General features: G+C 44.1%; 8 protein-coding genes and 5 long non-coding RNA genes across 17 annotated transcripts; 8 read left to right on the forward strand and 5 right to left on the reverse strand.

Moving 5' to 3' along the window:
* The first annotated feature begins 4,357 nt into the window (after window positions 1–4,357).
* On the forward strand, window positions 4,358–6,802 carry LOC108163998 (tetraspanin-15). The gene is made up of 5 exons (XM_033393019.1): window positions 4,358–4,499; window positions 4,557–4,759; window positions 4,816–6,408; window positions 6,475–6,582; window positions 6,651–6,802. Exons 3-5 carry the CDS (start codon window positions 5,641–5,643, stop codon window positions 6,768–6,770), a joined length of 996 nt encoding a protein of 331 aa, XP_033248910.1. The 5' UTR covers window positions 4,358–4,499; window positions 4,557–4,759; window positions 4,816–5,640; the 3' UTR covers window positions 6,771–6,802.
* Window positions 4,543–5,219, forward strand: LOC117185854 (protein swallow-like). The gene is made up of 2 exons (XM_033393474.1): window positions 4,543–4,708; window positions 4,804–5,219. The coding sequence occupies exons 1-2, from the start codon at window positions 4,543–4,545 to the stop codon at window positions 5,217–5,219; spliced, it is 582 nt and encodes a 193-aa protein (XP_033249365.1).
* A 203-nt stretch (window positions 6,803–7,005) lies between the features above and the next one.
* On the forward strand, window positions 7,006–8,325 carry LOC108163999. The gene is made up of 4 exons (XM_017299571.2): window positions 7,006–7,192; window positions 7,255–7,299; window positions 7,372–7,491; window positions 7,617–8,325. Coding segments are annotated over exons 1-4 (801 nt in total). The 5' UTR covers window positions 7,006–7,190; the 3' UTR covers window positions 8,251–8,325.
* Window positions 8,263–9,456, reverse strand: LOC108164000. The gene is made up of 3 exons (XM_017299572.2): window positions 9,328–9,456; window positions 9,143–9,270; window positions 8,263–9,070 (listed from the first exon to the last, which is right to left on the reverse strand). The coding sequence occupies exons 1-3, from the start codon at window positions 9,374–9,376 to the stop codon at window positions 8,546–8,548; spliced, it is 702 nt and encodes a 233-aa protein (XP_017155061.1). The 5' UTR covers window positions 9,377–9,456; the 3' UTR covers window positions 8,263–8,545.
* A 2,061-nt stretch (window positions 9,457–11,517) lies between these two features.
* Window positions 11,518–14,157, reverse strand: LOC108164164 (sialidase). 2 transcript variants are annotated; one of them, XM_017299775.2, is made up of 5 exons: window positions 13,825–14,157; window positions 13,183–13,774; window positions 12,827–13,107; window positions 12,601–12,767; window positions 11,518–12,543 (listed from the first exon to the last, which is right to left on the reverse strand). In XM_017299775.2, exons 1-5 carry the CDS (start codon window positions 13,978–13,980, stop codon window positions 11,799–11,801), a joined length of 1,941 nt encoding a protein of 646 aa, XP_017155264.1. In that variant the 5' UTR covers window positions 13,981–14,157; the 3' UTR covers window positions 11,518–11,798. The 2 variants fall into 2 exon arrangements, with proteins under 2 accessions (XP_017155264.1, XP_017155263.1); XM_017299774.2 differs by having other exon boundaries at window positions 12,827–13,774; window positions 13,825–14,156.
* A 269-nt stretch (window positions 14,158–14,426) lies between these two features.
* Window positions 14,427–79,794, reverse strand: LOC108162533. 4 transcript variants are annotated; one of them, XR_001775584.2, is made up of 6 exons: window positions 79,378–79,793; window positions 78,937–79,200; window positions 56,909–57,432; window positions 18,603–18,957; window positions 14,783–18,547; window positions 14,427–14,623 (listed from the first exon to the last, which is right to left on the reverse strand). It is a non-coding gene; the product is annotated as an uncharacterized LOC108162533 (long non-coding RNA). The 4 variants fall into 4 exon arrangements; XR_004472814.1 differs by having other exon boundaries at window positions 14,783–15,566; window positions 16,226–18,957; window positions 79,378–79,790; XR_004472815.1 differs by having other exon boundaries at window positions 14,783–18,957; window positions 56,909–57,427; window positions 79,378–79,794.
* Window positions 24,293–25,126, forward strand: LOC117188732. The gene is made up of 4 exons (XR_004472812.1): window positions 24,293–24,409; window positions 24,475–24,618; window positions 24,715–24,959; window positions 25,036–25,126. It is a non-coding gene; the product is annotated as an uncharacterized LOC117188732 (long non-coding RNA).
* LOC117188730 lies at window positions 27,164–27,916 on the forward strand. The gene is made up of 4 exons (XR_004472810.1): window positions 27,164–27,196; window positions 27,265–27,408; window positions 27,505–27,749; window positions 27,826–27,916. It is a non-coding gene; the product is annotated as an uncharacterized LOC117188730 (long non-coding RNA).
* On the forward strand, window positions 30,028–30,784 carry LOC117188729. The gene is made up of 4 exons (XR_004472809.1): window positions 30,028–30,064; window positions 30,133–30,276; window positions 30,373–30,617; window positions 30,694–30,784. It is a non-coding gene; the product is annotated as an uncharacterized LOC117188729 (long non-coding RNA).
* LOC117188731 lies at window positions 32,808–33,545 on the forward strand. Its single transcript, XR_004472811.1, has 4 exons — window positions 32,808–32,839; window positions 32,906–33,049; window positions 33,134–33,378; window positions 33,455–33,545. It is a non-coding gene; the product is annotated as an uncharacterized LOC117188731 (long non-coding RNA).
* Window positions 61,088–61,525, forward strand: LOC108162530. Its single transcript, XM_017297311.2, has 2 exons — window positions 61,088–61,200; window positions 61,263–61,525. The coding sequence occupies exons 1-2, from the start codon at window positions 61,125–61,127 to the stop codon at window positions 61,469–61,471; spliced, it is 285 nt and encodes a 94-aa protein (XP_017152800.1). The 5' UTR covers window positions 61,088–61,124; the 3' UTR covers window positions 61,472–61,525.
* On the reverse strand, window positions 71,648–75,815 carry LOC108162520 (V-type proton ATPase 116 kDa subunit a). The gene is made up of 4 exons (XM_017297301.2): window positions 75,709–75,815; window positions 72,178–74,384; window positions 71,935–72,106; window positions 71,648–71,866 (listed from the first exon to the last, which is right to left on the reverse strand). Exons 2-4 carry the CDS (start codon window positions 74,366–74,368, stop codon window positions 71,773–71,775), a joined length of 2,457 nt encoding a protein of 818 aa, XP_017152790.1. The 5' UTR covers window positions 74,369–74,384; window positions 75,709–75,815; the 3' UTR covers window positions 71,648–71,772.
* A 28,256-nt stretch (window positions 79,795–108,050) lies between the features above and the next one.
* LOC108162527 (importin subunit alpha-4-like) lies at window positions 108,051–109,466 on the reverse strand. Its single transcript, XM_033394095.1, has 4 exons — window positions 109,138–109,466; window positions 108,618–109,079; window positions 108,385–108,561; window positions 108,051–108,319 (listed from the first exon to the last, which is right to left on the reverse strand). The coding sequence occupies exons 1-4, from the start codon at window positions 109,369–109,371 to the stop codon at window positions 108,284–108,286; spliced, it is 909 nt and encodes a 302-aa protein (XP_033249986.1). The 5' UTR covers window positions 109,372–109,466; the 3' UTR covers window positions 108,051–108,283.
* Window positions 109,467–129,947: the final 20,481 nt, after the last annotated feature.

Genomic DNA, 129,947 nt, shown 5'->3' on the forward strand with positions numbered 1-129,947 from the left:
CAAACGAGAGCGGATCGGGCAGACGTCAATCTTTGAGATCAACGCCGTGATGACCCCGAATATCAAGTGGCGGAAATATGTCGATATATCTTTCTCACTCTAGCAAGGCAGACCTCCGGCGGCGCGACCGGCTCACTCTTCCTGTTCCTCTTCCTTATCATTTTAAAGTATTTCTACTTGGCAACTTACTTCACCCAACTTCATCGCAATTGACTCGATTCAAAGCGAGTGAGCCGGGGGTTGGAAGACGGCACTCTAAGACGCAACCGCCAAGGTGCGGTGGTTCTAAGGTGCGGAGGTTCTAGGGTACCAGGTTGGGCTGGTTCTATGGTGCGGAGGTTCTAAGGTGCAGAGGTTCTAGGGTGCCATGGTGCGCATGGTGCTGATTCCATGCGCACTAGATTTAGTAGAGGAGATGTGTTCAATAAAAAAATAAATAATAATGTCGCGTGGATTCGACTGTGCTCGCCTTTTTATAGCATCGGCAGCGCCGCCATTTGCGAAAATGACTTCGAAGCAGCGCAGTCGCGCCGCCGGAGGTCTGCCTTGCTAGACAGAGAAAGATATATCGGCTCGACATATTTCAAGCCCCAATGGTCGCCCGCACTACTTTGGGCCCGCCACTTGACGCCGTTGGGCACTATCTCCATGAGGGCATAAGCCGATCGTCTCCACAAGGAACTTGATTTTATTTGGCAAACGGGAGCGGATCGGGCAGACGTCAATCTTTGAGATCAACGCCGTGATGACCCCGAATATCAAGTGGCGGAAATATGTCGATATATCTCTCTCACTCTAGCAAGGCAGACCTCCGGCGGCGCGACCGGCTCACTCTTCCTGTTCCTCTTCCTTATCATTTTAAAGTATTTCTACTTGGCAACTTACTTCACCCAACTTCATCGCAATTGACTCGATTCAAAGCGAGTGAGCCGGGGGTTGGAAGACGGCACTCTAAGACGCAACCGCCAAGGTGCGGTGGTTCTAAGGTGCGGAGGTTCTAGGGTACCAGGTTGGGCTGGTTCTATGGTGCGGAGGTTCTAAGGTGCAGAGGTTCTAGGGTGCCATGGTGCGCATGGTGCTGATTCCATGCGCAATAGATTTAGTAGAGGAGATGTGTTCAATAAAAAAATAAATAATAATGTCGCGTGGATTCGACTGTGCTCGCCTTTTTATAGCATCGGCAGCGCCGCCATTTGCGAAAATGACTTCGAACCAGCGCAGTCGCGCCGCCGGAGGTCTGCCTTGCTAGACAGAGAAAGATATATCGGCTCGACATATTTCAAGCCCCAATGGTCGCCCGCACTACTTTGGGCCCGCCACTTGACGCCGTTGGGCAAAATCTCCATGAGGGCATAAGCCGATCGTCTCCACAAGGAACTTGATTTTATTTGGCAAACGGGAGCGGATCGGGCAGACGTCAATCTTTGAGATCAACGCCGTGATGACCCCGAATATCAAGTGGCGGAAATATGTCGATATATCTTTCTCACTCTAGCAAGGCAGACCTCCGGCGGCGCGACCGGCTCACTCTTCCTGTTCCTCTTCCTTATCATTTTAAAGTATTTCTACTTGGCAACTTACTTCACCCAACTTCATCGCAATTGACTCGATTCAAAGCGAGTGAGCCGGGGGTTGGAAGACGGCACTCTAAGACGCAACCGCCAAGGTGCGGTGGTTCTAAGGTGCGGAGGTTCTAGGGTACCAGGTTGGGCTGGTTCTATGGTGCGGAGGTTCTAAGGTGCAGAGGTTCTAGGGTGCCATGGTGCGCATGGTGCTGATTCCATGCGCACTAGATTTAGTAGAGGAGATGTGTTCAATAAAAAAATAAATAATAATGTCGCGTGGATTCGACTGTGCTCGCCTTTTTATAGCATCGGCAGCGCCGCCATTTGCGAAAATGACTTCGAAGCAGCGCAGTCGCGCCGCCGGAGGTCTGCCTTGCTAGACAGAGAAAGATATATCGGCTCGACATATTTCAAGCCCCAATGGTCGCCCGCACTACTTTGGGCCCGCCACTTGACGCCGTTGGGCACTATCTCCATGAGGGCATAAGCCGATCGTCTCCACAAGGAACTTGATTTTATTTGGCAAACGGGAGCGGATCGGGCAGACGTCAATCTTTGAGATCAACGCCGTGATGACCCCGAATATCAAGTGGCGGAAATATGTCGATATATCTTTCTCACTCTAGCAAGGCAGACCTCCGGCGGCGCGACCGGCTCACTCTTCCTGTTCCTCTTCCTTATCATTTTAAAGTATTTCTACTTGGCAACTTACTTCACCCAACTTCATCGCAATTGACTCGATTCAAAGCGAGTGAGCCGGGGGTTGGAAGACGGCACTCTAAGACGCAACCGCCAAGGTGCGGTGGTTCTAAGGTGCGGAGGTTCTAGGGTACCAGGTTGGGCTGGTTCTATGGTGCGGAGGTTCTAAGGTGCAGAGGTTCTAGGGTGCCATGGTGCGCATGGTGCTGATTCCATGCGCACTAGATTTAGTAGAGGAGATGTGTTCAATAAAAAAATAAATAATAATGTCGCGTGGATTCGACTGTGCTCGCCTTTTTATAGCATCGGCAGCGCCGCCATTTGCGAAAATGACTTCGAAGCAGCGCAGTCGCGCCGCCGGAGGTCTGCCTTGCTAGACAGAGAAAGATATATCGGCTCGACATATTTCAAGCCCCAATGGTCGCCCGCACTACTTTGGGCCCGCCACTTGACGCCGTTGGGAACTATCTCCATGAGGGCATAAGCCGATCGTCTCCACAAGGAACTTGATTTTATTTGGCAAACGGGAGCGGATCGGGCAGACGTCAATCTTTGAGATCAACGCCGTGATGACCCCGAATATCAAGTGGCGGAAATATGTCGATATATCTTTCTCACTCTAGCAAGGCAGACCTCCGGCAGCGCGACCGGCTCACTCTTCCTGTTCCTCTTCCTTATCATTTTAAAGTATTTCTACTTGGCAACTTACTTCACCCAACTTCATCGCAATTGACTCGATTCAAAGCGAGTGAGCCGGGGGTTGGAAGACGGCACTCTAAGACGCAACCGCCAAGGTGCGGTGGTTCTAAGGTGCGGAGGTTCTAGGGTACCAGGTTGGGCTGGTTCTATGGTGCGGAGGTTCTAAGGTGCAGAGGTTCTAGGGTGCCATGGTGCGCATGTCGCTGATTCCATGCGCACTAGATTTAGTAGAGGAGATGTGTTCAATAAAAAAATAAATAATAATGTCGCGTGGATTCGACTGTGCTCGCCTTTTTATATGCGGAGGTTCTATGGTGCGGAGGTTCTAAGGTGCAGAGGTTCTAGGGTGCCATGGTGCGCATGGTGCTGATTCCATGCGCACTAGATTTAGTAGAGGAGATGTGTTCAATAAAAAAAAAATAAATAATGTCGCGTGGATTCGACTGTGCTCGCCTTTTTATAGCATCGGCAGCGCCGCCATTTGCGAAAATGACTTCGAAGCAGCGCAGTCGCGCCGCCGCAGCTCCGTCTTGCAAGAGTGAGAGAGATATATCGGCTGTCGCTGTATGTTTGTGATTTTGTATGCTAGCAGCTGGTGTCTCTCTGTCTCTCTCTCTCTCTCTGATTCATGATGTAATTAAACATGCATGTATACATGTATATTTACATCATGCTCTGATTTCGCTAGGTAGCAGAAAAGGGTGGGTTTTGTATTATATAACTATTGTTTACTTATGTATGTATGTAGGCATATATGTATGTATGTATATTATGTACATACATATGCTACATATATTATATAATAATATTGTTCATCATATTTATAAAAGAGATTTGCGGTGAAAAATTATACATATGTATATACCACACATACATACATATGTATGTGTATGAATAATGCGACATTTGTTAGAACTAGAGGTGGCCAAGGTCCGTGTTTTCATCGTCTCACATCGCAACACGATGGACTGCTGGAAAACTGAATATTTTCCATGGGCACGAAAAAATACGATGAAGTATTTGCCAAGAAAAGATCATATCAGATTTTCCGTCCTCACTAATCGTAACTTGCTTTTAAGGCCTACAACAAAACTACCACATAAACATTTTAGTACATGCACATCTCTAGTACTGATGCTAGAACATCTGTCTCTTTCTCTCCTTTTGGTACGTATCAGTAAAGGGCGGGTTTTCAAACATCCATACATATATGTATGCGTGAACATGTACATATATACGAGTAAGAGAGATACACATAGTCGACGTCGACTCTTTTAATACCCTGCACTTCTTTCATATTAAAATATTGATTTGTCCCTATTTTCTTTTTGCATTAGTATATGTTATGTGTTCTTTCTAACTTCCTTTCAGGTTCTTTTGTAGTGCTTTGAGTTTAATGTATATATGTATTACACCTACAATCCTTTCAACGAAAACACTTCGGGCACAGAACTATATACTGTTTTTCTGTTAGCAGTTAAAAACTCTCGGGTTAGAGCTAAGGTTACATACAGTGGTCCTCCCGTCGTGCCAGTAGTCTGTCGAATCGTGTTTATTAAAGTGACTTGATTATGTAATAATGAATCTGCCCAGGAACTTTCATTCGGCGAAAACAATAGAGCGATTCAAGCACGTGCCCAGCAAAGTGGCACTGGGCATAGCAGAGATGCAGGCGATGGACCAGCTGCGTCGTAGTATGAAAATAAAGGTCGACGCCCCCAACTCCACAAATCTCCCTCGGAAAGGTGCAAGAGAGAGCGGCGCCAATACTTACGCGGGCCCTGATCAGGACGAAGGTAAGCGATACAAATACTTAATAATCATGGTCAATTATAAAAAGAGGACATTCAAGCACTTGAGGACCAGCAGCATCGCTGTGCGATCAATAAGATCTGTCAGCACAGCTCCATGCTGGAGTTCATGACGCCTAGAGAGCGCGGTCACGACTTCTGGCTGGGCGAGGTGCATAGCCTTGACGAGTCACTGGCTGGCAGTTACGAGCGTTTACTCGTCGAGAATGACCGACTGCTCAACGAGAATTTGGCCTTGAGGAACGACAAGGTGCGTCTGGTAGCCGATAAAATGAGTGCGCATGAATACATCAACTATCTGCAGGCCAAGCTGCGCGAAAATACTATAGCAATCATTCAGATAAAACGCAGTTTGGCCACCCTTCGCCAAAACATGGACACCAGCAAGCGCCACGCGAGCGACACTCCAAAGCCAGCAAAAGTCCCAAAGGCCACCCAGCTCTGATGGAGGCTCATTGGTGACTGCAACATTTTCGTCTTACTTTCGTTTTATTTATTGTGTCAAAATTGTTTATTTTATGTTAAAGGTATAATAAAAGGAAGGAAGGAAGGAAGTATCTCCGACCATATCTAGAGTGCATACATATGTATATGACGTACATACAGTATATATTCTTGATCGGGATCGATGTCCATCTGTATCTGTCTGGCCGAATATTTCTGTACAGTTGTAAGAGAAACTATACAAATGAAATTCACTGTAGTAGCATAAAGCATGACAGCTTTGCATAGCCTGTCACTTTGCCTGAAAGATTAACAGGTCTCATTGACAACATTTTTCACTTACAAAGAACTTGACATATTGTTTACTGATATCGTTGAAATCAACGTCAATTATTTAATCAGATGCAAATGATGATGACCAAATGCGACAGCCTTTTCGCAACGCCTCCATATACATAATACTCCTTCTGGTCATTGAGGCGGTCATCGGAGTGCTTCTAATCACCGTAACGGCCTATTACCACTTAGCCCTCACTGGCTATCTGTCAGAGATTGAGTGCCGCATGGTCCACGGCTATCTGCTGAATATCTATATATTTGGGGCACAGTTGATTCTGACGTTCCTGTGCAGCCTATCCATGTGGAGGCGCTTGTGGAAGCGGCGTTCTACTCCCAACATTCAATTACTTCTGTCAATTTGGCTATTCTACTCCTGCATCATTGTCGGCTCCGGCTTGGCTACTGTTTGGAACGTGTACCGCAGCGCGGAAGTGTTCGAGAATGGAGCCGAAACGTCTCTGATCCGTGGCATCGACATGTACTACTCGTGTCCGGAGTGGAAGCTGCTGTGGGATGGTCTGCAACTGCGTAAGGAGTGCTGTGGCGTCCACAGCTACAAGGATTGGATGAATGCCGACTGGATGCCCCAGCTGGAGGGTAACGATTCCTGTTCGACAGCAGGTGGTACCACCGCGATCCTGGCTCCCTACACATGCTGCAAGCGAGGCAGCCAGAGCATCACGAGCCAAGATACTCTCGTCGGTGAACAGCAGGGCAATAGCAGGCAACCGTTTCCTTCCTTCACGCTCAATTCCATCCACACCAACGGCTGCCTGCCCGTGTTTACCAAAGCGCTCTGGCGGTTCTTGTACATAATGCTGGGACTGGGTCTGCTGTCCCTAAAATTTCTGGTAAGTCATGGTTGCATTATGTTCACGTTTAAGTAGCCTAATTCCAGTACATACCTTTCCTCGCAGGTCATGCTCTGCTTTCTGACCAAATTCATACTGCAGCGCCAGAACGAGAGCGATGGATGCGACAACGTGGCTCTCACAGATGATGACGGGTATCCTCTGGTCGTTGTGGTGGGTTTGCCAAAACTTCTTACCTTTTGGAGTCCGATGATAGCAAAGTGTTCTCCTTACCTCCATAGAAATACCCCTCCAATGTGCGTTGCCTGGTGATTGGTGAGGACGATCTGGCTTCCGATGTGGCGCCCGATGTCCACTTTTGCCATTGCGATGACCTAACGGAGGATGATTGTGAACATTAAGTTATTTATTTAGTTTGGTTCTTATATTTAATACTTTCAGAATTGTAATTTATTTTTCAAATTATAGTTTTAGTTTATTTTTGATTTCATTTACATTTTCTTTAGGCTACGTGGCTCAGCCGTTACAGGGTTACATTGGCGCTGCACAATGTGCTCGAGTGGGTGTCAATTCCGTCAAACAAGATCAAATCAAATCTACCTCGAGATTTAATTCGTACAGAAAATGTATAGGAGCGTCCAGTACAAAGCTCAAAATATATTTACCATTTAAGATATTTTTTCTTTTTAAATATTCACCAGAATATCTATCGAGCTCTAGAATTGCCATTCACATGGCAGGGTAACATTTCTTAGCACTTAGCAACACTGCCATAATACGCTGACACAGTTTAAACTTTCCAAGCGTTCATAATAGCGAATATGTGAGTAGCGCGTGATAAAAATGCTATAGTTTGTTAATAATTCTGAAAATTGTTCATTGCAGGCCTTTTCCGAAATACAGTGGACCGCATATTGTGGGCGACGATGGGTACGTTTCCTTTTTGGTTTTTTGTGGCAAATTTGTGGCATATTTACATACATATTTTCACCTTTTGTGCAGCTCCGATGAAAGTCCACCATTCTCCCCTCCATCGGTGTTGATGGCTGACGAGGAGCTGTCCGAGTCATCTAGCGAAGATTCGTCCAGCGACGATTCAACGGAGTCCGGGGATTCCATCGAGTAAGTACTACACGTGATGAGGCATACAAAATCTGGCGTCTTTGAGCGTGTACATGTACATACGTGTGTGTGTGCATGGCGTCTAATTGTATTGAAGAAAAACTTACATATATCTTTATATCTAGGAGTACCAGCTCTGAGCGATCGCCTGTTCTTGGTGAAAACGAAGAGAAACTCATAGCTAGCAATTTGATGCCGGTAGTTATGCCGCCAGAGGAAGATAATGGTCCCATTAGCGTGATAGGCCCTACGACACAGCAGCAGGCCGCTCCGGACGGTGACTTGGCCAACGCTAAGCCAAGCTTGCCACAAATTGGTTCAATCATGCAGGACGCTCCGATTAATGGCGACATGGCCAACGCAAACTCAGTGTCGCCACAAAGAGGTTCACTCACTGAAGTCGATTCTCATGGATACTGTAACACAGTGAACAAGACGACAGCTTCTACTCAAACATCTGCAAGCGATATTGAAAATGATTTGCCGTCTATTTCCCGTCGACGCACCATGCCGGCACGTTTCGAAGATCCGGAATCGATTGGAGCGCGTGTGGCCAAGCGTGGGAGATGCAGCACTAACTCAGGCAAATCCATTGAGTTGGCGAAACCACTCGACGTAACCAACTACTTTCAGGAGGTGTCTGCCCTCTTTGTAAAGGAGCGCGTGGCCCTGCTGGCTTTTGAAGAATATTGTAAAATCTCAAATCGCGCCGTAAGGAAGGCCGTCGCACGTTCCAAGCAACGAAAGGAGCAAGAGTAGTTTTGTAATGTATTATTGTTTACGCACCAATGTAGTGTAACTTTAATAAACAAAAAAGCGAGCAATGCGCATGCATATATTTCATTACATTTAAATGGAGGAGGCCTGCAAACTAAACTGGCGCCGAGCATCTCGTTGTCTGCACACAGGCGGTGAAAAAAGCCGAGGCAAACGTTCTTCCACATGAGAAAGAAGCGTGGCTCAAGCATTACAAATTTTTATAAAATGAATACATGTTTCATGGGGATTATTCTTAAACTAACGATACTAAGGTATTATGATCCGATTCGTGGATTTAATCTGAATTGATTTCGCTATTGCTATTGTTGATATTGCTGCGCGAGGAACCGGACACGGCGGCACTGCTTGTGCTGACCATCAGACCACTGGGCATCTCGCCAATGGATGGCATTAGGCTGCTGTCATAGGCGCTTGAGTTGACCGAACTGACGCCCGAATCCTCGTATGCCAATGATGCTGGAGTGATATCTTCCTCGGCAGCTGCCGGTTGTTGCTGCTGCTCCTGATTGTTGTTTTTGTTGTTGTCGGTTCGGAAACGCTTTACCTCCGAACCGATGGCGTGGCTGTTCCCGTCAGCTCTGCGCTTGGGTAAAGTCTGACGCTCGGCCGAAGGGCTCCAGTCGAGGGGATGATGTACTATTGCACGAACAGTCATATGAACAGGCCCTTCAGGGGGACTATCGCAATCGCGCTGTGAGAGATCAATAGCCACATCACCAGCCATGGGCTCAGCCATCAGCACAGAAGGCAACATGGTCGATTGGTGCAGCTCCAGCGAGGAATAAGACTCTATGCTCGCCTGCATAAAAACATGTAAATGCACATATGAATTAAAGTAATTAATTAAGCAATGTTATGAATTGCAACATACACAGCGGGCACGTTCGAATTGCAGATACTCCTCGTTTTCCTCGATTTGTTCCATGGTGGACAAATGCATCGCCTGCGCAAGCTGCTTAACTTCGTCATATGCCATTCCTTCCTCATAGACACCAGCGTCTGAGGGGAAAAGATATATATCTTTGAAAAGTGTTAACTAAATTATATGCACCGTACCTTTGAGCAGGTTAACTAAGGCGTGGAAGGACTGGCTGCGCAATTCCATTTTCTTTTTATTTAGAACAATCACAAAATACAACAATGACAATGACAAAAACTAGCTCGTTTGACATAACGGCAGTTTGTGACATCGAATGTTCCAGCTGATTCCATACGGTCACACTTAGGGATGGTAAAACTCAAATCCCGCCTACTTAGGCGGCACATTTGAATAAATCACTTTGAAAATTTGTAGGTATTGAGAGATAGCAGAAAGCTGGGCGGCTTAGAGCTTAAAGCTCTCTAGCTTCGCCAATTCCAACGGCTATTCGAAACTGCTGAAATCAATTTCTGAGATTCGATTCATTTAATTATTTCAAAAGTATCTTTAAATTTCATGCTGGAAAATTTTGTGCAAAAGTACGATTGAAATATAACGTGTACAAAGAAAAAAAGTTCCAACGTTTTGTGGGGTCAAAAGTTTACAGCTTTGCCTGGCCGCAATGATGGAAATTGTTTTTCTCTAATTTGAAAAAAATGCGTCTCTGTGCGTTTCGTTTGCATTGCCGGAGCCAGGGCTCCCCTGCACACCTGACCACACCCATTGACCCATGGCATCCTCCTTTGACCCTAGCGACAACCAAGTTGAAATTCAACAAAATGTCAAAATGCCACTTGAAGTCAGTTTGGCTTTTTCGCTCTCATTCAGTGTTTTTTCCCCTTCCTCCCCCATTTCAGCTTGGCGACAATTTTGCCTTGTGTGTGGCAGTTTTTCTGCATGGATCCCCTCCTGTTTAGTTGTGGGCACCCTGTATTCTCAGTGGGATTATGGCGTTTATGTGCAGTAGATTTTTGTGTATATTTTTGTAACGATCCGCTGTTCTAAGCTGTGATCAAAGAGTTCCAAAGTGATTCAAGAGAGACCTCTTCCTGATCATATATGGGTAAAAATATGTTAAAAAAGACATTGCTCTGCTCTGCTTTGGCGTATCAAATTCGATTTTCCAGGATATTTGAGGTCTCGACTTTCCTCGAACCTTTCATTCTTTTTTCCACTTTTGCTTTAATTTTTTCCTGACACATTTTTCTGTACGACTAAACTCCCGCGCACTGGCCAACGCAATGAGAATAAAACAAGTGCACGAGAAAAAACAAAAAAAAAAAAGAAGAAAACAAGAAAAGTTTCGATGTCGTCACCGCAGCCACGTCGGTTGGCGTTTCTTCTTTAGCATAAAAGTCTCCATGCAGTCCGGCCCTCTGCCAGAGCTACAGTTCCCACCCCAGCCCCAGCCCCAGCCCCAGCCCCATCTCAGATTCAACCCCACGCCAAATTGAAGGAAGCAAAAAAGAAAAAAAGGCTAACACCAAAGTCGTTTTGTCGTTTTGTGTTAACCCGCATTTCTTACAATTTTTGGCTAGTAGTATTTAAAGTCCGTTCAATTACCGCTGAACATTTGGCACTTTGGTAGGGAATCAGAACTCGGAGGGAGGTGGAACTCTGACCTATACATAGTCCTGATACTGGTAGCTATCCTTTACCCAGCCATTGGTTCACTATTTCCTGGAAACACATGATTCCCCTGCTTCGAATACTGGTGGCCTTAGCGATCCACAAAAGTGCAATCGATTTTACTTATGCACAATATATGCTGTTATCAAAATTCATTGAACATACATACATACGTATCTTTAAAATTGCACATTTGCATTGACATTGACCCTTTACTAAGGCGGCTAACACTGATTTGATTAGCAAATCTGGGCCGCTCTCGATTTGCTTTTAGTGGCCACGTTTTTATGTTTTCATTGGGGGAGAAAAGGATTTTTGCCATTTATTTTTGTTCGCCATCCTTCCGGCACATTAGGCAGCCATCATTTGGCTAATTTTGCCTCTTTCGGCCATATAATTTACACCAAATAACACACGACTGCACACACACACCAGCGCACCAAACACATGGGCATCGCAGGGGCAGCTGTACTGGATGCTTGAATTCTGTTAAAATATTCGCGCCGCACTCATACGCCCTGAAATCCCATTTTCGACCAGGGGGCGCGCACGTTCCAGAAGCCCGTTGAGATGATGCCTAATCAATGATTTGGAAATACCTTGCACAACATTAATTTTACGCTACACTACTTTCTCCAGCGTTTTCATACTCTTTACAAGGTATCCCTATGCCTGGTGGCAAGGTGGCAAAAGAATACAAAATTCCTTTATCGGGTAGAACATGTTTCCCGATTACTAACCAACGCAAACAAGGAAACGTTTTATTTGAATTTAAATAATAACCAGAACGTAATTACAACTTGTAAACTTCAATCTAAAAGAACGCCAGCGCATTAACTCAGCGTGAGACAAATAAATTTAGTTTATATGAACAATATAGGGCTCTCACTGGCTCCTACTGCATCAGAAAATGTGTATTGGTACTGTCAGAGAATTGTCAGAGTAAGCCGATGAGAGGAGATGAGAGCTCACAAAAACATTAAAGTTCTCTGCCGCAGTTTTTGCAGCCAGGGTTTTTGCAACTTCCGCCATCTCGTCCGCAGCCTTTTTTTCCGCGGACATCATCTCCTCGACGGAGATCGCCTCCACTGACATCTTCTGGTCCGCTGCTATCTCGTGGTGTGCTGGTGTATAATGGTCCGGTGCTTTCATCAGGTCCGCTGCTATCTCCTAATCGGCTGCTATCTCGTGGTCCGCTGCTGTCTACTGGTCCGCTGCTGTCTACTGTTCCGCTGCTATCTACTGGTCCACGAACAGACTCTGGTCCGCTGCTATCTTCTGGTCTGCTGCTATCCCGTGGGGCGCATCGTTTGCAGCCAGGTTTTTGGCAAATTTCGCCATCTCGTCCGCAGACTTCCTTTTGTCCGCGGACATCATCTCCCCGACGGAGATCGCCTCCACTGACATCTTCTGGCCTGCTGCTATCTCGTGGTGTGCTGGTGTATAATGGTCCGGTGCTTTCATCAGGTCCGCTGCTATCTCTTAATCTGCTGCTGTCTCGTGGTCCGATGCTGTCCACTGGTCCGCTGCTGTCTACTGTTCCGCTGCTATCTACTGGTCCACGAACAGCCTCTGGTACGCTCAAATCTGATTGTCCGCTGACATCACCTCCTTGCCCATTGTCGTCTCCTTCTGCGTGGAGATCTCCTTTTCCGTGATCCTTTCCTTGTCCGCGCTCATTGCCCTGTGGGTCAGGGGCAGGCAAGCTTCCATAGACCTCCACTCTGCGTAAGAATAATAAATACAGTTTGTCGGTCGTGCCCTCACCAATTCATAGTTACCGATAAATGCAAGTGAACTCTCCGCCATGATTCGAGTAGAATTCGAGGACCAGTCTACAGAAAGTACTTTTGTTGTCTATACGGTAGATTTCAGTGCGGCTGTTGGCGTGATTATGGTAGGTAAATTGGCCCAACGGCTCTTTCTCGTTGTAATTCGGTTTTATGCCCTAAAAGAAGAAGGTCTTGTAAGAGAGTCTGAAACGCCGATCAGGAGACTGCTACTCACGATAACCTTGAAATCTTTCGGTGCGTTTTCACACAGATTGGGCATCATATCCTTGGGCGGGTGGCTCAGGGTAATCGTGTCAACGACGATTTCCTTGGCCAGATGGATGATCGCAATGGCACGAACCCCACGGTATCCAAAGCAGGCGCCGGGCGCAAGACTCGGCCGAAGCATGTTGACCGGCGGATTGGAACTGAATTCTAGGCCCAGAAGGCGCTTGAATATACCGCTGTCGTCAATGGGGCTGGCCTCGACCGAGACAACACTGGCCCCCAGCTCGTCTGAGGCGAAGTTCAAACGATTATAGCCCATTGGGAGACTCTCGGTATCGTAATTGTGTTGGTTTGAGTATGTACCTTTGTTTGAATATCGATGTTGGTCTAAATATGGATTTTGGTTTGAATATGCACCTTCGTTTGCATATGAATCTTGCTTTGAATATCGATGTTGGTCTGAATATGATTCTTCGTTTGAATATGTATCTTGCTTATAATATTGATCCTTATAGGAATTTGGATCTTGATTCGAATTTGGATATTGGCTTGAATCCTTGTGGGAATTTGGATCGTGGCTTATATTTTGATTATTAACTGAATTTAGATCTCGGCTTGAATTTTGTTGTTTGATTGTAGTTGCGTCGTGGATTCCATTTTGATTTCCATTTGGACCCTGGACCAAATTTGGATTTTGCATTAAAATTGTATTTTTTAATCCGTTTGGAAATTGCATTGAATTCCGAATTGGAATTGACATCATTTTAAAGCAATTCTCCTTTAGCTGTATCACATCGTCCATGAGGACGTCAACCTTACGTGCAAGTTCGGAGCTCCATTTGGTCAGTTCGGAGCCATGTTCTTTTGGAACGAAGTGCGGACTACCAGGTGGCCCAGAGGCATCCTTGGAACTGTCAAAAGCCCCAACGGCTGTGGGGGAGCCGCGCACCAGTTTCTGTAAAGATATGCATTAGTTTGAGACTCAATGGATACTGTTCGCCTCACCGATAGCTGATTCACTTCATCGCGTAGCACAGAGATGTCAGATACATTTGAGGTCCGGCCAGACATTAGATAAAAGAAAAATGCCCAGACGATAATAAAAGATAGCACACTGTTAAGGCAAGTTAGCCTAGTGCTGGTTCTCTGAGTGCCGTCCATTGGTTTTGAAGCAAATCTTTGTAAAAGTACAACAATTCAAACAATTATGTTACAAACGATTAAGAGCCTCCTATATGCAAAAATGTACAAGTACATATAATACAAAATTAGTAGTTTCATGACAGACAGCTTTGTTTTGGCTGGTCCAAGTCTGACCAAGAAACTGCGGATAAATTCGGCCTCAACCTGCAGAAGAGAAAGAAAAAAAACCATGAAATTAGTTGGGGCTGCTTTGGTATGTTTTCAAAGACCTTATAATTTTCATTCCCTCATAGACGATACTTGTCGCAATATTTCTTGCCCATCCAAACCGGCTCTGAATATTTGCATTTGCATTTTCACAACATACGCTGCACAAATAAAATATGCAAGCAACAAATTTGTAGCCAGACACAGTCAATAGAACAAATTTATTGGCAATTTTTGGGATTTGCCGACTTGCCTGTTGGCTGCCTTCTGCCTCCTGGCATCCAGCTGGAGCTCCCGGCTCCCCGGCTACAGCTCCTGCCTCTGCCACTGCCACTGCCACTGCCACTGCGATCCTTGGCAAGAGTTTGATTGTGCAAAATTGCAAATCAAACATGACTAAGGGACACATTCTTTCCCAGAGAGAGAGAGAAAAAGAGGGAGAGAGTGAGCGAACCTGTATTCAAATGGCAAAGAAGTGGCAACAAAATGGTTAGAAAATTTCACTGATGGAAATATGTAGGTAGGAATGTGGGCTGCCTCCAGGTCGAAACAGAAATGCATCTGGATGTTGTTCAGTTTTTGTTGTTGCAGCTTTTGCACAGCTGTTGCTTACCAAGATAAAATACGGGTTCTGGCTTGGCTGTTCCCCTTGACGGATGGCCCCAAGTGTGGAATTGTGTGACTCGACTCTGGGTTGGGTACTAGATGTTCCCCCCAAGATTTGTGTTCCATTTGTTTGTGCATATTGACAATACTTTTAAGAACATGGCTTCTGATTGGTTTTTTTTTGTTGAGTACTCGTAACCAAAAGAATATGTTAATGAAATATAAGAATAAACAAGGAGTCTCTTATATACTTAAGCTCCTGCTTAAAGGTGTTTAACACTTTACCTACCTACCTACCTTTGTCTGATATTTTCAGATATTTATCTATAGATTTTCGGCATCTTAAATTGTGTTGCATTTGGCTGGTATTTGTTTGCTGGACACCTGCTAAGCAGCTTATGAACTGCAATGCATTTGCATGCAAAACCCATTACCATAAACATCTACGAGTACGAGTACGAGTACGACTACGAGTAGATACATTTGTGCATGTTCTGTAGATACTCGTAGTGTTGCCTGCCTTTGGCACTTTTGGTTATTTATTTTTGCAGACTCCGTTGCTTACATATCCAAAGCAGAGTTCAAAGAACTTGTCCTGTGCCATAAGCTTTAAATTTGGACTTGTTCACGTACTGGCCATTATAGTCATTTGTCTACTAATTTACCATACACTCACACAGTTGCCCCCCGCCCCTAACCACCCCGCACAGAAGCAGCCACTGTGTATGTCCTGGGGGCGCACGAAAGAGTCCTGGGGTTAGCCTGACTTCTCACAAATTTCTGCGCTGTGTCTGCGGAAATAAATGAGCGTGTTTTAGTTGCATTTCCTCTACATTTTTTGAAAGCAAAATAAAATAAAATGAAATAAAATATATGCAAATAAACATAAATAACGTGAAAAGAAGGAAACCGCAAGCAGACATAACTAACAGTGAAAAGTGAGTGTAGTATAAAAATGAAATGGAATGCCAGGGCGAGGGCGAGGGGAAAGCGCAGCCGAGCCACCACTGATGTATGTCTGTATGTGTGTGTGCAGTTTCTCCCCCGACACACACACACACACACACACGCATATAGATGTGAATGTATGCACTAAGAAATAAATATGTTTGTGCGCTCATTGTTGCAAATGTTGTTTCCTTTCCGCTTCTGTTGGGAGTTTAGTTTGATTAGCCGAGAATGAAGGAAGTGCATATGCATACAGTATTTTTGGTGGAACATACACATACTGCTATACAGTGGAAAATTCTTTGAGTTTTGAAGTTCCAATCCGCGTTGGCTTTGCTTCAGTTTCGAATAATTCTAATATACCATAAGGCTTGGGTTTTACTATTTTTTAATGGCCAAAAACTCTACTAATTTCCTCGAAAAACATGGATTTAAGGAGGTCTATAATACTGCTCCTCCAGAGACTCCACTGTAGTACGTGAAACTATATCCAATCACTTACATTTTAGCTGGCGAATCTTCAAGCCATTGATCAATAAATCCTTATGGAAGTGATGGCACACTCAGATCAAATGCAGCCATTTGTTTGCTGCTGGCGAAATTCGAATCTTATTTTATTTCAGTTGATTTTATTGCATTTGCATGTGCATAAAGTCGACAACGTTCCTGTCTTCATATCATCCTTCGTCTGCTTCTTCCGTGCATCCTCGTATCCTTGGTATCCTGCTGTTGGCTTCTCCTTCCCTCCTTCCGCTCCTTCCTGTCAATGCTGCTGCCAGTGTGGCCCTGCTCATTTTCCCATGGCATGTGTTTTGCATTTTCTGCGGTTGCAATTGCTCCTGCCACGTTTTTCCTTTCTATTCTACGAGTCTCTGTGTGTGTGTATGCGTGGTGTCCCCGCATGTGTGTGTGTGTCCCATATGCCTGTGTTAGTTTGCACACATTAACACTTTATTGTTGCTGTTTGCGCATGTACGCTAAAAACTTAACGAAGCAAAATATTTTTTGCTTGTTGCATTTTCATTTTTGCATTTTATGCCAATTTTTTCCCTCCTCCCATCCTCCACCCCGCGCCGTCTTCTCTTATTGTTTTCCCCACTCTCGGTTTTCGCTTAATTTTCGACGTGCAACATTTTCTTTCTGGTCTTTTCTTTCGGTTTCTGGCATTGCATGTGTAATTGTGAATTTTTACAGCAACAAAAGCAACAGCCAGTGCTTGTTTAACAGCTAATATTTGTGCGATGCCTGGGGGACAAACAGAACAGGAAGTGGGGGCAGGATTAGGAGGATGCTGTGGCCACAGAGCAGTCATCCCGGCTCTTGCCTTCGACTTCAGATGCAGATCCAGGCCGCACCATTTGGCCGTGCGGGAGTGCGGCGAGCGGAGGGCGGGAAGATGGCTTCTGGGGTATGGTAATTTTTTTTGCAAACCAAACAACGTCGACATCGACATTGACAACTTTGTTGTCTTGTTGCATGTAATTTCTTTCTGCTGTTGCCGCTTGTTTGGCTTGCGGTCCGTGTGTGGTGCTCCACCCCGCCGCCATTTTGTTTTCGTTTACGTGCCTGCCACTTTCAAGTCCCTGTCGTGCTGCACTTTGATTGTTCTGTCGCTTTGCCTGCGCCACCGCCACCGCCGCCATCGTTTCCGTTGCCCGAGAAAAGTGTCAAACGCAACTGCAAGTCAAGGAGCCTGCCTCCGGCCAGGTGGGATCAGACTGCGATGTCCAGCTGCGGCTTGTCCGCTGTGTAGTCGAAGCTTTGTGTTGTTCTTCCTTCCGGTTCCGGTCTCTGTGATTTAAGTTTAAAACACACAGAGAGATAGACAGAGTCTGCCTGCGATGCAGGTGGATGGAAAGGTGGTTCCGGCTGGATTTAAGGTTTTACTAAAAGTAAGGGCTTCTTCTGGTAATTAATTATGGTAAATTATTTATTATGTATTCGCTGATTTATTGCTCTGTTTGTGGGATATTACTCATATTAGTATTATAAAAACATGTGTATATTACTGTTCAATCCTCTCGCTTTTAGTGCGAATTAACATGTTTGAAAATACAAAAAAAAACTTCAAAGAAAGGCTACCCTCAGGAGCTGAAATGCAGGATACCCTTGCAGATCGTAGGGCCTATGACTAGGAGGGATTGGATTGGGAATTTACTAAATATCTCAGCAAATACCCATCTCTGTGGCTTTGTGGCTTTCCTACTTACTCGATGCTCACTGCACGGCCTTGAATGCTGATAAAGAACATAGCAATATATCGTATATTCCTCCTTGTCTACCGATACCGGTCTCTCGGCAAAACAAATACGGTCTCTGGAAGGGTATAAAAGCAAACTTTAATTAAATTGGGCGGCACATAAACTGGTTTTATTCTTTATAGACCTATATTTGTGTAAATAAATATAGGGATGTGTGCAGAAGAGTGTGTTTTTGCAGGTCGCCGCGGGGCTTTACAGCTGCACTTCTCATCGCCCAACCGTGCAGCTGTATAATCATAATCAATAATAAATTTGCATAAATATTGAATGCCATTTGCTTTTCAATACAATTCAATGAGAAATTTCACCGAACACAATGCCTTTGCCCGAGTGTGAGTGTGTGTTATTTTTTATTCCCCCAGAATCGGTTCAATGGTCAAGTTTCTGCCTTAATATGCTTTTATGGATGGCCCAAAGCGGCACAATAATCGCTTAAAGCGTTTTCCACATTTTAGGCGGTATTTCATCTGATTCCGTGGCCATGTATCTTCCGGTCCTGCCGCTGGGTCGCATTTGAAGGCGCAATTAGTTGGCGCTTGTAAAAAACCTTAAAAACGTTTACACTATAAAATAGACATTTTTTTAGAGGGAGGTATAAAATAATATATATTTTTTTACTGCTCCTTCAGCCAGGTGTAAAATGTGTCCGAGCTGCGGGTGGTCCTTGTTGTCGTTGTCATTCTCATTCTCATTCTCATTCCTGGCGACTGGCGTTTGCTTAATGTCTTCTTTATTATACGAAATTTATCACCGAAACTGAAATTGGCCCGACTCTGACTGGCGTGTCGTCGTTTAAGCCAAAGCTGCAGGCGAAGCCTCAGCCAAGGGAAGCCAGGGAAACGCTTGCACAGTGTTGATACCTCGTACTGGTAGAGGAGCAGGGTGTATTAAGCAGAAGAAGGTGTTTCATAGGTACTGCATTGGGTGGTTATTCCATTCAATTAGGTTTAAACGTGTGGCGCTGGGATTTAACCTGAAATAAATCAAATATATATCGATGAAATAATAATCGTTCTAGAAATATATCGAAAAGGCATGAAGATCGAAGCTCGGTCATTCTAAATTACGCATCAAAGAAAGGAGGTCTTGTCTGGAGAAATAAATACATATAAAACATCTAAAAAGTAACTTTGTTTCACTTTCACAAAGCAAATTCGTAGAATATTCTGGTGGCCTATTAAATAAACTCTATTCTACGTTTTAGATCCATATTTGGATGGTGGCTTAATTTATTGGTATCTTCTAAACGGATATCATAGCCTTCTACCACCTATCCCTGCTATACCCATCCCATATATTAAATATTTAGTGGGTTTTTCTAGCCAATAAAGCCATAAACATGACTCGTACCCTAGCAAACGTTCCTTCGATATCTCATTCCCCTGGAATCTTACCAATATATATGAATAATGGGTATCCCATAGTCGAAATATCGACTCAACCTATTCTACTCCCTTTTTTTGTGTGTTTTTTTTTTCTGAGGGCTGCTGCTGCAGTCAGGGCGCAACATAAAGTAACTCACACATGCACACGGCCACACACAGACACACTAGCGGGAGTGTAGTAAAAACATGGCTTATATCCTTTATGGGGACAAAGGCAAACACACACACACATATGTATGTGGATGAATGCATTTTTACACCCCCAAGATTAGCAGCACACGCAGACAGACACAAAAAATTAATGTGTGGGTTTTGTGCTAATGAACGGCACACGTGTATGTGTGTGTGTGTGTGTGCTGGCGCTGTTTTTGAATTATAGCATAATTTTTACCACTAAAGTGGGTGGCAACACTGTCCTTTTTTTTACTGTTAGCTTGTAAATTGTTCAGGGAAATTTATACTACATGTATTTCAGAGCCAGGGATCTCCGAGGGCAAGGAGGAGCAACGGGCTAGCAGACGGGCTTAAGAAAATATGCAAATATTTGTGCATACATTTGTATTTTTTCTCAAGTCTTTCTCTGTGAGAGGATTGTGCAACGTTGATGGCAAAACTCCTAGAATTAAATCACTTAAGTGAGGGTTAAAAGGTTGCTTTTATTGAATTAGAATATTCTTAGAATATTTCATTTGAAAAGAATCGACTACATGTGAAGCATGAAACCTCCAGCAAAAGGATAAATAAATATTTTTGTGCAATTTGAAAATCGATTTGTTAAAAAATACGAAACAAATTGTTTTATTTTCTAGAGCTGCTCTAATATCAGGCCTCTCACTGGTTGATAGATTTTGGGCACTTTATCAGAGAACTGATTATTATTTGTATTTAAAAATGGAAGAAAAAAGACGAATGGATAAATATCAAATTGCATGTGTGATGTCGTCAAACTTCCTCCGAACCCATCGGGGAAAAAAACTTTTCCTTTGCCCAAAAAAGTATGCTACAAAATAATTCTTAACTTTGTGAAAGTACAAATCTGTTTCCTGCAGTCGCTTGTCTTTAAACAGAGCACAGTTGAGCGCCGAATTAAACCTCGGAGAAAACTGCAACTTCTACAATTGCCGAAATATACCCCAAAGTCGGGGATAAGCAAGATCCCCGCAATGAGACTCAAAGCAAATGCAATTTGCCAAAGGAGCTCCGAAACGCTTTGCGTAGATAAGAGAAAAGTCAGCAGATGCTTCGGGCTGGGGATGGAGGTGGAGATGGAGGCTGCCTCGGACCGCGCATGTTTGACTGCCAGTCGTTTTACATTTGGGACAAAAGCAACAGCGCCACATCAGAGGAGGCAGATGCCACAATTGCACTCGTCATTTGGGCAGCCGTTTTTTTTCCTTTGGCGACAATGGGGTGCCCGGTCCCGGTCAGGCGGTTAATACCCTTCAAAAGGAGGTAATACTTTGGAAATGAAAAAGTTAAAGTTTATGGCCAGGTTTCGTATCCAGTGCCCCAATCCCATACAAAGAACGAACGTACAAAGACCCCTGAAAGGGTACAATTCCTTCGACTGTGGGATGGTCGCTTTCCTTCCTTGGCTTTTCTCTTTTGCTCTCCGTGCACTTCACCTGCCACTCACGACGAGTCGCGACTTTTGAACGCATGTCGCAGTGTTTTTCAGTGCGTTTTTCTGTCCCTCGCTTTTTGCCAAATTGAATTTGCATGGCCGGAGGCTAAGGCCAGTGTTAAGCGGCCAGAGAAGCAGTCGGAGATGGAGATGGAGTCGGAGCCGGAGCCGGTGATGGCAATTGTCGCTCATTGCTCGAAATGGCATTGCATTTTCCGTGTGTTTTTCCAGTTAACGTAATGAAAATGCATGACGTTTTTGGGACAACGACTGGCTGACCCAACGACCCCCCCCTTTGGACCGGACGGGACGGGGGACTTCGGTTGGGTTGGCTTGAATGCATTTGCTGCAATTATTTTCGCATTTTTAAGCAATTAAGTGGCCATGGCCGTTGCTCGTCTTGGCCACAGGTGTGTGGCGTGTCAGCTGGCCAGAGATAAGCCACTCTGGCCGGGACCGAGGCGGAGCAAGTTAGCCAAAGCAGCTGCCGGCTGCCAGTTGCCAGTAGCCAGTTGCATTGTTAACCTCTTGTCCTGTGGCCCGGCCACCTAAGTGCAAATAAATTGAGGCAGTTCCGGCTGCTTGCCCCATTCGCTCGCTCCATCTCCATCAGTCGCTCTCTACTTCCTCTCTTCCAGGGAAATGACATGCAACAAAAGATATTCTATAAAAAGAAAACAACAGAATCTGCAAGTGGTGGCACAGAAGCTGTGCTGACAAGCGGCGCGATAAACCGACAGCCTTGTCAAAGACAACATTTCAGTTGGTTAGCTCTCCACTGGCCTGGGACTAGAGATGGACGTGGCCGGGCCGGGCCAGGGTTTCTGCCTTCCCCATGGATGCATCTGCCATCTCTGAAAGTGCAAGCCACTCGAGTGTTGGCTGGCTAACTGGCCAAATCCTTTGTGGTGGACAGACAGGCAAACGACTTGACGCTTCGCTTAACTTAAGCGATTTTTTATGCGCTCACAGCACAGAAACCAGCAAAAATGGTAGAAAAATATGCCATTCATGTGCTCTGCCCCCCTCCCCGCTACTGGCTTTCTTTTGGTCTGGCTGAGCAGTTGCAAATCTGCCAGCAGCTAATTAGCAGAGAGACTCTGGAGTGGCAAATGTCGACATCGTGTATACGCCCCCCGTTACAAGTGCCAAACAAATTGCATTTGCCATGGGGGAGGTTTGGGGGGGGGGGGGGGGGGGGCTCTTTTTTGTGCTTCGATTTTTTTTCTGTCTCTGCTTCTGGCCAGGCCCTGGCCCGACTGGCCAAAGGTCTGCAGCACAACGTGAAAATATGTTTGCTGTGAGAAATTGTGTTGGCGTTTGGACTGGGTACACGGCAGCACGGGAGAGGACGGGGGAGGACGGGGAGGAGGGACAGAGTGGGAGAAATTGCATTAAGCTCCATTACAAGCAAACTGCGTTGCCCTTGCCCCGGCACTGGCAACATCTTCTGGGAACCGAGAACTTTCCCCAACGTATCCAATATGCCAGTGCATTTACTTTTGCCAAATTTATGTGCGCACTTCGACGCACTCATATCGAGAACACTCCGCCCCTTTAGTGTGGCGTGGGCATCGTCGGGGGGCCTCGGGGAGTGGGGGCTAATGAAATATTATCGATATATATTATGGGGCTTACACACACACATTGTGGGCGATGTGTGGGGCCAGAGGAGCGGCTGATTGCACGTAGGAGCGTGGTGTCGCATCTGCCATCACAAAGGAAAACACTCGATAAGGGAACGGCAGTTGGCAGAGATTTTCCAGAATATCAACTGTTGATTATTGGCTTTGCCTAACAGATTAAGTTGGCTAGAACACGTTAGGGCTCCATTGCTCCACCGTACTACAGATTTGTGCCAGCAGAAAAGATTTAAGCTTTGTTTTTATTAAGTTTTGTAAATCTATTGTTGCAGCATTGCTTTAATCCCAGAAGTTCTGGCTCGCCCAGAGCCAAATATAGCCAATAACGAGGTGGAACGTTGTGAGTTGCTGCGGACACCGCAACTCTACAGTTATACCCGATACTAAGTCAGTAGGAGAGAGAGCCACTCCGGCAGACGCCGCTAATATTAAACGACACGACAAGGAGTGCGTGCGAGAGAGACAGAAAATCAGTCTGAGCGTGACGTCGGGGGCTGCGTAGCCAGTGCAAATTGATTTGTTCCTTTTGGCTATAAAAATGATCTGATCTGATTTGATCCAGATTCAGCAATCTGATAGATATGATCATTATCTATGATTCTGCGTTTTTAGTTTTCTCGTATCCTCAATATTGTGGATGCAACAGATTTTCGTCCTTTGTGGGGGCGGAAGGGGGTGGGGCGAAATTTTGAGATAAACTCGTCTCGGTCCGATATATTAAGAGTGTGGATACCAAATTTGGTTGCTCTAGCTTTTATAGTCTCTGAGATCTAGGCGCTAATGTCTTACTCTAAGCAAAGCCGGCTATGCTACGTGTGTGTTAGAGAGAGACAGGGCGAGAAAAAATGAAACTGTTTTCTTGATGCTGGCTATAATAATAATACGATCTTATTCAAATTCTGCAGTCTAAAAGATATGGTCATTCTCTACGATTCTGCGTTTTTGGTTTTCTCGTATTTTTAAAATTGTGATTTTAAAAATTTTCGTCCTTTGTGGGGGCGGGGCGAAGTTTTGAAATATTTTTGTAGCAGTGACATATCACAGAAGTCTGGATCCAAAACATCGTTGCTCTAGCTCTTATAGTCTTTGAGCACTAGGCGCTAATAGGGACGGACAGACGGACAGACAGACATGGCTCAATCGACTCGGCTATTGATGCTGATCAAGAATATATATACTTTATGGGGTCGGAAACGATTCCTTCTGGACGTTACACACATCCACTTTTACCACAAATCTAATATACCCCAATACTCATTTTGAGTATCGGGTATAAAAACAACCGCATACATTTGAACATTTTTTTATTAATAAAACGTGAAAAAAATTACAACAAAAAAAGATGAAAAACCAAGCGAACCAAAAACATGCGAGTTTTTCTTAGAGAACTTTTTATTAACAGTGCAAGGCGAATATATATATCAGGACCAAAATCCGTATTTCTCAATCCATTGGAGGACCCCGCGGATTGTCTGCCTCGAAAAACACTGGAAGAGCTTATGTAGCATGAAGCACTCGGCATACTTTTCTCACAAAACTAAAGCCACATATTTTCGACAAAAAAGTAAACCCAGTAGTCCATGCCCGATGAAACCCCAGTTCTCAATTTCTGATGCGTTGTAGACTACTGGAAAATATCAGTATATAAATAGGCACCATCCAGGCAATACATAAAAATCTAAATTTTCTGTTTTCAACTAATTTTAAGCAAAAAGTGTTTTTAGATTTAAGTATAAAGTGTAAAAAAAAAAAAAAAAAAAAACTTATACAAATGTAAGCTTAATTTGTGTGGTTGTAAATATTTTTTTTTTTTTTTTGATAAATTGACCTTTTTTTAGACAGCACGATGCAAACGACCAGTTCCAGTAGACAATGGATGGGTCATACGTATTGAACACATATACTCGTACATATGTACGGTACCACAGAAGAGAAGTACTTCTGTGGCGGGGCGGCTCGAGTCTCAAGGCAGGCAGCGATTGGTAATTGTTCAGTTTCAGTGGCTTACCTCAGAAATCCGCAAAAAAAATAATTTTCATTCTGAAATGTACACCTAATTTTCTGCTCTTCATTTTTAGGATAAAAGCGATGCACATCAGGACACAATTCAGACTTTTGCTCAATCACCCAGGCAACACCAATACACTTCGGAGAATCCTTACACATTATACGATGGCGAATACATATACATACGTAGAACATTTATCGAGGGATGGATCGATGGAAAACCCAACCGAAAAGCAACACGAAAGTTGTTCAGCTATGGATGACACAGGATACACGAATCATACGACACAAGGCATCTGAGGGATAGAGGGACACGGTAATTAATCAGTTTACGGCTTAACTCAGAAAACCCCGAAATGTACACAATTATCTGTTTTTAATTTTTATGACAGATCCGCCGCATTCTATTCACACATATGGACACAATTGAGATTTTGTAGAACTGTGGAGTAGGCCTACTGGGGATACCACGTTAAAAAAAACGCGCCTAGAACTTTACCAAATGCTGGTGGTGTGGAAAAGAGTTCATCTGTTTTCCGATGCTCCTACGTGCTGTGCCGCCGGAACTAGGCAGTCATATAGAATACTGTTACTGGATTACTGCCGCATATTCCAGGCGAAAGTCTTCTCTATTAGTTAAGCTAGAAGTGGTCAATGTCTACGTGGCGAAACGATTCATTCCAAGCCGCGTTAGGTTTAAAAACAAATCGGTTTATAATGTCGAGTCTTGCATTTTAGAAACACTTTTTGTCTTTTTTGATTAAATTATATTATGTAAATATAAATTCATTTTCATTTATTATAAAGCTATTCACGGTGTAGTGTTTCTTAAATGAGTAGAAAAAAACATGAAAAATTAAACACGAAAATAAACAAAATGGACGAGGGGGAACGTTGTGAGTTGCTGCGGACACCGCAACTCTACAGTTATACCCGATACTAAGTCAGTATGGCTCTCCTCCGGCAGACGCCGCTAATATTAAACGACACGACAAGGAGTGCGTGCGAGAGAGACAGAAAATCAGTCTGAGCGTGACGTCGGGGGCTGCGTAGCCAGTGGAAATTGATTTGTTCCTTTTGGCTATAAAAATGATCTGATCTGATCCAGATTCAGCAATCTGATATATATGATCATTATCTATGATTCTGCGTTTTTAGTTTTCTCGTATCCTCAATATTGTGGATGCAACAGATTTTCGTCCTTTGTGGGGGCGGAAGGGGGTGGGGCGGAAGGGGGTGGGGCGAAATTTTGAGATATACGTTTTATAGTGAGATCTAACAGGAGTGCGGATACCAAATTTGGTTACTCTAGCCTTAATAGTCTCTGAGATTTGTGAATATCCCCAGATTTTCATCCTTTGCGGGGGCGGAAGGGGGTGTGGCGAAATTTTGAAACAAACTCGTCTCGGTCCGATATATTAGGAGTGTGGATACCAAATTTGGTTGCTCTAGCTTTTGTAGTCTCTGAGGTCTAGGCGCTAATGTTTTACTCTAAGCAAAGCCGCCTATGCTACGTGTGTGTTAGAGAGAGACAGGGCGAGAAAAAATGAAATTGTTTTCTTGATGCTGGCTTTAATAATTATACGATCTGAATCAGATTTTGCACTCTAGAAGATATAGTCATCTTCTACGATTCTGCGTTTTTAGTTTTCTCGTATCGTCGAAATTGTGGATGCCACAGATTTTCGCCCTTTGTGGGGGCGGAAGTGGGCGGGGCAAAGTTTTGAAATATTCTTGTAGCAGTGACATATCACAGAAGTCTGGATCCAAAACATCGTTGCTCTCGCTCTTATAGTCTTTGAGCACTAGGCGCTGAAGGGGACGGACAGACGGACGGACGGACAGACGGACGGACGGACAGACGGACAGACAGACATGGCTCAATCGACTCGGTTATTGATGCTGATCCAGAATATATATACTTTATGGGGTCGGAAACGATTCCTTCTGGACGTTACACACATCCACTTTTACCTCAAATCTAATATACCCCAATACTCATTTTGAGTATCGGGTATAAAAACAACCGCATACATTTGAACATTTTTTTATTAATAAAACGTGAAAAAAATTACAACAAAAAAAGATGAAAAACCAAGCGAACCAAAAACATGCGAGTTTTTCTTAGAGAACTTTTTATTAACAGTGCAAGGCGAATATATATATCAGGACCAAAATCCGTATTTCTCAATCCATTGGAGGACCCCGCGGATTGTCTGCCTCGAAAAACACTGGAAGAGCTTATGTAGCATGAAGCACTCGGCATACTTTTCTCACAAAACTAAAGCCACATATTTTCGACAAAAAAGTAAACCCAGTAGTCCATGCCCGATGAAACCCCAGTTCTCAATTTCTGATGCGATGTAGACTACTGGAAAATATCAGTATATAAATAGGCACCATCCAGGCAACACATAAAAATCTAAATTTTCTGTTTTCAACTAATTTTAAGCAAAAAGTGTTTTTAGACTTAAGTATAAAGTGTAAAAAAAAAAAAAAAAAAAAAAAAAATTAAAAAAACAAAAAAAAAAGGAAAAAAAAACCCATACAAATGTAAGCTTAATTTTTGTGGTTGTAAATATATATTTTTTTTTTTTTTTGATAAATTGACCTTTTTTTAGACAGCACGATGCAAACGACCAGTTCCAGTAGACAATGGATGGGTCATACGTATTGAACACATATACTCGTACATATGTACGGTACCACAGAAGAGAAGTACTTCTGTGGCGGGACGGCTCGAGTCTCAAGGCAGGCAGCGATTGGTAATTGTTCAGTTTCAGTGTCTTACCTCAGAAATCCGCAAAAAAAATAATTTTCATTCTGAAATGTACACCTAATTTTCTGCTCTTCATTTTTAGGATAAAAGCGATGCACATCAGGACACAATTCAGACTTTCGCTCAATCACCCAGGCAACACCAATACACTTCGGAGAATCCTTACACATTATACGATGGCGAATACATATACATACGTAGAACATTTATCGAGGGATGGATCGATGGAAAACCCAACCGAAAAGCAACACGAAAGTTGTTCAGCTATGGATGACACAGGATACACGAATCATACGACACAAGGCATCTGAGGGATAGAGGGACACGGTAATTAATCAGTTTACGGCTTAACTCAGAAAACCCCGAAATGTACACAATTATCTGTTTTTAATTTTTATGACAGATCCGCCGCATTCTATTCACACATATGGACACAATTGAGATTTTGTAGAACTGTGGAGTAGGCCTACTGGGGATACCACATTAAAAAAAACGCGCCTAGAACTTTACCAAATGCTGGTGGTGTGGAAAAGAGTTCATCTGTTTTCCGATGCTCCTACGTGCTGTGCCGCCGGAAGCTAGGCAGTCATATAGAATACTGTTACTGGATTACTGCCGCATATTCCAGGCGAAAGTCTTCTCTATTAGTTAAGCTAGAAGTGGTCAATGTCTACGTGGTGAAACGATTCATTCCAAGCCGCGTTAGGTTTAAAAACAAATCGGTTTATAATGTCGAGTCTTGCATTTTAGAAACACTTTTTGTCTTTTTTGATTAAATTATATTATGTAAATATAAATTCATTTTCATTTATTATAAAGCTATTCACGGTGTAGTGTTTCTTAAATGAGTAGAAAAAAACATGAAAAATTAAACACGAAAATAAACAAAATGGATAATATCCTAGACGACAGCGAGAGGTTTGTACATATGGCGGTGGAATTATGGTATTGCCGGATCTCCCTCTACCGATACTTACTCTAACGAGGTGGAACGTTGTGAGTTGCTGCGGACACCGCAACTCTACAGTTATACCCGATACTAAGTCAGTATGGCTCTCCTCCGGCAGACGCCGCTAATATTAAACGACACGACAAGGAGTGCGTGCGAGAGAGACAGAAAATCAGTCTGAGCGTGACGTCGGGCGCTGCGTAGCCACTGCAAATTGATTTGTTCCTATTGGCTATAAAAATGATCTGATCTGATCTGATCCAGATTCAGCAATCTGATAGATATGGTCATTATCTATGATTCTGCGTTTTTATTTTTCTCGAATGTGCAATATTGTGGATGCAACAGATTTTCGTCCTTTGTGGGGGCGGAAGGGGGGGGGCGAAATTCTGAGATATACGTTTTATAGTGAGATCTAACAGAAGTGCGGATACCAAATTTGGTTACTCTAGCCTTAATAGTCTCTGAGATTTGTGGATGCCCCAGATTTTCGTCCTTTGGGGGGGCGGAAGGGGGTGTGGCGAAATTTGGACACGAAACGGTCAAGGTCCGATATCACAGGAGTGTGGATACCAAATTTGGTTGCTCTGGCTCTTATAGGTTCTGAGATCCTTGAACTCATATTTTGCAATTGGCAAAACCGATCATGAAACCTGTGTGTTAGAGAGAGACAGAGCGAGAAAGAATGAAATTGTTTTCTTGATTCTGGCTTTAATAATTATACGATCTGATTGAGATTTTACGATCTAGAACATATAGTCGTCCTCTACGATTCTGCGTTTTTGCTTTTATCGTATCTTTAAAAATGTAGATGCCACAGATTTTCGTCCTTTGTGGGGGCGGAAGTGGGCGGGGCGAAGTTTTGAAATATTTTTGTAGCAGTGACATATCACAGAAGTCTGGATCCAAAACATCGTTGCTCTAGCTCTTATAGTCTTTGAGCACTAGGCGCTGAAGGGGACGGACAGACGGACGGACGGACAGACGGACGGACGGACAGACGGACAGACAGACATGGCTCAATCGACTCGGTTATTGATGCTGATCCAGAATATATATACTTTATGGGGTCGGAAACGATTCCTTCTGGACGTTACACACATCCACTTTTACCTCAAATCTAATATACCCCAATACTCATTTTGAGTATCGGGTATAAAAACAACCGCATACATTTGAACATTTTTTTATTAATAAAACGTGAAAAAAATTACAACAAAAAAAGATGAAAAACCAAGCGAACCAAAAACATGCGAGTTTTTCTTAGAGAACTTTTTATTAACAGTGCAAGGCGAATATATATATCAGGACCAAAATCCGTATTTCTCAATCCATTGGAGGACCCCGCGGATTGTCTTCCTCGAAAAACACTGGAAGAGCTTATGTAGCATGAAGCACTCGGCATACTTTTCTCACAAAACTAAAGCCACATATTTTCGACAAAAAAGTAAACCCAGTAGTCCATGCCCGATGAAACCCCAGTTCTCAATTTCTGATGCGATGTAGACTACTGGAAAATATCAGTATATAAATAGGCACCATCCAGGCAATACATAAAAATCTAAATTTTCTGTTTTCAACTAATTTTAAGCAAAAAGTGTTTTTAGACTTAAGTATAAAGTGTAAAAAAAAAAAAAAAAAAAAAAAAAATTAAAAAAACAAAAAAAAAAAGGAAAAAAAAACCCATACAAATGTAAGCTTAATTTTTGTGGTTGTAAATATATATATTTTTTTTTTTTTGATAAATTGACCTTTTTTTAGACAGCACGATGCAAACGACCAGTTCCAGTAGACAATGGATGGGTCATACGTATTGAACACATATACTCGTACATATGTACGGTACCACAGAAGAGAAGTACTTCTGTGGCGGGACGGCTCGAGTCTCAAGGCAGGCAGCGATTGGTAATTGTTCAGTTTCAGTGTCTTACCTCAGAAATCCGCAAAAAAAATAATTTTCATTCTGAAATGTACACCTAATTTTCTGCTCTTCATTTTTAGGATAAAAGCGATGCACATCAGGACACAATTCAGACTTTCGCTCAATCACCCAGGCAACACCAATACACTTCGGAGAATCCTTACACATTATACGATGGCGAATACATATACATACGTAGAACATTTATCGAGGGATGGATCGATGGAAAACCCAACCGAAAAGCAACACGAAAGTTGTTCAGCTATGGATGACACAGGATACACGAATCATACGACACAAGGCATCTGAGGGATAGAGGGACACGGTAATTAATCAGTTTACGGCTTAACTCAGAAAACCCCGAAATGTACACAATTATCTGTTTTTAATTTTTATGACAGATCCGCCGCATTCTATTCACACATATGGACACAATTGAGATTTTGTAGAACTGTGGAGTAGGCCTACTGGGGATACCACGTTAAAAAAAACGCGCCTAGAACTTTACCAAATGCTGGTGGTGTGGAAAAGAGTTCATCTGTTTTCCGATGCTCCTACGTGCTGTGCCGCCGGAACTAGGCAGTCATATAGAATACTGTTACTGGATTACTGCCGCATATTCCAGGCGAAAGTCTTCTCTATTAGTTAAGCTAGAAGTGGTCAATGTCTACGTGGCGAAACGATTCATTCCAAGCCGCGTTAGGTTTAAAAACAAATCGGTTTATAATGTCGAGTCTTGCATTTTAGAAACACTTTTTGTCTTTTTTGATTAAATTATATTATGTAAATATAAATTCATTTTCATTTATTATAAAGCTATTCACGGTGTAGTGTTTCTTAAATGAGTAGAAAAAAACATGAAAAATTAAACACGAAAATAAACAAAATGGACGAGGGGGAACGTTGTGAGTTGCTGCGGACACCGCAACTCTACAGTTATACCCGATACTAAATCAGTATGGCTCTCCTCCGGCAGACGCCGCTAATATTAAACGACACGACAAGGAGTGCGTGCGAGAGAGACAGAAAATCAGTCTGAGCGTGACGTCGGGGGCTGCGTAGCCAGTGGAAATTGATTTGTTCCTTTTGGCTATAAAAATGATCTGATCTGATCCAGATTCAGCAATCTGATAGATATGGTCATTATCTATGATTCTGCGTTTTTAGTTTTCTCGAATGTGCAATATTGTGGATGCAACAGATTTTCGTTCTTTGTGGGTGCGGAAGGGGGTGGGGCGAAATTTTGAGATATACGTTTTATAGTGAGATCTAACAGGAGTGCGGATACCAAATTTGGTTACTCTAGCCTTAATAGTCTCTGAGATTTGTGGATGCCCCAGATTTTCGTCCTTTGCGGGGGCGGAAGGGGGTGTGGCGAAATTTGGACACAAAACGGTCAAGGTCCGATATCACAGGAGTGTGGATACCAAATTTGGTTGCTCTGGCTCTTATAGGTTCTGAGATCCTTGAACTCATATTTTGCAATTGGCAAAACCGACCATGAAACCTGTGTGTTAGAGAGAGACAGAGCGAGAAAGAATGAAATTGTTTTCTTGATTCTGGCTATAATAATTATACGATCTGATTGAGATTTTACGATCTAGAACATATAGTTATCCTCTACGATGCTGCGTTTTTGCTTTTATTGTATCTTTAAAAATGTAGATGCCACAGATTTTCGTCCTTTGTGGGGGCGGAAGTGGGCGGGGCGAAGTTTTGAAATATACTTGTAGCAGTGACATATCACAGAAGTCTGGATCCATAACATCGTTGCTCTAGATCTTATAGTCTTTGAGCACTAGGCGCTGAAGGGGACGGACAGACGGACGGACAGACAGACGGACGGACGGACAGACGGACAGACAGACAGGGCTCAATCGACTCGGCTATTGATGCTGATCCAGAATATATATACTTTATGGGGTCGGAAACGATTCCTTCTGGACGTTACACACATCCACTTTTACCACAAAACTAATATACCCCAATACTCATTTTGAGTATCGGGTATAAAAACAACCGCATACATTTGAACATTTTTTTATTAATAAAACGTGAACAAAATTACAACAAAAAAAGATGAAAAACCAAGCGAACCAAAAACATGCGAGTTTTTCTTAGAGAACTTTTTATTAACAGTGCAAGGCGAATATATATATCAGGACCAAAATCCGTATTTCTCAATCCATTGGAGGACCCCGCGGATTGTCTTCCTCGAAAAACACTGGAAGAGCTTATGTAGCATGAAGCACTCGGCATACTTTTCTCACAAAACTAAAGCCACATATTTTCGACAAAAAAGTAAACCCAGTAGTCCATGCCCGATGAAACCCCAGTTCTCAATTTCTGATGCGATGTAGACTACTGGAAAATATCAGTATATAAATAGGCACCATCCAGGCAACACATAAAAATCTAAATTTTCTGTTTTCAACTAATTTTAAGCAAAAAGTGTTTTTAGATTTAAGTATAAAGTGTAAAAAAAAAAAAAAAAAAAAAAAAAAAAATGAAAAAAACAAAAAAAAGGAAAAAAAAACCCATACAAATGTAAGCTTAGTTTGTGTGGTTGTAAATATTTTTTTTTTTTTTTTTGATAAATTTACCTTTTTTTAGACAGCACGTTGCAAACGACCAGTTCCAGTAGACAATGGATGGGTCATACGTATTGAACACATATACTCGTACATATGTACGGTACCACAGAGGAGAAGTACTTCTGTGGCGGGACGGCTCGAGTCTCAAGGCAGGCTGCGATTGGTAACTGCTCAGTTTCAGTGTCTCCGCAAAAAAAATAATTTTCATTCTGAACTGTACACCTAATTTTCTGCTCTTCATTTTTAGGATAAAAGCGATGCACATCAGGACACAATTCAGACTTTCGCTCAATCACCCAGGCAACACCAATACACTTCGGAGAATCCTTACACATTATACGATGGCGAATACATATACATACGTAGAACATTTATCGAGGGATGGATCGATGGAAAACCCAACCGAAAAGCAACACGAAAGTTGTTCAGCTATGGATGACACAGGATACACGAATCATACGACACAAGGCATCTGAGGGATAGAGGGACACGGTAATTAATCAGTTTACGGCTTAACTCAGAAAACCCCGAAATGTACACAATTATCTGTTTTTAATTTTTATGACAGATCCGCCGCATTCTATTCACACATATGGACACAATTGAGATTTTGTAGAACTGTGGAGTAGGCCTACTGGGGATACCACGTTAAAAAAAACGCGCCTAGAACTTTACCAAATGCTGGTGGTGTGGAAAAGAGTTCATCTGTTTTCCGATGCTCCTACGTGCTGTGCCGCCGGAACTAGGCAGTCATATAGAATACTGTTACTGGATTACTGCCGCATATTCCAGGCGAAAGTCTTCTCTATTAGTTAAGCTAGAAGTGGTCAATGTCTACGTGGCGAAACGATTCATTCCAAGCCGCGTTAGGTTTAAAAACAAATCGGTTTATAATGTCGAGTCTTGCATTTTAGAAACACTTTTTGTCTTTTTTGATTAAATTATATTATGTAAATATAAATTCATTTTCATTTATTATAAAGCTATTCACGGTGTAGTGTTTCTTAAATGAGTAGAAAAAAACATGAAAAATTAAACACGAAAATAAACAAAATGGACGAGGGGGAACGTTGTGAGTTGCTGCGGACACCGCAACTCTACAGTTATACCCGATACTAAGTCAGTATGGCTCTCCTCCGGCAGACGCCGCTAATATTAAACGACACGACAAGGAGTGCGTGCGAGAGAGCCAGAAAATCAGTCTGAGCGTGACGTCGGGGGCTGCGTAGCCAGTGGAAATTGATTTGTTCCTTTTGGCTATAAAAATGATCTCATCTGATCCAGATTCAGCAATCTGATATTTATGATCATTATCTATGATTCTGCGTTTTTAGTTTTCTCGTATCCTCAATATTGTGGATGCAACAGATTTTCGTCCTTTGTGGGGGCGGAAGGGGGTGGGGCGAAATTTTGAGATATACGTTTTATAGTGAGATCTAACAGGAGTGCGGATACCAAATTTGGTTACTCTAGCCTTAATAGTCTCTGAGATTTGTGAATATCCCCAGATTTTCATCCTTTGCGGGGGCGGAAGGGGGTGTGGCGAAATTTTGAAACAAACTCGTCTCGGTCCGATATATTAGGAGTGTGGATACCAAATTTGGTTGCTCTAGCTTTTGTAGTCTCTGAGATCTAGGCGCTAATGTTTTACTCTAAGCAAAGCCGCCTATGCTACGTGTGTGTTAGAGAGAGACAGGGCGAGAAAAAATGAAATTGTTTTCTTGATGCTGGCTTTAATAATTATACGATCTGAATCAGATTTTGCACTCTAGAAGATATAGTCATCTTCTACGATTCTGCGTAAATTTCTCGTATCGTCGAAATTGTGGATGCCACAGATTTTCGCCCTTTGTGGGGGCGGAAGTGGGCGGGGCAAAGTTTTGAAATATTCTTGTAGCAGTGACATATCACAGAAGTCTGGATCCAAAACATCGTTGCTCTCGCTCTTATAGTCTTTGAGCACTAGGCGCTGAAGGGGACGGACAGACGGACAGACAGACATGGCTCAATCGACTCGGCTATTGATGCTGATCAAGAATATATATACTTTATGGGGTCGGAAACGATTCCTTTTGGACGTTACACACATCCACTTTTACCACAAATCTAATATACCCCAATACTCATTTTGAGTATCGGGTATAAAAAGTACAAATAAATCTATAAATTTTCATACAAAAATAAGCCATTTCTTTGCACATTTCTTTTGATGTTGTATTTATGAAAATCTATGGCCATTCATTCAGACTGTGGGAAATGCCACCGCAACGTGGAATTTGTCAAAGAATATTTTCCATCAATTTGTTGTCGCATGAATTTTAAACCCACGCAAAAAGTGTTTTGCCAAATGAATATGGGTATTTATGAGCAGCTCTAACCAAAGTCTATGCTGGTTTTTATTTTGTTTATTTACAGACGCATGTGTGCGAGTGTATTGATTAACAATTTTGATTTATGCAACTTTCAACCAAGAACGAAACCAAATGCACAGAGAAAGAAAGACTCTGTGGAAAAAATGCCATACCTACCATAAAAATAGTTTAAATAAATGCCAGGGCAAGCTCCCTGTGTGTGTGTGGCTGAGTGTTGGCTGCTGCTGTGGCTGTTGTTGTATTATATAAATAAAATAAAAATTGATTTTTATTTTTCATAAATTTAATGAATGGCTGACTGGCCGAGAACCAGCACGGCGCCCCATTGGCCAGGATTCGTTGCACAATGAATGAATAATTGACAAAGAAATGATTTTTAATTGAATACAAATTTACAGTTGAACGATTGTCCGGTCGGAATAAGGAGTGTGCACACGTGAGCCCACGTCTGCGTACATGCAAATCCATCTGGCGGCTGGCCGAAGCCATTGATACGCTTTTGGGATCCTACCAGAGAGGGTCTGGGGCTGGGCAAACCCTTTACCACAGTCCCCATACCCTTTTCGAGGGCATAACCATTCATTATGCTCATCGCCTGATTCCAGTCAGCAGCTCCAGCTCCCAGCTCCCAGCTCCAGTGCATACATTGAATCAAAGTTTTTAAGCATCGCTTTATTTAATTGAACTCTTTGCTGGCCGGAGTCCTGGCCCTGGGAGTCCGTGTCTAAGTCAGTGGCAGGCAACTGGCTGCAAATTTATTGGCCCGACAGAAGGGCCGTTGCTCACGGGCTTACGCTCAACACAATTTGAATTTGAACTTTCCCGGCTTAGAGCTTAGCCCGGACAAACTACAGACTACAAACAGCACAAAAGCCAAGTGCAGCTGCTCATGGCCAAGGCAAACACGGGAGTCGCAGCAGGAGCAGGAGCTGGAGCAGGAGCTGGGAACCGAGGAGTGGGTGCTGGAGTGCTGGGTACACCATTCGGAGCGGCAATAAATGCCAAATGCAAGCCCCGACTGCAGGCACCGAAAACATCTGCCCGGCCGACGCGTCGGTGGTCCAAGCAATTGGAAAATTCCTCATCCTGCCCTCTGAATGAGTCCTGCTCTCTGGCCATGCTGCCCCCACACTCCAACGAGCTGTAAATCTTTGATGCAGTCGACTGAATTTACAGTTGAGCGGCCAATTAAACGTTTTGTGGGCCACTAAAGTGCGTTGTTGTGTTTTCTTAGCAGCAGCTCCCAGGTGTCCTCGCCATAAAAAGGGAAAGCCATTGAAAACCAATAGAATGTGGGCTACCAACACTAGACCAGATTTAAGGGCTTAGACATGCAAACGGTTTGGAGACACAGCGTTCCATCAAGACTTTGAGAAACAATTGAAGGATGTAACAACTTTTTAGCTCTAGATTTGATTCCTTTCATGGGAAAAACTTCATTTGCTTGCCTTTATTATACTCTTTTCCTCTAGGTTTAATTTCCCTTAAAGGCAATGCGATAAGCATGCAATTAATAATGAACATAAACCCCAGCACCGCCCCCCCGTGGAGAGTTAATTGATGAACTCATTTGTAGGGCACTTATCCGTAAACCTCAATGCAGTAAATATTGCTCGACAGCCCTGAACAGAGCCGAACAGAGCTGAGCAGTCAAAGCCATTGAAGAGGTCTTCCAAACCAAATCCAAACAACTTTTGCAGTTTTTCTGAGCAGCTTTTGAAATGGCTTGCCAAGGAAAAACCGAAGCGACTTCAATAAATAATTGATTAAGCATAGTTAAAGAAATTGTGCGGTTGCAGGAGGATCCAGAGGCAGTGGCAGAGCAGAGCAGAGGAAGAATGCAGCTGCAGGAGCCCCCGTATACGATGAAGGTCTTGCAACCACAATGTTGGCTAATTACTCAACGATGCTCATTAAGAGCGCTGAATTTTCACTTTTCAACGCTTTCCACCTCACCGCCACATCGCCATCGCCATCGCCATCGCTGCCGCACACTAATGAAGATTTATGAAGGCCAACAGCGAAGGGAATTTGTATTCTTTAAACTTTAACTGCCCCAGACATTGTGCCTTGGGGCATTGCCCGCCCAGCCCTGCCCTGCCGAGCAGAGCTGCTGAAAGTTTAATGCATTTTTTAGGTTGTGCGCTAATTACAAGGCAAACTGCAATGAATTATGCATTTGGCAGCCCCCATCCCCGCCCCATCCGCGCCATTGTCTCTATAGCAAACTTTAATCAACTTCTGCATATCGAAATGAAGCCAAGACGCAGTCCGACAGATAAAAGAAGTAACAGCTACAGATACAGATACACAGAAGCAGCAAAACAAACATTCTTAATTCAGCATAATTCAAATTCAAATAAGAACCGAATCCGAATCCGAAGGAGCAGGAGCTTGGGAGCGAACTGGGGGTTCGTTGAAAACTTTGTGTTACATTTTTATTTAATTTTACTATCTGCTGGAGCTCCTGCCAGCCAAGAGGCGATGGGTTCTTTGAGACGAAGATGGGGGCTGGGGCATGAGGCTGGAGCCTGGCTTTGTGCGCTTGCTGCTAAAAAATGCGCCAGCAAAAGCAATTTGAAAGCTGCGCGGAATACGTAAAAAACAATACACCACCAGGCAGGGCAGCCCTCCAGTAAAGGGATACCAGTCTTGGCAGGCCAGCAGCAAAAATACAGGCGATACTTCGACTGAGGGATACCCGATGGAGGGTCAGTGGGAAGAGCGAAGCGATCTAATCGGAATGCAAGAGACGAGAGCTATCGAAGGCAGAGACAGAGAGAAGAATCTGTGGAGAGATCAATTAAGATACAGATTGATTGATGGGTACAAAAGATAATCATTGCTCTTTAGGGAGTATAAGCCATAGATCGATCTAAAGAACCCCATCACAATGCCAGGAGAGAGCTGACAGCAAGACCATGCCTGGAACGCCTTTCCTGTAGATCCTGTCTGTGCAAATACATAATTTACAACAACCGTCTGGCTGTTACAACATACCCTCGACGCCCCTAGGACTACCAGGTATAAAAACGAAAGTGGGAGAGGGAAAACTCAATGCTACCATCCTCCATGTGCTTGTACGTAGTTGTGGCAGCTAATTTTCATTATTCTTTCAGAATGCAATCAAGAAATGTTGCTCTAGCCGCTCCGTCTGAGGCTGCCCCCGGCCTGGCAGAAGTGCAATTCCAGCGAAGCCCCGGAGGCAAGCGGTTACGGCCAACGGCCAACGGCTCTGGTGGCGGTCTAGCAGATGCGTTGGTTTAGTGAATTGGACAACACGCTTACAGGTAAATGAGTAGTGTCTGAGTTGGTTGGGGAAATGTGGGAGCTGGAGCTGGGGCTGGGACTGGCTCTGGCTCTGGCACAGGGAATGATAGAGAGATTACAAATTAAATGGGCAAAGTCGAGTGGAGTGTTTAAGTGCGGATTACAAGGCATAACCGAGCGATGAGAGGGCGCCTGACCATTTTGTGGTGTTGTGGCAGGTTCATTTCAGATCATATCCGATGTCTTTGGGTCGGAAGATGCACTAACAAAAGTCTAATCTCCCGCAGCACACAAAAACCAATTCAATTAGGGTCTTCACGCTACCTTCTCCTTTATTAAGTTTGTCAATCAATCAATATGCATGCAGTACTTACGAGCATATCCTTTGTTCACGGCCCTGTCCGCCAGTCAAAGCCAAACAATGCGGCAAATGCAACAATGGCAGAGGCGAATCTCCGCTTCATTTATATTTATAAGAAAAACGTAAATGCAGTCCCCCAGGGGCCACCCTCCCCCTCCAGAGAGCCAGAGCCGTACACAATGGGAAACCGCTAAGGTAGTAGTCAAACATTAAATGTTATTAAATGCAGAGCATGCGGTGGGCGAGGCCAAACAATGGCCAAAAGTTTCGATGGGCCCCCGAACTTGGGCCACAGCGTATCACCAATACAGGGCTAAGACATGGGCCACGATTGATGGGACAGCAGGAGAGAGGAGTCGAATGGGTAGTTCCCTCAAAGAGAGCTAGTTATCTGTGGGATTAACAGATATATAGATAACCAATTACATTGGAAGGGAAGAGATTATACATAAATATTCGATTAAAAGTACAAATAATGGGTTCCTATAGGGGGGCCCTATAGCTTCCATTCCCCTACCAATTCGTGCCTACCCCTTGCTACCCTGCACATGCAGAACAAATTTGGGCACTTGGATCTAACAGCAACACTAACAACCGAGAATGGTAACCACAACAATCACGATGTCTTGAAACTTAGCGCCGAGGATGGGCCTCGGTCTGGGTCTGGGTCTGGGCCTGGGCCTGGGTGCCGGAACGAAGGGCCCATTCAATGGCAAGCGACAGGCAGCGAGAACTGTGTCAGCCGCACACACACACACACGGACAGAGAAGCTAACTAATTTAAACGGCACCATTGTGCACCATAACCCAAAAACAATGGCGGCAAACGGAAGCGGCGCCGTCCATGAGGATGAAGTGGGCGATAAAGGGCAGCCACCACTCTGCTAGAACCTCCCACCTCCCCTCTCGCTATCCTGGGATGTCTGTGTGTGTCTGCATTCGGCGTATTAATGCCACTTCAAAGTTTTTCCCACCAGTGGCTGTGTGTGCACTTGTGAATTATCAAAATTTACAACAATGCGAGGCAGCAGTGGCAGCCGTGGCAGCAGTTTGCTATCAGCAGTCGAGCTGCATTGAAATATGGCCAAAACAGTGGAAAAGTACCTGCGGGCATTTTATAGATAATACCCATTTTGGCCACATATGGGCCAGGGCACGGGCACGGGCACGGGCACGGACACGGCCAAGACGAGGCGAATATTTTCCAAGAAAATGCAATGCAAACGCCCGCTGAAAGGCAACCAATTTTATACAACCGTGAGCATATTGTAAAACTTCCCAGGCCCCATATGTATCCCCCCCCAACGCCCACTGCAAACTTTTACACCGAAAAAACAAAGCACAAGGTGGGGGTGGGAAGTGGGTCTAGGACTCGTTCTCCTTCTCCTTCTCGGACTGGCTCTTGGTGGCTGGGGAGAGCTGTTCCGGGCGATGCATTTGTCTGATTTGCATAGTTTGCGGCTGCCGTTGCCGTTGCCGTTGCCGTTGCATTTATAATGTTGCCAATGTGGCAAACAAGCAGCAGAGTACAAAAACAGAGCGAGAAAAAAATACTGCACCACGCATGCAATTTTTGTTGGAGGCGAACAGCGAACAGCGAACAAACATGACCGACAACGACCGACAGCCATACCAGTCGAAGGCCCGGCCCGGCTATGTGGAGCTCTTCCTGCTGTTGCATTTTAAGCAGAGCAGCCTCGTGGCTGGTGGGGGCTTGGCTTTTCCGCGTTGACAGCAGTTACATGCATATTACGCACACGCAATCAGTGCCGCTTCCCACCGAATATGAATAAAATAGCCGCGATTCTACTTGGCAGCGTTTCTGCCATCAGACCTCATGGATATCCTACTTGCTCTGCTGCCGCAAGGAGTCCTTGATAATTGGGTGTTGTTATGGCTAAAGGAGGATGTTGTTTGGCATTATTTCGGCATGTCATCATTAGCATTATGCGGCAGAAATCGACTCTGTTGGGGAAGTGGCACCTCAAGAGTTTTAAACTTAAATAGATTGATGTCTGGGCTTTGCTGAGAGGGAAAAAGCAAGAGATATGACATTTCCTAATCAACTCTTAAGTACAGCCATAGAACCGCCTTCAAGGGCTTAGTAAACAAGACTGTAGCCTTATTCAGAATCATCAACTATTCGATCTATTCTTCGTTATATTCTTGCTTAGAAATTCCTTCAATTTGTCCCTAATCCAAAGACTGCAATTCCCTTTTATGTGCCAATACTTTGTGACCAAAAATGCTTACATTTTTTCCATATTTTTGCTGCTCGACATTTTATAGTTAGTTTCTCTCCGTTTCTTCCCACTGCAAATCTATTTTGAGCGAGTGTCAGGGCCAGTGGTGCTCGCCCCCGACTTTTGATGAGTTTGGCTTGCCGCCCAGTCCGCCCCCCGTGTGTGGTGGGTGTTTGCTTTGCATGCAAAGCTTTAGAAAAGTGCCAAAACTAACGAAGATTAAGCATGGCCAAGTGGCACGTGCTGACCTCAAGGAGAGCTGCGAAATATTTTACGTGCTCGCCATTGGCTGGCCATTGATTTATGCCACTCGAATGGAGCTTCAAAGTGTCAATGGCTGGCTCTCGGATAGGGGGCGTGGGCTGGAGGCGTGGGTGGCTGCATTTTAGCCAAATTGCTTCGAGTATGGCAGCTGCTTTGGCAGTTCCTTCCGGTGTTGTTAAGTGCGCACATGGTTGGCACTTAAAAATAATATAATAGCCCAAGCTCGAGTAAACTTTGTAACTAAATACGAGCGCCCTTCTTCTCGAGCGCACACACACACACTCGAGCGTGGAGGAAGGTCTAGAGAAATGTATATAAAACTGTAATTCCATTAAAGTCCATTACATGAAATGCGCTTCGCGAAAACTTGCACACACAGAGAAAGAGGGCCAAAAAGTGGGAGAGCCTTGGATGAGGCATCGAATGGGGGACATCCCTTAGCCCAAGAGGTTTCCCCGAGCCCTTAATGGGCTGTCATTGCGGATTACAGGGTATCAGCAGGCACTGAGGCAGCCGGGCAACTGCAACTGCAAGTGGAAAGAACATTTTTTGGTCTTTCACTTGAACTTGCTGTTGCTTCTGTTCATTCCGCTGCTGGCAGTTGTCCTTGGGCGGGAGCATAGCATTTCAGCATTGAAAATAATAACTTAAGTAATGTCATTAGCCGGCCAAAATGGATTAGACGATACTGGGCGACAGTCGTCGGATTGCTGCAGTTGTACTCCGCCATTTTCGAGTACTTTCTGTGTACATCGGGGCGTATACACAATGTCCATGGAGGGAAAGTCTTCCCGGGAAGGTAAGCGATGGTTTGTAGGGCCTGTAATGGAATTGATAGAGTTTAAGGCAGCTATAAATTCAATGGGGTATTTATATTTAGATACAAGTTGTGGTATATACATATATCATTCAGGGGTCTTTGCGCATTGGAGAAGCTCTTCTGGCGGCTTTGGCCCTGTTTTTTGTTTTGTTTTGGCTTGGGTTGGGTCACATGAAGCCTGTTGCGTGTACACATGTGACGCACATAAAAAACGCGGCTCCCTCCCGCTGTGACTGCGTATGCAGCCGACATTTTTAGCATACTTGCCACGGCGGGGCATTCATGCATTAATCGTGACGATTGTATGATGAATGGCGACAGTCTGCCATCTCTCCCAGCACTCCCCACCACTTTGTGTCCCATCTCCATCGAACTCCCCGCCACTCTGTGTCTCTGTCTCCGTCGCACTCCCTGCCACTTTGTGTCTCTGTCTCTCTCCCTGCCACTCTGTGTCTCTGTCTCTTTCCCCGCCACTCTGCGTCCTGTCTCTGTCTCTCTCTCTCTGCCACTCTGTGTCCTCTCTCTGACTCAATCAGTCGTCGGTTGTGCATCAATCAATTGTTTTGGCCAGCGCTTTTTCGATGATCCACTCCCGCTGGCCGATTAACTTCTTAGCCTTGGATGAACTCTGTGGGTTTTCCTATAATTAACTCCAAAACATAAAGAGAGAGAGAGGGGGAGAAGTGCCGGCCCAATAAACAGCTGCTGGCATCGCGGCATCACGTGTTTACAATCCCACCAGCTGGCCTCGCATCCAGCATTCGCGGCATGTAAAAAATTCCGGCACGAGCTTATGAAAAATTTGACGCCATATGCGGCGGGGAGGGGGTGGGGGTGGGGGTGGGATTTTACGACATGCCAATGATGGCCGCCATAAAAAGCCATAAGAGGCACAAAGAAGTCCTGTAAAATGGCTTCAAGCTGAAAAGTTGTAAAGTAACCAAGAAAGAAAAAAAGTAAACCCCGAGAGAGATTCAGATACAGATGGAGTTGTGGACTCTTCTCCCTGATTACTTTTATATGGTTAATTGCCACCACCCTGGGTAAATCTCAGCGAGCACTTCAAAGAGTTTTGAAGTGGAAAAGCGGGTATACATATGTCTGCCTGGATAGTTTCGTACTGGAGGCCGGAAGCCGTCACGCGGCGCAAAATGGCGCAACTTCCGCCAGAGACTTTCTTGTCAACGAAAAAAAGTGGCAGACTATCCAGACTGCTCCACTGGCCGCCTGATTTATTGCACTTTAAATTCGGCGACATTCTCTGCATGTCGTTTATCTTCATTGCGTGCGCCAAGAAGAACTAAAGCACAAATTTCTGCCCACGGCCCATAAATAAACCAAGAAAATATACATATTTGCAATACAGAAAGAGAAAGAGAGAGGGAGCCCTGTGTGTGTGTGTGCGTGCATAGCATGAAAATCCTTATCAAACGCTCGACTTGTAATTTTCTAAAAGCTTACTTCACATTTTTGCATATTTTGCATGAGAAATGCATCAACGAGAGACCATGAGGACTGAGGACTGAGGAATGAGGTCTGGAGACGACTGCCACAGAGAGCTTTCTCCGCATTTGTTTTCTGTCAGTCCGTGTCCGTGTCCGTGTAACCTGGATATGATCTTCTAGGAATGCTTTCCTTTGGCTGCTCAAGTGAAACTTTAGGAATGTGCATTTGCAAAATCCCTCGACCGACTTGATAAATAATTTAATAAAATATGTAACCAAATTGGCAAAGTTTATGATAAACATACGGCATATGCCAAGAATGTTGCTGCCACAAAGCACTCTCCTAGCTCCTCGCTTCCCTCTCCTTTTCGCCTTTAATTAAGACTCAGAAACGAGCAGCCGGGTCCTGCTGCCCAACCCCGTTTGAGAGCCAAAAATTAATCGGATTTAACCCGTTTTAATGCTCGTCGCACATGCCATTTCTGGGGTTGCCTAAAAGCCAAGTCATAATTTTCTGAGAATCGAAAATATCTGCAATTTGCTAAATGCATATTCGGGTGTGGGCAAAACTCTCTGTCAGATTACTCATACGCCACCAAGCCCGCCCCGCCCCGCCCCAAGAACAGCAACAGCGAAATGTTTACCATTTTTTGCGGTGGCTTTTGGCTGCACCTTTCGCTCGGGGCATAACGAAGCGCGAAAAATACCACTAAATCTCGAGCGCCAATAATTCAATAATTTTACGCTTAAATCATAGCAAATTAACCCATTTCCGGCGTAGACAGCGCCACATAAATTATGCGCCCCCGAGACGTGAGGCGACTTGAGGCTGATGGGGAGGGTCCTCGTTCGTTTTCCGCCGTCTTTGTCTCTGTCTCTGTCCAGTGTCTGAGCTGAAAGTTTCTTTTTCTGGAGTACCCCGGGAGTGTTTCACTGAAGGGTATATGGGGTGCAAGCTGAACATCCCTCGAATAGGAGTACCACAAGCCTTTGTATAGCACTTCTGCACGTCTTGGACACTTCTCCACTATTTCCAAGTTTATTCTCAGACAAAGAGGTATCTAAAAGTCTCATCCAGCCCGAGCCATAGCTTTTCCGGGGGTAAAAAAAAAATGCAAAACGTCTTGTGCCACGTCGTGGCGGCGCTTATCTCTCTGGGGCCAAGAAAGTGGCCAGTCGAGGCGCCTCTTGGTGGCTGGCCAGGTGTGAGGCGGTTGATAGTTGTGGCACACACAGCGGGCAGTAAGAAAAACTGGCTACAAGCATTCGCGTGAGCGTGAAAATGGTTTTTCGTTTCGCTGTCGCCCACGCCCACAGAGGCCCCCCCACTCTGGGGCGATGGGAGATGGGCGTTGGGCGTTGGCTTTGCTTTGCGTTGCGTTGCGTTGCGTTGCGCTTCGCCGAAGACAAGCTGACAAATGCTGAAACGTATCGTATGCCATCTATCATCGTGCATTAGAGAAACGGACGCCGGCCTCCGTCCGGCTGTCCATCTGTCTCTCCGTCCTTCCGTCCGTCTGTCTTACCATTTCTCGGTTAGTTGGCAGCAAGTTAAGTGCCCGTTCAATGGCCAGTTTGGGCCACGTTTTATGTTACAATGTTAATTTCCTCCTTCGCTCTTTGGTCTAGACTTTTGCTTAAAACTGATTGCTGCCGCCACTTAGTCGTGGGGGGGAGGGGTAAAAAGGCATTGGGGATTGCTTGTATGACTGCTGGAGATTTATGCGCCAGCGGGGCAATCATGTGGAATGCATGGTAATTATAGTAACGATCCGAAGCGAAGCCATGTGTACTGAGGCGCAGTGAAGGGTGTGGGCCAACCAATCGATACGATACGCTACGATGCGATACGATACGATGTTGTTGCAAATCAATTTGATGTTATTAGTTAATAATTAGAAGCTGAAGCACCGCCAGGAATCGCGCACTCAGCCCGGCGGCCTGGGGTTAATGCATGCGACGTGTTTGAACTGTAAATGAGGTGGAAATGTCAGGGAGTAGGCCGTTGCCCCCTCCCCCCTTACCAGCCCCTTGCCAATCATTAGAAACGAGTTTAAATCGCTGGTAGTTTGCGGCTCTTATTTATGAGTGGAAAATGTCTGCGACTAATGCCACTTAATGAATAACTCAACAGCAGTCACAGGCATTGGCAATAATTTGACAATATTTCCGCACGTGCCAATGCCATACCTGCCCCCCACCCTCCCCACTGCCCCCCCACCTCACCTCTACCTCGTGAAGCTGCTCCCTCACGCAGCCAATTGGCCGGAAATGTTGCTGCGGCATAATTTGTCAATTGTGCGTGTTGATTTCTGAATTAGCTAATTTGGATTTTAGTTATTAGATGCTGATTACGTGTGGTGTGTGTATTTGTGTACGTATATTTCCATTGTACGTGTGCCGTGCCGCCCCCTCTGTCGCTGTCGCTGTCGTTGTCGCTGCCTCTGTCTCTGGCAGGGTTTCAGCATTATAATTATTTTTTAACCATCACAGTTTGGCAATTTCCCTCGACGAGCTGCTTATTTTTGCGGCTGTTGCGGCTTTCATTTACTACCAGAGGGCATTATGGTTTCCAGGCAGCAGTTTTGCAAGGCCAGAGAAGGCAGTATTTTTTCGGTTTAGGGAATATATAATCACAATAAATAATAGTAATATTCTTCCCCAATTTCAAGGGTCCCCAAAGATCGGATAACTCTAACCTTGAGGTAACATTTCGATTCGCAAGGGTACAAGGGTGTTCAGTAAGTTTTGCGAATCGATAAGGAAGAGGGCGTTACGACTAGCCTTATTTATTTTTTTTTTTTTAATTTTTCACATCTTTTATATGACCGTATGTGAAGTTTTATTTCAATCTGTGAATTCATTCTATTTTTTAAAATCATTTAGTATCGACGCCTCATAGAATTTTTATACAATATAAAAAAATCAATTATCATGCAGTGATTGATTTTTATTTTATTTTTGTTAAAGGTTTAAAAGCAAAGGAAATTTTTGACCGAATTTTAAAAGTGTATAAGGACTCTTCGCCTTCAATTAATTTAATTTAATTCATTTAAACGTGGTCGTACGAGCCTTGAAGGCGATACAAAATCAGCAACAACTCCAGAATTTGTAGAAAAAATATACGCTATCGTATTGGAAAATCGTCGAGTGACTGAAAGAGATTTAGTAGCAGCCCCAGGCATCTCATTGGGCAGTGTATCCCCAGCTTCGATCTCGCTTTGGTCTGTCTGTTGCATGTATCTCTAATTTATTGTAATTCCTGGAATGTATCTGGCACTCATATCATCGCATATATTTGTGTAAACCCTGGCTGTAACCTTCAAACACATCTAATTCGGAATATTCGGGTATTTTGTCTATTAGCAAATTGCATTTGGGCCTGGGCTCACACGCGGCTGTGCGCCGGCTCTAATTAATGGCGAATTATTTTTCAATATCTGGGGCGGGTATTTATTCGGCGGGGACTGAAATGATATTTTGTTTGTTAACACATCTTTCCGCGCCGCGTGCATAATAATTATTACCGAAATGAAATTAGTGTTATTTTTGCTCATTAATTATTCTCAAAATATTTATCGAAAAATTACAGTTTTATTTGAAATAAATTATTTTTGTGTAAATGGCAGGCAAATCATTCATCATTTTGGGGTTGGCTTTAAAGGCTTTTTAGATATTAAATATTTAGTTGAGGGTCACAAAAATTAGTGGCATTTTTGCTCGAAGGATGTTTAATTAAGCAAATATTGGATATAGATTAAAGTGGTTTTAATGTGGGATTAAAAACATGCTCGACCAGATTTTAGAATGGGTTTGAACCCGTTTGAAATGCCTTAGACTTTTTGGAAGACTCTTTAGGATTATCTATACTCTTAATATTTGTATTAATTTTTGTAATATTAATTATCACATTATACGTAAAAAGTTACAGTACGTCCAAGTACACGGACCTCTCTCTCTCCCTTTTTGCTCTCTCATTCTTATAGTTATAATCCGATCTCATTCTCATTCTCTCATTCTCATATTTTAAGAGCAAGAATTAAGGAAGGAAATTTGATTACTGAATAAAAAATTATTATAAATATTATGAATATTATTTAAAAATAATTTACTAGAATTTTAGTTACGAATCTTTCGATTTTTCAGCTTAAACCGCCCAAAAAGCCTCTTCCAAAGGCACAGTCATATCCCCAAACTGTTCCCAGTATCTGCATAAAATCCCTACCTACCACCAGCCCCACATATCTCCCAATTCCACTCTTATACGTCTGCGGAAAACTGGCAAAAGCTTTCGCTCTACTCAAGGCGGGACTTCTCTCCCTCCCCCTCTCTCAAAATCATTATACAATATTTTGGGAGTGAAAGCTTTTGCGGCAAAGCTGCTGGGCTCAGGTATGCAATGGTGTGGGTGTGGGATTTACCAAAGAACAGCTGATGGCTGACCAAACCCTAGAAATGAATAGCTCGAATTATGTATGTTTTTCTCACTACAAAAAAAAAAAAACAACTTTGTTTTAAAGAATTTTATTCCGTTTGAAGAAGTTCGTATTTGGGCAGCCCTTGAAGTGGGAATTATTCCGGGAATCGCCTGGTTTCCGTTTGTGCCTGGTAAACGGAAGTGGGGCCCATTTCCTCCCTCTGCCAGGTCGGAGATAAAAAAGCACTAACAAGATCAAGTTTGTTTTTATTTTTTTTCAAGTATTATTGGCTTTATTATCGCCATCTGACAGATGCGGCTGAAACATGGATAAATATTCATTGATATGTTGCAAGTGTCCTTCAAATTGGTAGTGGAAACAATAAAAACAATTAATGAACTAATGTACATGGGAGTATCTGTGTAATGCAGATACTTTGTGGAAGTTTGGACACCCTACTAGGGTTTTTTTTTTGCAGATTTACTATAAATATATTTTAAGGACATGTTTTATTGGATTTAATATACATCTTAGCTGCTTAAAGAAGTGGGTATTCAGAACAGAAGACTCTGTAGAATTTTGTAGAAAAGGGCCCTAGAAATTATCTCCGAATCCCTGACAGATATTTGACTGTTTCAAGTTGTTAGTAAAATACATGTAAAAAATATAAAACTGTAACTAATGGAAGAGTGCGTTGCAAGGGGTCATCTAAACCTCCCTGTTGACCCCTCTCGCCCCTCTCGCATTGTTCGAAATTCGAAATAAAATCAAATCAAATCAAACACAACCTACATATTATTTATTTACGACTAGAATCTGCCCCACATACTCCCCTGTACAGTGTGCATGAATAATATTCATATGCTGGCACTTTCAGTGTGTGACAAACCCTGTTCAACATTTATAATGCCCATTTTTTTTGTCCAAGAGGACTTTAAATGTGGCGCCTGGCAGAAATACTTTATAAAACAACACCGAAAAAAATACGAATAAAAACGCGGCGTTGGCATTTCACACGGACACAGACACAGACGCCCCGCCCCACCCCACAACAACAAGTGATGGGGGCTCTGGGAGGAGAAAAAATGTACCGTGGCTGCGCATTTAAGTGAGCTTGCGAGCGTATTATTGGCTTTAAGAGATAAGATGAGAATAAACTACTTTTACAACGCTGGCACGCACACACAGATACGCCGACACGCAGACACGGATGCATGCAAAACACATTGCAACGACACCGACCGCAAATTGACTAAAACCATGCCTGCCCGCCCCCAAAGGATGGGGGCTGTGTGCCCGGCGCCGCTTCTGTAGTTTTCACTGTCTGTCACAAGACAATTTGTGCGCGCAAAATACAAAATAATACACACACACACACACACACAGACTCATTTACAGCCCCAGCGACACACACAGATACATATCCATAAAGAGGGGGAAAGAGAGGGAGAGACACTCATACAAATAAGCATATGCATGGCACAGTTGTTCAGCTGCTGCCCTGGCATCAGGCCCCAGGGACGCTGGTTCCTTCCGTGGCTTTGGCACACATCGCGTATACGTAACGCAGCCAACTACAATACGTCTAGGATATGCGATACACAGGATACACAGTGCACATCCCCCCCACTGTAGAGATTTCAAGTGAGTAACTTGTGCGGGTAAACATTTTAGATTTTGATAAATTGCAACTTATACGTTTTCTGTATAAATAAAAGATTTACGTAAATCGCCTGGTAAATGGCTGTAAAGAAAATGTGCCCCATCCCGGCCCCGTCGCGGTGTCTTTGCCTCTCTCTTGCCACAACAAATGCTTACCAACTTAGCCACTGACTCATCTGGCAAACTGAGCCTGGGACGGCTTATATCATGGCCCGAAGAGCCAGAGCAAGATAAAATGTGCACGAGACGCTGGGAAGGTAAACCATATCATGAATTTTGGCCATAACATTTTTCGTTGCCATTTTCATTGTACATTTTGAGCTGGAGAGAAAGAGATGGAGAGAGAGAGTTGTCTTTCGGCCAACACAATAAGAATTTAATAAAGCAAACACTTTGATCTTAATATTTTCTGGTGGAGAGCAAAACGAAGAATTTTTCAATATTCACAGACGAATATTAGAGCAGACAGATATGCTAAAGGAGTGCAGCAAAGGGATTAGCAACTTTGTTAAACTTTGAGCATATTCCTCTTCGAAATGGAAATAGTTGAAGTAAATCAAGAGAGAGAGGAGTCGAACTAGCAGATACCCTGGCAGGGCGAGGCTTGGCTCGGACGAATGGGAGGTCCCAGGGCTCGGTCTTTATATCGAAAATACATGATTTTGTGGCTGGACTTGTATAATTTACATACATTTCGATACAGACTCCAAAGATACCAGTCTCTGGTTTATGGCAGCGCCTCTCCCACTCTCTGGGAGCATTTAGGCTGTCGATCTGATGCCCCCACTGTGGGCGGTATTAGGCACAGCCTTGTGCTTTGAGGCGATCCTGGAGAAGGTGGAGAGGCTCAAGGGACGGCCTTAGACAAATAAGGACCGCTACGAAATTTAGGGCCCTCTCTGGAGGCCGGACAAAGGCTAGGACACCTCCAACGCGTAGGAGTATAGAGTCGGTATAGTATCAAGTCCCTGACGCCTTCATCTGAAGTCCAGCCAGGAGAAGTCGCACCTGAAGCCGATCTCCAAGGCGTGAGATTCGTCCACAAACGGTTGTTATACCCGAGAAGTGGATGCTGTGCGGGATAGGTTGTTGCAATATTGTAGAAATAGAGGCCTTATTGTACATAATTCTCAACAGTTGGCCGTCAAGAAGCATATTTGGCGTGGGAAACACCTTAATTAGACTTTTTCCCCCAAAAAAACTCGTTTCAGAGGAGTAAAAAGGTGGGCCTTGAAGACTGCTTTCAGGGGATGCAAAAGTGTAGCCATCATCCTGGAGAATATGTTGTTGGTCCTTCATTATGTGGCCATCAACTTTAAAGGCAACCCTTGATAGCTTCTGGCCATAATTAAACGAGTATCAAAGAGCAAGCTAAAGACTAAAATTCCCTTTAATTCGATCCGTAAAACCACAAACGTAGCTGCATACACTCGTGTGTGGAAGTAAGTCCCCCAATTGCTGATTCACTAATTTCCGAGCTGCCTGCTCGAGTGCAAAGCCGTCAAGCCGCCACACCAAAGCCTAACCCCCCCAAAACCCCGAATCTCCCCGGAGACAACCATGGGCCAGGGCGGCGAGTGCAATCTGCGCCTCCGATGCCATTTAATCAACATTAGTGCAACGTGTGTGGTGGAAGGGGGGGGAGGGGGGCACTATTTTGGGGGAAAAACTATAAACCAAATGGCATATTAATTGCTGTCAGCTGGCTGGTTTTTAACAACATTTTGTGTGTGTTGGCGGCCAGCAAATGAACTTGAAAACTATCCGCAGCGGCTGCGCCACAAGCAACATTTATATAGGATGCACTAATGGCCATTTAAATGATTGGTTTTTGCCATGTTCTAAAGGGGGGGGGGCCACAATGGATCGATCACCAGCAAAGGGCAGCAACATCTTTGGGATTAAGGCCAAAGTTTCACCCTTCATCTGGGCCAAGCTCTGAACATGGCTGTAATAGATTTCGGTGTGTAATCCAAGACCATTCCGCAACTCATTAAACTATCAAACATAAACCCCAATTTTATCGCACTCCCCCCCCCCCCCCCCCTGGACGGGGATGGGGGAGCCTTCTGCCTCATTTCATCATATCGCATTTCAGCATTTCAGAGCGAGTTTCAGAGCGAGTTTCAGCGCTAATGCCGCTGCAACTTTGCTTCCATTTAGCGCTAACTGCCATTATTTTCAGTTTTATTTCCGCACAAGGTCAGAATCCACTATCCAACAAGAGCCGAATGGAAAAAACTACGCCAAAAGCGAGAGGGGGGAGGGCGTAGGGTGGCTGGTGCAAAATGTTATTTACTACACATAAATTACGATGAAAAAGCTGGGAGGATGGGATGGCCACCGATGGGTGCTGCCGGTTGGCCCCCAAACAACAAGAAGAACTATCAAACAAGTTTTTTTTTTTTGCAGCCGTGCCCCAGCATACCGCAGAGCGTTTGTTTAGTGGGCGTGACCTGGTTATGGCTCCGGTTTGAACTCCGAGTGGGGCTGGGTGGGCGGGGGGGAGGTCATATACACATGCTACATTTGACCGCAAAAGTAAAACGGTTTTTTGGTTGAGTAAAACGCTGAGAAGCAATTTCGGACTGCAATGAATGGTAGCGCCATGAATGACGCTTTTCCAGAACTTTGATGAAACAGTTCCCCCCCCCGCCCCACCAACCCCCTCAATCAAGGTCAGTGAAAATGTGATTGAAAGGCCAACAAATAGAATCAGTTCCCCTCAGATCCAATGTCACACAGATGTCACACGATGCGTGTTCGATGTGGAACATGTCCTCGATATTGCAACTCAACCGATGTCAAATAGGTTTCGGTTTAGTTGATGCCCTTACAAAGAGGGTTTCGAGGATTATGGGGAGGGGTTTGGACGGGGGGTATAGCCTCGTATCTCCAAAGCTGGGCATCACCCACGGAGACAGCTGTAAGTTGATCCCGGGATAATCGAAAGCGTGGAACATCTCATCTGTCTCTTAAGGGCGCTCTCCTGGTGCACTGGCGCTGGCATCACTGGAAGATGCCTCCAAGAGGACTCAATTCTCGAGGACTTTGGAATCGCCTAAATCGCCGCCCAATCCGCACAACTAAGGGCCCTAGTGGGGCCTATGTGGGGGCCCTTCTACCTTCCAAACCATTTTCCCACCTCTAGCCCTCATTTGTATCTGAAAAAACCACCATAAAAGTCCCTCTAAAGTGTATCTGCATCGTCGCCGCCTGTATCTATCGTCTCCATTTCGTTCAGGGGACGACTTCAACCCCTACCAAAGATAATTGAGGATTTTAGTTTGTTATCCTTTCACCCCCTTCGCCGCTTTATGTTCGAGCCACTCAAACTACTTTTGCCAACAGTTTACTTCCGATTCATTGAGCGGAGCCCCACGTTTGAACTGCAGCTACAACCGCCCCGCCCCCCCAAAGACCATAAAACCTTAATTTGATTTCGCCCTAACTATGTGCTAAATGCATTTTGCTGGCTGCGATTCTTAAGGATCGAGCCGAGTCTCTGCCAGAGACGGCCTAGTTTTTTGGGGCTGTGGAAAACTTGGCGCAACTATGCAAACAACACTCGTAAATAAGTTCGACGACATTTTTAATTACATTTAAGGAAAGTTTTCGCCCCGTCTCTGAATGGGCGAACGGATCCGATCGATACGCATTGCCAGCCATAAATAAGCAATGCCAGCCAGCAACAAGAAACTTAATTTCAAAATAATTTCAGCACTCCAAAGGGGGGGACTCCAAGGCGGGGAGGCCTGGAAACTTTTGCGCTGCTTAGCTCTGGTCCCAGGCGAAAGTTTTCGGCTCTGTGTCTAAGTTTGGTGTTGACTTGGCCCGGTTCTGTGTAGCCACTTCTCTCGCTTATGTTTTGTTTTATAGTTGCAGAAGCTCTACACTAAATATTAATAGTTTTATGCTGTTAAAAACGCTAATGAAATGCACTCGCCGCCACTTGCCGTACTATCTGGAGGACTGTCCCTCCGCCCCTCTGCCCCTCCGCCCCTTTGCCACTCTGCCACTGCGGACAGGTAAAACTTTTCCCACGGCATATTAATAGCTGATTCTGCGAAGGCGGTGACCTGGCCAAAAACAGCTTCACTCGAGGACATGGCCAAAAAGTGCTTGCCACAAGCATTCTCTGATGTTGCTAGGAATTTTTGTTGCTCTCTGGCTGTTGCGGAGGCATGCGTGCGTGCAAGGACGACAAACTGCAGAATTTTCAGCGCGTTACGTGTCTCCTCCTTCCCCTGTGTTACTTTGCCATCCCCCCCTGCCCCCTGACCGGCAAGTGGCATGGCATTAGATTTTTCAACAAGAATTTGCAGCGTTTGTGTATTTTTCCATGCTTTTCATGCTCATGAATGCCCCTAACGAAGGCGGGCATATAGGGACTATCGCCCACAACAAAAACCTAAACTTAGGAGAAAAATATATGCCTTTTAGTGGTTAAATAAATCAAATTTGGTTCGGATTACCCCATTATGTATCCCCGATGTCCCTCTAAGGATCATCAAATATTCGTATCCACCTTTGGGGCAATAATTCTGGCTCCGTTCCGTTCCGTTCGGTTTCTGTGGGTGTTTTCTATTGCGTTTTGCGAACAAATTCAATTGCAGCACGTGTCGTTGGCCATCTACACAAAGATACTCGCTCTCGTGGCTGAGGCTGTGCCTGTGTGTGTGTGCGTAAACCTCTAATGCATTTGTATCTCTGTGTGGGTGGGTATGTTAAAAGCAACTGACGCCAGCAGTTTCGGGCATTGGGCATCCGGCTCCGCCCACTTTATCGAGTTTATATTTGCGCAAAGGAAATGTCGCCGGAGTGCACAGAAAAAATTGCAAGGCACAACAAACTTGTTTGTCAACGTTCGAAGGCGACTTCGAGTGGGGTTCTAGGGGTTCTAGGGGATGTTAAGAGGCTCCCCGAGTGTCCAAGGGGGGGGCCGGGGGGTCCGGGCCTCACGTAGCTGTGTCTGTGGCCACGAAAAAGTTGCATAAAGTCAACAACTTTCAGTGGTTTAGTGATGTGAAAGTTGCTGCAGGGGACACCCGTCTCCGTCCGCTGCTGGATGGCCCTCGAAGGTCAATTACTCGAGAACTTGGCTTAAAAGGCGTGAGAATACACAATCGTTGGACACCGCTCGGTGCCAAGAAGACGAATGGACAGAAAGAGTTATCTCCGAAGGGCTGAAACTTTCTGGAATTTGCAGGGGGGACTTTGACGATCCTCTGGCCGTCTGGCTAATATCAATCAAAGTTTTGCTGCGCCAAAATTAGCGCAATTTGCAGAGCAATTGCAATGGCGAAAGGGCCTGCAATTTAGTTAAATACGATACGGCATGGGCAGCCATCGTCAGACCAACAATGTTGGCCCTGGCAACGACCGAAAACCATGGCCTGCCTATATGGGGCGCGTGGTTTTCAGTGAAATAAAATTTAATGCCATCAACAGGCGTGGGCGAGAGGGAAGGCCTGGAAAAGCATGTGGGAAAGTGGTAAAAATGTTTGCGGCGCATAAACAAGAATTGTTGCCACACTGTGTGGCAGGGGCGGCACGCTAAACCATTAACTAAACAGCGCCAAATAAAACAAACGCCGAGCCAGGGAATGCAATCGAGTGGAAGGCCGCAGAGTGGATGCCCTTCGGAAAAGTCATTCATCTTCCAGCCAGTGGCTTCCAGCGCGCTGCAGACTGGAGTTGTTGGGGTCATCTATAATCCGATGGCCGCCATCGTTCATTGAACGGATAACAGAAATCATTCCATCAAGAGAAATCATCTCGGAGCAAGGCAGAAGCGCAAAACCTCTCTTTACTTAACAAAATGTAGAGTTTTTATGGACTAAGGAGCATTTCTAGTGGCCAAAAATGTGCTCTTTGAGCTGGAATTGGTATAGTATTCTAGGGACATGCAAGATCCTTTGTTTCGGCAGGAAAATAGGGCACTAAAAACACTGGAAAATGTCCCAAAAATTACTGGAAAACAGAAAGTCTTAGTAATTTTGAATAAATTTAAATGAAATATGTAAAATAAAGTCTAAAGTAAATTATCCTCATTAGACCAAAAACAATTTGCCGAGTATCCAGAAAAAGCCACTATCCGATTCCCTATTTAGTCGATCCGTTAAATGTCCCCAGCCGCAAACCGAATTAAAATTTGGAACCTTTTCCCAAATTCCTAATCGTGTTGCAGGGGCAGAAGCCCACTACATGCATCCGCAGGGGCATGCAACCCAAAAATAGCGGCACTTAATAAAATAAGCGTGTGGCATGGCCGACGCACACATCCCATGGAAAATCCTGCGTTCGAGCCACATGTTGTCGATGCATAAAACAATTTTCCGCGGAAATTGCAGTAATTAACTTTAGTACCTGCTTGAGTGACATTCAGCAATTGTTGGTATGTGTGTGTGTGTGTATCTGTGTGTGTGTGCATGTAGGCCAAAAACAGGAAGCCCACTGGAGTGTGTTTGGCAGTCTGTCTCTCTGTGCATTTCGGGCTGTGTTTTGTATATGTTTTTCTAATTCAATTAAAATTGGCAGCAACAGCAGCAGAGGAGGGGGGGAGATGGTTAGCAGTGTCCAGAAAGAGGCGGCAGCAACCTGAGAGGGGCAGCAGCAAAAGCCAGGGTTCGGGGCAGCAGCAGCCTGGTAGGAGGGCAGCAAAGGCCAGGGAGGGGGTAGCAACCACCAACTCAGATCCAATTGCGACTCATTAGGAGGTCTACCCATGAAATCGCATCGCTGTGCCCCCATCGCCTGTCCGTGTAAGCATATGTTTACGCTTGTATTGGTGTTAATGTTAACTGTCACTGCATTTCCCTGCCGCCTTTTCGGCTTTGCAGCCACTCGATCCACCACTCATTTAATACCCCGCAGACATACCGAAAAGGGGTATATTGAGCTCAGGATGGTGCTAGAAATAACCAGAAGTTAAACGATCCAGGAATGATATGGGAACCTGGATCCGATCTATATGCATATATCGGACTTTCATTTGTATCTTGATCCACAGTCGAAATTTGGTGCATAGATATATCGACAAGTAATTGGCAAATTACTCCCCGGGGCAACTGTGTAGAAAGTCTCCAATATCTCAACAAACAACCAACAATTTTCTAGTGTAAAGCTCCGAAAACACTGAGAATAATATAAAGATCCAATACATACATTTTTAAAGTCCATTAACCGACGTTTGTTTCAGTTTCAGATGTTCCAAAAATACATATTTGCATAGAAATGTAAGCTATAAATTTTGGAATAATTTTAGGAGTAACCTGCAAACAATTTCCATTATGTTTTTACATCATATCTACCCAATGCCCATGAAATAAATCCGTTTGGTGGGTATCTCCCAGTCGATTGTATCTTTTTCAAGCGCATTAACTGCTTTGCTGCTTTTGGCTGCATTTGTTGTTTGTAATGTAACTGTAAAAACATGCCATGCCACCAGCAATGCAGGCATACACTCGTGGGGGGCTGTGTGGGGCTGTGTGGGGCTTTCCATTGCGTGTCTTTGTTGCCTGCATGACTGAGTGCCTGACTGACGGGATGGCCGGACCGGGCCTACTGGTCGACTGGCTGGCCCGATAAATATTTGAATAACAATGTCCCTTGTTTCGACCACTTTGGCGAGTGTTTTCCAACGATAGCATAGACATATCTATAAAAGATCCTAATTGGCGTGGTCTGTACTACAAAAAAAGGATAAGATAAGTAAAGTTTTAGTAAGTATTTGAAATATAAATAAATATAAATAGATATAAATAAATATAAGTAAATATAAATAAATATAAATAAATATAAATAAATATAAATAGATATAAATAAATATAAATAAATATAAATAAGTATAAATAAATATAAATAAATATAAATAAATATAAATAAATATAAATAAATATAAATAAATATAAATAAATATAAATAAATATAAATAAATATAAATAAATATAAATAAATATAAATAAATATAAATAAATATAAATAAATATAAATAAATATAAATAAGTATAAATAAAACAATATAAAAATATTACATCTAAGTTCTTTCAGGATATAAATAATCCATAAAGTGCTTTCTGTGCAAATCGATTTTATTTTCCATAATTTATATAATTCGAGATTCAGTAAATTGCCTAAAATGTCAATTTATGTAAAGATTTATTGAATTTATCTTATATTTTGCACCTCAAATAATCCAAATTCGATTCCCATTAGGGACTCCACAAATGTGTAGAAAATTAAATAAAGCGAAAGTTATTTCATTGCGGTATTTACCCAAGCAGGACTTTCCTTTGGCAAGCTCCTCGAATTACTCCCAAATTATAGCGTTCGGAATATTAAAAATTAAATTTTAAATTCCTCCTTCGACCGGCCACAAGCCGCATAGAAACCAATCGAACAAATATGTATTTATCGAAATGGATCTCCGAGTACATGCCCAGCGAATGTTGAAATGCAAAATTAATTAATGCATTTCCAGTTGGAGTTTTTGTGGCTTTCGGGGGTCGGCTGTGGGCTCTGCCTGCTTGATGCTATTTATAGTTTTGCGCATTTTGGCCGCTTGTTTGTTTATTATCGGGTGTTGGCCAAAAACAAGCCGCAAAATAAATCATTTTGTTCTCTTATGAAAGGGAAATATTTAAAAATTCCCCCATGAAACGTGCACTAAAATATTTTGGCTATCGTGTATGCTTGGCAGCTGAACGGCATGCGTAATGTCTCCGCTGAACAGGCGCTGTATCCAAAATCCCAAATCGTCAAATAATAAACACACACACAGAAAGTTGAAACTTAATTATAAACTTGAAATGATTCAATGTGTGCGAGTGGGTTAATCACATGGAAAACAACTAGAGAGAGTGATTTGGAGGAAAACCTGCTAGGACTAGGAGATACCCGGTAGTCAGATGCCTGGTGAGGCCATTCAAGAGAGATCTAGCCTAGGTCGGAGGGCAGGTTTTCTCCTTCGACCTAGATTTTACATAAAATCGTGGAACATCATCCCAATAATTGGAGTTTTCACTTAATGCAGTGACCTTTTGTAGCCTAGATCTTAATCCCATGGAAAATGTATGGCCTCTGCTTCAAAAAGATTGAAAAAATACGAGTCTGCAGTGAAGGGTTTGGATAAGACGGAGTGGCGCATGATATCTGGCGAGCACTTATTAAATTTAGTCGAGAGTATGCCCCAAGGTATTCGGAAAGTGATAAAATCCAAGGCCCTAAGACAAAATATTTTACAAAAATTATTAATGTAAAAAATTCCAAACGTGACCTTTTTTTGAAAATATTAAATACTACTCTTCAAAAATTCATTTTTGATTTCATTTCTATATAACAATTATTAAAAATTGAAATGGATATTAAAAATTAAAATCAATATTAAATATTAAAATAATTATTAAAAATTAAAAAAATTATTAAAAGAATTATTAAAAATTTAAATAATTATTCAAATTTAAAATAATTATTAAGTATTAAAATAATTATTAAAAATTAAAATAATTATTAAAAATTAAAATAATTATTAAAACTGAAAAAATTTAGTAAAATTAAAAAATGTAATTAATCATTAATGATTATTATTAATCATTATTAATTAGTTTATTAAAAAATATATAAAAATAAAAATCATAAGAATTGATTATTTTTTGACAAATGTACAGGTATTTAAACTGAAAAGTGATGAAGATTTTTTTAGGAAAGGCATTAACGAGAGTTCCATAAATATAGAGTACCATTAATATATAATCGAATAGGAGTGAGGATCGAGTAATCGAGGAAGAGTATGAGCTACGAGAGAAAGATAGGGAGAAAAACGAAAAAAGCGAAAATGATGAAAACATTGTTTAAATTGAATATAAGTCGAAAGAACGAAATAAAGCTATGATTTATTCAAATGAATCCATCGAGGAGGTAGCCTCAAATGCAATACAACCGGGAGGATTATACGTAACCCCCACATATATCCAATGCCTGCTCTCCACTGTACCCCCCATGTTATATTTCAGCACAGGGTATCAAAAGAAAAGCTTTCAGCAGGGTTCAATTTATGGGCCTACGCAAATCCGACTGACAGACAGCCCCACTGACTGACTGACTGACTGACTGACTGACTGAGCAATTAGGGCCACACATACACGTATACCCCTGCATGCATATATGTATATATGTAATTTTCGAATTACGAGTCCACAGAATAAATTATAGGCAGCAATTTATTCAAGCATCCATAATAAACCTCCGCACACAGAAAGTTCTTTTGCTTGAGTTATTGTCAAAATTATCTCCGATGTCTATGGCATAATTATGAAGAGTTTTAGTTGCTGCCGTAGGATTATCCCGGCTGAGCCCCCCCCCCCCCCCTTCCCCACTGCCCCCCCTGCACCCGCCAAGATGTGTTTATAGTTTTGTGAGCCACTGTGTCTGTGATTAATGAAGGGTTAATACGCCCAGTTTTAATGTGATTTGGGGGCGGGGGGCGGGGGGTCTTGACAGTTTATTTGCACGAGTGGCTTTGGCCAACATTTTACAGCCAATGATATGATTTAATTAAGCGATTTGCTCACATGAGAGCCTGCCGATTATTGTGAATAATAATAGTTACATTTTGTGGACCGGAATAGATAATTTTATCTTGGGTTCGTTCCCGAAAAACGATTTCTCATTGTTTAATGAAAGTTTTCGGTTTTCAGTTTTCCAGCGTCCCACAATTCACACCGAGCGTATAATTGAAATATCGTGACTCGGCACTCCATTCTGCCTCTGCCTCGGCCTCGGCCTCCGCCTCTGCCCCTGCCACTCGTATATTAAATACAATTTTATTAAAAGGAAGCAGAGCCAGAAGAGCGAACATAATGTGAAAACTAGACGGAGGAGCCATTATAACTTTTGCTTATAATTTATGACGGCACTTGCGGCACTCGGCGTTGAATTTTATTTACTTTCTTTCATTTTTGAACTTTTGAAAGACGAAATTGCCATTTGCCACCGAGATATGCAGACAATTGAGACTCGGATCCTGGTGTAACAATACACTCGAGGACGATCCACGATACACAAAGCCAGCCACATGTATCTCTATCCAAAGTAGGGAATTATCAACAGAATTTAATGCGTAATAATTTACTGAAAATATTTAAAATATTTTTCAGGTTTTACAAAAATCCCTCAACAAAGGAAAATATCATAAATCGACGATTTTCTACTACGTTTCGAAGAGTTTTGCATTAAATTAATTTACGCTGCAACGAAACCTGAATTTTATGCACATTTTCCAGAGATCAACCCGTGACGGTCGGGCTTTAATCGTATTATCACAGTTGAAGTGCTCGGAATCAAAGGAAAACCCACCTTAGTTCCATTTAATTTGAGCCTCAAAATGAAGGTGTTTCTCTGTCTTTTGTCCTTGGTGTCCTTTGTGGCGTATCTGACACTGGGAGAGACTCTGGTCAAGGGTTGGTAAAGGTGCATTTTGAGGAGATTTCAAGGGAGTAATGCCGCCCGGCCATATTTGCAGACATCTGCCGCCAGGGAAGCGGCTCCACAAAGTGCTCCAAAAACAACACATACACGTGGCACAGCAGACTGAAGACCTGTCGCGCAGTCCGCCTAAAGTCGGGACCCTGTGGATTCTTCAACATTGTGGAGAGATGCAATGAGATATGCTCCGACCAGGAAATGTCCAACGACGATCTGGATACATTCATTATGAAGTACACGGTGTAGGATATCGAAATGAAGAAAATATCCCCATTATAGAACCCCCCATAGAGCCCCCTTCGGAGTGTGTGTTTTCTTTGTTTGAAGTTCATCAGGGGGTTCTGGTGTCCTTGGCTTGCTGCTGGCCGCTAATGAAACATACTTCTGGCACTTTATTTCATCTGGTCTCTCAACCAGCCACTGGCATCGCCCTCACCCACTCCCGTGGCAGCATTTAGCTCATTTTCGCCGGGCTTGGCTAAAGTTTTTGTGTCCTTCGTTTTATTAGATTTTATTTGCTTAGTCTTTATTTGTCTTTTGTCTCCTTCCAGTGCTTTGGCGTTGCTTTCTTTGATACCCCGCTCTGGTTTCTGGACTTCTTGGACATTTTAAACTTAATCCCAGGGTAGCAAAGGAGTAGAGTCTCTGTGGCTGGCTGCTCCCTCTATTTGCTTTGGCCTTTTGTTAGTTTGTTTTGTGCGGAAAACTTTTGCTCAGCCAGATGGCCACATATGCCCCGCCGCCAAGGCCCTGGCTTTGGAGCACAAGATACCCTCAAAGAGGGAGTACTAGGACTAGGATCATCTGTCGGTTCTTTGCCACCCAGCTAGATGGGAGTTCCAGGGACAAAATGGGTCCTCCTTTTGGGGAAAGAAGTACATAAGATGGATCTAGATCATCTAACCATATCGCCTCCTTATGCTCCACAGATCCTCCTTCTCCAGGCGGATCCCTCGCTCTCAGAGGGTATTGAATGCCTCGGCTTTTGAGGCTTTTGAGGCCCTTCTGGTTCTTCGTGTAAATTCTTCCAGTTTGTCAACACAAATTATGACAATTAAGTTGACTGCTGACGTTGTTTGAGTTGTCTGCAAACTTGGGCTGCAATTTAAAAACTCAAAAACTCAAAAAACTCTCAAATTGCATTAGACTCCTGTCGAATCAGTTGACGGGGAATTCAATTACGGCCATGCGACCCCTTCGAATCCCAGACAGCCGACGAAAAAAAAAGACCTGGCCTCGTGCTTAATTTTCATTTTAAGCCGGTTGCAGTGGCAGTGTCAAGTGGCAAGTGGCACAGGTGCCGGAGGTGTTAAAGGTGGCTTGCAGCCACAATTGTTCATTAGATTAGCAAGTTGGCACGAAAAGTTTTTGGCCCGGCTCAAATGCCACTTTCACGGCTGTCTTTCCCTTTGCCGCTGCCTCCTGGCCCTGGCCCTGCCTCTGCCCCTGCTCCTGACCCTGCCTCCTGCCTCCAGTCCCTGCCCCTTCCCCTGCCTTTTGTCACTGCCGGAGTTTTATGAATTTTCTTATCGAGAGACGGCAAAAATGTACGTGGCACAAAGTGGCAAGTTGTCACAATCTATACGAGTGCTCGTACATGTCTCTGTGTGTGTGTGTGTGTGTGTGTGTGTGTGTGAGGCAACTTTTCCTACCCGACTTCCGTCTCAATTTGTCATTGGAGTTGCCGCTGGAGCTGCCGATAAGAAAGTTTTCACTTGATATAAGGCAAATGCGGCTATTGATGGCAAATGTTGGCAGTTAGTCTTTCTCTCACACCCCCCTCCCCCCTCCCCGCCCCACTGCTACCCCTGCTGTGCAGATTTTCCTTCTTAAAGAGAACATTGAGGAAAATGCTTTAGCCCCATTTTGGGGAAGGGGGATGGGGGGTAGGGGGCACCAATTAAACTCATCTAAATGAAGTCCACACGTGCCACTGGGGATAATGTGGCGTAAGCGAGCAGCTAAGGTGCGTAACGGTAACGGAGCACTCCGCCGGATACTGGTTGCTGGTTACTGGATAGTGTGGAGTGTGTGTTACATAATTAAAAGGGACCTCAAGGTGGCAAGGTGGCAAGGCAAGAGACAAACTATAAAATAAACCAAGACACAAGGAAGGACCACAGTCCTTGAGTGCACGGGGCCAGAGAATCCACAGAGAAAGGAGTTTTTATTACCTTGGCTGCTTCCCCGTCTCCTCTTTGGCCCCCTGTGCCCTCAACCTGAATAATAGCCAGGCGCGTCAGAATGTCCTTTTCCGGTAATAATTCCACATTTAGCCCCCGAGTCACTGAGAATGCGGCAACCCAACACGTTCTGCCCGCCTGCCCGACTAAATTAGCTGTGACGACAGTGGGGGGGGGTTGCGGCCCCCAGCCTTTTGGCGGCTTAAGACATACTCCTACCTGTAGGCCACTCCCCCTTCGAGCCACCCTTCGAGCCGCCCTTCGACCACCCTTCGAGTCCCCCTTCGAGCTCCCTTCGAGTCCCTTCGGCCCCCTTCGACCCACCTTCGGCCCCCTCGACCCCCCTTCGAGCCCCCTTCGACCACGTTATCATTTATAATGAGTTAATTACATTTAATACGCATGTACAATGGCCTGTTGAACATGGTGCACAATTAAATGTGACCCTGTCCGAAGGAGTGCCGGCAACAACAACAACAACAACAGCAACAGCTACAACAGAGGATAACGCGGTTAACGGTATGCGAGTGTGTGTGTGTGTCTGTGTGTGTCTGTGTGTATCTGTGTGCGTGTCATAGAGCTCAACGCTTTAAGCAGTCGTTGCGTTTAATTGCTGCTTTGAGGTTTATTAGCTGCTGATTGTAAGCGTAATTACATTTGCCTAAGCTCCTCCAAATAGTGGCCCGCCAGAGCGGAGGGGGGGGTGGGGGGGTGGGGTGCGGGAGATAGACACATAAAATGATCCGAAAATATAGTAAGTGCCACCCAATGAGTACCCCATTAAAAGTATAGACAGGAGGACACACATACATATGTGTGTGTGTGTATATCTGGGAATAAAAATGAATAGGATTCAGCGACAAAGCCAAAGTGCAATGATCATGAAACAGGCGAACAGGTAAAGATGGGCAAGGCACAGGAACAGGACCCAATGGCAGAACAATCGCCGACTCACATGCAGGAGGCCAATGGAGGGGAAAACCCTCAGTAATCATAACTCAAGCGGCCAGCGGGCAAGGTGGTCAGGAGCAGGAACAAGAGTGCAGAGGCACAGGGCATTCCATAAACAATAAACAGACTCACCCACAGAAGGAGGCCACTTGATAAGAAGAACCCATAGGGCCATGAGCGGCACGATCATAGAAGCATATGTAGATATTTATACATATACAAAGATCATAGAAGCATATACATAGAAGCATATGTATATATGTACATATGTATACAAAGATCATAGAAGCTTGTAGGCTACGGTCTGGTGGGAACGGCCTAGGACCAGCCACAGAGAGATGGAAAGTTTCAGCACATTCCAAGGCATTCAAGGGCAAGCGATATTCGATCTAGTGGATGCACAGTTGGAGGAGGAGGAGAGGTCCGACAGGAGTAGTCCGGAGTAGGAGTAGGCCAGGAGACAGGAGTAGGCCGACTCCCCCTGTCCACCTCATGAGCGTGCCTTATGAAAGACGAACGAATGGTCACCAGGCGCTCAGTCGGCTTTCTGGTTGGAACGCTGCCGACGCAGGGCAGCCTTAAGATTAATTATGAAATGTATTGAATTCAATCTATTGTAAACTCCATCACCCTCACGATTTGATTAAAAAAAAATAAATTAAAAATTCATTAGCTAAAAAAATAATACAAATGCCCAACAATCTCCTTCTAATAACCTATAAATGGGTCAAAGGGAAGCCAAATCTATCAATCTATATGCGATATGGATTCCCAGGGTGCCATTAGGAGGGTTAAGCCTGGAAACAAGTGCCGCACATCCCTCCCTTCCTTAGCGTTGGTCTAAGTCTTAATCATCTCATATTTTCCTATATAAAGTCCATAACTTTTGAAACTAAAACACATCAAATTCACAACCAAACTCAGCATCACGGCCCACAAACTTTAAACCAAATCCTGATGAAATCTTTAAAAGCAGGGTACATATTATTTTAACCAGACCAAAAAGGCCCTTCCACTACAAATTAAAGCTTAGAATTGAAGGAAGGAAGCTCACCATATTTTTAATTAAATATTTTGCAGCCAGGCATGCAAAAATATGAAAGTATTTCAAAGAAATCCAGCACGATACCTGTGTACCTATTATTTTGGCCAGTAGTGTATGTATATCCCCTCATTCCAACGAAAATTTATTTGAAAAACACTACAACTTCCTTTCACGATTGAAGCCTGCTAAAAACTAGACCGAAATGGCATTTTATCAAATGGCCATTTTTCATATTCGCAGACATAGACGCCCCCCCCCCCCCCCTTTACCACCCACAGTGTGCTCCCCACAAAAAATACATTTATCAAGTTCTGTGGCCCCTCAAAGAACTACCAATTTGTGGTGCATACTTTTAGGAGCTGCCATCGGCCATCGGCCATCGTCCAGCCATATTACGTATACGTGACAGCCGCTTGGCAAAATCCATTCTCAACGCCTCTTGGCGACAAATTCTTTGCAGACATCTAAGCATTTAACAATTTCGACCACTCCCACTCCCACTCTCCCAGTCTCCCACATTTTGGCTGCCGGCCATTGCATTGCTCCAAATCGAAAAATGGAAAACAAAAAATAAATTTCAACCACAATTTGTGGAGCCTCGTAGCTGCTTTCGTTGGTCAAATAAAAATCTTGTGCTTTGTGCCTCCTGTTGTGCCGTGCCTGGCCCGTGTCCCGGCTCCTGCCACTGACAGCTGCAAAATTTGTGCTCTCTTGTTCATTTGTTTGACTGCCTCGCCGCCCCCCCGCCCCACCACCCTGCCACCCCCCTGACGGGTGGGCTATGTATGTATGTGTGTCCGCTGTTTGTTGTTATGCCAAAAATTGAACACACAAAGCAATTGCTATGCAACATTTGTGCAGACATGGACCGGCGGGTAAAAAAAACCAAAGGCAACACACACACAAAAAACCACGAAGAACGTACAAATAAAATTGTTGTACAATTGAACAAAGGCTCTCCTCTCTCTCTCTCTCTCTCTCTCTCTCTCTGGGTGTGGGTGTAGATGTACTAGATCGTTTAATAGTTTTATTGCCAGCCAAGAGCGGTATTCGATACTCTGTAAAGGCTCACAGCTTGAGGGGGTATTCCACTGAAGGGAAACGGAAATAAAACCATTGAAAGAGCCATAGATACTGTATAGATCTAATGTCTTTAGGGATAGGCAAGGTGTTGGAGGTTTAGGGAGCAAAGGCAGCAAAATACGGATTATGGATGGTCTTTCGGGGAAATATTTGTGGTTTTATTGAAGTAATGCCTCAGGGACCTTTCCTTGATCAAACCTGGGTCCTTGTCTAAATTCATTTAAGCCTCCGGATGGAGGGGCTCCATTGAGAAGGGGCCCACGCCCAGGCGGCATCTAAAGGGTCCAAATGATCTTGGAGGGGGGCTAATCGCTCTCCTCTGCCACCGCCCTAACCCAACCTATTGAACTAATATTTAATCCCATTTTTCTTCGGTTTTTTTCCAAGTCCAGGGGATTTTTTGGTCGACTCCTTTCCTATTTTTGCTCTTTATTTTGATGGAAACATTTTTTGGCTGGCACATTCGTTACTTGTCATGTCATGTGGTCAATTGTTTATTGTTAACATGGTCAATCCCACACACCACCCACCACCCCCTAGGTGGCCATTTCTTGCCCCCACTATGCCCCCCCCTTGCACTCTTCTGAAAATATCAAATTGCTTGGCTTTCTTTGTGTGTATATCTTGAGCAATTTGTGGCTTTGGTCGGGCTGTCAGCACAGTTCGCATTCGGACAAATTAATCCGTTTTCAGCTGTCTGTCAAGGCTCAGCTGGAAGAGCCCCCAACTGACAGACGGACGGAGGGGCAGAGGGACAGGGGGAACACTTTAACACTTAAAGCAAACTCAAGTGCAGCTGCTGGCTGCTGGCTGCAGTTCTGGCTAATTAGAGACAAGGATTGTCGGCGTGGCCGAAACTGCGTCGAGTGCTAAAATGGCTAATGCACTTTAGTGTTCGCTCTGACAGAGCTTCACGAATATTTTATGGCCTGACAAAAGACAGGCCACAGCACTCTATGCCGCACACACACACACACACACACACACACACACACACACACACAGACAAAGCCGTGACCGACTTCATCATCAACAAAGCTGGCGCCTTGGGCGAAAATTTCAATGCGTTTCAAGCATAAAATAAATGTCCACTAAAAATGTCTCTCTGCAGCAGTGTGGGTGTCTCAAGGACATGTTCGTGGTTGACTGCCCCCAGGGGCGGTGGGTGGGGGGGGCTCTCGACCAAAGTGAACTGAACTGGACTGGCCCAAATCGCTGCAAGTGCTTTCAAGTCGTTGTCAAATGCAAAGAGCACAATAATTCAAATTTATGACGCGCAATTGTGCTCATCTACACGCACACGGGCGGCCTTTCCGTATCCGTTTCCGGCCCGAGTGGGGTGGGGGGGGCGGCGGCCCCTCCTCGGTAGTATGCAAATTTACTAGCCCCAAAAAAGAACCATACAAATCTTATAATTTGTGGCTTCCACTGAACAATTATCTTGTATTTTTTCTTTTGTCCTTTTGGGGGAGGGGCTGGGGGTGAGGTGAGACGCCCCCCACCGCCCCGCCCGCATGAAAGTGAAGCTGTTGGAAAATTATCTGCTTTTGATTTACCGACTTTGTTGGACTTTGCCGTAAAATCTGGTAAGGCAGGCCACTAGATCTGGGTTCAACCTTCGACCTTCGATAGAGCGAATGGCAGGCCATTAATTTTATATCAAAGCAATCCAGCAAATTGCATATTTGTTTAATTGCTGCAAAAAAAAAAAACACAACAACAAAGAAGGTCAGCAGGTCATAAAAATAGCATTTAGTTGAAACAGTTTTCCTGTGGCCAGATGGAAAAACCAAAAACAGAGCCCGGAAAAATCATAAAGAAAATCTGCACAGAGGAACAATTAAAAAGCAATATCTATGGTGGGCAGGGGGGGCAGGGGGGGCGGTTTGGAACGTTTGTGTTTTGCGGATTTATAAACAAATCCAATGCAATTTGATTTATATTTATACAGGCGAAAAAAAGAAATTAAATGACAACTGCCAAAAAAAACAAAAAACAGAAATGGAAACTTTTGGCACAACAAAATGCAAATAATTGTGCAGGGCAAATAAATTAAAATAAACGCCAGAGCAAATGCCGCAGTTGTCCATAAAGTGGCAAACAGTCGAAAAAAAAAACAAAAACAAAAAGAACGGAGGACACAAAACATTGATTAATACGAGGCCAAATGCATTAGGCCGGGCCGAAATAATTTACGACCACACGGAGAGAGAGAGACTGTGTCTGGGCCAGTGGAAAAAACATTTATTTGTTTAATGCATTTGGCAGCCATATTTATGTAAGAAGGAGTGGGCCAGCTGGCCTATTGAGGGGGCAGCGGGGATAAGCAACAGCAGTAATAACAGCAGCAGAGGAACAGCTGATGAGCAGCAACAGCAGTAGTAACAGCAGTAGTAAAAGCAGCAGCAACAGCAGTAGTAACAGCAGCAGATCAACAGCAGTAGTAACAGCAGTAGATCAACAGCAGTAGTAACAGCAGCAGCAAGAGCAGTAGTAACAGCAGCAGCAACAGCAGTAGTAACAGCAGCAGATCAACAGCGAACAGAGAAGAAGAGGAACCGAGCGAAGCAGTGCAAAAGAGAGAACAGCAGCCATACGGACGCGACTCAAGCATCAGCAGGAAATCAGCAGAAATAAGCCGTGACGGGAAGCCTTTTTGGAGTAGAGGATCCTTCCCCCCCCCAACAATCTCTGATCTTTTGGGTCTTAATCCCCCTTCTAGAGCCGCCCCTGACTGCCCGGTATCTCATGGTCGACCCTCCTCTCTCTCTTTTTCTCTTCTGACCAGAATGTCAGCTGCACAAACAGCTCTAAACCATGGCAGCCGCCGGGCCCCGAACAGCCCCCGCGGGGGAAAATAGTGTCCCCCTGTTTTTGTTTCGTTTCTCTTCCGCTATTGTTGCTGTTGCATTTGACATGCGGGTTCAAAGCGTTTGGCAGCCTGTTTGAATTCCTATTTGCATTGCGTGTGTCCCGGGACCGGGGACTCACCTGGCCCCCGCTGTCAACACGCCGCTGGTCGCGAAAACATTTTTTGGGGCCGCTCTCACAACGAAATAACCAAAATCGAATACCGTCAAAAAAGATAGACGAACGAACACGTTCCGTTTTGCCGGCCGGCCAGCAAAAGGCAATAAACACAAAACGCAACCAATTGAGTTCGAATGCAAATATTTGGCAATGTGCTCGGGCCAACAACAACAACAACAACAACAACAACAGGGAGGGGGGGGGGGAAAGGGAGGCCAACAAAGAGCCCAGCAACGTTTTCGAGGCCTGAAGCTCAAAAATTGAAATTGAAAAGAATTTCGCGCCATTTAACAGTTTTATGGTGAAGCAACTTCATCTCCTTCTACCTTTTTTTCCCCCAAAAAGTGTTTGGGGTTTTTGTTTTTGCCTCCTATAGGCAGTGCGGTGTGTGTGTGTGTGTGTGTGGGAGTTGGCTTATCTCGTCAGCTGACAAGAGCCTTTGGCCGGACAAAAGTGTTGTTTGGAAATTTAGAAAAACTTCAGCGAGAAATGCAGAAAAAAGTAGAATAATATTTTGGTGGGAGCCACAGAAGGCTGCAGAGTCTGTAGAAGTAACAGGTCAAGCAGCAGAGCAATCAACAGAGAAAGTAACAGAGCAAGTTACAGAGCCAATATCAGAGCAAATAACACAGCAAGGAACAGATCAAGTGACAGAGCAAGTTACAGGGCGAGAAACAGAAGCCACAGAAGGCAACAAAGCCTGTAGAGATAACAGAGCAGGTGGCAGTAGATCAAGTAACAGCGCACGTAGCAGAGCAAGAAGCAGGGCAAGCAGCAGAGCAGGTGCCAGAGCAGGTACCAGAGCAAGTAGCAGAGCAGGTAAGAGAGAAACTAACAGAGCAAGCAGCAGAGCAGGTAATAGAACAAGTTACAGAGCAAATATCAGAGCAAGTAGAAGAGCAATTAACACATCAAGCAGCAGAAGAGGTACCAGAGCAAGTTACAGAGCAAATATCAGAGCAAGTAGCAGGCAGGTAACAGATCAAATATCACAGCAAATAACAGAGCAAGTAACAGAACAAATATCGAGCAAGTAGAAGAGCAGGTAAAAGACAAAGTAGCAGAGCAACTAACAGAGCACGTAACAGGGCCAATAAAAGAGCAATTAGCGGAGTAAATTACAGAGCAATTAACAGAAGAAAAGTCTCACTCAAGCCAACACGCAAATTACGAGTTTTTTTGGTTTTTAACATTAATTTTAAATCTCACATAATATTCATATATAAAGACTAAATATAATCAAATCTGGCGTCCTGGTTTAGAGTATTACATCGGAAAACCCGGCGCCACATTTATATGCTTTGTAGCCCTTTTTTTGTGTGTTCTCTTGACCTTTTTGAGCCCCTTTATTGGCTTTAATGCACTCAGACCGAGTCTTATAATTTTCTTAAAGCGCTTCATTGATTTATATAATTTCAAGCTCCAAATAGACCTCCCCTACGTTTCAGTCCCTCCACTGCCCCATTTATACAGAATATTATGGTATTTAGAAGCTGCCACTCCATTTAATATTGCATAACCCGACAATCCTTTTATGCTTCAGTGGCGATCCGGTTAACTGTCGTGTGGGATGGGATATCCTAGTTGGCATATTATTATTTAAATTGCCGAGTGCGGCGCAGGGCAATTTCACAACTCAATGCTCGATGGACAGTCGAACTGACAACATAATTTCAGCATATGACAACCTTTCTAATGAGAAAAAATAACAGAGACCACAGAGACGGAGCTGGAGCCGGAGCCGGAGCCGGGGACATCCGAAAAGTTCTCTTTTTGCGGAGGGGGGGAGAAGGCAAGCAATTTGCTTTGTGATTGTTTCGGATGTGTGTGCAGTCCATGTGTGTGCAGTCCTGTGTGTGTGTGTGTGGGGGGGGGCGGGGGGAGGGGGAGGGGTGGGTTGCCTGTCTGCAGTTGTCACTTGGGTGACCAAGGCAAAACTGTCAGAAAGCATATGACAAACATTTGTCGTCGTCCGACAAGACCAGAAATGAGCCAAGAAAAAAGAGATAGAAAGTACATAGATGTATGGGTGTATGAGTGTATCCATGGGTGTGTATGGGTGTATCCATGGGTGTGTATGGGTGTATGGGTGTATGGGTGTATGAGTGTGCGTATTCGTATTTCTGGGTGTGTATGCATATCAAACAAAATTTTATTTTTTCTTAAAAAAAAAAAGAAAACCAAATAAACGGAAAATGTTTTTGGGATAGTGCGTCCTGCGCGCTCTCTCCCCCTCCCCCGCTCTCTCTCCCCCTCTAGGCATCCTCGTCGTCCACCAGAATGGTCTTAAAGGCAAAGGGCTCGAAGGCGTAACCAGCGCCCTCATAGAACTTGCTCATGAACTCCACCCTTGAAAGGAAAATAGAAGGTTAGCAAAGGGACAAGAAAGGGCAAAAAAACACCGTCTAAGGTCCTACCAGTGCAGGCGGAGGGTGTGCAGGAAGGCCGAGAGTCCTTCGATGAGCACCAGGATGCCGACAGTGAGCGAGGACCAGGCCCAAAACATCAGGTAAACGCCAATGGCCCCGATATAGCTGTTGAATTTGAATCCGTTGGACAGGACCATGCTCCACAGCACTTCGGAGAGCTCTGAAAGGGATTAGGGAAAGCGGTTATCAGAGGATGTCCAACGATCGAGGATCCCTCTCTGTTCGACTTACGGGCATGGGCCAGGGACAGAGCCCACAGCCTGAGGTAAGAGGCCGTGTGGGAGACCGTGCTCAGCACGTACTCGATGGTGTGTATGGCCTGGTGGATGAAGATCTCGCCCATTGGCTCGTCCTCGCCGTGACCGCCATGGTCGCCGCCCCCATTGGCACCTTCTTGGGGCTTCGGCAGAGCCGGCGGACTGCCCCGACGCTTGACCATGATGTAGAGCGGCTTGCCCAGCAGCATCCAGGGAATGCAGATGACCGCCACCACCACAAAGACCATCTGTATGTCCTTCTGGCCTTCGAACATGAACTCCTTGCAGGGCTCCGGCGTGTCCTGGCTGCCCTGCAGGATCATGTTGATGAACAGAATGAGTATGGAGGGGGCGCAGGCCGGCGACAGGGGGCCCTCGACGGTGTCGTTGTAGACGATCCACTTGAAGAACATCATGAATACCATGTAGCCGAAGAGCAGCAGCAGGAACAGGACCTGCGGCAGGAACTCCAGGAAGATGCTGGCGTACTTCCGGTAGTGGATGAAGTTCACGACGGACATCGACACGCCGAAGACCATGTGCAGGACCCCGAATATGATCGACAGCTTCATCTTGAAGGTGTTCAGGAAGATGATCTTGTTGTCGGCCATCTGCCAGATGGGATCCATGCCCAGGGGATACGGCTTGGTGAAGGTGTCGTTCGGGCGGAGGGTCAGATACTTGAGGCTCGGGTCAACCACCACCGCCTCCGTGTAGTTCATGCTCCAGCCGGAGCCGAAGATGTTCATCGACTTGGAGAACACGTCGTTGTAGACGAAGCCCGTGTAGATGGAGAAGAGCCCCATCAGGAAGATGATGTAGCGGCCGCCGAAGAAGATGTTGAAGATCTCCTCCTTGATGGCGGCCAGCTTCTGCTCCTTGAGGATCAGCCAGGCGGCGAACAGCACCAGGATGAGGCCGTGCCCCAGGTCGCCGAACATCACGGCGAACAGGAACGGAAACGTGATGCAGGTGTACAGGGCCGGATTGACCTCGCGGTAGGAGGCCGTGCCGTACGAGTCGATCAGGTTCTGGAAGCCGTTGGTGAACTTGTTCGTCCGCGTGTACGTCGGCGGCTGCTCGTTCGTCTCGATCACGTTCATGAAGGCCGGTATGGAGCTCTCCGACTGCTTGGCGCCGCGCGCCAGCGCCTCCTGGACCGTCGTGAGGTCGTTGGCCGGCACCCAGCCCTCGCCGATCAGGCACTTGCCGGTCACGTCCGGATTGAAGTAGTTGAGGATGTGGTAGATGGCCTTCATCTTGCGCACCATGATCGACCAGCGGGGCAGGTGCCTCGAGGCCGAGGTGAGCACCCGGGAGCGGTGGTCGGCGCTCTGGTTGAGCACCGTCTTGAGGTCCTCCAGGCGCACGTTCACGTCCTTGACCATGTCCGCCCGCTCGGCATGGGAGCTGGGGCAGGGATAGACGGAGGCGTGGTAGCCCGAGCAGACCTTCTTCACGCGCTGCTTCAGCTGCTCGCCCTGGAAGAAGGCCACGAAGACGGTCTTCAGCACCGGCTGGCCGCTCTCCTCGTCGTCGCACAGGCCCTCGATGTCGCAGCGCCGCAGGAAGATGTTGCCCCGCGAGAGGCGCCACAGCATCCGCTCGAACGAGAAGAACCGCTCCAGCTTGATCACGCCCGCCACGAAGGCCAGCTGCCCGCGCTGTCCGCCGGCCAGCTGTGCGGGATCGTTGGGGTCCACCTGCCGGTTGGAGTCCAGGTTGAGGATCTCCTGGTCGGAGAAGAACCCCTCGGTGTTCTCCAGCACACACTTCAGCTCCTGCATGTGCGTGAAGTTGGCCTTCAGGCTGGCCCCGTTGGCCGCCATCTCGCGCAGCTCGTTCTCCGTCTTCTCCAGCTGGGCCTCCAGGTCGACGGCCTCTCGGGGATTGGGTGCCGCCGGCTCCTCCTCGTCGGGCAGCTGCGGCAGCTCGATCTTGTCCCTCTTCATCTCGGCCTCCACGTAGCGCAGGCGGCGCTCCATGTCGTCGCAGCGCCTCACCTCCGTCACGTACTTGCGCTGGAAGGAGCTGACCTCCTCGTTGAGGTCCCGGAACTGGACGCAGCCCCGCTCGCCGAGCTCCGCTATGGAGGCGTAGGCCGCCTCCGGCTGGATGAACAGCTGGCACAAAGCCATCTGCTCGCTCCGGAACATGTCGCCCATGGTTCGATGTCTGTCACTGCAAGGGACGAATCATACTGTCAATTCCATGCCACAGATTGACTAATTGGGTGTGTCCACACCTCCCTCCCCCCCTCCGCCCCACCGACATTGACGCACTTGGCTTTGGGTCCGTGCACTCCTCCGCCGTGTCCTCCCCATCAATCATATAAATGGAATTGAACAGAACTGTTTACGGCTCTCGCGGATAAGATAACGGGGTTTTGTTCCCTATCTGCTCGGCATTTTGGGGGCTATCTGGAGTGCCTGTTTAGCTGTGGCCTCTGAGCGCATTAATAATTTCAAATTATTAACAATTACCGGCCAATCAGTTGGCTTATAAATAAGCCTTAAAAGCCCACCCCCCACCACCCTCCTCCTCCTCCTCCTCCTGCCCTTGGCAAGGACCTGTGCAGTGTCTGTGGGGGGGCCCCCCGTTTTGGCTAGTTTCCAGATTATAGATATTTATGGCCGTCTGTGATTCTCGGCCATAAAAATGATGGAGTCGCGCTGTCTGTGAGGCCTCGATAGAGAGAGATCTGATTTATAGCCACCACCGGAAGCACTACTCCATGAAGATGGCATCAAGACTGGCAACTGGAATTTCCAGGCACTGCCACTTCCCGTGCTCTTGGGAGACCCAATTCCAGGCCCGTAGGTGGCTAAATCAGTGCAATTCCTGGCCTTATCGCGGCCCCGTATTGTACATCAGTTTTGGCCATAAATCTGAGCGCCAGACAATTGCCTTTAAGTTGGCCATAAATCTGGGCAGCAAACTGCACGCAAATGTCTGATTATCGATGGTCCTAGTCTTAGACCCAAGCCCTACCCACCCCCCCTTGGGGAAAGCCTTTCTTGGCTCATTAAGAAATCCGTTTGTTGGCCGTAAAAATATTATCGATAGCCTAATAATGATCCATCACGTGCTCTGACGTCACACGGGCCATTATGGGGCCTTGTATTAGTGAAAATCGACGTTTAACTAGTGTTTTTCTGGCAATTAAGATACGTTATCGTCGATGGCCATTAAATGTTTAATGCAATTGTCACGAGGAAGACTTGGCCCCCATGCCCCATGTGGCATGTCCCCTGAAGAAGAGACAAAGTAAAAACGCACCCTGAACGGTAATTTATGGCCTGTTAACGGCTTATCTCTGGCCACAATGATAACCTCGTAATGTCTAGCGTTAACCCGTTGTCGGGGCACTGATAAAACCACGGCTAAGCGAGTGCTTAGGCAAATACTTGGGGATTTTTGTGGCAACGTGGCGTATGAGTAACGATCACATGATCAATTGGGCTAAAATCGATGATTAAACAAGGATACACACACACACACTTACACTTTTGAGGGGAGATTTTTCAAAGTATTTTTTTGTGGGTGAATCGTTGACTCTTTTTCGCGACCTGCCACCCCAATGGCGCAGAAAGAACTGTGCTGTGGCCCAAGACCTAGCCAGCTCTATGGCCAATAAGACTGAAGCTAATCTACACTTGACACCAATACAGGCCCAGAGAGAGAGAGAGAGAGAGAGAGAGAGCCGTTCACTTGACAATCTTTGCGCCTGGTTTTATCACAAAACGAACACTTGGCGATTTCTATGGTTGTTACAGGGTATGCCTGGGGGTATATAGGGGGGGGTATTAACCCTTACTACGATTCCAAAGCTCGGTAGCTACCAGTCGAAGCACCAGAACCTGGCGTTGGCTTATCGCCTGGCTCTCGTGGGCCATCGCCAGGTAATCGACAAATGACTGAAACCCAATTACGGCACACTTCTGATTAGTGGCCACATTTCGAATAGTGTGAATGAATGATCGAGCATAAGCACGGGTTCTGCAGCCTTAATTAAAGAAAACGCCCGACAGAAACATCCATCAATCTCTGGTGCAATGACATAAATATAATTATTGATGGCCCACTTGGAGCGATCCCTGCTGAGGCCACACAGCCCGCCGTTGGCCAAGGATTCAACCAGGACGCGTGTAGTGCCTCGGGATGCCTGCCTTGGTCGAGTGAAGTGCTTTGTTTATCAGGCGGTCGTCTCCATGCGTACCGCCCTCCTATCGCGGGTCACGTGCTCTTTTCGATGCCGGAATAGGCACATGATTCATTCGAAAAGCACACAAATTTTCCATTCATGCTGGGACCCGTCGAGAGCAGAAATATCGAAGTACATCATGTGATATCATCGCCACGTTTTGATGGGAGGTTGCATTCAATCTGGGCGTTTAATTTGTATAATTCTGCCATTGAATGCACTTGACTGATAAGCCGCTGGCGGCGCTGATAGGACAGCCGTTCGCATGGAGTTGGCTAATTAAAAATTTGCACCTACATAATGAGCTTAAGCGTCTTAATTTGTGCTATTTAAATGAGCTAAACAGGAGGAGCAGAAGGCAGGAGGCAGCACCCACGAGCCACGAGCCACGAGCCAGTAGTGACCGCAAATAAATCGCATACAACTTTAAGCTGCTGCAACATCATCATCCGCCTGGCTCCTAATGCCACATAATGATGCTGATAATGGCCATCCGTTAGCAGGTCTGCACGGACGCAGGGAAGCCAGCACGTGCAACGGGGCGGCGACTAATGGGCGTCACCATTTCGTCTGCTTTCGGGGAAACAGCTGCCACGAGCTCTTTTGGCCGCTTTTGGCCCTGGCCAATAACTAAGTTGTTGCGTGCGGTTCTCTGGATTAGTCTAATGCCAATATGTAGCAACAAAATGGCCAGCGCTACGCTCCACAGCAGTGTAAGTGCTTTTCAGTGCGGTCTGCCACACAAACGGTCTGCCGTGCAGCCAATTCGATTCCAATGGCCAACGAAAAGTGCAGCTCTTTCCGATTTTCGATTTGGGAGTTCCAGTAGCAGCTGCAATTACGGACCCGCCATTGCCACTATCTTTACGGGGTGTGTATCGCGGATTTGGGCTTAGGTCTAGCGGTGTGTTTGTCCGTGGAGCAGATAGCGACTGGCCGGCTTATCAGGCGGGTTATCTTTTGCCGCTGTGGGTTTATCGTCGTTTACACTCGTGATTAAACAATTAGCTTGGAATTCTCTCATTAGATTTATGTATGTTTTCTTTGGCTCCGTTATGGCACCGTAAAACTTGGTTTAGTTTTTACAATATTTTAATTTCATTTTTAATTTATGCGGAGGCACATGGAATCAACGCTGGAACGGTAAGTGCTCCCTCTTTTATGGGCCGTAAAATAAAAACTAATGTTAAATAAATAAATAAAAGGCACAAAATGAAGCTAAAGAATAAACAGAAATAAAAGGGAAAAAAGGAAGAGGTTTTTGGATACCCTAGGAGTGGTAAGAAAAAAATAGATATAAATAAATTATAAATCTAAAAATTATATATAAATAAATAAATTAAAAAATTATAAGTGAAAAAAATATATAAATATAAAAATTATAAATGTAAAAAATATGTAAATAAATAAATTATAAATTTAAAAAAAAATATATAAAAATAAATTAAATATAAATGTAAAAAGTATATATATGTATATAATTAAATTATAAATGTTAAAATATATATAAATCAATAAATTATCAATGTAAAAAATATATATCAATAAATTGTAAATACAAATATTATAAAAGTACAAAATATTTAAAGAAATATATTATAAATGTAAAAAATATATAAATAAATAAATTATAAATGTAAAAAATATTAAATTATAAATGTAGAAAAAATATATAAATCAATAAATAAAATTTGGAATAAAATATGTCCATCTCTCAAACCCTAGATCTTGAACCGACCGTTGGGTTAGCTATATAATATAGTGAAGGGTTCTATAGGAGATATCAGATCTGATAAGCAGTTCCAACTTCTTCCCACAATCACAATACCCTCTCTGCTTACAAGTGTATAAAAAGAGCAACAATCAGCACGATTACGAACTACCAATAAGAGTGAGAGTGAGAGAGAGAGGGAGAGACCGAACCTACTCGGTAGCCCGGAATAAATAGCAGCCCCGAAAGTATGCTACGAAAAATTCCACATTAACAGCACCAGCGCCAGCGCCACGGCCATCGCCGGCAACGTCATTTCGTATTTATTGTATTACCTTTGTCAGCATATCTAACATTTATTTTTTGTTTCGCCTCCTTTTCCGACACTGTTTAATACTTATTATTTCTGTGCTGGCAGGCGGGGGCGGGGGCTTTACGGTTATGGTCTCGTCCTCCCACCACCGCATTGTTTCCATTCAAGATGAAAAATCCAATTTTCTGCTTTAAGCATTTTTATAATGCCAGAGCAGTCGACACCCAACCACCGAAAAGGGTTCACAAATGCAGAGGAATTGTTATTATACCCAGTACTCGGAGACTATAAGAGCTAAGCAACCAAATTTTGTATCCATACTCCTGTGGTATCACACTATTAAGAAATATAAATTGAATTTACTGGAGAACATTGACATAATGCCCGACTGAGGGCCACCAGCTCTGCAGGAATGGAGAAGTTAAGGCATAATTATAACAGGAGAAAACATGTATAAATAGTAAAACACAACAACATAATTTCTCTCGTCTCTTTTCCCACTTACCCCTAATAATGTTCCGTTAGCACAAATTTTGGGCATATTCATTTAAGGTGAGGCACCAGAGGTTGGAGGTTCGTGTAATCCCACGAAACAAGAAAAAGTCAGATCAGCACTATTGGGAATGCCGCACCCTGCCATGAACTTCACTTGGAACGAGAGCACATTCCTTTTTGATTCTCTTCATCACTGCATCCCACATACTCGAGCAATGGGAGTGTGAAAGGGACAAAGCCTGACGAATTTTTAAGCGCACACACACACACTTTGCTGGAACTCACGGGATGAAACGAAAAAAAAAGCGAAATAACGAATCAATTACACATTTTAGATATTTACACATGAAAAAAATAATTTAAACAAAAAAATTTTGATTTCCTACATATGTATATGTACATATGTACATACATACATATATCAAATATATGAAACAAATATACATATCACCTTCTTGTCGCCATTTTGCCATTTTGCCTTTTTCATCGCCCCCGCCCTTAAAAAAAAACTTTTGTTTGTCTTTAAACACATTTTCTTGCACTAAAAGACTTTTTTGTAGACCAAGCTTCACTAAACTCCCGCGCGACATTTTATCCGATGGATTTTCTACCATTTTCCGCATTTTCTCGAATTTAAACGCGGAGCTGACTTCAGAACGTGCGCTTGGGCCGGCGCGCAAAAGAAAGTGAGAGCGGCGCAAATCGTTCATTCTTCGATCTCCTGCTCCTTTTCCTATTTGGTCTCTCTCCCTCGCACTATTCCGGTACTTTTGCGAAAACGAAACGGAAAAAAGGGAGAAAAGGGAACAATGCACCCTTCTTTTATGTTTAAACATGAAAAAAAGAGTTATGTAAAATAATATGTTTTTCTACATATGTACATACATATGTATGTATCAAACACAGCACAAATATATCACAAATTGCTGCAATTCTCCTTCGAAGGTCTGCATTTTTGGCGCCATTCTGCCTCTTTTGCGCCCCCGTCCTTTATTAAACACATTTTCTTGCACTTAAACACACTTTTTTATATAACCACTGCATCACTACACTAAACTTTACTTCACACACCTTCTTAACGTTTTTCCCGTTGGGCTTTTCACCATTTTCCGCATTTTCTCGAATTTAAACGCGGAGCTGCCTTAAAAACGCGCGCTTGTGCCGGGTGAAATTTGAGTGAGAGCGGCGCAAATCGTTCATTCTATGCTCTTCTGCTCGTCTTCCTATTTGCTCGCTTTCGCACTCACTCTATAGCTGCTTTTGCAAAAACGAAACCACTGCAACTCTCACATCAGTCAATCGATCTCACTCCCACTCCCACACTCGGTTGATCTCTCTTTTCAGTAGCAGAGGAAAACGACAAAGAGCATAATGAAGTTATAGAAGAAGGTCCGCTAACTCTATACTCTATACTCATGAGCCTAAGCAGCTCAAGAGAGCGTGTGAGGAGAGACGGCAATTAGGCAGAATAGCAGTCAAGAGCGTAGTCAGTGGGTGAAGGGGGAACTGGCCCACCCTCAACATGCTTATGACTAGGAAACATATTTTTATTTAATTTTCGCTGCATATTTAAATATAAAGGTATTTACTTAATTGATTTTAAAAGATTTTTCAAATGAATCTCTCTGAATACATATAACAATCACGATCCCCCCTTCGCGAAATACTGGTTACGCCCTTGGCAGCAGAATGAGAGATTAAAGATGGCACGCACTTGCACTTCTATCACTCTCATTTTTTCGCCGGGGCCAAGCGCGCGTTTTTAAGTCAGCTCCGCGTTCAAGTCTATGAAAATCGGGAAAAAGGGTGAAAAGTCCAACGGGAAAAACGTTAAGAAGGTGTGTGAAGTAAATTTGGTGATGCAGTGGTTATGTAAAAAAGTATGTTTTAGTGCAAGAAAATGTGTTTAATAAAGGGCGGGGGCGCAAAAGAGGCAGAATGGCGGCAAAAATTAGAGCTACGAAGGCGAATTGCAGCAATTTGTGAGAAATGTGTATATAATCGATATACAATGCAGAAAAACATTTTATTTTTGCATACATTTTTTTTTTCATGTGGCAATATACAAAATGTGATAACTTTCCGTTTTCTTCCTTTTTTTCGTTTCGTTTTTCGTTTTCGCGTTTTCGTGGGAGAGAGAGCAAATAAGAAGAGGAACAGGAGATCAAAGAATGAACGCATTTTCGCAGCTCTCACTTAAATTTTTTCACCCGGTCAAAGCGTGCATTGGCAAGTCAGCTCCGTGTTCAAGTCCATGAAAATCGGGAAAAATGGGGAAAAGTCCAGCACGAAAAACGTTAAGCAGGTGTGTGAAGTGAAGTTTAGTGTAGTCATTCAGTGATTATGTAAAAAAAGTGTGTTTTAGTGCAAGAAATATGTTGAAAAGGGCGTGGGCGCAAAGAGGCAGAATGGCGGCAAAAATGGAGATCTACAAAGAATAAGAGCAGCAATTTGTGATATGTGTTTATATATTTTATATACGTGGTATATATTTGGATAAACATATATTTTTTGAATAAATTATTTTTTTTCGTGTGAAAATTAAAACTGTTTGTTGTCTCGTTGTTCGTTTTTTCGTTTCGTTTTTCGTTTTCGCAAAAGTACCGGAATAGTGCGTGCGAGAGAGAGCAAATAGGAAGAGGAGCAGGAGATCGAACAATGAACGATTTGCGCCGCTCTCACTTTCATTTTCGCGCCGGCCCAAGCGCACGTTCTGAAGTCAGCTCCGCGTTTAAATTCGAGAAAATGCGGAAAATGGTGGAAAATCCATCGGGTAAAATGTCGCGCGGGAGTGTAGTGAAGCTTGGTCTACAAAAAAGTCTTTTAGTGCAAGAAAATGTGTTTAAATACAAACAAAAGTTTTTGTTTAAGGGCGGGGGCGATGAAAAAGACAAAATGGCGACAAAAAGGCAGCTCGTCAAAGGAAAAGTGCATTAAAGTGTGATATATGTAAATTTATTTCATGTATACATATGTATGTAGGAAAACATATTATTTGGCATAAATTCTTTTTTTCATGTGTAAATATCTAAAAAGTGTAATTGATTCATTTTTTCGCTTTTTTTTTCGTTTGATCACGTGAGTTCCAACAAAGTGTGTGTGTTTGTAAACTTGCCGAAAATTCGTCAAGTTTTGTCCCTTTCCCACTCCCATTGCTCGAGTATGTGGGATGCAGTGAAGAAGAGAATCGAAAGAGAATGAGTGCTCTCGTTCCAAGTGATGTCCATGGCAGGGTGAGGCTTTCCCAATAGTGCTGATCTGACTCTCTATTGTTTCGCGGGTTGACACGAACTTCTGACCGCTGGTGCCTCACCTTAATTTATTATGCCTAAAGTTTTTGCTAACGGACCAAGATTATGGGTAAGTGAGAAAAGAAACGAGAGAAATTACGTTGTTTTTTGCTGCTTATACTGTTATTTTCATTTTAATTATTATAAGCGCATATTCACATGTACTACGCGCATCCCAGGCTCTCCTTTTTCTCTTTGGGCTCTTCTACTACAGCCTCTGCTTCTGCTAAAATCAAGAGCGAACGTTTGTTGTTGTGGGAGTGGGACGGAGAGTATGTTGAGTGGGAGAGAAAAGCTCAAAGTCTAGGGTGCAGGTTCAAGTAAACAGATCGAGTAGCTCTCAGCGCAGACGCAATGTCACCCACTGCAGTGGGAAAAAATTGTTTCCCCTATATAGGGAATGGGCGGTTCCGTTTACCTATGGATTTGAGTGAGCCATTATAATCATGATCGTAATCGTAATGAAAAGACATGTGAAATGACCCAAGCCTAGTATTCACATCGAAAAATTATTCTAATGATAACGTTTGTAATTCTTCCGCAACCTCCGCTGATTATCGGTTATAAATGTAGAGTCGCGGCCGTAGCTGCGCCTCGTTTTGTGTGTTGCCAGCGCGGGGGCTTTACGATTATGGCCTCGTCCTACTAGCGCCTTGTTTCCATTAAAGATGAAAAATCCAATTTTCTGCTTTAAGCATTTTTATAATACCCCACACCCGCCCACCGAAAAAAAAGCGAAAAGTCCCCAGCGAAAAGGGTTCACAAATGCAGAGGAATTGTTATTTTTTATGTTCATTGTGGTGCGGTGTGGTCTGGTGCCTCTCAGTTTTCAGTTTTCACTTCTCTGTTCCGCAATAATGTACGTAATTTGTTCCGAAATGAGAATGTGTGAAAATGGTGGAAAAACAAGCGATAATATGCCATGCCACATGCAGAATGAAATATCGCTCCTGAAACAATGCTGAAGCAAACAATTGTTCCGGTAGTGTCTAGACAATTCTTTTTTCTCTCCCCACAAAAATATTTCGTGTATTTTGTATATTTTGTGTTTGCTTTTAGGTAAATACAAATAATATATGCGTGAATTATGAGACTTTCTCTTGGACTCTTTTGGTTAAACAAGGATTTCGTATTTCAATTTGCAGCCCTCCACCGCCGCAGAGGCACTCACTCACCTTCCAGCACTGCCAGCAGTTGACAATTATGAGGCACTGTTACGAGTTGAGCGCCAGCTCAGCTGAAATGCATATCAGTTTGGAATTATACAGAGGAAATAAAATAAAAAGGCACGGCGCACCGCACCAGTGGAGCACTGGCAGAGCCATATAGCATCGTGGCATAATACCGCTTTGTGTCATGTCGGGCATAAACGTCAACTGTTGCTCTCTTATGTCCTCCCCCTCCCCTCCCCCACAGGAGCTTAAAACAATAACAGAAATATCATCCTGAAGCACCACTATAGTGCCTGGCTCCCGCTGCTTGTCTCAATTTGCCTCAACGCTGTACTCGCATGCCCCCCACTATATTATATGATTATTTTTTATATTCATTTTCATTGTTATGACTGGAGTGTTATGGGCCAGCCTGTTGCTTCTGCATGGCCTGTACTTTGTCTAAATTGAATTATAAAACAGCCAGGCAGGATTACCTTTTCGTAAAACGAATCACTGGATACTCTAACGGGGGGGCTTTCTGCAGAAAGTGCCACAAAAGTCGTCACACCTTAATTTTCATACATTTCTCAATTGAACCCAAAGGATATGCCTCTTGCGCTTGCAAATTAAATAAAATTAAATATTTCCCAGCACTTAATAAAAACAAATTGTGAGTGGAAACTTTTTTTCGGTTTAATTTAGAAAACTTTTCGCTGCAAAAACCACATTTGAGGGCACAAATATTTTTCTAATTGCAACTTTTGCCGGCAAGAAATTCGGGGAACACAAAAAATATATATGACAAAATTGAATTTCCCTTGGAAAAAATCTTCAAAAGCAAGCGTCATTGATTTGCGGCCCTGTGTCTCCCCCTCTGGCTCCTTCGATGGCAATTTCCCGCCAGGCCACGCGCTACCCAACCCCAGGACAGAGCCTGCCAAAACATCCTGGAGCCGCCGATTCGGTGTGCAGCCTTTTGGCACCACCACAACAACAACAACAGCAGCAGCAGCGAGAAAGTGGGAATGTATCGACTGAAAGATACCCAGCTGTTGGGCAGAAGAGGGCTTTTTCTAGGAGTCTTTCCAGTGGGAATTCCTTGAACTTTGGATCATACTTTGGGGTCCTAACAGTACACAAGCCCACAAGCCCCATATACCCTTTACTTCCTGAAAAGTACTCGTATTTTTTGCGTCTAAAAAGACGACGGGAAAAAAAACTTTTGCGCCCTGCGGAAAGTTTTGCCACAAGGTCGCTCGACCTAGAGCCAAAAGGTTGGCCCACCTTCAGTGCGAACAGGGGGGTGGGGGATGGAGGGGCAGCGATTCAAAATTGGTTTTATTTGAATTAAATTTTATTTTATTTCGTTTTATTCTCCGGCTGGCGCGCGGCTTTGGCTCGGGCTTCGGCTTCGGCTTCGGCTTTGGGCTCTGGGCTCTGGGCTTTGGGCCCTCTTCAGCATTGGCCCGTGTTACTTCAATTGAATTTGACTGCTGTCAATCACGCGCTGCATACGCTTCACTTGGCTGTAAAATTCAAATTTTATGCTAATTTTACGCAGAACGATCAGAACGATAGTCCTATGGGCGTGGCCTCGTCAAAGGGTTAAATGTGTTAAATATTGATTGGTTTAGCCCGCCGATGTGTGCCCCCCCAGCCATGCGGGAGAGCAAAAAAAAAAGACAAAAATGGAACCCCTCAAATGACGTTTTAAGCGCGCTCTTAAAAAGAGATTTGTCAACAGTTGCAATGCGGCAAGAGGCGACAACGTGCGGGCGAAAAACAGAAAACGAAGCAAACTAAACCATGTCAGAAGAAGGGACAAAGAGAGGGGGAGCTAGGGGTGGTGATAGGGGTAGGGCTAGGGGGTGGGTTGTGGCGTTAATTTGCCTTTGATTATGTAATGGCAAAACGAGAGCTGTGCAAACAGGGTTCCCCGAACAGAAATCAATGCGATAAAGGATACATTTCAATTGGATTCGTTTGTGGCAAGGATACCCAGGATCCTGGGGGGAACATAGGCATATATGCCTCTGAAAATATGCTTTAAACATCTTTGGTGTGCCCGGCTCCAAATGACCAGCAATTATGGCCAAAACGACAGCCTTTCGGGATCGTCTATCACCACCGTTCCACCGAACATTCACTTTTCAAAAATCCCACACAATAAACAGGCCTTTTTGCTGCTGCTGCTGGTTGGTAATTTATAGTGGCCTCTTGTGCTGATGTTGATAAATTGTTGGCCAGGCCAGGGTTTAACCCGGCATCCGGTTGTCAGTTTTTAGCTTTTGTCAAGGCTCCAGCCCACCTGTGTTTGGGGGGGTGGCAGATAATCTACAATAATAAATTTATTGGTAACAATTTTTGATTTATTATGCCAGGTGAATAATAGCCCCAGCCTCTGCCACATATGACACTAATGATGCGGCGCCGGCTTTGACGTTTTACCTTTTCTTTGGCCACAAAAAAACCCCAAAGAAAGGGGGCCAAAGGAGAGTTTTAAGCTCGGACTGCGGTGCACAGCCTTGGGCATCAGATAGGACATTGCTCTGCCTCGCTCTGTGCACTAGTTACCCTTTTCCTTGGCCGGCTTTTGTTAATATTATTAACATGGATTTTTACAAGCCATAAACCCATATTTGGCCAAGCCTTTTGTGCCTCAGCGCCCGGCTTCGTTTGGGGCTTTTGTATGGGATGTGGAGAACAAGGTTTTGTGGGGTGGATTGGACTGGATAAAGATAGAAAGATAGATATATAAAGGATTGAGCTGAGGCCCCGATGAAGGTCCGAAAAGAATTCTTTTCAAAATTCATAATTTGCTAGGAAATAAATTAGCCCAAAAAAATAGTAAATAAATATTAAGAGATGCTTTAAAAATCTATAATAATTTTCGGGAAATACTACAATTTATTAACCTTTTTCCTGATTTTAAAACGATTAAATATCCTTTGTTTCCTTGGCAAACATGGAGCCAGCTGAGAGCTTAATAAATAATAATAATTTCCATAAATATCTGTAATAATATGGAAGAAATACTACTAAAACGAAGGAATTTATGAACCTTTTTTCTAGATTTTTAAACAATTAAATATCCTTTGTTTCCTTGGCAAACATGGAGCCAGCTGGGAGCCCATCTTTTGGCCCAGGGTATCCCTTGTTTCATCCAGCCAAAACCCCGCCCGAACTCCATTTTATTAGCGTGTAAAGTTTTGCCTTTCATTTCGTGTCGTGGCCGGGTGGGTCGTCGGGTCGTCGGGTCGCCGGGTCGCCTTAAGTGGCCCGGCTCTCTATGCACGTTTTCAATATATATCTCATATTGTTTGGCCGTGCTCGGCGCGTGTTTATTTGCTTTGTGGTATTTATACACGGACCCGTAACCGTTGCGGCAGCGGCTTATGCATAAGATATTGAAATGGCCCCACTACTTGGCGGCCGGCGTCCAAGGAGGGTCCAAGGAGTGTTATTAATAAATGTTGAGCACAAGGTGTGGCAAAGCCTTCCATGCCAAGACCAATCCCCCCTGGGATCCAGTATCTGTAAATCCTTAATGTTTTCCCCCCATACGTGTATCTTTTCTGTGACAGTCATAAAAAATGCTTACAGATAATTTATGTATCACGGAATTTGCCTTCTTCGCCTGTCAGCAATTTGTTTGGCATTATTAGCCGTCGCCGCCTCATGGGGGGGGGGTCCATGGCATGCCTTGACTCTGATTAGGAATACATAATTTATATGTTCTTTGCATGATTTTCATATAATTTCATTTGTTTTCTTCAAAGCAAGCCATAAAAAAAGGAAAATAAATGTTTTAGTTGATTAAAAAATGATTAATGTTTATATTGGGAAAGACTCGCCCAAAAACCTAAGGAATGGCAGCCCCCAAAAACCGAAATCAATAAACATTGTTCATCAAGGGGGGGGGGGGTCTCCATCTCTGGCTGATAAAAAGTCACATCAGTTTTCCCGAGGCTGACCGCAAACGTGCCGGGAGACGTCGAGTGCATCTGTCTATCAATGGTGGATGCTGGAGTCCATCTAAGGAGTCGTATGTGAGGGGTATGCGGGGTGTGCGGGGTGTGCGGTGTGGTCTAATAAAATGAGTTGTCGAAAACGCTGCACAACACACAGAGCCAGCCAGCAAATACATTGACTGACAGGCAGCTCTGTCAAATCGAAAGGGGAGAAGGGCCACGAAACAGGAATAGCAACAGAAGCAGGATCAGGACAAGGACTAGGACTAGAACGAGGACTGTTGAACGTTGACTTGGAAATTGAGTGAGTGCCGTTCACTGCGACTGTGTGTGTGTGTCCGTCTGTGAGTAAATGACTTTGCAAATGGACATGCCAAAAAAATGTAAAGCAGTCGCCAGGCCCAGGTCCAGGTCCAGGGCCGAGCCCGTCTCCGTCTCCCCCTTCAATCCTGAACATTTCTCAACTCTCTATATTCCTCTCTTCCCATGTGCCTTTGTGGGCAGGGGGAGGGGGGCTGGCTGTACTACTTTCAAACCCACAACAAAGCGGAAACGTATTGACAACCAAGGAAATGGACTTAAGCCATGATTTATAGTTTACGGATTTTCCATTTAAGTTTATTGGTTTTCTGTAAATGCAACTGGCAAAAAGGCAGGCAGGGGCTGGCGGGGGCGCACTCAAAAAAGACACTCGCATTGCAACAGAGATTCGCTTTCTCTTTGGGCCAACTTTTGGCCAGAATGTCCTTGCCCTGGGGGGGTGTAGAGGGGTTCGATTTATGCTTTCCAGTTGGAGCTGCAACTTTTTGGAAATTGCTCATGTTTCACACAGATTTCTGGTGCCATATTCCGGGCTGAAGTTGTGCGGAAAATATAACCAGGAATCGAATGGGGAATCCCCAAAAAGGCAGCAACTTTTACACTCGAAACAATTGCCAAAAGGAAGCGAAGGAGCAGGAAAGGAAGTCTCTCCTGCAGCGTCTCCCAGGGGCAAGCGGCAGGTGGCAGGCAGGCGACATAATTTGTTAAAGGTATTTGTTTGTTTCTCTGGGCATATGGGCAAATCTATTAACAAATTTCCCAAGCAAATACTAAATGCCGCAACAACTTGGCCATAAACTGACTTCCGGTAGGGTCCGTAAACTCGGCACGGCCCTTCGGATGGATGGTCGTTCTCAAATGTTTACACACTTAACAATTTGCAGGATTATAGCTTGTAAGTGGGGCTGCCCACCGATCGATACGAGTTTTCCATTGAGCCGGTTGGAAATTAATTTGGCAAACGTCTTGGTTACACAACCCGGCTAAGGCCCAGGCAGGCAGGTCGGGTTTATGTTTATTTGAGAGCATAATTATGTGCACAAAGTACACTGAGAGAAAACCCTTGTGTGGAAGGCTGGAAAAGTAGGCTAGAAAAATCCATTTTGCTGTGGCCATCAATCAAGGCCACCCCCCACAGCTCCCTGGACCATCGATTCACCCTCATCTTCTTGCCGCTTATTAAGTGCTTGCCATATTTCATGCTGGCCCAAAGACGGAGCATGTGGCTGTGTGACATGCGTGAAATCCGCGTGAAATGTGTGAATGCAAAGGACGAGTCTCTCTCTCTCGATGTCACATAACTAAAACATCAAACGGGGCCAGGCCGGGGACGGGGGCGGGGAGGGGGCCCAGAGCTTTACAAATCAAGTGGGGCTTTGGTCCAGGGTTCTTCAGGCGGTTCAGCCACTGCACAAATGATAAATGACTGGCGGCGGCGCGGCCCTGAACGAGAGATAGTGATGTAGCCAGCCAGTGGCCCCTGACAAGGATGCCCTCTCCTGCAGCGGCCATAAGTTGTAATCGTAATCGCAGTCCTGGCATCCTGTCAGCCCTTTCTGCATGCGCTTCGTCGGCTTTATTATAAACTCGCATAATCGCTGCGCATTTGGCTCTGGGTCAAAGGTCTTTCCCCCACCCTCCCATTGAACTTGTCAGGGAAGTTGCTCAGCGCAGGACTCGTTAGCGGATAGTTCTCGGGTTGGCAGGAACTCTAAACAATGCGGGGGAAGGGGCATCGCCTCTTCTTGAGGGGAGGCTGCATTCATTGTATGCTAAGATGATTAATGTGCCCCAGACAATCGCAGACCCAGACCCAGTTCGAGAGGCGGCCTCCTCCGGGGAGAGCTCCAACTTGTAGCCAGTTAATTGAGCGTCTGATGTGCTGGCTGGCTGGCAGGGCCTGTGACAATGCCTTTCAATTGCAGGGGCCATAAAAAAAGAGTCAGAGAGAACCAGAACCATGTCAAAAAGTCAAACTCTACAAATGGCAGCCGAAAACTTCATTAAAAAAAGAACAGAGGCACGCCCTTAGTCTCCAAGGGACACACAAAGGAAGGACTAGGAGCCGGGAGCCGGGAGCCGGGAGCGGGGGAATCAGGAGACGGGGGGGCGAGGCCATGACTGCAGTGCACTCGTGTTTTTCTGGGTTATAACAATGCGGCAGCCAGAACTTGACTTTTAATGTTTCCTCAATTAGAAGGCACACAAAAGCGAGAGCCAAAAAGGTGGAACCTCGGCACAAAAATTGACAGAGAAAAAAAAGGGGGGCCTTAAATGCGCATTAATAACAAAGTGCAGACCGCTCTGAGGTGGCAGTGGCAGTGGCAGTTGCTTGAGGCAGAGCTTGGCAATAAAATACTTGCAAAATAGATGCAGCCGGGGGGGCCAGGGGGCAGGGGGCAAGGAGCCCCAGGAGAAGCTGGAGGTCGGAGTCAACGACTGTCGACGGGGACAACAAAAAGGGAGCAGAACGAGGAGGAGGGGTGCCACAAGGAGCAGTCTGGGGTGCCACAAGGAGCAGTCTGAGGGAGGGAGGAGTGCCACCAGGAGCCGTCTGAGTGGGGGACTTGGGTCTGTGGCGCTGCAAGGAGCATAACTCAAAAAGGTTAGACAAGCCAGCGATGACAAAAATTGTGAGGCAGCGAGTCAACGAGTGCCAGGACTCGGGACTCGGGACTCCTCTACTTCACTCCAAGCTGCACTCCACTCCGCACTCCGCACTCCGCACTCCGTCTGCTGCTGTGTCTGCCGCTGTGCGTCCGGGCCACCAGGAAATGGCAGCACGTTCGGTACACAAAACTGATGCAGCCACAACGAGGGCGCAGCGTGGCTGTCTAAGAAGATTGATGATGTGCAGCCGCAGAGGTGCACGAATCCTGCCCCAAGCATCCACTGCCTCCTGTCTACGCAGTGGCCAAACTCCAAACAGGCATCTGCTTAGCCCCGGCTTAACTTTCTGCTGACAGCGCCTTGGCACTTGCCAAGTACTGGCTCGGGCTCGGGCTCGGGCTCGGGCTCTGGATCCGACTCCTTCTCCATCTCCTCCTTAGCTGATTTGCTGCGTGTTTGCTCGCCGCAGCGGGGTGTGTTCCCTGCATTCATTGTTGCTGATTTTGAATCTGCACTTTTGCCACTTTTGCCACCGGGCCACCGTGGCCGTCGTATATCATTGTGGGCGTGGCCCAGACGGGAGCCCAGGGAGCTGGCACTTTAAATGGCCCGTGTATGTGGCCACAATTGGCCACAGGGGCGGGGCGGGGATTGGTTTGTAATGCAGATATGACCCAGTCAATCGTTTGCCGATTGATAGACCCCTAATCCCCATCAATCTCGGGCTAAACTTGGATCAATCCTTCAGTGGAAACGGTGTCCTTCTGGATGGAAAGTTTTCTTTGATTTTGGCATCGGATTCCGCCGCGGGCTTAAGTAAATTCAATTAAAATCGCCGGCCATCGTCGAGGGCAAACAATTGACATTTTCTGCGGTTAATTCAATTATCAATTTCGGCTTCATTTCAGTCTCTCCGGCCTGGGCCGCAGTCTTAAATACACATTCGAAAAGGGTTGGCCAGCGGAATCAATAGTGGAAGCCAAGACGTGTCCTGCGTCCCGTGTCCTGCGTCCTTTATTCGGTCTCGGTCTCCTTCTGTACTCCCTCTTGGCCGCCATCTCTCATTCTTGTCCGACTGCCACCTGCAGTGGCTAAAAAATTACCTTTAGAAAATGGCCAAAGCAGAAAAGGGCTAAAAAAAACACGGCACTCCTCTGCGACATGTTTTATTTGCATTGTCGTCGTCGTCGTCGTCGTCATCCTCGTCCTGGGGTTGGGGCCAGCCCAATCTGTTGGATACCCTGACAAAAAGGAAGGGGCACAAGCTTCAAAAGAAATTGTTAAATATTCGATGGGGATTTTGCGGTCCGTCGCTGGGCAATCACTTCATTCCTGGAGACGTACGTCCGCTCTTAAAGGGGTTTTTCTCTGCATTTTTTATTTCTTTAGGTATTTATTTTATTTTTTTTTATTTTAAATATTTTTTAGTGTTTAAAGGAGGTTGTGGGATCATTAATTTCTTAAATTGAAAATTCAATATACATATTTTAATAATTTTCATTAAATAATATATTTTAATTCAAAATTTAATTATACAACCAATAATAATAATAATTATTATTTGTTCCTTATTTAATTTAATAATTGAATTAAATTCAAATTTACTTTTTAATAATACAAATTATAAAAATATTTAATATTTAATTTAACTCAAAATTTTTCATTTAATACTACAGAAAATAAAAATAATGATATAATTAAATTAAAAAATTTACCATTAAATAATACAAATTATAAAAATACTTAATAATTTAAATTTATTATTTCATTGAATTCAAATTTTAACATTTAATAATAAAAAAAAAATAATAATTATTGATTTAAATATTAATAATTTTATCCAATTCAATTTTACCATTGACTAATACAAAATATAAAAATATTTCATAATTTAAATTTTTTCTTTAATTTAATTCAAAATATATCATTTAATACCACAACAAAAAATAATAATTATTAATTTAATTCAATTTAAAATTTACCATCAAATAATACAATTTATAAAAATCTTTAATCATTTTTTTTTTATTTATTATTTCATTCAATTCAATATTTATTATTTAATACTACAAAAATGGTTAACAATTATTAATTTAAGAGTATGATTTGATTTGATGATTAAATTTAATTCAAAATTTAGCTTTTAATAATATAAAAAAATAGAGTAATTAAATGTTTCAATTTTTTTAAATTTAGTATTCAATATTATTATTATTTTTTTTTTTTTTTAGTATTTGGTGCTTTCTAAAAGATATAAAAAAGGTGGATTTTATGTTTAAATTTTTTCTTTTTTTCCCCCGATGGGATAGTCGGCGTATTCCCAAAAAGTCTATTACTGTGGTTTGACGATCAGTTATACATATATGTATGTCTTCGAGGTCTGGGTTTCTGTTCAGATAATCAACATTTTTATTGGACAGATTTTCCTTTCAAAGACAACGCCTTTTGAAGTCTTAAAGCATTTTCTTTGGTTTTAATTTTCTCTGAGAGGTTTTGTGCTTTAGGAACTTTCTGAGAAATATATTTTGTGGCTCAAGTTTTCTCCAAAGGATATCCCGCGTTCGTTTTGGTTTTTCTTTTTGCTCTCCACTTTTCGTGCAGTTTTATTTGGAACATAACGTGATATTGAATGCTCTGCCAGTCGGTGCGGCAACAGCGGAAGACGAAAGGTGCCACAGAGAAAAGAGTGAGCGAGTGAGAGAGAGAGAGACAGGTATGGAGTGTGCGAAAGAGAGAGAGAGGGAGAGCAGCGGCGGCGGTCTCTTCGGCCAGAAAGCGCATTATTTATGCATACAATGCTCTTTGAGTCTGCGGCAGTTATTGCCGTTCGTTCGATTCCGTGGGTTTTCCGTTTTCCATTTTACTTTTATTTTTTTTTAAAGGTTACCTGCATCGGTGTGTGTGTGTGTGTGTGTGTGTGTGTGTGTCGCAGACTGTGCTGCACCTTGGTCGTCTTTTTTGTGTGTGGAAGTCTGGGATGGCGTTGGACAATTTTTATGGAACTTCAATGGAGTCATTGATCTTTTGTGCCAGACTTTGTTTACGGCAAATGTGCTCTGCCTTTGGCTCTTTGCGTTTAGTGGCTTTAATGCTGGCAACAAATAAATCCTGCCCGAGAGAGAGAGAGAGAGAGAGAGAGAGCCCCATAACTCAGGCTGATTGTTTAATGTTGTCAGCGGCACACCCCGCAGGGGGGAGGGGAGGGGGGCGGCTAACCCTCCAACAATAACAATAATTTATAAGAATTGATTATGCTGAGTGTGCAATCATAAATCGTCGTCGGGTCCATAGATAAAGCGGTCCCTCCCACCTTTAAAGGCCAGCCTTTTGCGGTTTGGCAAAAAACTTTAAATAAATGTTTACAGCAAGGGGAAGGGGTTCGCCACGCCCCCACCCTCCGTCCGTTACGACTTTTACGGCTTTCAATAAAAGTTTTTATGCTGCTGCTGCTGCTGCTGCTGCAGATTTAATTAGAGCTATCAATCAGTTTTTGCTCCACAGAAAATAATCTCTATAATTTCTGCCTGACTTGAGACTTGTCCATTGGTTTTATGGCTTCTCTGCTCGCCGGTTATTTAACTAAATTAAGCTCTTTCGTTGCTTGTTTTTCGGGGCCAGCTTATCGTAATGTCCTGGGCATTAATCGGAAACTTTTGCCAAAGAAAGGAATAGTTTTTTGTGATATTTAAGGAGCTTACAGTTTTTGCCACATTTGTAATTAAATTTTAGCCAAAGAAGGAAAGAAAGAATCAAAGACATCGAATTGAAGACGTGTTGAATTATTTTCTGCCATTTTATTGGCCATCAAAATAGTCCAGTCTGCCATAAATTAAGTTTTTCCCTGGGAAAACCAACAAAAATAAATACATCAAACACCTCGAGAATTTCGAAAGTTTTCTCACGTTTTGCAAGGGGGGGAGGGGGGTTCAGTCCCAGTCCAAGACGTTTTATTGATGTGCAAAATGCGTGAAATTAGTATTTTAAAGTGTGACAAAACTTGGCCCACAGCAAATACCTATTGGGGCCATGGGCTGGCCAGGACATATGGCAGGAATTATGAGAGCCAACTCGATTACTGGGCCATAAAGAAGTCCTAATTGAATGCCGCTGCAGCAGCGAGCCTTTGGCCTAAACCAATAAAAAAGCAATTTGCCTGCAGTCCGCAGTGCATTTCGGCTAACATTTATTCTTTATTTTTTATTTATGTGTGCGCAAATCATTTTAAAATAATTAAATTGAAAAAAATACATATACGTTTGAGTGGGGGGAGGGGGGAAAGGGTAGCGGGGAGCGGCAAATAAAAACCATAATTCGTCTATAAAAATCTCGTAAAAAAGAACGGCCCAGAAATGGGAACAAACACACGCCCAGGAAAAGGGAGAGAGGGGCAGAGGCACGGACTGTGGCAGCGGCAGAGGGCAGAGATTGTGCGACTGGCTCTGGGCCCAGGGGCGGGCACTTCTGTTTTTCATGTTGCGGCTGCTGTAAACCGAGCCACTTAATGACTTCCGCCATAAACTATTTTCGGTTCAGCTAAATTCCAACAACTTTATTGCCCGGCCTTCCCAAAAAAAAAGCCAGGATGCGAGGCGCTCAGGGAAAACGACAAAAATTGGCAATACCATACATACATATATATATACGGACGTACAGGCAGGCGGAATACGGCTTTGGCATAAGAAGGAAGGACTTTTATGTTTGCACAACATAAACAACATTATTTCTTATAGTCCAAGAGCACCCAAGGAGGGCCAAAAGAGAACCCGTGATGGGCGGTGGGGCATAGGACTCTCCCCTTTTGGATCCCCGGCTGGCACCTACACGAGCGTGAAGCAGGCCAGGCCCCAAAATTAATGATGCAGAATCTTTCGGGGAAATATCAGTATTGAATACTTCACCAGTTCTTAAAATTGTCCTGTTTTTTTTGTACAAATAATTTTCTACGAATTTTTAATGATTTTATTTTCTACTGATTTTTTAGCTTTCGATTTTTCAAGGATTTAATGAAATTTAGGATAGGTTTTTCAGAAGCTTTTAGGGATATATTTTATATTGAATATTTCAGCAGTTCTTAATATTTTTATTTATTTATTATTTTTTTGTATTTATAAATTTTTTTTATTTATTACTATTTTTTATTTATTATTATTTATTTATTTATTATTATTTTTTATTTATTTATTATTATTTTTTTATTTATTATTATTTTTTTATTTATTATTATTTTTTGTTATTTATTATTATTTTTTTATTTATTATTATTTTTTTATTTATTATCATTTTTTTATTTATTATTATTTTTTTATTTATTATTATTTTTTTATTTATTATTATTTTTTTATATATATATTTTTTTTAATATATCTATTTTTATTTATTTTTTATTTGGTTTATTGATTTTTATAATTTTTATTTTATTTTTTTTTATAATTTTTTAAAATTTTTTTTTATAATTTTTTTTTATTTATTTTTTTTATAATAATTAATTTTCTACGTGTTTGTAATGCATATCTTTCGGATTTTGTCTTAAACTGATTTTTCAGATTTAGATTTTTCAAGGATTTAATGAAATTTCGAATATTATGATATTTCTTTTTTTTAGGGAAATATCAGTCTTAAATACTTCATCAGTTCTTAATATTTGTGTTATTCTTTTAAAATTTATTTATCTTAAATTTGTATATTAAAGATTTTCTATGAATTTTTAAGGATTTTATGTTTTTGCTATTTATGTTATTATTCCACTGATTGTTCAGATTTAGTATTTTTAATGGTCTTAAAGAATTTTAAAGTATTTTGATATTTTTTGAAGAAGCTTTAATTTCTACTAAATATTTATATTTAATACTAAATCATTTTCTTCGCATTTTTAAGTCATATCTTTAGGATTTTGTTTTTCAATTGATTTTTCAGCTTTCGATTTTTCAATGATTTAATGAAATTTAGAACACTTTCATCTCCTTTTTTTTACTCCCTGATTGATGGATCGCATGCTCATTGAATACCCTGGAACTGCCCTATTTCTATTCCATTTTTTGCCCCAAAATTTGCAGCTTCCGCCGTAATGCATCCCGACTACTTATTGATTCTGTTGTGTTCCTTTTCTTTGAGCGAAACGTGGCCTTCGTGGAAGATTGATGTAGATGCGAGTATATTCTGGGAATTTCCTATTCATGGAATGGAATTTGTTGGTGCTTTTATCCAATTATCGCAATTTCAGTCTCCAGTCATAAATTCCCTTTAAGTAATCGCCTTAAACAGTTCACCTTCGGTGGGGGGGCGGGGGGCGGTGCAGTTAATCATCTAGAAATGGAACGACAAACGTTACGGATGCGGATACACAGACACAGATACACGGATACTGAGATACACATGTGCTCATCATTTCCGGCTGTGTTGGCTGAGTCGTTGTTCTTTTTTGACAAATTAAAAATTTAATTCGTAATTTCAGAAGCACATAAACAGTTTTTCAGGTAAATAAAAGAAATAAAGCTGCCAGGCTGGCATGTCCTTGGCCAGAACTTACGGATTGCAGTGCGTAACGTTAGCTGTGACCTCTCCACTGGGGAGGGGGAGGGGGGGGGGGACTGTTGTTCTTTATCCATGCTTTGGCAAACAGGAAGTTCCTCCTTGACTGTGTCGCTGTGCTGCTGTTTGCTTTTCCGGTTTGTTTAAGCTGCACGCCGCGCCCTTCAGTGCAAGCGTTTTGAGTTTAAATTGCTTGGATTTAGCCCCAGTCTCCACCCCCCCAGTCTCCTCCTCCAGTCTCCAGTCTGGTTGCCCGCCATCAAGCCGAGCTTTTGGCACTTTTTCTTCACTTTGGCGCTGATTGAATTATTCCGCTTCACGCCATAAAGAGCGCGCTACCCGCTGCCAGGGCAGCACCAGCACCAGCACCGGAATATGATGGCTGAAAACGCAGAAGAAGGAGTTTATTTTATATTATTACTACTTCAGTTTGGATCCGCAGCTACGTGAGACCTTTTCCTTTCATTTCCGAAAGGATGGCCGGGCAGGACGGGCCCCGGTATCCAGGTTTCTCTCTTGCTTGCTTAGCTGTTATTTAAGAAAAGCTTTCAATTGCGGCAAAAGAATTTCATTAGGAAACAGACTTAACTAAAAACAAAATCTCTTTCCCGAGTTTCAGAGCCGCCCAGAGCCTCAGGGATGGATGTCTTCTCTCTAGCCCCAAAACCCCAAACTCTTTGGAAAACAAAAGGCGACTTTATTTCATTTATTAAATAAACATTGTGCGAATGGTTATCAATCAAAGGAAAGGCACGACAGAGCGGCAGGGGGAGACTGCCACCCTTGAAGCCTAAAAGTACAGGGTATCCACAGTCCCCCCCCCGCGCCAAAAGCCAATGGACAAGGGACGTGGGACGTGGGACATGGGACCCTGTAAATGATACTTTTGAGGTCGTATTGGCAAGCCAAATGTAGACCTGAGAACTGCAGCAGCTGGCTGTGACCCCAAGCCAAAGTGGAATAAATACTAAAACAAAGAGACCCCCCCCCCCTTCCACCCCCCCGCACCACTGTCTGAATTTTAATAAAGTTCCTCTTGGAGGGGAGGACACATGTGCTTTGTAATGTTAATAAGTAATAGCTAAGCAAACAGACGAACAAATGAACAGATCGGGGAGATAATTTTGTTAAATTTACCAAAAGACTGCCAGGAATCAGAGACAGCCCCAAGAGGAGCACAAGAGGAGCACAAGAGGAGACCAAGAGGAGCACAAGAGGAGCCAGAGGGGAGTGGGAGGGAGTGGGCGTGGTGGTGGGGAGCAAAAGTGAAGCCAACTTTGATAAGATAACATAATTTCTGTCGTTTGTCACTTGCTGAAACTGACAATTAGAAAAGTTTATCATACGAAACCCCCGTTGGGGTGGGTGGGGGGTGCGCAGGGGCGTGAGAGTTGTACAACAAAGGGAGTGACTCCCGACTCCCGACTGCCGACTCCCGACTGCCGGTCTTATTATGTCTGCATATAAAGCGACAGACATTTGTCCCCTTCCCCCCCTCCCCCCGTTTCTGGGGGCATGTGGGAGTGTGTTCCCGGGTCTGTTTGCGCCTCAATAACTTTGAGCATCGAAGCAAGTTTATCTCGCACGACAACGACAAGCGTCAGTCAAAGTTTTTGCCCCCCCGTGCCAGCCCGCTTATCCGTTGCCTATCGCTTTTGAAAAATTGCCTCTGCCTCTGCCTTTGGGGCTGGGGGCGGGGGGCTGAAGGGGGCTTCTTGAAGGCTTCCTTTTCCTTTGGCAAATGATTTGTTCGAAATAAATGACTTTAAGCGTGGAAGCCCCCATAGAAACCACAGCAGTGCGCCGGAAAGTAGGCAATGCTTTTTATATCCGTATGTTTTTTTCCGTGGGGGGCGGTGTGCAGGGGGCGGGACGGCATTTGGAGTGCAGTCCGCACTCACTATATTTGACTGACTGGCAGTTTGCATTTCCACTGCAGTCATTCACTCAGTCACTCAGGCATCCATCCATCCACTCACTCACTCGCACACTCAAACATTCACACACTCATTCATTCACATTTCACGGTGGCGGCTGTATTTTGTTTTGGTTGATTTTCTCATTCGCTTTTTCGGCAAAAACAAATTTCGCATTCCCCAAAGCGAAAAAGTATGTATGAATGAATGAGTGACGGAGGGGGCGTGGGCAGAGGGGGGATGGAGGGGGGGATGGGGTTAAATTAATACGAAATGGAGTACCAGCCCACTTTTTACTCTACAGAACAAATTGGAGTTTTCATCACTTGAGTAATAGCTTTTTTCGGGCTGCAAAATAATAGGAAAATATGTCTGAATAGAAGTGCCACTAAAGATGGTGGAAATTCGCAAATACCTTCTATCTATGATATGATATCAGCCAGAGAAACGCTTTTGTGGGATGGGTATAAATTATTTAAAGTAATAATGATAATAATAATAATAAAAATATAATAAAAAAATATAATGAAGAAAATATAATAAATAATAACAAATATAATAATAAAAATTGAATAATAAAAATAGAATAATACAAATTTATAAAATAAAAATAATCATAATAATATAATATTACAGTATAATATAATAATAATATAATATTATAGTATAGTATAATAATAATATAATATTATAGTATAATATAATAAAAATAAGTAATAATATTATAGGGGGCATGCTTATTAGTGGAAAACAATTTTCATTTTATTTTCGCTGCATATTTAAAAAATAATGGTTTTTGTTTAATTTATTTTATATGATTTTCCGAATTAATCCTTCTAAATAAATCATTCTAAAAAAAAAATGCGGCCTCCACCTTCTCGAAAATCTGGCTACGCCCTTGATACAGATACTTGATAGCTGAAAAATATTCCAACCAACTGTAAACAGTGCCGGCCTTAAGATTCGCCACATGTTGGTATTATTGTATCGGTGGAAGGAATAACATAAGAAGAATTATAAGCAGGTTTTTACAGAAAAAGATAATTTATTTTATTATAAAGATCTTTAAAGCACAGGTGGCTATGAACCTCTATACGAGGTATATCTGTATCAAGGGTATTCCTTAGTTAGATGTGGAGTTTACTCCTCTTTTAAGAGCAATTCCATGGCGATTTTACAGGAAAAATAATTTTAGGCGTTTAAGGAATCAATTTTCTATATCATGGGCTCATTTTTAAACGCCTAACTTAAATAGATTTTTGTGGTCTAATTTTTGAAACGAAAAATGTCCAAAATTTGTTTTACACTTACACTTTTCTATGAGCTATAACCTCCATCACTGTATGATATGGTTGAGGGATAGGAAGTACTAGTTCTAAAAGACACTTTTGTGCCCACCTCCAAAGTATTTTGAGGCCGCTCTTTAGTCTTCACTGCCACGGGCAATGGCGGCTGGCTCCTGCCTCCTGCCTCCTGGCACCTGGCTAATATTCGCACTTGAATACATTTCCCTACTAGACACTACAGCCCCTCCCTCCCCCACCCACTGACATTGAGGGAACAGCGGCAGAGGACAAATATAAATTGGGAGGCGTTGCGGTGACGGCAATTATATTAATTAATTTGCACAGCAAACAAACAGCAAACCGAAAACAGGAACAGAAAACAGAAAACAGAAACAGGAACAGGAACAGAGAAGTGACAGAGGAATACAATAACGGCGCATAAAAATGACGCCAGATTAATATCGCTGTCAACGGATCTGGGCAAGAACGGGTTTAATTGAAACCATCCCCCTTCCCCCCGTCTACCCTGCCTCTACCCTTCTCAACTCAATTCAAGTTCCAGCCCCAACCCCAACCCCATCTCCATCTCCATTTTGGATGTAATTCTGCATTAAGTGCTTATCCCGCTGGAATATAAATGACGTCATTTAAATGTATACGGCAGCACATAAAATGCTCACGAAAAGAACTGTTAAATTGGGTGAAATAATTGTGCACAATTATTTAAACAAAAAAAAGAAAGAGAGAAAAAACCAAAAGGAGAGACGGCGACGACAGCAAATAAAATAAAATTAAATTAAGTAGCAAGCAAACGGATTGCATTGCATTAATGAAACAATTAAGAAGTTTTCGAGCGCCAAATGAAGCCTTAGAAGGGTGCCCCCGCCCACCCCCTGCCGCTGCTCCTGCTTCTGCCTCTGCTCCATGCTGAAAAATAATACCCATTAAAATGTGCGGTGCTGAGATTATTCATTACGGACTAGTGCTGGTGGCAGGGAGGGGGGGAATGGGTTATGGCGGGGCAAAACATCAAATTACATTCATTAAAATCTTGCTAGTCGTCTAGTCATCTGCATAATTGAAAATTAGTACCAAAACCCCCGCCCCCCTGGCAACAAATATCAATGAGAAATTCCCCGACACTGGAAGAAGAGTCTTGGCCTGTTCTAAGGGAAAGGCTATAGACCAAGGGATACCCAGTAGTCAAGGGGCACCAAAGACACAGCTTTTTTCGATCTTCTCCCACCAGGAACCTCTAAAGACCTACCCGGAGAGTCTATAGCCCTTCCTCAGTCCCTTTCTAATGATAGTCCCTGCGACCCTGTTCCTTGGCCTTGTTTTGGAGTACAAAAAGCAACTTTGATTTGGGTATTTAACGATGCCCAGGTAGCTAGCCACTATCGCAGCCACACTCACACACATGCTGCGGTCTTTTGGCCAAGACCTCGGTCACAGCCGAGAAAACCCTAATCACGCCGTTGGCGCCGGCTACGTGACCGGCCTGGCCATGGCTGAATTATGCAAAAAGCCATCCAGCCATCGCAGCCATCAGCCGACGAGGCTGGGATTGGGATTGGCGAAAATATGCGCCTGGCATGGGAATGGCGCAACTTAGTGACGCAAATAATTAATTACGCAGCCCATGACGAAAACTGAGGTGAAAGTTCAGGCCCCCAAGCCCCACCAAGCCCCCCCAGGAAAGATGCCAGGAGGAGGGGTGGGGGGGGATCTTCCACCTGATTGAAACAACTAGGGATGGTGGACGGGGGGGCTTGGAATTTTCCTATTTTTCATACAATTATTGGGAGGAGCCTTGATTATGAGAGTATTTCCTGTTTTTAAAGCAAGCCCCCCCCCCCCCCCCAATCGATCGATTAGCTGGGAATGGGCCATATATCCCCCCCCTCAAAAGGGGGCCCACAAACACTCGCATAGAGAAATCTTTCTGTGATTGTGTGCCATGCCAGGGACACATATAATTAGCTGCCGAGCGGCTCCATCATCTGTCCAATGGGCGGGCGGCTTTGACGAAATTGCTTCATTAGGCCTGGCCCGGCCCGGCCCGGCCCGGGGAGGGGGCTCTGTGGAGCTCCCTGAACCACACATGGAATTATAGAAAAGTCCCCCAGCGGACTAGGGAAAATCGATTGGCTCTCGCTTAAAGAGAGGTTTAAGGAACCGCTTTTTCTTTAATATTTTCTTTTAATTATTCTGGCTGGCAGTCTTTTACTCTCTCTCTTGTCGCCTGTCTCTTTGGCATCATTCTTCTGGCAGTTTTCACTGTGTCTTGCTTGATTTAAGCGTTTTTAATTGGTTTCTGTTCTCGAAGGCGTGGCCGCAGCGGGAGATCTGAGAGCACTTGAATTTATGCTTTACGCCAGGAAGTGATTCCTCATAGATTCACGATTCACATTGCAGCTTGTTTGTAGCCGAAAAAGAAACCAAAAACGGACATGACCCAGCCAGTGTCCCCCCCGAGGCCGAGGCCGAGGCCGAGGCCAGAGACAAATACATGCCCCAAACACAGACACAGAAGGAGATGCGGTGGTGATGCCGGTGTGCGTGTGGTATATGGAAGTGCAGATGTCAAAGGCAGATGCCGAACAAACACCTAAGCTCATGTAACGTCAACACTTGGAAGTTCAAGTAGACGCTTAACCTGCAGCCGCCGGCAATGACTGTCTACTGGGTGCCTGGTGCCTGCTGCCAAGACAGCAGCTGAAACCGAGTCTGATGCTCTGCTCTCTGAAGCCCCATGGAGCTGGAGCTGGAGCTGGCGTTGGCGTTGGCGCTTGGAGTAAATTAAAAACAGGACTCCAGTCCCCAACAAACAGACAACGCATAGAAATGAGCGAGAATCAAAGGCTCGACTCGGGCGCTGCACCCAGCCCAGCACTTAATGAAGATAAAAACAGAAGCCACACGCCAAACACTTGATAAACTGAAACTCGAGTGCAGTGCAAAAAGAATCCCAGCAAAGATTGTGGCATCGTGAGTGGATTACAGCGCGTTTACGAAACTTGTGCATTGAAATTGGATACAATTCAGCCAGAAAAAGGGAAAATACTTGGAACTTAATTTTCAAGCAACAAAAAAAAAAAAGTTGGGGGAAGGTTTGTATCCCACAAATGGGGAGCTTTTTCCGATTTTTCTTGTGGGGCTCGTACCGCCACGATTTCGTCAGTCCCTGTTCAGAGCAGCGCCGCCTCTTCACTGTTAACAGAGCTGTTAAAAGAGCTGTTAAACGAGCTGTTAAAAGAGCTGTTAAAAGAGCTGTTGAAAAAGCTGTTAACAGAGCTCTGTTGCGCTCTTACGATACACCTGGCGCTCACCCTTCTACAATTCACACGGCGCTCTCGCTTCTACGATCCACAAGGCGCCTTAACTTCTACGAACCACACCGCGCTCACACATCTACAACCCACACGGCGCTCTCGCCTCTATGATCCACAATCACTTCTACGATCCACCTGACGCCCACCCTTCTGCGATCCACTCGGCGCTCATCCTTCTACGATCCACATGGCACTCTTACTTCTACGATCCACAAGGCACTCTTACTTCTACGATCCACACGGCGCTCACCGTTTTGTAGAACGTAAGCTGGGTCTTAGTTACGATTCCATACCCGCTACAAGCGCGTCGTTGCACATTACGCTTTAATAGAAGTATATGTACATGAAAAACATATTTTGGATCCACTACACCCTGACGTCTTCACTTTGATAAATTTGCACATTCGTCGCCGGTGAGCAGCGCGCTCCTGCAGTCCCTTTTATTGGCAAGAAAGTCACACTCTGGATGGTTCATATATAGAGAATGGTGCCTGCATCTGGTCTCCTCTATCAGAAGCAATTCCTTATTTTTGCCCTCCGCGGACTGCACTGGGACCTTTCCAGACAACTTCCTTCTTAAAGGAGAGTCGGCTGCGTCTCTTGAAAGCCGTGGGACTTGCCTTGGACTACTCTTGCTCCATAAACTTCTCTCTGTTAAGATGGAATCCACTGCCCTCATTGCTGTCCCGCCCCGCCCGACTAGGCATTACTTTTCGTCTCTTACTCCTCTCTGTCTCTCCAACTACTCCGACTCCAACCTTGAATCCTTTGCCGTAGCCTTTTCCATAAATTACAAGACATGTTTCCATCTGTTTTCCTTTGAAATTTGTGCCTTTAAAGTCAAATCTAGAATTGAATTTTTAAGAGAGTTTTCTTCAATCTTGAATTGTGTCGAAGAACTGTCCATAGCCTGCTTGTAGAGTGATTTATGATGCACAATTTGTTCTATAGTTTCCATAGAACTCTAAACAATAAACCATAAAAATAGAGGCTTTCTTCTCCATGCTTAGTGGTGGAAATGTGGAACGAATCCCCGCTCTTCTCTATGGAAATTGCTAGATGAAATCCCGTCTTTAAAAGGCATCCCCTTCCTCTCAAAGATGTGCCCCAAGATCTCTTTACTTTGCAGGTTTCAGAGCCAATGTGGGGCCCCCCTGGAAAGAGCCTTCGATGCCTAATGTGTGGCGCGTGTTGGCGAAAGGGCTATAGGGATACTTGAACGATAAAAGTAATGAACCCAATGTGTGGGGATAATGCCCAGCCCCAAAACACTCGTGGCTCCAGAAAAAAAAGGGACCCCGGCTCCTTGATAAATGATGCTCGAGCGAGCCTCTCGGCCGGGAAATGCGGCTTGTTCTGCAAGTAGATTAGCATTGGATTTGAATGGAAAATGAAAATGTTTTCCACAGCCAGGCCTCGCCGAATGTGTGTGTTCTGGAGGGCAATAATCAAATGAACTAGATTGTCATAAATCAAAGTTTGTTGGACTTGGGTCCGAGGCAGTGATAGATAAAATTTCGGCAAACAAAAAGTGCCCCATCCTCTCTCCCCCCCCCCCCAGTTCCTGGCTGAATGTCCGACTATTTGTCAGTTGGTGGAGCGGTTGAGGGGGGGGCCCCTAGAAGGTATTCGATTACGTTTACACATTTAATGGATGGATTCCCCGTCATTTGGGGCGGGGGGAAAGCACTCTCCAACAATGGCAACGAAATGCTGGTCTATAAATAAAATGCCATCGATTAATTGGAGATATTCAAATGCATTTTCCATAAATAAAAGCATTTTGAGAGCCCTTCAAATACCTGCCTGCCCAAAAATTGTTTGATAATTGTTTTATTGAACATTTGATGGATTTATTATGTTTTATCCCTTCTGCCATATTTTACATAATTCATTTCGATAGAGATATAGCCAAAAAGAAGGCTCAAAGGTTTAATTGAATGCACTTTAATGCCATTAAATATTTAACAACTCGAAAGTGTCAATGGAAAATATTTGGGAATTTTCCCAGGGCTGGATAATTTGATTAGAAAAAGGTTTGCCTCCAGATTTTCGCCTTTTGTGAATTTTAAATGAATCCCACCACATGAGGGTGGAGGGGGGGGGGGGGGTGGGGTGCAATTAGCCGCCAAGGACGGGGGCAGAGGGCAGCACACTAGTTTTTTTTTTTTTGCGTTGTGCCCGATCGCCTGCTTGAAAAGGTTAACAAATAAAGCAGATAACTCGCAAACGCAAACGCAAACAAACTTTTAATTGAACAAAAGCCAAAGAGGGGGGAGGGGGAGGGGGTCAATGACTTTTGTACCTCTTTGTGGCCCGCTGGCCATTCATAATTACCGACAAGGCACCGCCTTCCCCGCCGCCGCCGCCGCCGCCGCCGCTGAAGGAAAAAAAGGAGTCGGAGCTGTGGTTGAAAAAAAAAAAACGAGCAACTCAAAGAAAACTTTTGCGAAAGTAGGAGACGCAGGGATACCTCTCATTACGGTTTTGTTGGGACGACCAGGGGAGCCCTGGGAGATGGACTCCCTTTTGATGAAGGGATAATTAAAGTGTTATTTTGTCTCGAACATGCCCCATCCCCTAATAGGTATATTGTGTAGCCGGAAGGCATTCCGAACATGCATACAACAAAGGCCCCAACCCTGTCTGTGTGTGGGTGTGGGTGCACTGAACCTGTGTATCTGTGTCTGTGTATAGAAAATACAGAGAAAGTTCTCAGAGAAAGGTAGAAAATTGTTAAAATGATTTCCTGCATTGCACGCTACAGAAACTTTAAATGCAACATGAAGCAGCTGCAACATGCAGTTCGTTAGGATGTGTCTGGGGCAGGCACGAGGCACGAGGCACGAGGCACGAGGCACGAAGAACTTGCAACAACTTGCAGCTGATTATGCACAACCAGTCTAATTAAAAATAGTTAATGCCGGGATGTTGCCGGCTTTCTTTTGCCTCCATTTGGGGCGCAATTTCTGGCAATTATTAAAGCGCACTTTCTGGGAAATTAATATTTATGGAAAGCCTTTCAGAGAGGCAGTAGGGCAGGGGCCTGCCCCAAAACCAATCCTCACGTTGGGAGTGGCAGGGCAATAAAATTCATCAAAAATGCGCCGGCAAACACACAAAAATTTACGCTTAATTTAACCCTGCAGACATTGCCAGGGCCACAGTGTCCCCCAAAAATATATACACACACAGATCGAACAATAGCAAAAGTAATGCTAATCAATTATGAATCAATGTTGATGAGCAAAGAAACAGCCCAAAAACGCAGACGAAATTGTACAATTGTGCGGAAAAAAGACGATGGGTTGGGGCTTGGTGGGCGGGGGGGAGTGGGGTGGGGTGCACAGACGTACATATGTCGTCATTACGCCGGCATTGTGTTTGTTTTAATCAGCGGTGACGGCAACGGCAGCTTCAGCGTTGAATGTTTGCAGCCCAGGGAGCAAAAAAAAAAAGAACGTCAAGCAAATCAAATCAAAAGCCAGACCCACAAGAAAGCATGGGTTTTTTTTTTTTTTTGTTGCTCGAGTGTTTCCAATCTTGCCCTTTAACGAGCCAACGGGGTAGCAAAGACTACTCGAGGGGTTTGCACCGAAACTGGGCTACGAAAAGGGTATTCAATGTTCGACCTATGTCGTTGTCGACTCGACACTTGTTTTTACCGTTAGACCGCGGTGGCAGGGTGTACATGCCACATTCCTATGCTTTTCATTTCAATTCAAGTTTGAGCACCGAGCATCAGGGCTCCGCTTGGACTTTTTACACGGAATGGATGCTGCCGCTGCCGCTGCCGCTGCCTCTGCTGCTGGTGCTGCTTTCTTTTCTTGTTGCCTTCTGCCCCGCCATTTTTATTTCCAATTGGGAAGCAATAAATGTGCGCGTGCGTTGGCATCGGTGGCAGTGCCAGTGGCAGAGGAATCGGTGGCAGGGACATAGCCATAGCGGCAGTCGTGCCAAACAATGAAAAAGACAAACAATCAGCAATCATGCCAAAATTTGTTTTCATTTTTGTGGCGCCCACACACACACACCCAACTATGCATATGTATGGGTGTGTGTGTGTGTGTGTGCTGTGTACTGTGATTGCCGGCCCGACCATTTGGCATTGATTGAAGTGTATTTGTTATGCAGCCGAAAAGTGTTGTTGCCACTGCCAACATGCCTCATCCGTAGGCTCAGCCTCGGCAAATTACTTCAACTATGTATTGGCCCCGACAGGCGGGCAAATAGTACGACGATTACCGGCGGTCCCTCAACCAACGAACGCTGCAGAGCATACAATATATATGTATGTATGTATGCATGTATGTATGCATGTATAGACCCGAGCCTTTATTTAAATCTTGATCCATAGTCGGTTTTCAGTTCCGAGTTATATATTGACGCTCTCCGAGCATTGCCAATTCCACGCTCTCCGACACTCATTGGGTGCAACGCAATTATGAGTACAGTGGTCGTTCTTTCTCTTTCCAACGCACACACATTGCAGCAGAAGCACAGGCTCAACGCGCGCTCTCTTCATCTCGACGCTTTTGATCCTCTCTGAGCGAGTCGTCGTCTCTCTCCCAAACACCCACACAGCAATGGGACAGAAAGAGAACGCGAATGAACAAGCACAGCAATAGTCCAGGCAGTGGACAGTAACCAACGGTAAATGGTAAAGAAGGCAACGAATGGGCACCCTGCGAACAGAATACACTGAGAATAATATTTGGATCCGACACACACAATTGAAGCTTTATATCAATGATTAATGCAATTTCAAACAGAAAATAATATTTCTAGAAAATGGTAAGCAGTCGCAACATGCTGCATGTCTAAATGGGCTCTAATGCAATCTTAAAAGGGAGGAAGGAACCCTCCAAAGAGTCGGGCTATAGTTCCATCCATGGGTAGTTCCGTTGTGTGTTGTTTATGTTTGGTAGAGTGTTGGCAGGCTCTCTCTATTGGGGCTGCTGCTGGTTTCTGGATGTGTGAATCTGTGGAGAGAGAGGCATTCCATCAGTAGGAGAAATGCATTCCGGCTTAGCTATTGGCTATTTACATGATCAGGGAAGTACTCATGGATAATTTTTCTGGCCAGCTCAGAAATCTTCTCATTCCCGTGGCTCTGGAGACTCTTGATCTTGGCCAGACCCTCGCAACCCTCAATGAAGATGGCCACAGTCTTCGAATGTTCACCGGCCATTTCAAGCATCTGGTTTAAGCCATCAAGCACCGTCTGAAAGAGATATGGTTACTTCAGGACATGGACCGCACCCAAGGCTCATCTCTTACATCGATCAAGGTCGTGTCCTGGCATGCGAGTAGAGCGCAGAACGGCGGAATGACACCCTCACTGATCATGACGAAAACCTGTTGGCGGCTGCCACAAAGTGCCACGTCCCTGATGGCCCAGACGGCCGGCTTCTGCGTCTCGAACTCCCCCTCTCTCAGTTGCTCAATCACTTTCGGCAGGAGACCCGCATCGAAAACGGCCTGTATTTGTGACTGGTTGCCGCCGGCGATGCTCGCTATGACACAGAAAACCGCCTTTCGTATGGCCTCATTGGGATGAGAGAGCAGGGCCAGCAAGCAGGAGAGCGCCCCATGGTTGAGCACCACCTGTATGTTCTCCTCCGACGTAAGCGCAATTTTGGCCACAGTCAGCAGAGCGACTAACAGGATCTCATCGCGCACACTCCCAGCGGGAGAGTGGAGCAGCTCAATGCAGACAGGCACTGCACCTGCGTCAAGGACCTGAGGAGAGCACGCAAGATTAGCACCTTCCTCTGGCGAGCACTGAGCACCTGATTACCTCGGTCTGGTCTGGTGACAAAATGAGAATGTCGAACAGGGCACTGACAGCTGCACTCTGAAGCGTTGGGTGATTCTGATTCTTCAGGCACTCCACCAAAACCTGGATAATGTCGCTGAGGGGTGTATCCGAGGAGCGCAGATTGCGGACCGCCTGGACAACGGCCAACAGCTGTTCTGGTTGGCTGCTGCCAAGGAGCTGTAGCTCTTTAATTTTTTGCGAAAGTTCAGACATTTTGGAACTTTTATGATCTGGAATCTCAGTTTTCAACGAACTAAATGAGACAGACGTACGTATGTTTGATTTTTTTAAGTTCTTACAATTCCAAAGCCTTCTAGGTGAACGATAGTTATTTTGAAACTATCGATAGAAAAACTCGACTCAGGAAAACGCTGCCAGACTGCTGCGACTGCTGCGGTGTTGCCATTTTAGCCCTTTTAAGGATAGATCTGGCATTATGAAAATGCTTATAGCCTTAAATCTGGCCATTTTTAATTTCACTTTTCCTATTTTTGCCTTGAGGCAAATCGAACAAAAAGCAGACTTGTTGTACGTGTTTTAATTGACGGTATATTGTCGTTGAAATAGAAACATTCTGGGCGACCGTGTACAAAATTGTGACTGCGGATTGTAAAACGGAGGAGCACTCGGCCATTGCTCCAATAGGCTCCAATCACAGCCAAACGAATAAGGCCAAGCAAGCAACATTTTTTCCCCATATAAATACTTGTATTCTTAACAGATAAACACTATTTACAAGAAGGAATAAGAATTTTTGTAAGAATGAAAAATACAAATCGAAACCAACTCGCATTCACTCACTCACTTTTGCACTCTTTATTTGTATTGATATTTATATATTAATATGATATTAACATTTTGTGCATAGACCCTTAAGAGATATTACTTTTTAAATACGGTTTGGAATGCGCTCTACCAAATTCACAAAAATATATTTTGGACTATTTCCCCAGAGCTATAGTCCTTTTCGCACAACTAGGGAGACTTTTCTTTCCCAACGAAACAGCCATGAAAGCAAAGCTGCATCTGAGGCCACGTTCCCTTCCCCGTAGGCTCTCGTTGTGACCTCCTTCCATGGAAATGCCTGCACCAGAGGCTTAAAACAGCTTACAAAGATTGGGAGGGCCCAGATCAATGATATTTTAATTGCCCCCCACCGCTGCGACTCCAGAAAGATACATGCCCCGTGCATTAGCCATAATTTTAGTGCCGCGTGCCATGACAACCGCAAATTTTAGAATTATGACATGAGCACGCTGCCACACCACACACACACACACACACACACACACACACACACACACACACACACACACACACGGTGCAAACCGACTGACACGCCCATTTAGTTGCAAATATATTTTCATTTTTAGCCTTTTGCCCATTCGGCCGTGCCACGCCATGTGCCAGGCCCGGGCCGGGCCACATGTCCTGGAAGTAAACATGCGAATTAAATATATGGCCAGAGCATGACAGGGGAAAAAATCCAAACAAATACAAATACATTTATATAAATATATGTTGGGGCAGAGTAGAGCGGCTGAAAAATTCAAAATATTTTCCCACAATTTTCCACAATCAAGATTGGAAAATGGCTTTAATGGCAACTACATTTTGGATTGGGAATTTACTATATTTATTTACTTATATTTAAGCTTAGTTTTTAGCAGTTTCCGAGCAAAATGATGCCATCGTTTCGGTTGAAACTTTTCATGGCTCAAAGACAGAGAGAGATTGAGAGGGGGAGGGAGGGGGGGGGGGAGTTTTATGCCCCAAAGCTGTGTCATAACTACCATTTTTATTTGCATTTAATGCGGCTGTTTTAATCATATTTCTGCATATTTAATAAGAAGTAGAAGCTGCTGGAATATTCAGTGCGAACACAAAATGGCATGCGACACGATAGAAATACATTAATCGAGCGGCTCAAACGACGCGCCGCCTGATAACTAATAATACAATTTAGATGGACACGCAAGGAAACGCTTTGCATTTGCCATTCGCCATTTCCCATTTCCCCATTTCCCCATTTCCCGCTGCACGCAGTGGACACGCAAGACTTGATGGCGTCTTCGACGGCTTCCAGTGGGGGGCAAAGTCAAGCGCCAAAGCCGTCGTCATTTATTCGGAAAAGCCTCAGAAAGTGAAAACCCACACAAGTCCAGAGAGGTGAGAGGTGAAGATCATTTGGTGGGGTGTGGGTTTTGGAGAACTCATAAGGAAATTGTCATAAATAACCCACGGATAATGGTTTCCCTTGGAAATGCTTCCGCTCTTTGTTTTGATGTACCCTGGAATCGAAAAGTGTTTTTGGGGGTATGCTATATGGAGGGGTAAAGGGGGCATCCATACATTTACAAAAATTCGAGCTGTTCCATAAAAAATTAGGACGGCACCGATTTACTTGCCTTTTTTTGGCCAGCCGTGTCTTTAATATATTTTTATCATATTTATTTAAGTTATATTTAGGAGTACAGGGGTCTTTACAACCCATAAGTCTTTTGTTTCCCATTCTGCAAAAACCTGATATATTTTTAATATTTTTCTTTTTATTTATTATGATTTTTGTATTTTTTTAAAATTTTAATTTGTATATTAATTTGTATGTTATTTTTTATATATTTTTTATATATTTTTTTTATATATTTTTTTATATATTTTTTTATATATTTTTTATATATTTTTTATATATTTTTTTTATATATTTTTTTATATATATTTTTATATATATTTTTATATATTTTTTATATATTTTTTTTATTATAATTTTTAATATTTATTTATTATAATTTGTATATGTATATTTGATTTATTATTATTATTTATATATTTGTATTATTTTTTTTTCTATATTTGTATTATTATTATTTATATATTTTTATTATTATTATTTATATATTTTTATTATTATTATTTATATATTTTATTATTATTATTTTTTTTTGTGTATAGTAATTTTTATATATTTTATTTATAACAATTTGTATTCTTATATTTGTTATAATATTTGTATATATATTTTTTTAATATAATTTGTATATCTTTAATTTTCTATATATTTTTTTAATATAATTTGTATATCTTTAATTTTCTATATATTTTTTTAATATAATTTGTATATCTTTAATTTTCTATATATTTTTTTAATATAATTTGTATATCTTTAATTTTCTATATATTTTTATTATTATTATTTATATATATTATTTATTACTTATATATATTATTTATTACTTATATATATTATTTATTACTTACATATATATATTTTTTTTTGGTTATATTTGAATCCATATTTTTAACCGATTTGTGTATCAAACCGATTCCTTCGATTCCAATAGAGGGTATCCCTAAACCATCTCTACTCCATCTCTATCGATTCTCGGGCATGTTTTCGCCAGCTTCTTACTTTTGGTATTTGTGAGCTTTTGACACTAAATTCCGTTGCCGTTGCCGCTGTCGCTGTCGCTGTCGCTGTCGCTGTCGCTGCCATTGCCGTTTGGGGGGCATCGGATGCCAGAGCTTCGACGATGCCGGCGACTGGCTAAAGTGAAAATCACACTATATTTCAATTTCATGCGGCAGTGCACAGTGCGGCGGCGCGTCTGTCAGATTTATGACTAAATTCGCATTCGCATCCCGGCAGCTAATAAAATGCCGAGCTAAGCATCCTGTACTCAGCCTCTACTTTGCCGCTGCCTCTGCCTCTGCCGCTGCCGCTGCCTCTGCGTTTGCTTTAAAAACGAAAACTATTTGGGCAAATGTTTGCCAAAAGCTGATTGCGTATACGCAGCGGGTGCCCTAAAACTTTATGACTGCCTTTGTCGCCGTTAGATGCCTTTTTCTCTCACCAGCCCTGTGCGTGTGTGCCTGTGTGCGTGTTTGTGAGATGTTCTTGAAATATTTCTTGTGTCAGCGTTAAAATTTCCAGCAAAGTGCTCGTGGATGTGCCCCAGTGCCTGTGCCCCAAAGCCTCTGTGCCTGTGCAAACATGGCCGTCGCGTCAAGGGCGCTACAAAGAGTTTATTCCTCGCTCTGCATCTACCCCTCCCCCCCCCCCCCATCGTCTCCTCTCCCTTTGATCCCTTAATGCCAATAAAACGTTCACATGTCTTTGGAGCGTGTTGCGTCAACTTTTTATGTGCCCCCGCACAAGTTTTTGCTCCTTTTTTTTTTTTGCATGTGACGAACTGTCTGAGTGTCGGCTCCTGCCATGGGCCTGATAAGCAACACTTTTGGCGGCTTACGGCCGGGCTGAGCTGTGGATAAGCCATTGCCTTCGTCATTGCCACTGCCAGGGCTCCGAAACCTGGCCAGAAGGGGCTGAAAGGCGCCAAATGAGCGAACTCAGGCGCACAAAGCCCGCTAATTATGACGCGTGGCACCCCACCAGCCACCCCACAGCGCCCCGAGGGCCAACGAAATGCTTACGCAGCCATTTAAGCAACGTGATGCAGCAACAATGACGCGTTAATTGCAGAAATAATTAATAACGTGGCCAGGCAGGCAGACTGGCAGGCTGGGCCAGCAACGGCAAACTATTGGCGGCCCCATTCGATGGGGCACCCTGTCAGCTGTCAGGCACTCCAGGACGCAGGATCTTTGACAAGTCGCTTATGCTGCGGCTTCTGAGAACGCGTTCGATGTCAAAGTGCTGTCGGATTTGTGCCAGAGCCCCGGGAAGGGGGCCAGAGACGATCGGCATGCCTCTGCCCCATGCCCCATGCCTGGGGAGCAGCTTAATTAATATTGATGCCGCATTAACAATGTGTATTCTTGGCCACTGATTAAATCTGACTGATCAGCAAAGCAGCAAACGAAACAAACGAAACAAAAACCGTTTTTGTTTGCCAGTTTCCTAATTAAGGAGGTCCGAATCGAACCGAACCGGGCCGGGACAACAATCGCTCATTGTTGGCGTTTAAGCCTTAATTACGGACAAGGCCAAGTTGATTTTCGTTGAAAGTTTTCAGAGACTTGAACTGCAATTGTTGTGCAGACAGAGGGACAGGGAGAGAGACAGTAACCAAACCGGGGGTTGGTTGAGATTATTGAAACGTTTTTCTAATCAGCAGAAAGTGCTTGGATTCGGACTCGGATTCTGCCATAAACCTGACTGTTTGTTTGCCTTTACCAATGCATGCCCCAAAAGGCACTTTCGTTCTGGCTCAAGTCCGTGTCCGTAGGAGGCAGGAGGCAGGCGGCAGGCGGCAGGCAGGAGGAGGCACACGTCAGAAGGCAGTCGTCAGGCGACAGTCGTCAGGCGACAGGCTGTGCTGTCACAGGTCAGAAAAAGCATCTCCTGGATATGAATGTGTTGTACTATTTTCTATCCCCCCACACACAGAAATTCATTAAACTGAAAGCCCTGCTCCACAGCTCTTTTCGGCCTAGGCCTTCAGACTTTCGCGCTTTAAGATCCCACACCTTGCTGGCTAGTGTAATTACGTAGTGGACTGCATGCTCACGGAACCAATAAGCGTAAGTTTAACATTTTCAATGGCGTGGCAACAGGAGAAGCGAAAGCAGAAGCGAAAGCAGAAGCGGAAGCGAGGAGAACGATTTTCAAAGTGGACGGCGACAGACAATGCGTGTCCTGAAGGATAGTGCAGCTTACAAGCAAAATGAAAATACAATCGATGGACGTGCAGCAGCGTGGCATGGCTGGGGCAAACAAAAGCCAAGGATTGCATCAAATGAAGCGCATAGTGTGGACTACAAAAGCTTTCTTCGATATAAGCGAATGCCTGCCATTGCGTATACGCAATGCCCGTGCCACGTGCCACGTGCCCCTCGATGGGCAGTGGAAAAGTGTGCAACAAAAGAGAAATGCTTCCGTGTGCACTCGGGCGTCGAATTTCAATTAACAAAATCATCCTAATGCCGTCGGGGCATGCAACTGATGCATAACCAAGACCCGCTCTGAGGGGCGGCTGTTTCGGATTGGGTTTCAGAGATTTTCCGCTAAAATTGAGTCGATTCCGCGGAGGAAGAGCCTGCCAGCTTATTTTGGTGTGCAGCAAGGACCCTTCAAGGACACTCGCCGTCTCCCAGCTCACTAATTTTGCTGTCAGTTGAAAAATAACTCATCTCCGGCAAGTTGCAGACTAACTAATGGCATGCCATTTTACACACAAGCTACATGCCCCCCCCCTTCCCCCACCGCAACCAGCGATATGCGGCAACAACAATTAGAGGCAGCATCACGTTTATAGCAACAACATTTTATTAAAATCCTGGAGTCGCAGATAGAGTAGCGCGTTTTTAATTTGTGCAACAGCAGGGTGGGCGAGATGGGGGGGTTACACAATACCCCCCGCCACCGAAAAAAAGGGAGCAATGCGGCGTATACTTAACAACGGTTGCCAGCAGACCCCAAAAAAACACACACACAGCCACAGACAGCGGACCCCAAGTACGTGTTGCCATAAGTGGCACGTGAGTGTGTCTGTGTGTAGGTGTAGGTGTGCGCCGTGGTGGGGGGGGAGGTGTGTGGTTGAGTGGATGACTGTGACCCAAAATCATTAGCAATATGAGCAGCAGTTTGTATTAAAAACAAAGCCAGCGCCAAACGGAATGAGCTGTGATATGCAAAAAGTGAAGGGAGAACGACGTTTAGACCGGGTTGATGCCCAGCAAAGGCAAGGGGCCACTGTAGATTAAGGGTAGGGACTATGTTGTACTTGGAACATGGACTTCAGGGCGTTGTGGGTCGTTTTGGGTCGTTGTGGATCGTTCTGGTTCCCTCTGGATCGGTTTGTGGATCGTTGTGGATCATTGTGGATCGTTCTGCTTCGTTTTGGACCATTGTGAATCGTTTGTGTATCGTCCTGCATCGTTGTGGATCGTTCCGCATCGTTTTGGAATGTTGTGGATCGTTATGGATCGTTCTGTATCGTTGTGGATCGATTTGGGTCGTTGTGGATCGTTCTGCATCGTTCTGGATCAATGTGGATCGTTTTGGGTGGTTGTGGATCGTTGTGGATCGTTCTGCATCGTTCTGGATCGGTGTGGATCGTTTTGGGTGGTTGTGGATCGTTGTGGATCATTGTGGATCGCTTTAGATCGTTTTGGATCCTTCTGGCTCGTTTTGCATCGTTCCAAATCGCTCCTTCCCCTACGTTCCAAAGCTCATATTCGCACCTGGCGTGGCCGTTTCCCCCCTCGCGGATATCCCCCGCAGCAGTGGCTGCTACCCTCTGCCCGCAAATGGTGGGGCTCTCTTTTATTTTCTGGTGGCATGTGTGCGCCGGGCAAAAGGTTAAATTAAATGGCTAAATGATAAGCATTTGGGTTAAATTGCTGCCTCGGAAACGGCACGAGTAGAGGAACAGAAACAGGAATCAGGAACCAGGAACCAGGACCAGGTCCTGGAGAACGTGAATATATGGCAGAAGGACTCCTTTCTCCTTTCTCCCCCACATTTGTCTCTGTTTTTTTTTTTTTGGTTTGGTTCGCTTTCGAATGGCATGCATGTACAGTCGCTTCTAATGTTTTTAATAGCAAAAGTTATAATGAATTTGTTAAAGAGCAACAACATCGGAGGAGAGTCGAGTCGAGAATGGAACCGCTTTTGTTTGTTTAGCATTTTGTTTGTGTTTGCATTTCTTTCTCCCCCTCTCCACCCCCCTCTCCCTCCCACTCTCTCTCTCTCTTGCTTTTTTTTTTTGTTTTATGTGGGGATCCGAAATTATTCTATGTTGTTTTTTTTTTCCGGTTTGTTGGATAATCAGCAGCGCAGGGGCTTAATTTTTATTTTTATTCTTTATTTTTAGTGAGCTCCGTTTCTGCGGCTAACCTGAAGCTCCGTAGCCTGTCAGCATTTTGTGTGCCTTGCATTTTAATGGGGGCGAACCAACCCCCCCTCCCCACCTCCCCAACCGTGTTTGGCCTTTATTTTAATCACGCAAAATATTGTGCAAATATTTAATTATGCGCTTGTTAACATTATTTGTGTACGACCATAATGCGACCAGAGGGGATTCGATGGGAGTCCTGTCTGAATGCCGATTAGTGTCAGTTTCGATGGGGGGGTGGGGGTGGGGTGGGTGCTTTCATGATATCTATGCCTCTAATAATAATCGGAATGGAATAGTCTTGGACTATATATGTATATATTGTGGAATTATACCCCTTTTCCTTTTTTTTTGTTTACTCGAAAGTGGCGATACACCATCTGTGGCCAGCAGCAAAAGGCTGTTACGCGGGGAGTCAAGGGCAGCCCTCTTAGGGATCCCAAAAACGTAGCCCTACAACCAACCGAGGGGTGCTGCTGCATGACGAACAGGCAGGCAGGCAGGATATATAGCTATTAGACCAATATTCGGGGAAAATTAAAACTAATCCCACTAAAAAATATCGAAAAAAAAAAGGAAGTTGGACAAGAACTACAGTATGTCAAGAAAGTTTCTTCACCTCTTGAAGAAATTCTTTACACACGGGAAATAAATTTAATTTGTTGACTTTAAATAAAATAATAATATCCTTTGATTAAAATGAATCCAATTCAGTGATTAATTATAAAGTAGAAATACATAGGTAGGAAGCGGACAATCCAGTCTCCATCCTGTCTGAGAGAGCGGAGAATGCAGTCTCCACTTTCTCAGCGACCTGCAAAGCTAGTGCCCAAACTAGGTGAAAAATCGAAGCATCCAGCATCCAGACTTGCGGTTTGACCAGCTAAACCATTTTCCGGATTGGTTGGGTCGGAAAAGTGCAAGAAGAAGATGGTGCAAGTACTGTAAAACTTCACAAACGCAGTGCAGTGCATCAGCCAACAAAAATTGTTTCTCGGACTATCATAAACATCAGGAAAATTCAACTTTGCAATTGGGAAATGACTTTCTTATACTCAGAGCCCCAAGAGTGCCCATAGGCACTTATTCAGGGGCCTTATTGAGGGGCCGCAATTCAGAACAAATTATTATACAAATTATAGAAGAAATTATTTCAATTATTTTAGAAAAACAATGGCACTGTCAAGAAACTGTTTACACAAAATATTTTCATTTTATAAAATCAAAATATTTCGTGATTATTTAATATTATTTATTTAACTAATTTTAATATTTGGTATGTCCTTCCTTGGCATTGACTACTTGCTGGAGGATGTAGGTCTTTGGTAGGTCCTACTCAAAGGGAATCTTTTGCCATACCTCCAGCATGATTTCTTTTAGTTGATTGCGGTTTTTGGGCTGCCTTTTTACCTAAGTATCTATGTCATTATAAAATAAAATTAGAAATAATAGTTTTGGAGTAAATATTCTTCAAATAAACCCTTTTCACTTGTATTCAGTTCCTTTTTGCATAGAGCTATTCGAAAACTAAAACGCGCCTTGTCTGTCTTTGAATTTACTTTCTTTGATGCCAAAATGTGTTTTTATTTTGGAGCGGGTTTCAACCCATCGTACACTCATCGTACCGATCACCAGTCGACACTCCATCCATTGATCACCCTCTGGAGAGCGGAAACAGCCTCCAAGCCTCCATCACACCACAAATAAATAAACATTGGAACATTCTGCACAAATTAGCAGAACATTTCGATTTGCACACCGATTTAGGCACTAATTTCACTGAAATATCACGCCATTACTCGGGGTCTCAGCGAATGATGTGCACCGGCGATGATCGGGTCCAGGCAGAGTGTTTTAATCCCGGTTCTGATGGTTATACTCGGCTGCTGCCTTCGGAGTGCGGGGATGACCGTCGATCCGTGCTGTAATTGCAAGGGAAAGCTCATATCATGGCGCATGCTGATGGCCACATGTTGCAAGGACCATTAAAAACAATATAATATATAAAGCATTTTATGGGTGAAATGATTTTTAGGGGCACTTAAGCGCCGAAGAAGCTGTGTGGGCCTCTCGAGGGGAGATGACAAAGTTTTTGTCGAGTAAACAACTCGTTAGGATAATGAAATTGCCGCAAAGGCGGCGGGGCAAGGGGGGCCTCGATATCCTTGGGCTTATCTCGGCTGCCGCATCAACAGGCTGCATAGAAAATTCAATTTTCCAACACTAATTGAATGGTTTATTTTGACAAGGTTGCCCCATGTTGCCCCATGTTGCCCCATGTTGCCTGATGGCCCCCAAAGGGTTTGCACGGACACACACAGGTGAGTGTTTTGTGGTGAAAATTTATAGCCAGGCAAATCGCGTGCCACATGCCACACCGTCCCCCCGTCCCCCCCCCTCGTTCCGAGTCTCAGAGATGAGAGTTTCGAATTTGAATTTGATAGAAAAACACTGTTAGTCATGGTCCAAGTCTTTGTCAGAGATTTATGGGGTTTGCTGCCGTTGCTGCTGCAGTTTGTGGCATCTCCGATTGGGTGTGGCTCGTCCTGGCATTGGTTTATCTTTTTTGCGGGTTGCAGCTGCATCTTCGTGCTGCCTTCTGCCCCTCGTGACGCCATGTGTTGGCAGCTTGGCTCTAATTGAAATATTTTTATTGCCATTTGGCCCCTCGGCGGAGTCGTGTCCCTCATTAATATTCATTAGTCGCCGCAAACGCATTAGCAGGATTGCACACAACAGACAACAGACTGATAAATATAGACAAACAGCTGGCTGGATGGCTGGCTGGATGGCTGGCTGGCTGGCTGGATGGCTGGCCATGGCGCTAATGCTTTAAACTTGTCCCCAAAACCGAGGCTGAGAACAAAACATTTTATTTGCGGAAGTCATTAAATGGTCGGCGTGGATGCAGCGTCTTGGAGTCTTGGTCTCTGATTTCATATTACGTATACGTATACGTATGCGGGGCAGCTGCAGCTGCAGCTGCAACCGCGCTATGCAAATTTGTTGTCGCCGCGGGGAGGCAGGAAATGAAGTTGAAGTCGAGGACGTTGCCAGGGGACAGCGGCTTGGTTTTACTGCGGTGGCATTTGGTTTCCGGCTTAATTTAGCAAACGTTTGCTACTTTATTTTTGACAGTGGCAGAGTGGCAGTGCGGCGGGGGAGGGGGCAGGGACCCTGTTTTATGCAAATTCAGCTACAACCAAAGACATCAGACATCAGTGGACTGCCGGACTCGGTGGCAAGGCGATTCCTAAAGCAAGTTTGCAAATTGTTTTGCGAAAGCACTGAAAGGTTTTCAAATGAATATTTAAGAGCCTTTTTGGGTTGGAGTTTCGCTTGCGAAACTATCGAGAAATCATTTGTGGTAAAGTTTTGCAGAGCATTCGAAAAATAGTCGAGAATTCAAAGATTTTTCCTTTAGACTCGAAGCAGAAGCGCTAAGCATTTAATTATCCACTTGTCGACCACTAGAGGACACAACAGATTGCCAGGGGGGGAGGGGGGGTCTTCCTTTTCCGGTGTGTGCAAGGATACAAGGATGTGCAGTCATTTGTTCATTAGCGCAGCGCATAAAACTCATCAATGGCAATCAACATTAACGAAGGCAATCAGAGGGCCGGGACCGCCCCCTGAGGCGCCCCTTGGACGCTGCCTTGGGCGCTCCCACGACATTAATTATCTTATTGGGGATCCCTGGGCATCCGCACCCAAAGTGGCAATATTTGAAAGTCTATTAAGCGCTCAGCGCCAGCGTCCGAGCCAGAGCCATCGCCAGAGCCGGCAATCAAATCGACCCCAGTCCAGGCCGCAAATATTGCCCCAGCTGCTTATACATATATGTACATGTGTGTGTGTGGGTGTGTGTGGGTGTGTGTGGGTGTGTGTGTGGGTTAAATTATTGAACATGATATTGAATATGAGGCCCGAACGACTTGTGGGCCCCGGCCATGGCCATGGCGATTGTCCGGCGCAGCGAAATCAAAGCCACAAAAGAAATCCCAGTTTGCATATTAACAGCAGCTGGCGGTGGCCCCCATCCCCCCTCCCCCCCCCACCCAGATACACGGGCCGCGCCCCAAATTGAATGGGAATGGGAATGGAAGGCATAGTCCTGCATATCCTTTGTCAAGCTGAAAATGCAAATTGCCATGACATGCCCTTAACCATTTACCACACGGGCACTCGGGCACTCGGGCCCGGCCAACGGGCCAACGATTCTTCTTTTTTTTCCCCCTTTCTTTTTCCCCGCTGCCTGCCCGCCTGGTCCTTCTTTGCCTTCCACTTCAGGCCTGGGAACGCATAAAGCAAAACGCAAAAGGAAATCAGCATTGGACATGCAAGCGAAGACACGAAGGCTAGAGTTTTGGGGCTAGACTTTGGGGATACCCTAAGACGGGGGATACCCTGTTTTCGTAGACGAATTCCAGTGAATTTTAATGGTTTTTCTAGAGGAATTAGAAGCCGTCCACAAGGGATTCTGCTAAGCCGAAGACATGACCCCATCTTTAGATTTAAGTGCCGAAATTAGAGTAGACCTAAAGGAGAGCATTTATGAGGGCTTGGGGTTCCCTTTCGTGGGTCTAGCCCCACCTCTACCTCCTTGATAGATCCCATATAATTCTTGGTTTTTTATGATTAAAATTTAGTTGAAATTTACAGCTCAAATCGTGGCCGTCTAGGCTCTAGACCCCTGGCCCCACTTCCACCTTCTGTCCATCCAGAACCCCCTCCCTGCTGCCTACAGGGTATGCAGATGCTTTTTGCAAAAAACATGAGCCAATTCTCCAGAGTCTTCTGACCATACGTCTGCGGTTAAGTTAGCCCCAGTTCTGGCCAAAACCATTCAACCCCAGCCGCAGTCGAACCCCAGGGGTGCGGGGCGGAGGGAGGGCCAAGAAGCGGAAAAAACTGAGTCCTGACGGAAGAGCACAAATTGTTTGGGACGTCGTCGTCGTCGTCGTCGAACGCTGCGTGAACCCATGCAAATTTCTCCCACAGGTAACCTTTGGGCTTTGATTGATTGATGGACAGAAGGAGAGGGCCAGTAGGGTCGGAGTTCTGGCCAAGTCCGAGGCGCAGCGATATTGAATTTAATTTTTAGACACTGCCTCTGCCTTTGCCTCTGTCTCTGCCTCTCGGCATGGAAATTTCATGGAAAACAAAGGTGCACTAGTGGGGCCTTGGCTTCGACTCTGATTGCGTGGCATTAACAACTTTTGACATTGTTTTACATTTCTGGGGAAATCAAAGAGGTTTTTGGTAATCTCCAATGAAACCCAAAATCAAACCCAAATCCAAGACCAAGCCCCGCCCCCCACCCCCCTTCTTGGGGGTTTCAATCAAACTGTCAGCAAAACTGTGGACCCCTTCGGCCCCTGGAAATTTATTGTCAAAATTAATTAAAAATTGTAATGAGCAAAATAAAGGCGAAAAATCGGCTCAACGCCGCTCGGCTCCCCACTTAAATACATTTGGATGTCGATTAATTTGTTTGGCATTTCGCAATTTGATTTAAAATTAAGTTGGGGCTCCCGGCACCGGCCCTGGCTACGGCTCTGGCTCTGGCGTGAATTTCAATTAGATGCGGATTTTCCGATTTTCAGATCAATGTCCCGGCCATTTTGAGGTGGATTGAGGCCTGGCCATTTCATGCCCATTTGATTGGCCTGTCAGCGGGCGCAAAATGTTAGCTCTTCAACGGCTCAAACGGCAATTGGCAATTTTATTTACCGACTCTCTTTGGGCCCCCAATTCGATTTAAAGCGGAATTGCTCTAATAAAGAAAAAGTGGCGCCAAATCAATGGCTAAATATTGCACACAATACTCGTCGTATTTATTTCCCTTGCAATATACCCAAAAATATCCCAAAATAAGTGCGAATGCAGTTCGCCTGTCACATGGTCCAAATGAAAAGCCATTTACATAGTTGTTCACTTGTCCAGGCAGGCACTCGTTGGCCCTCTGCAGGACCCTGGACTCCCCTGGACTCCCGTGGACTCCCCTGGACTCCCCTGGACTCCCACCTCCACCGCTGTTTTATATAGAACCCACTTGATATGCAATACATTTTTTGGGCGTTTTTTTTGTTGCTTTTGGGTCTTTGGGAGCCTCTGCCTGACAAGTGCAAAAACGTGTTAAGTTAGAGGGCACACGGGGTGGGGGGCGTGGCACCACCTTCAGTACAAAAACAATTTCATCTGCATATGCACAAAAATATGAATTCCGGCAGGAGGCAGGACATGGCATACGAAATGCACGTGGGTTGCTATGAACATTTTGAGATTTATTTCGGTCTGGGATAGGCATCGGTTGCAGGCCCAAAAGGAAGCCCCCTTCAGGCAGGCTGTGATCCGCGTTAGGGGACTAGGAATAGCAGATCTTGTAGGCCCTGTTTGGGTGCTCAATCGTTGCCGGGTCCTAGGACTGCCTTTTTCTAAGACCATCTGGGGTTCAAAGGGGAGCCATGGCCAGGCCCTTGTGGCTTCTAGAGCAAATCTTTTGGATGCTAAAGCATTACGAGGGCGGTACTGTGTCTCAGGAAGTGGTGGAAAGCCAGCCAGTGCCTGCCTTTGGGGGTCATTGCCTCCTTGGACTCTTTGGAGTTTTCAACGGGCTCTTGCGTCTCAGAGCGGCCTGCATGGTTCTCTGGGCTAACATATCTGACCTTATAGGGAATCTAATTTATATATTTTCTATGTATATATTTTTTAAGGAATTTCTTGTTCATTTTTGGAAATTTCAAAAAGTGAATTTTTACGGGCAACCCTCGGGTTTTCTCGATAACTACAGAATTCGGTCAGCAGTTGACCTTACAGTTGAAAGAATTCAATTTTTGTTGTGCATGCTGCATGTTGCATGCTGCATGCTGCATGCTGCCCAATGCCCCTGAATACACAGAAATATGTTTCAAACTAAAAGCCCTGACGACTGGCAGGCAGAAATCTACATTTTGAGGGCTGATGAATACTTTTTCTTGTGCTCTGTTTTCCGAGAGTAAATTACCGAAATTGAGTGGAACTTCAATTTGGTATTTGACGATTAGCTTGGCGCGTATTGGGGAAAGTTTTTCAATTAATTTCCACCCGCAATTGTTACCTGGTCCTGGGAGGAGGAGGAGGCCAACCGGAAATCGAAGCTCGACGAAGAGCAATTGCGGTGGCGATTTGACAAATTGTCCAAGTGAGAGTCCTTTTGTTTTGCTCGCCGTTGGAGCCTGGGACCGCCCTCAGAGCCATTTCCTCGGCCACTCTCGGGCACCCTCGGACACCCTCGGCCACCCTCGGGCTCTTGCCAATTCATTTTGTTTGTAGCTTCGCCCAACGATTGTGGCCAGGGCCCTGAAGGTGATAAATGGCAAAGAAATCATGAAATAATGGCACAACATTCAACGGCCGGCCACTCCCCCAGTATCCCCACTGTACATACATACGAGTATATGTATCTTTTATATACTCGCTTTTGTCCATGTATGCCTCTGTGGCTGACTCAATTATATGGTAATAATGAGACAGTCTCAAAGATACATATTTAATTTAATAAGCATTTGCATTTGCCTCTTTCCTCTCTCTATTTGTATCTGTATCTTTAGATGTATCTCTATTTGCCAGATGAAACACATGGTCGCATATGCGAGACGTCTTGTTTGCAATTAAGGACACTCGCTGGCATACTCCTAATTAAGAAAATTAATGTTCGGAATTTACACGCGGCGGCGACAAAGGCGACACAGCCGCTGCGACACTAATTACAAAACGAAATGCCTCTACACCCCTATGAGTGGGTGGGTGTCTCTCTCTGTGTGTGTGTGTGTGTGTGTGTGTGTGTGTACTTTTGGGCTGGTACTCGTATTTGAGGCTGAAATCCCCCCCCCAAAGAGTTGGCTATGATACGAGCCAAATTATTCGGTTAAAAGAAATCACAGTAGAGCATCAGCTGGTTAGAAATTTGAGTGTAGGACTTGCATAGAATATTAAATTTAATTTACAAACAATTTCCATTTTTTTAAAGCCTACTTAAGCCAGAAAGGGAAGACTCAAAGGGGGCCATCCATTGGGTCTCCCTCCTCCAGGAATATTCGATAAATTTTTGTAATTTTTTTATCACCTGTGATCAAATGTTCTTTTCCTTCCAAAACAGTGGTTTAAAATAGGGTAAAAAAAATAACATTTTCTCATTTAATTCTCAAATTTGTTACCATGTTCTAAAAAATTAGAACATTATTACAAAAAATTGCATGCATAAGAGACCACAAATCTTCAGCAACTTGGTTAAAAAACTTATTATTTAGTTCTTAAAATTATTATTTTATAAGGAAATTTATTATTTAATTTGGAAAATTATTATTTAATTTGGAAAATTATTATTTAATTTTTAAAATTATTTCCATTCATTTTTAGAATATTTCTACCATGTTTATCGTAAATATAATTGTTTTATCACAAAAGATTGCAAATCATTGGAAACAATTTTAATTGAAATAAATTTTTTCTAAATGTGGAAAATATTAATAACTTTTCCATATATTTAACATTAATTCTTTGTATTTCTGAGATCTTCTGTGATCAATTGATTGTTCTTGCACTTCCAGAAAATTTTTTAATAATTAATTTTCAAAATTATTCTCTTGTTTTTTTTTTTTAAAGACATTTCTACAACAACTGGCCTGCATTAATCTTTGCCAAAGTAAGTATAATTGATTTATTACAAAAGACCACAACTCGTCGGAAAAATTTTTAATTTAAATTAATTTTGCTAAATATTTTAAATAATATACCTTTTCAATATATTTAACATTAATTTACCCTGTGATCAATGGTTCTTTGCCTACCAGAAAACTTGTCTAAAAAGAATATACAAAATTCCCATTTAATTTTAAAATTATTCCCACTTTATTTTTAAAGCATTCCTACAACAAATTGAATGCATTTATCATGTCTTTCATAAATATAATAGATTTATAAAAAAAAGCCACAAATCATCGGAAACAATTTTAAATTAATTTCAATTCATTTTTCTAAATATTTAAAAAAACATACCTTTTCCATATATGTAAAATTACATTTTTTTTATAGCCCGTGACCCGTCTTCCTTTCAGAAAACTTGTTTAAAAAAGAATCCAAAATTTCCATTTAATTTTCAAAATTATTTATTATAATATAATAAATATAATATAATATAATAAAATCAAATCAATTTTATTTACAAAAGGCAATGATTAATGCAGGCCGTTTATTGTCGGAAATTTATTCTAAAAAAAAAAAAAACCATGGGAATAATTGTAATTATTAGTATTTATTTATTTCCATGGTTTTTTTTTTTTTGTTTTTATATAGAAGAAATTTCCGACAATAAATGGCCTGCATTAATCATTGCCTTTTGTAAATAAAATTTATTCACCAAAAAGCATGGATAATAATTTCTAAAATGTACGCCTTAGGCTAGCTCCACTGTCCTGCACAGTATGCAATCCTTTTTTATTTGCCAAAATGGAATTTATTTCATTTTGTCGTCGGCTGGTGGCTGCTTTATATTTAAATTCTACCGCCAGACAAATGCCGCTGACAGGCAGGCGGCGGGCGGCGGGTTGCGGGCATTCCCCCCCGCCCACCACTACCAAGTGCCTCTTTTTCGGTTAACAGATGCGTAATTAACATGGGCAATGCACGCATCGGTATGTGGCATGTGGCATGTGGCATGTGGTGGAGTGACGCACATAAATATTTGGTTTATTTTGTGTAATTAAAACGAATTTGTGTGAAGTGTATTAATTAGGAGTTAAATGGGTTAAATATGAAAGAGCTGCGTCTCCGTCCGGTGTGTCCGCCATTAATTACGCCGTACAGGTCACGGACTTGACCTCCATAACGACGGCTGCCGTCCGTAGAGTCCTCCCAGGTGGAAACTTTCATGGAGAAAATAAATCAAATCAAATCAAATCATTGATAATGCCCAGAGATCTCAATGGGATCCACTCTCGCATCTCGCATGCTCTTGGAACGTCCCAATCGAATCCTTTTTGCATCCGCTGTCTTTAATGCGGCACAAATTTACATCAATTCTTGGCTGGTTGCAAGTTTTTTTTCCTTTTTGGGGCGAAGGACGGCCGGAAACTTTGTTAAGAGACTTGTTGAGAAGTCCTGGCTTGTCCTTTTCTGTTGGGCCGAAAGTGTACTCTGGCCAACATGTCGCCTGCTTATTATTGACTGCCACGAGCGCCATGTCGGCCCATTTGGGCCATCAACTAATGTTGTTTGGTAACTTGGTCCTGGCCCGTTTTGCATCTGCCGGCGAGCGTCCAGAACCCTCAGGGCCAAAGGACAACTTTATCTCTCCGTCTCTTTTTGGACTTTCCAACGAATGAAAACTTGGCTTTCTTTTTTTTTTGCATTCGCCTACGACTCCCCCCCCAAAGTTGTAGTTTTGCCTGCTGACACTTTTCTTTCTTTCTTTCTTGCTTTCTTTCTTGCTTTTATCTGCAGTTTTTCCCGTGCATCCCCCCCGCCCCCCTTCCACAACTCATTCGCTTTTCCCTAGTTCATTTTTCCCCCCAAAAAAACTTTCTTGCGTGCGAATAAACATATCTTTTCACCAGAACTAGTTGGATTCTTGGCCATTTTATGGCTTTGGCCGTGTTCAGAGCCTGTTAAGTAGCCACGGTGAAAATTTTCATTTAAACTTTTCTGCAGGATTTCTTTATTGGCCAAGGAGCCTCCACATAAGCGAAAAAATATATAATAAATATGGAGAAAGGCAGGAGAGGCAGGCAACTACTAGCCGATACGCTGGGGATTCATAATTGCCATACAAAATGCTGGCACGGCTCTCCGTCATTTCCTGTCGGTGGAAAACACTCATTAGAGAAGGAATACAGAACGTGAAGCCAAAGCAAACACAGAACGAATGTAAAATTGAGAAAAAAAGTAGAGGAAAATCAGCGAAAGATACTCCTAGAGGGGGAGGGAGAGAGGGAGGGAGGCAGGGAGGGCTGCTAAGCCAAAGCTCCCTCCCTGGAGATGGCCGTAACGGAGTAAAGTGGCGAAATTAATTAGCCCCCAGTGCGGCAGCCTGATTACGCGCGAATACGCCGGAGAACAACGCCAGATCCAACCCGGACCCGGCTGAAGCACGCGTGAGGCAAGCAGAGCGTAAAAATATATTTATCACGCGAATTTCTCTTTTTTTTTTTTGGGTTGTTGTTTTTTTTCGCTCTGATTACGCGCGTAATTTTAATTGCATGCAACTTGATAACCCCTACCCCCCCACACACGCCCGCCCCCCAAGCCACTCTTGAGGAGCGCCCCACCTTTGAACTATCCCCCCCGTGGCCTCAGGGGCTCCACGACCACGTGCGGGCACAATGGCAAAGAACAGTCGATTGCCGATGGCCAAGTTAGTGGAACAGCAGATGCACAATCGGCCTCGGAGGCACCTTTTGACCAGCCATTGATTAATTTTGCAAGTGCTTGTATGGCTGTGGCTTAGACTGATTGATTCCAGGCAGGCCAATAATGGCAGCAGCCCTCGAAGTGCACTCACAGCAAGGAGGGGGGGAAACTATCAAACCCCCCACCCACCCTACCCCTCGTACTGAATACTAATGTGCTTCGTGGGCCCATGAATATTTTGATCGATGCCTGACGAAGACAAACTTTCGTCGAGTGAAAACTTGTGAGGCAGGCAGCGCCAAGACAGCACCAGGGAACCCCCTAGACACCCCCCTAGACACCCCCCTAGACACCCCCCTAGACACCACATGTGCCACGCAAATAGAAAATATGGAGCCGAGATTTACGAGCTACCTGCCCAGGGCGCTATCATAGACCAAGATTGATGGCGGCACGGCGTGTGGCAGATGCCACAAACAAAAAAATGAACTGCCGAAGCGTGTATTTATAATTTCCCCATTGATTTCCCCCCCTCCAGTCCGTGGAGCAGGCTGATTGGCAATTACAATTGCCAGCTGACAGGCGGACATCAGGCGAGTGTCCGGCCAGCAATTGTTGGGCCCCAAAAATAGCCTTGAATATTTGATAAATTATAAAACTTTTAATAAAGCCCCAGCGAGGGTCAAATGCGTAAAACTTTTTAATTTGTCTTTTGCTGACCAGCTCTGAAGATCAAGAGGGGAGAGGGGGGTAGTGGGGGGGGGGGGGGTGGAATGTTGCCAAGCATGAAATTGCCAGGGGCCCCGAAGGCTGAGAGAATGCAAACTGTCAGCAGATTTCTCTTTGTGACTTGATTGCCGACATGATATATTGAGGGCAGGCCGCCAAAAAGAAATTAAGTCTCGTTTAATGAGAGGCTGAAGCTGAGGCAGCGTTGAAGCCGGAAATGGCATACGAAAAGGCCACGACATTCGTGTGTGTGTGTGTGTGTATGTGTGTGTGGGGCCTGCGATAAGGAGTTGATGTCCTTGCGGCGGCAGTGCAAAACTGTTGTAAATTATTTCCAAGCTATTGCACAGATTGAAGGTTTCCTTTTAGCCTGGCTTTTTGTTTTAACATATAGATTGGATGCCCTGCCCTGTCCCCTCCCCCCTGCCATTTGCGGAGTGCATTTACTGGATAAATCAAAATGTTGAGTGCATTCAAACGGCAGGGCAGGGCTGGGCAGGGGGCGTGCAAAATTGTTGCAATTATGGGCCATAAAATGTGGCACGCACACATGCCATGCTAGCACCTACCGCCTATGACCCCTCCCCGCCCCCCCTGACGCCTTTGACAACCGCAAGTGCTATGCATCATTAACTTTGAGTCGCAGTTGCCGCCTCGAACAAAGTAAACATTTCAACACCTTGGCGAACCGCACAGACAGCAGACAGGACACACAGGACATCCCATCCTGGGAGGGACACCACAACCACGTGTGCATTTGGTCGGTCAATTTGATGTGTGCTAAATAAATAATTATGATTGTCCATCGGCCACTTGACCGGAAATTAATGTTCGGCCATTTTCAAACGGTGGGAAGGGGGAAGGGGGGGATCTTCT

This window comes from Drosophila miranda, chromosome 4 (genome assembly GCF_003369915.1).
Source record: "Drosophila miranda strain MSH22 chromosome 4, D.miranda_PacBio2.1, whole genome shotgun sequence".
Taxonomy (NCBI): domain Eukaryota; kingdom Metazoa; phylum Arthropoda; class Insecta; order Diptera; family Drosophilidae; genus Drosophila; species Drosophila miranda.

Excerpts from the sequence above, each read along its gene's own strand:
- LOC117185854 (XM_033393474.1), top strand. The coding sequence starts at position 4,543 with ATGAATCTGCCCAGGAACTTTCATTCGGCGAAAACAATAGAGCGATTC. Across the intron at positions 4,709-4,803 it reads CACAAATCTCCCTCGGAAAG|AGGACATTCAAGCACTTGAG; the intron begins GTGCAAGAGAGA and ends AATTATAAAAAG.
- LOC108163998 (XM_033393019.1), top strand. The coding sequence starts at position 5,641 with ATGCGACAGCCTTTTCGCAACGCCTCCATATACATAATACTCCTTCTG. Across the intron at positions 6,409-6,474 it reads TGCTGTCCCTAAAATTTCTG|GTCATGCTCTGCTTTCTGAC; the intron begins GTAAGTCATGGT and ends CTTTCCTCGCAG. Across the intron at positions 6,583-6,650 it reads GGTATCCTCTGGTCGTTGTG|AAATACCCCTCCAATGTGCG; the intron begins GTGGGTTTGCCA and ends TTACCTCCATAG.
- LOC108163999 (XM_017299571.2), top strand. Across the intron at positions 7,300-7,371 it reads CATATTGTGGGCGACGATGG|CTCCGATGAAAGTCCACCAT; the intron begins GTACGTTTCCTT and ends CCTTTTGTGCAG. Across the intron at positions 7,492-7,616 it reads GAGTCCGGGGATTCCATCGA|GAGTACCAGCTCTGAGCGAT; the intron begins GTAAGTACTACA and ends CTTTATATCTAG.
- LOC108164000 (XM_017299572.2), bottom strand. The coding sequence starts at position 9,376 with ATGGAATTGCGCAGCCAGTCCTTCCACGCCTTAGTTAACCTGCTCAAA. Across the intron at positions 9,271-9,327 it reads CTTAGTTAACCTGCTCAAAG|ACGCTGGTGTCTATGAGGAA; the intron begins GTACGGTGCATA and ends TTTTCCCCTCAG. Across the intron at positions 9,071-9,142 it reads AATTCGAACGTGCCCGCTGT|GCGAGCATAGAGTCTTATTC; the intron begins GTATGTTGCAAT and ends GTTTTTATGCAG.
- LOC108164164 (XM_017299774.2), bottom strand. The coding sequence starts at position 13,980 with ATGGACGGCACTCAGAGAACCAGCACTAGGCTAACTTGCCTTAACAGT. Across the intron at positions 12,768-12,826 it reads CGAAAGATTTCAAGGTTATC|GGCATAAAACCGAATTACAA; the intron begins GTGAGTAGCAGT and ends TTCTTCTTTTAG. Across the intron at positions 12,544-12,600 it reads GAGTTCACTTGCATTTATCG|AGTGGAGGTCTATGGAAGCT; the intron begins GTAACTATGAAT and ends ATTCTTACGCAG.
- LOC108162530 (XM_017297311.2), top strand. The coding sequence starts at position 61,125 with ATGAAGGTGTTTCTCTGTCTTTTGTCCTTGGTGTCCTTTGTGGCGTAT. Across the intron at positions 61,201-61,262 it reads GGGAGAGACTCTGGTCAAGG|ACATCTGCCGCCAGGGAAGC; the intron begins GTTGGTAAAGGT and ends CCATATTTGCAG.
- LOC108162520 (XM_017297301.2), bottom strand. The coding sequence starts at position 74,368 with ATGGGCGACATGTTCCGGAGCGAGCAGATGGCTTTGTGCCAGCTGTTC. Across the intron at positions 72,107-72,177 it reads TCTGTCCCTGGCCCATGCCC|AGCTCTCCGAAGTGCTGTGG; the intron begins GTAAGTCGAACA and ends AATCCCTTTCAG. Across the intron at positions 71,867-71,934 it reads CACACCCTCCGCCTGCACTG|GGTGGAGTTCATGAGCAAGT; the intron begins GTAGGACCTTAG and ends TTTCCTTTCAAG.
- LOC108162527 (XM_033394095.1), bottom strand. The coding sequence starts at position 109,371 with ATGTCTGAACTTTCGCAAAAAATTAAAGAGCTACAGCTCCTTGGCAGC. Across the intron at positions 109,080-109,137 it reads TGTCACCAGACCAGACCGAG|GTCCTTGACGCAGGTGCAGT; the intron begins GTAATCAGGTGC and ends TGCTCTCCTCAG. Across the intron at positions 108,320-108,384 it reads ATGAGTACTTCCCTGATCAT|ATTCACACATCCAGAAACCA; the intron begins GTAAATAGCCAA and ends CTCTCTCCACAG.